The sequence below is a fragment of the Gossypium raimondii genome, chromosome 1 (genome assembly GCF_025698545.1).
Source record: "Gossypium raimondii isolate GPD5lz chromosome 1, ASM2569854v1, whole genome shotgun sequence".
NCBI lineage: Eukaryota > Viridiplantae > Streptophyta > Magnoliopsida > Malvales > Malvaceae > Gossypium > Gossypium raimondii.
In genome coordinates this window covers 5,873,679-5,976,191 of record NC_068565.1, presented here as the reverse complement: position 1 = coordinate 5,976,191, position 102,513 = coordinate 5,873,679, and the positions used below count along the sequence as shown (strand labels likewise).

Sequence of the window (102,513 nt, the reverse complement as noted above, 5' to 3'; positions counted from 1 at the left end):
ATTTTCTACTCTAAGTTATACATAGAAAAATTTTAGTACCCTTGAGATGTCTGGAAATCAATACATTACTAATTATGCGTTGTTGTTACTTTGAATATTATAAATCAATTCAATATCCAATCGATCCGAAATTTTTGAATATTAAACCAAATTTTAAAACTCAAAATATAAATTATAACTTTATAGTCGAAGAAAAGGCAAATTGCATTTACTCAGTTTGAAAGGGCGTTTCAACGGAAAGAATGATAAACGACATTGTATCCATTGATTTTAGCAACAATCACCTTAATTATTAATTTTAATGTTGAAATATTGTCTCCTGCAGCTTGAAATTTAGTGAAATTGAATTTCATGCTACCGCTTCTTTTAAACTATGATCAAATACGAGAATAGTAGTGATTACATATATATATTAAACTCAGATAAACCATAAACCCGAAATGCTAAAACTTTGCATCGTAACCCTTAAATCATTAACGCTAAACCGTATACGATAAAACTTAAATATTAAACCGTAAAACCTAAAATTTTAATTGGCTATTTTTGCGGCGGTTTTGCCAAAAACGCCACTAATACCAATACAGAAAATCAAAAGTGGCGTCGTTTTAACGAACATTCCACCACACAAGAAAAGCATCTTGCCGAAATATTTGCGGCGTTTACTTCCAAGCGCCACTAAAGCAATATAATGAAACAAAACGAAGCCGTTTTGCTTATTTTTGTTCCGGCGTTTATAAAGGAAACGCCGCAAATTAGTTACTTATAGTTAACAACAGCCACGAAATCCATATCTTTTGTGGCGTTTTTTACTGAGCGCCACTAAAGCAATAATAGGAAAAAATAAAACGGTACAGTTTTGCTGAAATTTTTTCCTCAGATTACTTACCTCTACCGGCGTTTCTCTCAAAATGCCGCTATATCCCAATATTTTGTGGTGTTTTTTAATAAGCGCCACTAACTCTAATCTACCTCAAGACCAAACGGTGCGTTTTGGTTAAGATATTTGCGGCGCTTTTTGTAATACGCCGCTAATACTGTTCTTTAGCGGCGTTTTCTCGTAAACGCCACTAATACTAATATACCTCAAAACCAAACGCAGCGTTTTGGTTAAGGTATTTTGCGGCGCTTACATATAAACACCACTAATGATGTTCTTTTACGGTGTTTTTTAAAAAACGCCACTAAATGTTCAGGTTTTTGCGGTGTTTTAGGATTAGCGCCGCTAATGGTCGATTTTTAGCAGCGTTTGTTTATCAAACGCCACAAAAGATGCCGCTAAAAGCCTGTTTTGGAGTAGTGAAAGAAAGTTTAATTAAGAAGCATGCAGTGATAAAATTAATTTAAAGTAGGGACTAAATTGTAGAGAAGTGAAAAGTCTTGTGACTCAAGTGTACATATTTGAAATTTGAGGGGTTGAAATGTAAATATGAGAAGTTAAAGGACCAAAAGTAAAAATAACCCAATTTCTTGTGACACAAAATTGGTAATCATGGATCAAATTGAATAAGTGAATAGTGATTCAAGGATGAAATTGTAGAGAATCATTAATGGCAAAATGGTCATTCCTCAAAATTAGATAATTATCAAGTATAATAATTTTGGATGAAAAGTGTTGAGAAATGATTGGTTGGATTATAAATAATATTATTTTAGTATTATATTATATTATATTATATTATATTAATTAATTAAATAAAGGAATAGATATTTTAAAAGAAGTGTTTAGAGAATTCTCCATTCTCTTTCTCTCCATCTCACTTCCACCATGAATGAATGAATGAAAGTGTTTTTTTTCTTTGCAATTTGGCTTTTTTTCCATTAAAATTCATCATTTTACCTAGAAATAAAAGAATTTTCATAGCCATCAAGAGGGAAAATGATAATAAGACTATGGTGAATATAAATATCAACTTGGATTTAAGAAAAGTAGAAGTTTGAGGAGAGAGAAAATCAAGCTATAGCTTGAAATCAAGAGAACAAGGTATGGATATCAAGGTTTTATTATGTTTTCAAGTTTAATCTTGCTAGATAAATATGGAAGTGATGTTAAAGTAGAGATTTCTCATGAAAAATTTTATGTTTTTGACATGATATTGAAGAGAGAGATAGAGGAAGTGATTCAAGTGGCAAAGAAAAGAGAAAAACAAGTGATTAAGGGTTGAAGAAGGTAAGTACCCTTGAATTTTCTTATTACCTAAGGACTAAAATGTAAACTTTATGAAGTTTGTGGTAAACTAGTAAAATAAAGTGTAAAATAATTTTGATATGTGAAATAAAGCATTATGATAGAAAGCTTAATTCAAGTGTGAAATGGTAATGAATTAAACATAAAGAGATATTAAAGTGATATTATAGTAAATTTTAAATTTTCATGATGATAAGGATTAGATTGTGAACTTTGTGAAATCCATAATTGAGTTAAGAGAAGTAAAGAGTTACATGGAAAGGAATTGATTTAAATTGACTAAGTAGTGATATTGAATTTTGTGGTAAAAAGTCTAAATTGAAAAGTATATGAAAGTTTACATGATATTGTTAGGTAAATGAAAATTATCTAGAAAATATGAAATATATGATAAACTATGGACTAAGGATTTAGTGAATAATATCTTGTGATTGTTGTAATTGAAATTACAGATATATTTAGTGAATAATATCTTGTGATTGTTGTAATTGAAATTATAGATATTCTTTAAATTGTGAAAATGAGGACTAAATTGAATAAGTGAGAAGCATAACTATATTGTGAAAATCGTGAAAATAAACACTGGTATAAATAAATGTCATGGTTATTCTTGAAGTGGAAGTATAAATAAAATGCTCTTGAAAGTTTTAATGTCGAAATTATATGTTCAGGTAATCTTAAATAGTAAACCTGAATGAAAGAAATGTGGAAAAGTAATGAAATTATGAAATTTGCGGAATAAAGTATTTGTGATTAGTTATTGTAAATTCAATGATACTTGAGAGCCCATGTAAACTAGCATTGAACTTCATGGATATAATTGGCATGCCATAGAAATTCTATAACGTGTTTCTGTATTGAACACTTTGGTGCTCCTATGTTTAGCACTCTGGTACTCCCATATTTAGCACTTTGACGTTCCTAAATTTGGCATTTTTGTGCTTTTGTTTCGTGAATTATTTCCTGTATCCATCTGGTTCAAATATGTCTAGCATGGGCTAAGTAACTAAGGTAAGCAAATTCTTATAACAACTTCTGATAAATTGTGAAGTGATAATATAATGATTCATAGTATTGGAGAAATGAGGTATCGTAAGTGACTTTAAAGTATGAATAAGTGTAAACATAAGTGATGACAAGTGAATATCATAAGTACGTAAGAAATGAAAATTTAACGTCTAAGTGTGTTAGAATTGTGTGACCCAAATTCTAAGAAATTGCTTGCAAGTCAAGTTAAACAAAAATATATTTTCTTTCTAGAAGATTTAGTATTTATTAGTATAATATATTTTGCATTTATTAGTATAGTTTATTTGACTTACTAATTTAGCCTATAAATAGGCTCTTTTACAATCTTAGAAATAAGACACACCCATTAGATTAGAACTCATAACACATTCAGAGAATTTTGTGTTTACGTTTTCGGGTTCTTTGTTTTTCGGGTTTTCGGGTTTAGTTTTTATCTCCATCTTTTGTACTCTTCATTCTTTTGCCATTATAGTAAAATTATCTTTGCCCGTGGTTTTTTATCCTCTTTAGAGGGGTTTTTCCACGTTAAATTTGTGTGTTCATCTTCTCAATTTCTTCTGCTATTTTTACTTGTTTGTTGCTTAATCGGGACGATCCTAACAAGTGGTATCAGAGCTAATTTAACTTTCATAGATCAGCCCGTTCAGAGATGGCAGCAACAAGGTTTGAAATTGAGAAGTTCGATGGTGAGACAAATTTCAATCTGTGGCAAGTTCGGATGATGACAATTCTAGTTCAAAATGGCTTGAAAAAGGTTGTTACAGGGAAAAAGCCTGAGAATCTAAATCAAACAGAATGGGAAGAGCTTGATGAAAAGGCCTTGTCTGCAATCCAGTTGTGCCTCGCGAATACAGTATTGCAGGAGGTATTGATGGAGAAGACCTCATTCACCTTGTGGAAAAGGTTAGAAACTCTTTATGCGACTAAGTCTCTGGCTAACCGTTTAGTGCTGAAACAACGTCTATTTACGTTTCGCATGAACGAAGGTGAGCTTCTTAAAGATCACATCACTCAATTCATTACTATTTTAAATGATTTAAAGAACGTTGAGGTTCATATTGACGATGAAGATCAAGCTATGCTATTATTGTGCTCTTTACCCTCTTCATACAAGTCTTTCAGGGAGACCCTGATTTATGGCAGAGACAAACTCTCGTTCGAAGATGTGAAGGGTTATTTGTTGAGTAGAGACAAACTCGACAATGAGTTTGGTTTGAATAGCAAAGCAGATAGGCAAGCTTCCGTTTTGGTAGCATCAAAGAAACGAGACAAAAGGTGTCGCTATTGTAAAAAGTTAGGTCACGTCAAAGCAGATTGTTATAAACTGCGAAATAAAAGAGCTGCTGAGAGTAACGAGGAAGATGTAGCTGGTGCTAATTTGGTCGATGAAGGCGATGATGATTTCTTATTAGTGTCAACGAGCGATAATTCCAAGCTTACGTCTGAGTGGATCCTAGATTCAGGATGTTCTTTCCACATGTGTCCCAATAGAGAATGGTTCTCCACATACAGTTCAGTTGAAGGTGGAGTTGTGCACATGGGAAACGATTCATCTAGTAAAATAATCGATATTGGTACTGTTAAAATTAGGATACACGATGGAACGATTAGGACACTCTCAGATGTCAGGTATGTACCTGGTTTACGAAAGAATCTCATCTCCTTGAGTATTTTAGACTTGAAAGGATGCAGAATCAACATCGAGTCGAGCGACATTAAAGTATCTCGTGGAGCTCTCGTTTTGTTAAAAGGTAAAAGAACCGGCAGTCTTTATATTCTGGAAGGTTCTACAGTGACCGGTGAAATCGGACGTCCCTCGTCCGTTACGGAGTCAAAGTCAACTCATTTGAAGCGGAGGCAACTTGGTCATAGGAGGGAAAAAGGTATGACCGTTTCGTTGAAGAGAGGTTCTCTTTTGGATGCAGGTTTTGAAAAGTTATGGCACTGTATTCGTGAAAATCAGACCCGAGTTAGTTTTGATTTGGCAGTGCACAAGTCGAAGGCTAGAAGTCTTCCAGCTTCTAAGCATAGATTCGACTCAGTTAATTCCCTGCATAGTTCAAGATAGACTCGTGGCGGGTTTTGGAAAAGATGGCATTGAAAGAATTCGTGTCAAGGTGGAGATTGTTAGAATTGTGTGACCCAAATTCTAAGAAATTGCTTGCAAGTCAAGTTAAACAAAAATATATTTTCTTTCTAGAAGATTTAGTATTTATTAGTATAATATATTTTGCATTTATTAGTATAGTTTATTTGACTTACTAATTTAGCCTATAAATAGGCTCTTTTACAATCTTAGAAATAAGACACACCCATTAGATTAGAACTCATAACACATTCAGAGAATTTTGTGTTTACGTTTTCGGGTTCTTTGTTTTTCGGGTTTTCGGGTTTAGTTTTTATCTCCATCTTTTGTACTCTTCATTCTTTTGCCATTATAATAAAATTATCTTTGCCCGTGGTTTTTTATCCTCTTTAGAGGGGTTTTTCCACGTTAAATTTGTGTGTTCATCTTCTCAATTTCTTCTGCTATTTTTACTTGTTTGTTGCTTAATCGGGACGATCCTAACAAAGTGAACTTGAAAATGAATATGAAAATGGTAAATGTTAAGTGAAGCTAAAGGAATGGTTATAAAATAATTAGTTAGTGGACTTAAATGAAAGTGCTATATGGTAGTAAATAATCTCTTGAAAATAATGACACGTTCATGAAATTATATTAATAGTATTGTTACTATTAAATAAATTTAAAAAATTGTAAGATTTAAATTCATGGGTATTTACTAAGCTTTCACGAGCTTAACGCGTTGTTTTAAACGCGTAGGTAAAGATCGGGAGAAGATAACTTTTGAAGTGGCCAACCTCATCCTCATCTCATCATCAAGTAAGGATTTGAAGAGTATGGAACTTAAATTTTGGAAATAAAGTGGCATGTACATAAGATTTGAATCATATGAAATTTGGTTGTAAGTAACTTAGTGGTTCTAAAACTATGGTCTTGCATGTCTCTTAACATTTTTGTATTTTAGGATATACTTATGAGTTATATGAAATTTTTGAATGTTCGTTTGATATATTTTGAGTACTAAATTGTTTACAAATGATATAGAATGACTTTTGATAGTTTAAACTTATTTTTAAATGTTTTTAGACATGTTCCGGGTAGTCTGACCCTAGTGTTGCGACATCAGAAATTAGTGTCGCGACATTGAACATAAAGTAGGGTAATCTATTTTTGGTGTCGTGACATCAACACGGAGTTGCGACACTATGTTACAATTTTAAGCATATTGTTCTTCGTGTCGAAACACTCACTTCCTAGTGTCGCGACATCCGTCAATGTCGTGACACCCACTTTCCAGTGTTGTGACATTGACCTTGTTTATCCCATTTTGACTCGAATAATCCCTAAATAGGTCTCATTTGAAACCAAACTTTAAAGATATCTTAGAAATAACTTAAATAACTTCAAAGGAGTCTATTTATATTGAAACAAAGTCTTGAAATCGATGTCTGTGTTAAGTAACATCAGTGTTCAATTGTGACATCCTTTGCCCGTGATGTACCGGTTCATCCGAGGCAAGGGATGTTACTAGTCCAAATTTTTAAATGTCATTAGTTAGTCTAAATATCTTATTATAATTAAAATGTTGATGTAAATTTTTAGAATTGCCAACACTATTAAAATTCTCTGTTAAATTGAAGTTATTATATTGTCTTTTTTTTTTTGTTACATGGTTATCAAATTAGCTTTTTTATATAATTTTAATATGTTACACCAGCAAAATTAACAAATGAATTTTAATGATTGTACAAGCCCAATTTAGCCCGGGCCCAAGACCAAACCAAATAAATAAAATAATAGTCCAATTTACAAATCAGAATAACCCATTACAAGCCCAACAGGCCCAACTGTCTAAACCTAGCCCCAAAAAAAATCAAATCAGAAACAACAATGTCAAACGCTAGGTGCACCGCACCTAGGGGTTCCTAGCTTCTGGAGCCGCCTTCTGCCACCGCCACCTCTGACGCCGCGCCACCCGTCAATCACCTACTCCATCAACGTCAACACCTACAAACAAGAGAAAAAGCAATAACAAATAATAGCAAAAATATTGTAAAAAATGGCTATAAAGCCATAACCATTGTAAACGGCCCCCCTTCTTTTTCAAAAACATTCAAGAAATAAAAAGCAAAAAAACAGATTCAAAAGGTGTTTTTTTTTTCTACTCTTTTATTTTTTCTGCTCTTTACTTTACTTTTCTTTTATTTTTTTTGCGTCTCAAAAAAAATGGAAAATAAATATGAAATAAAAAAGAGAGAGGCCAGATCTTACCTTTTCGAGCGTTTACGCTATTGTGGGGGGGTCGAGGTTGTCATCTCCGATGAAAGATGGCATTTTTGACTCGGGGAAGTCGAAAAGCCAAAAAAAATCTACTTTTTCGATTTCTCCGGCCACTGTGGCCGCCGGCGCTGCCGCCGGTCGGTGGTGACTCGCCAGAACCTCCGTCGGATTCGGAGCTAAAAGAGAGAGCTTGAGAGCATTTTCAAAAAAAATTTTGGAGAAAAGAGGGGAAAATAATTTTTTTTAGAAAATTTTTAACTTATATAGGGGTGATAAAACGACGTCATTTTGGCTGGCGCTCAGAAGCCCCAAAACGGCGTCGTTTCGAGGCTGACCCGAGAACCGACCCGCGCGGTGACCCGAACCTGGGGGAGGATCCGCGTGTTTTCTTAAAAAGGAATATTTGCGCACGCGGTCCTTCCGCTTTTGCAACGCGTTGCAATTTGCCCCTTTTTTTCTTTTCTTTTATTTCAATTTAGCCGCATAATTTTATTTTTATTTCATTTTAGTCCTGCGTAAAGTGATGCGTTTTGAAGGGCGAGATATTTCCTTTTAGGTCCTCCTCCTTTCGCGCGCATCACAAATTAATCCTTTGCCTTATTTTATTTTTGATCTCTCCCCTGGGATTTTGTTTTATTTTCAATTTAGTCCCGTTGTTGTTATTTTTTTATTAAACTAATTAGTTTTATTATTATTATTATTATTATTATTTACCCATTTATACCGTTTTTAGATTTTGTTATATATATATATACATACTTACATATTTTTAATTTTTATATATGTATGTACTTATATTTTTTATATATACTTTATACATATATTTTAATATATTTTAAATATATATATACATTACCATTATTTACTTGTTTATATATATATATATATATATATATATTTAAACTTTGTTGAATTTATACACATATATTTTTATATTTTTATAATTTTATTTATTTTCATTATTGCTTTTATTGTTTTACTCGACATTATTTATTTATTTATATGTCCATTATTATCATCAATTTTTTTTTGCTTTAGTTTTTATTTGTTTATTACTTGTTATTGTGTATACATGATTGATTTTTTATATATATTTGTATTCTTATTTATTTATCTTTTTGTTTTTGCCCATATTATTTTTACTTACATTATCATAATTGTTGTTCCATTACATCAATTTTTATCCAGATTTATAAAAAAGAAAATTTTGAAAATAAAAGCAATACTCAGTATTTGGGATCTTCGAGAGGATTGGGCCCTAACGCATTGGGTTCCAATTTTCTTCGTTGAATCTAAATAATCGAGAATGCTCTTTAATCAAAAAACATAAATAAAAGCTTATTATCGGGAATTCAATACATTGTGTCCTAACGCATTGGATATGACACATTGTTTTCTCGATACGAGGATTTTTCTAAAAAATAAATAAAGGCAATGTTCAATGTTTAGAATTCTAAAAAATTGTGTCCTAACGTATTGGGCTGCAATTTCTTCATCTGACTTAAACAATTGAATATCTTTTTAAATTTTATTGCACGAGTTTTCAGACAAAGCTCATTTTTTAGGAGGTGAAAAATCATGCCCTAACTCATTGGGTATGATATTTGCTCTCTCTAAAAGGAGAGGGTCTTAAGTGGCTAATTTGATTTATCCAAGTTTTTTAATACAAGGATCGTATTTTAAAATCTTTGCACATTTTTTATATTAAGACACCAATTAATCAACTAAGTATCAATTTTGGGCGTTACGAATGTGCTAATCCTTCCTCGTACGTAACCGACTCCTGAACCTATTTTTCTGATTTCGCAGGCCAAAAGCATTACTTTAATAAATCTAAATCGTTTATTAAAAACAACCGTTTTACAAGGTGACCCGATCACACCTCATCAAAAAAGATTGGTGACGACTCCCACTTTTGTTTTTATTTTTCAAAACCCAAGTCGACCCCAGTTTTGTCAAAAAAATGGTGTCAACAATGATGTTAACAATTAGACCTAAATTTTTAAATTTAAAAAGTAAAGAGACTAAATTCCTAAAAAAAAATTTGAGATTAAATTTAAAATGTATGAAAAGCCTAGACTTGGAACATATTTTTATTTTCAAATTTTTGCTTTATAATTTATTCAAAAAAAATTAATTGACCCAACACAAAGTGTGGTGGAATCCATACTAGTTGATAAAGAAAGTTAACGTTAAAATTAAATTTTAAAAAATACAACTTCCAATAAGTGTTGAATATAGTGGTAAAATAGATTGCATTTTTAAAGGGAGATGCAGGTTTGAACTTTGGAGATAACATTATTGGGAAGGTTAGCCACGAGTCTCGAACATGGACAGTAAAACTTACATGAAAAAAAAAAGAAAAGAGACGACTTCCCTAAATTCAACTTTTCAATTGTCTATGGTTAGGTATCTGATTTTAGCATACGGTGAAAGATCAACTCCCTTGTGCTTTGATAATTAAGGTTATCCACTTTGAATCCTAGATCACTGCCAAGCCACATAGCTTTTGCAAAAGAACAAAAGAGAAATAGAATGTCAATAGCTTCTTCCATCTTTTTGCATAATGAACAGATCGATGGAGTGAATTCGTTTGGTATTCTCCTTTCTACATGGTACATTGTTAGTACAGAACTTCTAGAGAGAAGAGTAATTTTATCAGGCACCTTCGAAGACTAAAGACTTTACCAAGTTGATCGACCACTAGTGATGGTGTTATCTATGGGTATAATGACTTTTTTGGTCCTGCAACTTTATAAAAAAAATCATTTTTGCCTTTCATTTAATTTTTCATCTCTTTTAATCCTTGAACTTGTATTTTTTATCAAATCACCTCAAAGTCACATATCGAATCCCAAGTATTTGCTTAGAGTTTTGTTAACATTTACTACAAGAATTTCTCTAAACATCCTCATAAATTTAGGATAGCAGTTTGGACTTACAGTCAACTCTGATTTGTCAAAATTTATAAGCTGACCTGAATACTTGCAATACTCTCCAAGAATATAGTTCATAGCAGCACATATTTCATGATTTGAACTAAAAAAATATAAATTTGTCATATACAAATAAGAGATGAAAGATAGGAATGCTCTCCTTGCTAACTTTAATACCATGAATGGATTTGCACCCTTCAGCTTTAAGAACTGCTGCGCGAACATTGTGACGTCAGATAAAGATATAAGGCGAGGTGGGAAGTGAGGTGAAAAACTCAAATTGGAGAAAAGGTGGATGGAGTCATCCTTGGCCCCTAACTGATTCTGAGGAACCAAGCATCTAGATGAGAGTCGTAACACATGCCTAAAGACTGACTTGAAAGGCCAATTGCAGGATCTCAAATGGATGTCATTGTCACGATACCAACCATTGGAAAGCTTCATGGCCCTTGTAAGGGCTCTGTTGCACTATCATCTCTCTGGATAGCTGGATGATTTGTTGACTTCATTGAAAACTCTTGATCTTATTACAACCCAGATTATTATTTATCTTTCTATTGCAATAGCTGTTCAAATTAGGAAACTTTCTTTAAAAAAACACTTCTAAAAGGAAAACTTGTTAAATTAGTCCAACAAATCATAATCTTTATTTAAATGACTGGAAATGAATTCTTGCACAAAAGAATTCAACTTAATCTTTAATTGTTATTAACCCATTAAGATTCTTCAGAGTCATTAGCAACAAAGATAAACTCCTAGAGAAGTTTATAATTAGTCCATTAGTCCCTTGTTTTTTATCCCCCTAATTGATCAAGACTACAAACTGATATATTGATGAAGTTTTCATTGAGGTCCTAATTTTGCCCATGAAATGATGGCTATAAATCAAGAAAGCATTAACGTTAGGTCGTGTGGGTCAGACTGACAATCTTCTTACATAATCTTTGTTCACCTCTTCACATGCTTTTGTTTTTTCTTTTTCTTTTTCTCGTCATTTTTGGGTTACAATTCTTATGATGACTTATTACTGCTGTTGTTTTCTATGATTTTTTTTTAAAGTTTCTTGTAGGTTTTTCAATTGAAAAAAAAAAGCTGAACTTTGGGGGAATATTGACATTTACCGACAAGGAATGTATGCTAATGAGTTCAGCCATTGCTCTAAACTGTCTTAAAAACATACACAACTCCAGCTTAGAAATAAAGGAATTGAGCTCCAACAATTCAGGAGAAAGAGATTAAAAACCTAATGAATGTTTGAATTCTTCAATGCCGCTGGATAGAAATTCCTTAGTAAATGAATTCGATCCTACGTTACGGAAAATACCAATCAAAATCCCACATTACGATGCTAAAACGTTAAAGGTAGAACATGAAAACTGAAACTTGGAGATTAATGTAAGCCCCCCATGAATTTTATCATCAAATTCCTCAGTAAATGTAGATATACAAGCAGATCTGGCTGTTCTTTCAAGTACATCTCATAAAATCAGAACAAACCAGAGCCGTCGATATCTATACCATCAAGCAACATTTGCAGAACATAAATGACATCAAAATACAAAGACAAAACATAATCGAAATGTCAAGTTTATTATCAGTACAAGCAAATAATACTACAATAACCAAGACAAGGCAGCATTTTTCATTCAAACAAAAGTTACATACAATTTACTTGAGCAGCAGTGAAGAATATATTGTAAGTAAATCATCATTTTCACTCAGCCTTCGCTTCCTTCTCTTTTTCAGCCTTCACTTCCTTTTTTGTCTCAGCCTTATCATCCTTCATCTTTGGTTTCCCTTTCTTAGGCTTCATGAAGCAGAAACAAGAACAGCAAGGACACTGAAACAAGAACTTCATGCCTGTCTTTCTTTTCTTTTTCTTGGTTCCAAAATATGTCCTAAAAGTCCTTTTAATTATAGAGAAAGAAAAAAGTTGGGAGCTTTTTCTATCTTGGTTTTCTGTCTAATAATGAAGTTTATATTTTTTTTCCAAGATCTTATTGGATTCCAATTCAATCACTTTCAATAATGAAGCTGCCTAATAATGACAACTTTAGGGTTAGGGAAGGATGGTGGCCCCCAGGTGTGTATGGGGGACTATTAGCCATGATCAAAGGATGAAGTTCATAGTTCCCCTGATAAGAGTTAGGGATTTCCTCCATGTGGGTCACCTCGTCCGTCATCTATTAGAGAAAAAGGGAGGGTCTACTTTGAATTTCCTTGCCTTACACTAAAGGTTCCTAAGCTGGCAAGCACTATATGGGACACATGCATTTGCATTATTACCAGGAGCTTGAAGTTTAAATACACAATCATCCATAACAAAATTAAGATCTTAATCTTGATTCATAACCAAGTGTACCATAAAGGTATGAGATTTTGTTAGTTTTTTGGAGACAAAATGTAGTTTAGTCTATTGTAAGAGTGATGTTTCTCAAGAATTCTAATCCAATTTTTGCTTTGTTTTTTTCTATTAATTACTATTGATTCAATTGGCATCTGATAGCTGTATGACATTTATTTTAGGATAAAAGGTAGCCACTATGTCAATCAACTGAACTTGTTGTTGGCTGCAAATTAAGCCCACTTGAAGGAAAGTACTGTACAACATGCAGTAATTTTAATGAGGTAAGCTACCAATTAATGCTTTGCCCAAACAGAGCACCAAGCACTAAAGTGATATAATCTTTTACATGCACTCCTACATGAGTTTTAGATACCGGTATATATTTAAATTTTTTTATGTATTTAGAGAATTTTTTAAAGATCAGACAACATCTAAAATGTAGTTCACAAGGGGATTTTAACAGTTTCATCAGGGAAATTTTATTACAAATTTTTACCTGAAAATTTCCTGCATGTTTCTGTAGCATTCCTTATTTGATAGACGCATGGTATATCCTTTACTGCACCACTATGCCACCCCTGATTCTTAATTTTCTAAAGCATAAGTTTCCCAATTGAAGAGTCCCCATCTTATTCTCCCAATCATACTTTAAGAAGAAAGGGAATCAATGGAAACAGTCAAGAAAAAAGAAAGAAGGTACATATATTTCCATACCCCTTCATTCCAGAAACTTGTACTGACAAGTTCTCAATATGACTTACGAACCTTATTTAGGCACTGCTTTTGGTATTCATTATCCATGAAACAAGATATATTCAGAGTCGGGGAGATGCCTTCATAGGTTCAGACCCCTTACGGTAGTCATATACCCCGACGCCACATTTTCTCCCAACACGACCTGCATCGACATACCGCACAAGAAGAGGGCAAGGGGCATATTTGCTGTCTCCTAGACCAGCATGTAGAACTTTCATTATCGATAAACACACATCGAGTCCAATGAAATCAGCAAGCTCCAAGGGACCGATTGGATGATTTGTTCCTAACTTCATCGCTGTATCAATATCTTCCTTGGTGGCCACCCCAGTATATAGTGTGAAAAATGCTTCATTTATCATTGGCATAAGGATTCGATTCACGATAAAGCCCGAATAGTCCTGGGAGCATATTATCGTCTTATGAAACCTGTGAATTCATGGGCCAGTTAAAATGGCAGTCAAATAATTGGAACAGAGGAGACAATGCTAGCTAGCTAACACATGGATAAGCCAATAGAGCTAGTTAAAAGAAGTTTTAATGGTTTTTTTTGCATGCGTTCTTTAATCAGACATTACCTCTCCGCCAATAGAGCCAATAAAAGAAGTTTTAATGGTTCTTTTTGCATGCGTTCTTTAATCAGACATTACCTCTCCGCCAATGCCTTTGTCGCATGAAATGTTTCATCCGATGTGTCTGCACCTCGAACAATCTCAACCAACTTCATTATTGGAGGAGGATTCATGAAATGCATTCCAATGACCTGCAAAAAAAAAATCACAGGTTTGCTTCAATCTCAACAAAATATGATGTGATTTTGCAGGTGATCGTCAATTATTTCAAAATATCCCAAACATGGCTCCATGTCAAAACAAAGATGCACTGAATATAACCTGGCATGGTCTGCTAGTTGCAGATGCTAATCGAGTAATGGAGATGGAACTTGTATTAGATGCTAAAATGGCTGAACTCTTAGTGATCTTATCGAGTTCGATGAACAACTTTTTCTTCACATCTTCTGATTCTACAATTGCTTCAACAATGAAATCTGCAGATCGGAGCTCGTCTATATTTGAAGTATATTCCAGACGCCTCAAAGCTTCAGTACAAGCAGCCTGCCAAGTGAAATAATGAACTAATGAAAACTAAGGTGTTCTTGATGTTAAGCCTTATCTATGCAATACCTTTTGACATAAAATATGTAACACAAACTTAAATTTTCACTATTTTAGTCAAGAACCTTCAGTGCTATTGTTCATCTAAGATAATACCCCCGATTTGTGTTTCTTCATATATATATATATATAAAACATGTAAACTAAAAGGAAAAAACCATATTGTTTCAACTCATCATTTTTCTTGAAGTACTCATATCCTACACTGGAATTTGAACACATTTTCATACATAGGTATGGGAATATGACCTACTGTTCATCTAAGATAATACCCCCAGTTTGTTTCCCTTCAAATATATAATGGTGATTTTTATGGCAAAGTTCCGACTTTAACACCATGTTGCCAAATAAAGTGCCAATACCAGACCGAAAGCATTTGTTAGCCAGACCTTCTGCAACCATTTCATTTAAACCTCTAACAACTTCAATTAATACCAGTCACAAAGGCAGCCTCTTCCTCTCCAAAATTACACTGAAATGAACCATGTTATACCCCATTGAGCGCCCAGATGGCCAAGTCTCCGAGCGGTACGAACAAATCCTCTAATGGGACTCCTCATGAGAACCCCGGCTCGTAACTTGATTGACAAGTGGACTCACTTAATAACCACCACATCAAGTCTCATCTACCACATCCCATCTGAAATGACACAAGCCACATCAAAGCAACACTCTACTTACTCTACTTAAGCCCATGACACCAGACTACTTGCCCCTGACCTGTCAATAGAAACTTGACACATGGCATCGAGACAGGAGATGGCAAGTATATAAGGCTCCTCCCAACCAACCTCAAACCTGATCCTCTCCTTCCCTACTACTCTCCTACTCCGACCACCCTTGTCCTAAACAGGGTGAATCACTCATCTTCACAGTGGCAAATATTAGGACTAAGTTTTGGAGGGCCTAACTAAAGTTTTCATAAACTTTAGAAGTTTAATAAGATTACTTCATAAAAACTGAGATCTAATTAAAATTTTAAAAATTTTGAGAGATTAATGAGAACTTCAAAAACAAAATTAAAAGGCATAATGAAAATTTCCAGGAATTTTCAAAAAATAGGGGGGCCAAGGCCCCTTGTCCTCCATTAAGGTCCGCCTGTGCATCTTCACCAACTACACATTCTCATATCAACAAACCAAATCAGAAAAATAATAACCATATCATCAAAAAGTTCAACCACTCAAACCTTCCATCAACTACTAGACCTACAAACTTCTCAAAATTCCCAGAAAATCTTCACTCTTTAGCTCCAATCCAAAGTCCAAACATAAGCTCAATCCAAGATCAACCCTTTTTATCTATCTTGCCAACTTTTCAACCTGTTTTAACTCAAACCCAATCTAAGTTTCAATCAGATTAAAAGACTGAAACAAAATTTTAGCACAACAATTTATTCATTTAACTTTTTGATCATCTTTTTTTTCTTTTTCTTTGTGAAGTTATATAACACAAAGCTAAAGGAAACTAGTTCAGCTGCTCATCAACATATGTAAACATATAATATAACTTCAAACCCCATATAAGAAAGATGAAAGATCGAGTTTACCTGTGAGATTTGGCCTTTGGAAACAAAACGTTGAAGGGAAGAAGAGATGGATTTGTTGGCTCTGTAAAGTGCGGTAGGGTCCGTATCGAGGAGCCAAACATGGAGACCATGCATGGCACCCAGCTGAGCTATGCCTGAACCCATTTGCCCACTGCCAACCACCCCCAAATTCTTTGCCTCAGCCATTTTTCGCCGGTGGAGGAACTACCAGAATCTCCTTCAGGGGCCCATTTGGAGACACGTACTAAAAATAACTTGTCCTTATCGTCCTTAGCTCTCTAACAGTCTAACTTCAACAATTAAACTTATCTTTCGACGACCCCAAAAGAAAAAAAAAATTCTCTGAGGGTCTAATTCTGCTCTCAATCTCTGAACTCTTCACATATTTTCAATTTAATATCTATACTTTTAATCTCCTGAAATTAATTCATCTACTACTTTAACTTAATAATTAAAATCCAATTACTAACACTATCATCAAATTTGATTATATAGCATTTTAAAATAGAAAATTGATCACGTGTGACCAAAATACTAAAATTGGAATTGTAAGAATTATGAATCACCAATTGTAAGATTTCTTATTATTGTTATAGAAAAGCAAAGTAAATTTTTATATTTTTTTCTTTACTTGTGACTTTAAATTCTTCGTAAGGAAAAATATTATATAATCTAATTTAACTGAAGTCCTTTAATGTATTCTCAATTAGGCTTCAATTAGTTAATTCAAAGGGTAGGATAAGTAGATTCTTAAAATTAAAAATAAAAAGACTATATTATAAATATGTAACAAGTACAATGACTAAGAGTAGAATTAAACCTTCTCTAACTAATAAAAATCCTTTTAATAGTAAGTACGTCAATCACGGTTATCTGGTCGAAATTTGTAGTATGGTATTTTTTTTAATTATATAATATAATTATTTATGAAAATGACCCAATAAAAAATCTCGTATGAGAATAAAAAGTCTTGTACAAGAATCTCTTGAAATCTACAATGTCCGTCAATGTTGTCAAGCTCACCGGCTGTACCGCCCCATAATGATGGACCAATTTTTTTTTTTAAATCATTTTGTTGGATGTCGCCTCTGTGACAAGCAACAACAGTATGTATTTTTTAAAATATTTGTATTTTTTATAAGTATTCAGGGAGGGAGAAAAGAAAAAAAAATTTAACAGGTGTCGCCGATCTCTCAGGCGACACTAGAGAAATTTTAAAAAAATCAAATTGAAAAAAAAAATTGTCAAATCTTTTTCAATGTTGTCGGGCTGTTTGGCAGCAGCGATGTCAGCAAGTAAAAATGTAATTTTTTTGTGTCGTCATGCTGCCTAGCAGCACCGATATCAGATAGTTAAAAAAGTTAAATTTTTTTTTTGTGTCACTATGTTGTCTGGTGGCACTAAAAGCATATATATACCCCATCGCCGGCGCAAAATTTGTATATATATATATATGGAAGAGAAGAAACATAGGGAGAATTTATTGTGATTAGAAGTAAGGAGAGAAAATGGGAAAATTCAATGTTCCAAACAAGGGCCAAGCAAAAATATTTTTTTTTTAATTTTTCTGTTTTACCAAGAGAATATGTGATAGTTTTAAGGTATATTTGATTTAACAGTGATCCAGCGACATTCAGACACCCACAAATTTTATTTGCATTTTTGGGAGTGTATTATCACCTTAGAAGATGTTGCATTGCAACTCAAACTCCCAGTTAATAGTTATGCGGCCACAGGTTCAAGTATAAATAGGGTTTCCAGTTGACAGTGGTTATTTGGTAACGGGCTTAAGTTGGTTATGTTATCAAAGGAGCCCAGTTTCATGCCACGAGCAAAGGATGTTTTATAAACCCCATATCCAGTTTAATTGTCCAAAACATGTATTAGTGGTTGGGGGGGGGGAAAACTCTTTAGGCGAGGTGCCAATTACGATGGGCAAAAATTGAAACGCGAGTCGATGCCGATTACGAAAGGCTGACGAGTACTCTTGTCTTACTAAAAGCACTTTTATCTCATGGAACTCTTGATGGAGCCAAATCAAGCAAAGTTGAGTATCACAAGATTACTACATTAGCAATTGTGTAATGTGATTAATCAAATTGTAGTGAGTATTATTATCATACAATTTTATCATACAATTTAAAATGATAGTCGAGATTAATAAGATGTCAATACATTATTCATATAACTAAAAGTACGATAAATAAAATGAAATGTTGTTCAATTCACTTCAAAAAGAATGATCGTTGTTAAGCTCCCAAAAATTATCCGTATAAGCACCAATATGGAATAACGATGCTGACAACGTTTTCTTTTAAAAAGTTAACGTAAGTAAATAAATTCTAAATATCTTTGACGTGTACTAAGTGATCAACCTTACTATCATAGTTGAATGTGTCACTTCAACCATGAATGTGGGAAAAAAATTAAAAACTAGAAGGAAAAAAATGAAACGGGGATAAAAAAAATGGAAACAATTAGAAGAAAAAGAATTTTGGGCTTGTAAAAAATACGGAAGAAAAAAGGGGCACTTAGCCGTGACGGTTCGATAAAGAAAAATGAATCCTTGAAAGAGGGGGGGAAAGAAACGAGAAGATTAAAACAAACTGAAAAAAGAAGGAAAGAAAAATAGGATGATTAAAACAAACCGGGGAAAAAGACAGAAAGAAAAAACCAAAAAAAAAAAGGGAAAGGGAAAGGTCGTGACTGATAGGTCATGTTGGTGCAGGATGTCAACCCAATGTCGCCTACCAGCCAATTGCACCCATCTCCACATATTTCTGATATGTCCACAGTTAGTCCTCTATATAAATGCGACTCGAACCCGCCAATTGCACCCTTATCCAGACCTCTAACTATAACAACCTGATAGTCAGGGGTGACGGAAAGTGAGGTTCGAGACTCTATTTCAATGAAACGAACCCGTAAATATTTAATAATATTTACAAGATTAATTTAGCGAATTAAATTTTGGATAGGTAATTTGCTTGAATTAGAAGCTATTATGGTACAATGACTAAATCGTGTTAAAGTTAAAAGTTGAATTATAAATTGAAATAAACTAAAAGGGCTAAAGTAGCAATTATACCATTTAATAAATGGTTGTGTGTAGGTGGCCGGTCATGGGTTAAATGATATGTATGTGTTTATTATATATATGTTATATGTTAAGTTAACTAATAAGAATAATTAAAAATGAAAGCATAATAAAAGAAAAAGAAATGAAAGTGGAAAGGGAGGATTGCATGCAAAATTAGAAAAGAAAGAAAGAAAAGAATAGAGAAACGCATGGCCATAGGGTTTTAAGCATTCAAACTTTAAATTGGTTAGTCAATTTAGTCAATTTTCTTGTAATTTTTACGTTTTTGGAATCCAGATACTTAGAGCTACCCGACCTATGTTGCAATTTTTAATATTGTTCAAGATTGAGTATGTTACTATTGTTAATTAGTTAGAGCTTTAAATATTAAATTGATATATTTTTAAGTTAGAAGTGAAAAATGACTACATAGTAAAGTTAATTATTGATTTTGAGCAATAGGGACTAAATTGAGAAAAATCAAAATTAAGGGTAGAATTGAAAATAGGGAGCTAAATTTAAATTAGAGTGAAATTAGTATAAAAATATAAAGTTAAATGTGGAAAATTAAATTAGTCTCGATTTAGGGACTAAATTGAGGATTAAGCAAAATATGGTGTAACATTTGAAATTTAATGAAAATTAAGTTATGTATTAATTACTCGTAATTATTTTATTCCGTAGTAAACGTCGTTCCAAAATCCTTGAGTAAGAAGGGGAAATACAAGGTCAACGTCGAGTAACTTGAAATATACGGTTTGTGTTTCTATAATCCGAATTAAGTTATAAGCTATTGCATATTACATTGTTATGTATGGTAAGCATTTGAGGTGAGTACTCTTGTACTTTGGGATTAAATTGAATCCATAGTTGATTGGAATGGACTAATTTTGTATATTATGAAATATGTTGCTTATGTGAATATTGAATTGAATATATGTGATAATGTATATATATGAGATTAGGACATTTGATGTATTGAAAAGTGAAATAAAACACTATTAACTGTATCGGGCTAAGTTGGATATAGATGGCATGCCATAGGATAGGAAAAGTTTAAGGATTTCTTCGACCTCGAGTCGATGAGGCATTGGGTGCCAATTTGTTTTGATTTAACTGATGAGACACTAGGTACCAACTTATATAGCGCTGGGCGCAGTTATTACTTCGGATTTATCCGATGAGGCACTGGGTGCCAAACTGGTGTGTTGGTTGGATCCGTGTATCCGTCCGAGTCCAAGTCGTGTTAATAAGGGAATTAAATAATAAATTTATGTGTTTGAAATTGATATGGCAAAGTTGAGAAATGAATATGAAATGAGAAATGAAATATGAAATGATGAAATGAGATGTAAATTTTGAAATGAATTCAAAGATTGATCAAAAAGATGAATCATGTCATTCCATGAGTGGAATTACCAAATGCTATATATATATATATGAAATACCATTGATATGTGCTTGAACATGTGGAATTTAGTGGATGTGAATAAAGAATGAGTAAATTTGTATAATTGATTTGAAACAAATGTGCATAACATTTATTGTTGCATTCTTACATTTTGATTACTCATATCAAGTTAAATTGTTCGGATTATAGAAATATCACTCAGTTATACTCAACGTGCGGTTTTGTTTTCCATGCGCAAGTTAGGTACTTTTCAGCTTACCGTCAACTTAGCATCCAACAATGATCCCTTACTCAAGTGTGGTGGTGTTCTAAATTGTAATGGCATGTACCTAGGAAGTCTTTGGTTGATAATTGGTTTGTTAATGTGATGTTATTTTGATTTAAAGTGAAATGATGGTTACTTGTGTATATATGGTTATAATGGTATGTGTTTAGCTTAAAATTTGGTAACCTAAGGAGTTGAAAGTTAGTTCTATTATGACAAATTTGGTATGAATAGAAGTTTTAAATGGTTGATGATTTGTTGATATATTTGAACATATAAAATGCGGTACCAATGAGGGTACATTGGTTAGGCATATTAGATGATGGTTTTGGTATATTTTGAGCATGTTAAGTTGTGTTTTGGATAGGTTAAATGGTTGATAATTGAGTTGCTTAGTGTCCAAGCAAGTATAATTTGGTAAACTTGAGTTTTAAAGTACATTTAGGTGCACACAACCTGAGACACGATCTGTCACACAGTTGTGTGTCACACACGGGCAACATACACTAGCGTGTGCCCTGAGCGTGTTGAAAAATAATATAGGTGTAGTTTTCACATGAGTTGACACACGGCCGTGTGACCCAAGTTAATAAGTTACACAGGTAGAGACACAGGCTGGGACACGGCCATATGTCCTAACTTCGAAAGTCATACAGTCTGGGGCGTTTCCAACAACCTGGCCACACGGCCATGTGTCCCTTATTTCTAGGTATTTTTGAAATTACCCTAAAACCTTCATAATTGTTCCAAATTAGTCCATGTTTATTTGTAGGCTATTTTTAGAGATATATTGACTCAAATTAAAGCTTGTAAGAGTATTTTTAGTCTGATTTGGAATGAAATAGCAAACCTAAGCTAGATGAAGTAGGTCATTCTACTAATATCATCGAAGGTGGTAGTAGTAGCCAGAGTATGGTTCAATACTCTGATACTAATAATTGGAATAGTCTTGTTATGTAACCAACTTCTAGCTTTCAAGAAAGAATAAATAGTGATAAGAGTATAGACAATGGAAGACCAATTTTAGCATTACATAGCATGATTCATTATTCGATTGTATAAGATATTCATAAGGTAGTATTAGTTTGGCATAACCTTTCCTCTGTATGATATAATGTTAATAGTTAGCCTGCACCGTTGATTATGATGTAATTAAATGTTGTGATTGGTTAGTAATGCCCGTGACCTTAATTTGAGACAGAAAAAGGGGTTAAGGGTGTTATACTAACATTTCCCAACATATAATGTCAGTGTAGGGTGTTATACTAACATTCCCCAACTTATAATGTCAGTGTAGACTTTGCGACTTTGTAGTCTCCTGACATCTTCACGCTATATCATCTTATGCAAATACATAGTCCTCATTGTTCGTAAATTGTTGCGCTACGAACAACTCTTCCAATTCAGAATATGCCATCGATCGGTGAACAGGTATTATGTCTAGGTACTTAGGGAACTCGAATGCAATTACCGCATCGGGGTCTACTTGTGGGCTCCAAGGTCATTTCATATAACCAAGCCACGACTTAGGCGCCTGATAGAAGGGGATATACACCTTCAACCTCCCCCGTGTCTTCATCATCGATATCTTTCAGGATCTCATCCAGATCGAGGTCACTAAATCTTCACAATCATGATGAGAATGATTATTATTGGGCCTTTTTTACCATCTTCATCGATGCCCATCAACTTTCGATGTATCTCTAAATAGGAACTCGAAATAGGGTTGCTATATGCACTTCTACCATAGTGAGGATTTCAGCCTATGTCGATGTCCCTCCCTAACCTAATTTTTCTACCCATCCGATATTAAGATCAAATTCAAACGCGCATTGTTGACTTATTAGAGTGATATTTTCAAAGGGCGCTCTACATCAGCTAACTCCGCAAACTACTCAATTGGTTCAATGTTGACGTTCCCAGTTGAGCGATAAATTGCAATCATAGTGCCCAAGTCATCATCGTCTACAACTTCTATCTCCTCATATTTGCACAGATTTGAGGAAACTAGAAATTTATGGAATAATCTAGACATTCACCTTCTACAATGAAAAGCTCTTTGGGCACTAATATTTTATTTCATTTCTTTGACCTTTACATTCTTATTAAATATCATCCTAACTTTTTGACGAGCTTCAAATGCAGCACCAACTACTGTTTGTAAAATTACTCCCTCGAATTTAACGTATACTAAGAATTGGTTATTCATCTTCGATAAAATCTCTCTTCTCCTACTAAACACAAATCTTTCCTTTTTTTCACTATTTAACATATTAAGAAAACTTAAACAAAAACCAAAATTATTACAGATTTGGCTGGACTGGTGGGGGTATGTATATTGTGTCTAGAACCGGTGCCTCCAGACAGCACAATGACACCAAAAAAAATTTAACTTTTTTAACTACCTGACATCGATGCCACCAGACAGTATGGCGAGACAAAAAAATAACTTTTTTAACTAATCGATACTGGTGCCACCAGACAACACGGTGGCATAAAAAAAATACTTTTTTTACTTGCTGACACCAAAAAAATTCTTGACAATTTTTTTCAATCTAACAAAATAATTTTTTTTAAAATTTATATGGTGCTACCTAATAAGAGATCAACGACATCTATAAAAAAAATCCCTCCCTGAATACTCTTAAAGAAATACGAGTATTTTAAAATATATATTTAATTTAATAGACTTTTCTTAAAATTGGATTAACTACCTATTTATTTTTTTAAAAGGTTATTATTACATTATTGCTAATAGTCTTGCAATTGCACTCCTTGAACCAAAAATGTCTAAGAATAATTGTTTTTTTTTATAATCTATAATTATAATTTTTAAATTTATGATAGACATTTTAATAGTCGAACAAAATGAATTTTTTCGTGGGTGGTATGGAGAATGCCGGTGGTTAGCCTTTAAGTAGCCATCCAAAAAGTATAAGGCAGAAGGTCATCTGTGTGTATTCACAAATGTCTTTTCAATAGCTTCTCAAGTTGTCACGTGCTCAAGTCGAGGTAGAGGTATACAGTTACAAAAACAATAAAACACTTTGGCTTTTCTTAGTTTGGTGGAAAGAAAATTAAAAAGATAGATAATTAAAGGGATAGAAAAATAGAAAGATGAAAATATATTTTTACCGTATATAGGTATGTTTTGTTGGTAGATAAATTTTTTTTAAAAGCAATTTTCTTTCATTCCATTCCTTGATAAAGTTAAAATTGAAATGAAATGAAAAAATTAAAGCATTTGAAAAATGCATAATTTTAAATTAACATACATATTTTTTTTTTATTTTCTCTCCTCTCATAATTTCAATTTGGTATAATTTATTTTTATGCACTAAGATGGATAAATATTGTATTTTAAAAATACTTTTATTAAAAATTATATTACTTTTTAATAATTTTCATTCTTTAAAATAAAAATGACCCCGTATCATGGGTTATAAATTATAATCTCTCTCTTTCGGGCTTTAAGGGTTTGTTGTTCAATTGAAAGTGGTTATTTGGGAATCAAACTCCAAACCCTAAACATTATTTGATAGGCCCTAATAGGCTTGTCCATGGGTCGGGCCACTCAGCCTAGGCTGAATGTCCACTTGAAAAATAAAAGGGTTTAAGTAAAAATATAGGTTCGAAAAGTGGGATTGGGTAAAAAAATAAAGTCCGTTTAGAAAATGAGCCAGGCCTCAAGTAATGTTTTTTTCCCGAGGCCTGATCCGGCCCAAATATACAAAATAAAAAAACTTCAAACAATTTTCTTGCTTTTTTGTTGTTTTTTTTAATTATTTTGTTACTTTTTTTTTTGTTTTTTTCACTGTTTTGCTACAATTTCACAATTATATTGCTACTATTTTGTTATTATTAGTTGGATATTGTATAACTCTTGTTTTTATTGTTAATTTTATTACTATTTTAGAAGCATTTGCTTGTTAAATTGCACATATCTTAGTGTTATTTAAGTATACATATATATTTTATAAATTTATTTTCAATTTGTTGAGAAATATTTATCTTAGTATTTTTAGTATTTTTGATGTATTATATTTTTTGTAAAAAAATTAATACGGGCGGGCTGAGCCCGAATTTTAACATTTTTATCTATGCCAGAGTTGGACAAAATTTTAGGCCTATTTTTCAGGCTGGGTGCAGACCTAGCAAATGAGCCTAAAATTTTGGTTGAACTCGACCCATAAATACCTCTCAAACGATAAATGTATTTATTCATATTTTTAAAAAATAAATAATAATTAATTATAATTAGATCGTGATTATGAATAAACCAATGTTTTTAGTATATGAAATCAGACAACATTGTTTTATGAATAAATATTTATTAAAACAAAATTAGATAAATTATGACCAATTCTTAGGGAACTTTGGTTCGTCGAATATTAGATCATAATTTATAATAGGATTACTGAAATGTAAGATTATCTTATTTGATTCATTTGATTGAAATGTAAGATTCGGTATTTGAATGACGGAATGTAAGGTTATCTAAGAGTAAATTTTACTATATTATTCTTGTTATAAAATATAAACTTATTAATCAAATAATTAAGTCAGTTAGTTACTGGGAGGATGCTAAACAACTCAACAAATATGAAACCTAATTACTTTAATAAAATATTGTAAATGTTTATATTTAAATTATAAAATTAAAAGAAACATATAAAATAATTAAATAGAAAGCACTAATTTTATTTAAAAATTACGATAAGAGTAACTTTTAAATTTTATTTTATAGTTAAATTATTTTTAATTTAGTTTTATAAAATTAAAAGTTTACATCTAAGTCAATGACTAAATCGAATATCATTTAAATTTTGGAGGGTTAAAAAGAATTTCAAACTTTGAATTAAGGGCTAAATTTAATTTTTATTTTAAATTTTGGGGTCAAAATTATATTCTTAAATTTTATAGGGATTAAAATAAATTATTTTATTTTGATTTAAATTAATTTTGATGAAAAAATATTATATTGTTTTGGGTCTAATTGAGATTTCCTTTTTAACTAATGGTCGTTTTTAGCCTGTCATATTTCCAAGTTCAGTTGCGGTTCAGGCCTAAAGCCGAATCCAGTCAGGAAAGAGTCAAAGGTCATGGTCTAGTGGGCCGAAAGTGCACGGCTCGAAGCCCAGTTCCGGCTTAAGCCGAATTTCAAAAATAATTCAGTATAGTCCAAGTTCAATTTTGAGCCCAACACTGGAGGCCCATTTTTGTTTACGATTTTTTAATATCACTAATATAAAGTCCACACATTTCTAGGTGTAATACGAGCATAAACATAGGTTCAACCAATTATAATATCAAATCAATCGATAAAAAGTATAACAGATAAAATTCACGTATGAAATACATATAAGGTGGGACTAAAGATCCACACAAACACAATTGTATATAGTGAAACTCGAACCTAGGTACTTAATACCCAGACCTCAACCTATAATTTATATTTTAAAAAATACCAATTTTATCTTTAAAATGTTAAAGAATTTGGGTTCTAGCTACCAAACAAATTTAAACTAACAAAGGGTTTATACTTTGTTAAAAATATATTTTTAATACATGTTGGATACTGATAAGACACGTTACATTTTTAAGTAAAGAATAATAGTTCGAACTTAAAAAAAATTTTCTTTATTCCAGCTATCATATACGGGTTTCATCGTGAAGATCAAAAAAATTTGGGTTCTTTAGAGTCCTAAAATGTGGATTCAAAATTAGAAAGAGAGAAAAGGGAAAGGATTTTTTTTTTTTGGGGGGAAAAATGGAGGAAAAATAGAATATTTTAGGCTTTTATAAACGGAGAAAATGGTGAATTTGCAAAAGGGTATATCTGTTTTTTAGACTTTCTTTTCTAAGGGATTCCACTTTTTGAAATAATAATATCAGTCCCTCGTAGTTTTAATTTTATTCATATTTCGAAATTTTGATTTTAAATTTGCAACTTAGGACCTCTGTGTTTTACTTTATTTTTAAAGGGTTTTCGCTTTTTTTAATTGTCCACTCAATCCCTCTGTTTCTGTATTCATTAAAATTTTGAAATTTTACTTTTAAATCATTTAATTAACACTTTAATTTTTATTTTGATTCGTTAAAGTGTTATTATTATTTCTTTGACTTTTGTGTAGTGTATGTATAGTGGTAATTGATTAATTTACATGAAATGGGTTAGATAGATACAACATGCTTAAAGGTTTACTTTTGTGCATGAGTTGGTAATTAATGGCTAGGTTAAATGTGTTTTAACTTTTTTCTATGCTAATCCATGTTACTTTTATTAATTGGCATGTAAACTGATTCTTTTTTTCTGATATGAAAGAAGGCAACATACGACTTTTAGATCAAATAACTCTTACATGTGATGCCCAAGTTTATCTTCTAACAACAATTTCCTAACAAGAAAACTAGGAAACTAAAAAATAATAAGTCCAATATCACCAATCGAGCCTGAATTAGCAAACCAATTTGCTACCATATTACTCTCTCTCGGAACAAACTAGAATTTAACTTCTTATAACTGTATACTAACCTCATTAATCCTTCATACAAGGGCCATTGAAGGAGTATCCACAGAACTTTCCAGTATCATCTCAACAGTATCCATGCAGTCACTTTCAACAATAACCTTACTATAATTCCTTAATCGAGTCACTTTTAGTTCACTTAAAATAACCCATAACTCGGATGAAAATGACCTAATTGTAAATGGGCTTACCTTGTTAAAATTTAATGATTAACTTTAATATGTTAAGTTAGTTTTAATGTGCGAATTAATTTAAGTAATCTATTTGAGATTGTAAATTTTGATTTCTCAAGCTTTTAATATAATAATATTTAAAGTATATTTTATTATCAAATCTTTTAGTATTTAAATATTTTTCAAAAACTTACAAATTACTTAAAACATGTTTTAAATGAGTTCCGTACTCAACTAAATGTTTTTGAATCATTTCTATAGTGTTTTTTAGTCTTGTAATAGCTATAAATGGATACTCTTATGAGAGGCATCAATACACCATTGGTGAGTATCGAGACCTGAATACTAGAAACACTTTCTCAGCTTGAAATTAATACATGCAATGGCTCTAACTCATCCAACAACCCCAAACAATTAGATTTCGTTCCCTTGATATAAATACAAGTTAAAGACACATCGAGACACAATAAAAACACATCTGAGCATCAAAAACAAGAGAATCAAAACAAGTTTTTCATAATCTCCATTCTCTTGTAATTAGTCTCGAAGTTCTTATTTGTAAAATTTGTTATCATTATTATTTTCATTCTTTAGTGAGCCAAAATCTTGTAAACACCCATCTTTCTAGAGGGTTCTAGTCGAGTAACAAAATATTTTTCTCCCTTTCTATTTTATTTTAGAAAAGTTTGTAGAGGTTTTCAAAATCCTAGTTCACCCCCTGTTAGTAATTTCGGGCATAATAAATATTAATATTAATTAGCTGATTTATAAACACTGTAAATAAATTGATGAATTTAGTACATTATGAAGTCATTAATTTAATATAATTAAGTGTTAAAAGACCTTAGTAAAATGTCATAAGTTAAGATTGTACTATTTAGAATAGATGTGCTAATCCTTCCCTTCACATAACCATGCTCTTAAACCTAGACTTGGTCAAGATTTAGAGTTTATTCTTTTATGCTTTCCTTAGGTTTTGTCTAGGCTAATTGTAAAATGAGTAGATTCATAGGTGACTAATCACATATGGCCTAAAACTGATAAATTGTAATGATCAAATTTTTAGAAGTTCGATTTTAGACTATATTTATTAAATTAAGTTGTTTCGAGAAATTAAACCGAAAAATTTTTACGAATGAGTAAGATGGTAAATCATAATTAGATTTAGATATTAATCGAACTAACTATTTGAACATCCCTAATATGCTTTTTATAAACTTATTATAATACCCCATTTATTTGTAATTAACTTTTTAAGTTAAGATAAATTAGTAAAGTTGGTCTAAACATTAATATAATTTTGAAAATTGACCTACATAATCCCTGAAAATTACTATAAATGCTAGAATATTTTCCACTTAACAGCCAAGAATCAACACATTGAAATTAAAAATCAAATGTCAACCACATAAAAAGCAAAAAAAAAAAAAAACCATCAAATGGCTATCATTGCTATGCTTGTCGTGGGTAATGCCATCAATGAAGGATAAAAAAGAAAAAGTTCTCTCTTTTTTTTCTTTCATGCTTATGCAAGAAGCTTAATTATGAGTCATTTTTTTCTAAAGGTTTCAAAGAGCTGCCAAAGTAGCATTATGGGGCATCTCTCTTTTCACCATTTTTACCATTCTTTAATTTTTGCTATAAAGTTGACAAAATATTTTGACCTTAGCCCGTAAATCATATACATACCTTCCTTAACCAAAACTCCAAAACCTGATTTTTTTTATAACTTTTATCACCAATCAAATCTCATATTCAAATATGTGTTAAAACGTATTATTCTCTTATTTAATATTCAAATCAATTTCGGATTTGATTTTCAAGCAACCCTTAACCTTATTCTTTATAAAAAAAAATGATGGCCACAAAACTCTTACTTTTCCTTTGATGAAACTAATCCAAATTCAAGATTAGGTAAAATTGATACATGTTTCTTAGTGATATTGTTCCCCTTGGAATTTTGTGCCTTGGAATCTTGTTGTAATTAAACTAGTTTACATAATTTAACCGTGTTTGGCAAATAAATAGTTACTATTATTGGTGGGATTTTTGTTGAAATTTAGTTGGTTCTTTTATTAGCTTTATTGAGCAAAAAAAAAAAAAAAAAATCCAAGCATTTCTTGCTTTAGCTAGCTCTACCTACCATGAGTAAGGTCATATGTTGTCTGAATCGCAACTGTTCACGACAACCTATGAACACATTTCCACCCATCAATCTTTATGTCTGTCGGATCAATTATTAGGTTTTTTTTTTTTGGTAGATTTTCATTATCCATCTTTACAGTGTTCTTTTTTGAATTATCTTTTTGTTTGTTTTTCAAATTCTAGTGTTTTAGGCATCTCGTGGACCAACGTTATATTATATATATGAATTGAAGCAAAATGTTGCATTATAAAAAAGAAATTTGTTGCTTCGTTCTTCATGATCACTGTTTCAATTCCCTAAAGTGAAAAAAAAAATTGATTCAGTTGCACATGCAGGTAACAGTTATGGAAGAAGAAAACAACAAGTGGGGGATATAAAATTGGTGCATGAAATGAATGAATACAGTATGGTTTTGATGATAGAGTTGGTAGCTTGGCGATGATGGTGGGTGAAAATAGTTGAGGCCATCGGTTCTCTGAGTTCCATGATGGAACCACAATGGTAGTACCACCCCTCCTAATTACACCTCTTCTCTCCACCTACACCTACATTTGCAACTACGTTATTTGTCTATACTCAAATGCGTCGTTTTTGTTAGAATAATTAGTATAAATTTAAATTAGAAATTAAAAAAAATTAGTGATAACTCTTATACTTTATTTCTAAAATAAGCGAAAATTTTTATAATAAATCATGCGAATGGCTAAACATTATTGATTGAATTAGCTTATTGTTATTTCATATACTAAAACATGTGTAAAAATAATATTCCTACAAAACGTGGCATAAATGTTTTATTGAGTTAGTATCACAAGTTAACTAGACACCAATTTAATTATAAAATTACTAAAATACCTCCTCGTTACAAATTAAATCATATTATTATGAGTGTTTTTATCTTATATATAATAATAAATTAATTATAACGAGATTTAAACTCAAACTTTATACATGAAAAATAACTAACTTTGGTAATCAAATTATCAAATAATTTTATGTGAATTTTAATAAATATATTTATTAAATATTTTTTAGGTGTGACATAAACCTAACTTGAGTTAAATGTTTGAATATTTGAAATTTGATTTATTCGATAATTTGAATTTTTAGCTTAGTATTACTAGAATCGAATTTGAACTTTTTTCAAATCGATTTAAATATACGTCGCGTTACACTCTAAAATAATTTTATAAAATATTTATCGATTAAAAAAATACTCATCAATAAACTCTAAAATTAGAAATACATCATTCAATTAAACCAAAGTTAATAAGGAAGAAGAAATTGAAGGATGAGTGAGGTTTTCTTTATAAAGGATGCTAAAAGGTGAGTAGGGATTTTTCTCTAATAATTGGGTGAGTGGGCTTTTATTTATTTATTGTATTCTAGTTTTTATATTTTAAATGTGGAAGTATGTATCAAGAAAAAAAATAAAAGTTTAAAAGCCATTTTTTATTTATCGGTACATTCTAATTAAATCTTTAGCATAACAAAAAATAGTCAAAATTTTTATATTTTTAATATTATTGAAGCACTGCTTGGTGCACCATGTTCCGATCGTTGTGATTGGAATTGGCCGAAACAAGCCAAAGGGATCAATACGGATTGAAACTGAACCAACTATCGTGATTAATAGCATACATAATTGTCCAATGTTGACCTAACCCAAAATATGTGCCTTAAAATTTGTCAAACTTGTCCGTGTTTTGTAAATTATTAATTCGAGCTTCTTTAGGACCGCCTACTTTTTAATTTATTTAGAAAATATATATTATTTTATTTGATATTCAATAATTTTTTTATATATACTGGAAATTTTCACATGCGTATGCATGTAGAAATAACGTATTTAGCACACAATAAAAAATGAAACGTATGGTTCAAAACTAATTAATGATAAAATATGAAATATGTACGATATTAAAATAAAAATAAAATTATAAGTAAAATAAAATTTAAACACACACAAAAATATTAATTAAAAATACTAAATGAATACAATTATTTATCATGATGTTGTCATCAGTGCTATGTTGGTTTCATACAATTGATGGGGTAATAAAATGTATAAAAAAATTAACATAAATATTCTATCAAGACATCAATTAAAATGTTGTCATCAAACTTAGACTACACCTAGAGCAGTGAACACCCTTAAATATCAAGATATCACATTGAGTTCGAACTTAGATAAATATTCTAATCCTTAAATAAATCTAACTAATATTTATTATTTTAGATAGAAATATTGAAGTTTTATTTTTTTTAAAAAGTTGCATGTAGGTCAAATCAAATACGTAAAAGTGAAACACAAAATTTTCCCCAATAAATTAAAAAATGTTGAAAGAAAAATAAATGAAATTGTTGAAAAAAATAAAGGAAGAGAAAGAAAAAAAAAAAAAAGAGGTAGGTTTGGTGAGCTTCACATGAGAAAGTTGACCATACAAAAAGGAAAGGAAAGCTTGAGCAATATCTTCTTCAAATTTTCAGGATTTTATTTAATTAAATAATGACTTTTCATTGAATAGATTCACTTAACTTATTTACTTAATCACGGCATCTGCTCTGCCAGCCACCCCGTGACGTCCGCCTTCCGCCGCTCTTTTTTTCCACCGGCTATACCCGGTCAACATTTTTCTCTTTCTTTCCCTCTTTTGCTTCCTTCTCGTCTTTATTATACTACACTCCTCACCCACGTGCTTATCACTCTCCTACTTATTTCATTTTTAGTAGAAAATAAATAAAACTCGATGATTAATTAATTTATTATTTGATAATCACCTTTCGATTTTCAAATAAAGATTAGTAATTTATTTTAAAATTATGCTAACCAATAAACATATTATAGTAATTAGAAAATATAATATGACAACTTATAAAGAAAAAAATATTTTTTAAAGAAAAATCGGTTCAACTATTAAAATTTTAACGTCACAAACGTGACAAGTACTTCATTTTTACATGGATAATTTTTTATAAAATTTTTATGAAGTAAATGTGAACTGCAAGTTTGGCTACTGCATTAATACCATTAAAATTAGAGCTAAAGTGACCCCAAAAATCATTAAATTGTATGGAAGGTTCTATATTATTATTTTTAGATTTAGCCTTTTATTATATTTAATTATTTCTAGCCATTTATTTTTCAAATGTATATTTTCAATCTTGAGATAATTTTTTTCCTGTTTTTAAAGTACAAAAATTTATCTAATAAATTATGTTCAATTATTTAAAAAATAGTCTTAAGATTAAAAATAAAATTTGGATAAAATTTTAAAATACAAAATTATAATAAAAAATCTAGAAAAGAACCCATAATAACCAACTGTATATCGAATTTGACCGAAAGAATAAAGCTTCGGCACCTTATTAATTTTTCATTTTATCTACATCTTCAACGTGAATACAATCATACAAGTTTCTAAAATGAAAAACATGATAAAAAAAGTTTCTGTAAAAGTACAATAAATAATAATAATTTAATATCTATGTGGTCCAGATAAAATGTATTGTAATAGTCGAATGAATTTTAATTTGATTCACATCGATATTATTGTCGATATAAAAATATTGATTCGATATTATTGTAATAAAAGCACATTATACTCTTAATTTGATTAATAAAAATAATTTAAACTAAACTAAATTTTAAAAATTATATATAATGGGACTATAAGCAGTGCGGTTTACGCGCTGGAAACAAAAAGTGGGGGAAGCATCTAGGTTGAAGGTCCAAGTTAGACCGCACCCACAAAAACTGTCCAACCTCATCATCATTATTATTTTTATTATTAATAATATTTTCGAGACAAGCGAAAAGATTAAGAAACAGACAAATGTAGGTATTGACAATCAGGAAAAAAAAACATTTTTAAAAATAAAAATAAAAATTCACATTTATTAATTTTTTTGGGGTTTCAAAAGTCAGCCCTGATGTCTTCACATTTCAAATCACTCTCCCAAGTGTACCTTTGTTGCTTCTTTGTTTTTGTTTGTCCAATAAAATACAGATTCTCTCTCTCTAAGCAAACAAATTAAAGAACTTTCCTTTTTCTTTTTTTTTTCATGTTTTTTTGATTTGAAATGTCTTCTCTCTTAAGATTCTGTCCTATTCTTTTGCTTTGAAAATCAAAGGGGGGGTTTTTGAAATTAGAGTTTGTAAGTATGACCCCTTTTGTAGAAAAAATGAAGTTGGATTGGTCAGTGTTGAATTATTAATTTCTTCTTTTCTGAGTGTTGGGTTCTTGGGAAACTATTGCTTCAACAACAAGTGAAGCTATACAAAAGAGTCATAGCATATATATTAGATTCGTAGCAAGTTTTAGGACCCTTTTTCTTTATTGCTGTTTTTTTTTTTTTTTTGTGTTGGGATCTGATTTTTTCCTCTTCTTTTCAGTTTAAAAGATTCAATCTTGGGTACTATTTAAGTTACTGATTTACTTGGAAGTTGATTCTCAGAAGTGGGTTTTCACATCTCTCTCATTTATCCTCTAAAAAGGTGTTGCCTTTGTTCAACAATTTAAGCTTCTGGTAAGTGTTTATTGCTTTGTTTACAAGTTATTTGTTTTCTGTAGTAAACAGTGTATTTCGAGATGTGAGTAAAGTTGCTTCATTTAGGAGTTTTCCTTTTCCTTTTTTTATTTTCCCCTTTCTGTAAGAAGGTAGTCTTTTAATGGATACTATTTCATGTGTGAACTTAAATTCAGGATTTCTTGATCTATGGTCTTGGGATTTGATTTTTTTTTGCAGGTGGGGATTGTTAATTGTAGATTCCAATATATATTTTTCACTGTTAGCTTCATTTCCCAGTTACCAAGTTGAAACTTTTCTTTTGGAATGTGAGCAAGTAAGTTACTCTATCTGAGTTATATGAAAAAAGCGATGAACATTGTAAATTATGCTTGAATGACTTTGTTAATTTAAGATTTTTTTCCCTTTTTTTTTTTTACAGAAATGTTGGTGATGGGGTTTATTCCAATGGCTTTCCTTAATTGGGTATTCTTGGCTCTTTCTATTTGTTCTTCGCTGAGCCTTGAAACCGTAGGCCAACCCTGTGATCCAAATGATTTGTTGGCATTGGAAGAATTTGCTGGGAACCTCACTGAAGGGTCCATTATCACTTCATGGTCTAATGTATCTAATTGCTGCCAATGGGATGGTGTTGTTTGTGGGAGTAAGAGCAATAATGTCTCAGTTTCTAATAAAGTTACCAGCTTGATTCTACCTAAAAGGGGCCTCAAAGGGAAAATTTCAATTTCTTTGACCAAATTAGATCAGCTGAAAAAGCTTGATCTTTCTTGTAATCACCTGATGGGTGTTTTGCCTTTAGAGCTTTCAAATTTGAAGCAGCTTGTGTTTCTTGATTTGAGCTACAACTTGCTCTCAGGACCTGTTTCTAAACCAGTTTCCGGTTTGACATCGATTCAATGGCTGAATATTTCAAGCAATTTGTTCAAGGGGGAGCTTTCCGAGTTTGGACGGTTTCCGGATGTTGCTGTGTTCAACTTGAGCAACAATTCCTTTACCGGTCAAGTCAGTTCTCAAATTTGCAGCTACTCGAAACAGATTCAGGTTCTTGATTTGTCAATGAATCACTTGGTAGGGAGTCTTGAAGGCCTAAGCAATTGCAGTGTATCTCTACACCAGTTGCATTTGGACTATAATTCGCTATCAGGCGATCTACCTGACTCTTTGTACTCGATGTCGTCGTTGGAGCGGTTCTCGATCTTGGGGAACAATTTCTCTGGACAATTGAGCAACAAATTGAGTAAGCTCTCAAGCCTTAAATACTTGGTTATTTCTGGAAACCACTTTTCTGGTAGAATTCCTGATGTTTTTGGGAATCTTGCACAACTGGAGCTGTTTTGTGCACACTCAAATTTCTTTTCGGGTCCATTGCCATCGTCCTTGTCACTCTGCTCAAAGCTTCGTGTTCTTGATCTCCGGAACAATTCATTAAGTGGTCCTCTTGATCTCAATTTCACTGGAATGCCTAATCTTTCTGCACTCGATCTTGCTACTAACCATTTATCTGGTTCCCTTCCTGCTTCGCTGTCCGATTGTAAAGAGCTGCAAGTTTTGAGTCTGGCGAAGAATGAATTTGGTGGCCGAATCCCCAAGAGCTTTGCCAATCTCAGATCACTTGTGTTTCTCTCACTGTCGAATAATAGTTTTGTTGATTTATCCGGGGCTCTATCTGTGCTTCAGCAATGCAAAAACCTTACAATTCTTATCCTCACGAAGAATTTGTATGGAGATGAAATTCCCAGAAATGTGAGTGGGTTCGAGAGCTTAACAGTCTTAGCACTCGGAAATTGTGCTCTGAAAGGCCAAATACCTGATTGGTTGTCCGGTTGCAAGAAGCTCGAAGTTTTAGACCTGTCATGGAATCACTTAAATGGCAGTATCCCGACTTGGATTGGTCAGATGGAGAGTTTGTTTTACTTGGACTTCTCAAATAACTCTCTCACCGGAGAAATCCCGAAGAGCTTGACACAGCTAAAGAGCCTCATTTCTTCCAATTCCAGCTTAGCCACGTTCTCGTCTTCTGCTGGGATCCCCCTGTACGTAAAGCGAAATCAAAGTTCTAGTGGACTTCAATACAACCAGCTTTCAAGCTTTCCCCCTTCATTATACTTGAGCAATAATCGATTGAATGGGACAATTTTTCCTGAAATTGGGCTATTGAAGCAGCTCCATGTCTTGGATTTAAGCCGGAATAACATCACTGGTGTCATCCCTGCTTCCATTTCCGACATGAAGAACTTGGAAATTTTGGATTTGTCGTACAATGAATTGCATGGGTCAATTCCGCTGTCATTTGCCGAGCTCACATTTTTGTCAAAATTTAGTGTGGCATATAATCACTTGCAGGGTGTGATTCCAACTGGCGGACAATTTTATAGCTTTTCCAGCTCAAGCTTTGAGGGGAACCCTGGACTTTGTGGGAAAATCGTATCTCCTTGTCATGTTATGGACGGTATGCTCAAACCAGCTATTCCGTCTGGCTCAAACAATAAATTCGGTCGAAGCAGCATTCTTGGAATAACGATCAGTATAGGAGTTGGGATAGTTTTGCTTCTTGCTATTGTTCTTCTTCGCATGTCAAAAAGGGATGTGGGCAGTACAGTTGACAATTTGGATGAGGAACTCAGCAGGTCACACCGGTTATCTGAAGCTCTCGGTTCATCGAAATTGGTTCTCTTCCAAAGTTCAAACTGCAAGGAGCTCACGGTTACAGACTTGTTAAAATCTACCAACAATTTCAACCAAGCAAACATAATTGGTTGTGGTGGCTTCGGACTGGTTTACAAAGCCTACCTTCCAGATGGTACAAACGCCGCGGTCAAGAGACTTTCCGGTGATTGTGGTCAGATGGAACGTGAATTCCGTGCTGAAGTTGAAGCTCTTTCGAGAGCTCAGCACAAGAACCTTGTTTCTCTTCAAGGTTATTGTAAGCACGGTAATGACAGATTATTGATTTACTCTTATATGGAGAATGGAAGCTTGGATTATTGGTTGCATGAGAGTGTTGATGGGTCGTCAGTTCTCAAATGGGACGTGAGACTCAAGATAGCTCAAGGAGCAGCTCGTGGGTTGGCGTATTTGCACAAGGTTTGCGAACCACACATAGTTCATAGAGACGTAAAATCTAGCAACATACTTTTGGATGAAAAATTCGAAGCACATTTAGCAGATTTTGGTCTCTCGAGGCTACTTCGCCCGTACGATACCCATGTCACAACAGACTTGGTCGGAACATTGGGTTATATTCCTCCAGAGTACAGCCAGACACTAACCGCAACCTGCAGAGGAGATGTTTACAGTTTCGGGGTCGTTCTTCTCGAGCTTCTTACTGGTAGAAGACCCGTGGAAGTATGCAAAGGAAAAAATTGCCGGGATTTGGTGTCGTGGGTGTTCCAAATGAAATTCGAGAAACGAGAGTCCGAGATTATAGATTCATCACTATGGGACAAGGAACTAGAAAAGCAGCTGTTAGACATGCTTGAAATCGCCTGCAGATGTTTAGACCAGGATCCAAGGCGAAGACCCTTAATCGATGAAGTTGTTTCATGGCTGAATAGTATTGGAAACGAGGTAGTTCGACAATGAACATCCATCAATTTGAAAGATCTTAGCTGGGAGGGTATACCTGTAAAGCAGACACCGTCAAAGTTTCGATAAGTTCCGAAGGATTACTGACCGAATCACTTAGAACAAAGCATTGCACATGGTGTACTAACGTTTGAGAGTTTGTATGCTTAGGCTCTTTAAGCCATTTTCTTCTGTCTGAAATAAGCAAATTATAGAATATCTAATTACCAGTGTTAGAAAAAAATTTTGCTGTCCAGTTTTGATTCTCCTGTCTGAAATTCAGGTTTAATAATAGAAAAATTTATAATTAAGGACAAATAGGGTGAAACATTTTCAAACACATCTTTTAAGATGATGTTGATATTTCAAGACACCCTTAAAAACAGCAATGCAAACCTTTTATCTTTGGGGTTCAAAACAGGTAAGCTATAGAGACATGTTCAGTGGCATTAAGTCAAAAGAGTGGTTGCCAAAATTAACTGTAACTCAACATTTATTACATTCCCACATTTTGATTCAACAATTATTTCAAGTTATTTAATGACATGGTTTGTAAGACTACATGGTTTTCCTATAGCAATATCTAGCTGCTTTTTTTTTTAAATATTAATCTTATTATACGTTATTATCATATCTGTTCTTTATTATATAATACATAAAATTATTCATAACTCCTCCTTAACCTTTAAGTAGAAAGATAATATGTTTTAACGTACTCAGTCGAGCTAAGATTTAAGACGTGTTTTTTAGACTATTGTATGGTCACTTTTGTTGTGTCCTAAACCAATCAATTAATAGCTGTCATTGTACTCATTTCAACACTTGCTTTGGGGGGTTTTATAGTGGGAAATCTTTTTCCAATTTTTTAATTGAAAATTGACATTAGCTTTGGACCCCTCCTGTTTTTTTGTTTTTTTTAGTGTTAATGATTGTTTAAGAGACAATGGAGATGTCTTATTCACAAAAAATGTAAATGTTCCAATGATCCCTATGACATTAAACAATAGGAAATTGAATGTCTATATGGTATAGATGGTGGTAGGTCAATTTGGTCCTATTTTTGGTCATTTCTTTCTTGGCAAAGTCTAGTTTTTGGAAAATATTTCCATTTATCTTGCTTTTAGTCTACAAATTAGGTCATCTTCCATACAAATTTCAAATACCAAGAGTCATGTTTTTAATATGGAAGTTTATTTTATTTTAAATAATTTAAAAGTTTATAGCAAATGTGAATTAACTTTTTTATTCGAATTATTCTGGATTTTTTTTTGAGTCTTTGTATTATGTATAAGTTGTGGCTTTAATACCTACCGGGAGTGTAACTAGGAGGTAAAATTATACTTTGGCACCTACCCTAAAAATGATAAAAAAAAATTGATTTAATCCTTTAAAAATTATAAATATATAGGTTATTAAAATGGTGAAATAGTATTTTACTATTGTAAAAATCATAATTTAATTTCGGCCCCCTTACAAAAATTTCTGCCTTCGCCCCCTGGTACCTGCCGTTAATGATTATTATTATAAGTTATTATCATATCTGCTTTTTGTGATACAATGCTTAGAACTATCCATAGTCCCTCCCAACCATTAAATAGGAAGATAATGCACTTCAACGTACTTAAACCCACGACTTCTTGTATTGACAACAATATTGATACCAATCAAGTTAAAACTCAATCGGATCACCTATTTATAAGTACATAATTAATCAAATTAAAATATTAGTACAAAAGAGATATAGAAATGAAGTTGATGGATTGAATGTAGTTTCAATGCTTATCCATACAGATACATCCCAGTTCTTTGTAGGATTGGTGTAAAGGGAATAAGCTTTATTTTATGGTAAACGAAAGAGACCGGCGATTTTTTTTTTTTTTTTGTGAATTATGTAATTTTAAATGTTTTATAGTCAAATTTCAACGAGGAAACTATGATTATGCTCATGAAAGAAAAGAAAAAAGGGGAAACACTTTGTTTCTTTCACGTTTTTCCTTTCTCTTTGCCTTTTCCTTTTTCCTATACACCATATAGTAACTCTTTTTTAATATTATTACATCCTTCCATATCCCGATTAGGGTTGTTCATGGGCTGAACAAAATTTTAGGCCCAATTGATAGGTTCGAGTCCGGATCGACCTAAAAAATAGACTTGAATTTTTGTCCAAACTTGGTCCAGATAAAATGCTAAAACCTAAGTTCAGTTCGGCCCGCCCGTATTAATTTTTTTAATTTTTATTTTTATATAAAAAAATTTAAAATAATATAATACACCAAATACACTAAAAATATTAAAATAAATGTTTCTCAACAAATTGAAAATAAATTTAAAAAAGTTTTTATACTTAAATAACACTAAGATAAATGCAACTTTACAAGCAAATATCTCTAAAATAGTAATAAAATTAACAATAAAACAAGTGTTATACAATATCCAAACATTAACAACAAAATAGTAGCAGCAAAAAAAACATTATCCGAGGCTCAATCCATTTTCTAAAAGGGCCTTATTTTTGCTGAAGCCCATTTTTCGAACCTATATTTTTATTCAAACCTTCCCATTTTTCAGGCGGGCCTTTGAGCTGGATCGGGTGACCTGGCTCATGGGCAACTCTAATCCCGATAATTATATTAGGTTTGATTAATTTCAAAATCGAATCAGGTGGAACCTTAAAACGAAGGATAAATCTTTCTCAATGCTATTTTCTTTATCTACAAATTTAAACTCAAATTTTTTCTTAAAAAATATTGAACTTCTTACTACTCGATCTACTTTATTAAACAAAAATATTTAATTTAACTAAATTTGAAGTGGACTCAATTTTAAAGCATTGCTTAATAGACGTTAAACTCTTTTACCATTAAATCCAATGAATGTTAAGTGGGATTCAAATTTATTTTCTTCTAAATCAAAAGTGTATATAGAAAGTTTATTACGAATCTTATGAAGAAATGAATGATGCTTCTTACAACTTCAAAATGTGATGACCTATAGAGTTCAGTAAATTTGACACTTTTAACAAACAAAAACCCTAATTAGGAGTTTATTTTTTATTTTATGAAAATTAAATATTAGTTTATCTATGTGCTATTTTACAAAATAAAATAGTTAGACAAATTAGGGAACTGTGGTAAAGTTAAATTGTTAGATGTATTATATGTAAAGCAATTGAACAAATGATACCAATAAATTAGTGAAGACCAAGTGTTGAACAATTGAAGGAGTTCTGATAAATTCTAAAAGTTGGAAGTAGAGGAATTAAAGTTATAATTAAACCTAAAAGAAGGCAAAGGTAAGGGTTGCATTGAGAGTGTAGAAAATGTTATGGCATGGGCCTCAATAAATCCATAACGAAACTATCCAACCCTAAAGCCTCAATCATGGACCTATAGTTGATGCTCTCCAATGCCCCCTTAAATAAATATAAGTCACCACCCTAATGGATCAGCACCACCGCTGCTACTAAAACCTTAAAAAAGACCAGTCCCCCTAAAAAATGAGTCATCCCCAGCTTGTCTTCAAAACGACCAAAACGTGTCCTATTCTTCCCACGTGTCACTCTTTTAACACGACAAATTTCCCATTCTTCTTTTTTGACACCGAGTATAATTAGGAACCCAAAGAGGAGGGTGTAGTGTGTGAAAAATATTAACAATGGAAGCAACGTTTTTGGCCAAGCGAGCTTTGTTCAACATCCCAAAGTTCTTGTCTCAGGGTCCTCCTCCTATCCAATCTGCTAGAAGACTCACCAGGGCTTGCTTATCCTCTGCTTATGAACGTGCTGAAGTATGAATTATGTTTTTTTTTTAAACAATAATTTTTCATTTTTTTGATGAATTTAAGGAAATGGTTTTTTTTTTCCATAGGGAAGTAATGCGGTAGCTGAAGCGGAAGGGTCATCGGCAGATGATGCACCGAGAGACAGTATGTACGAGACAAAACACCCCTCGTTTGTCACCGGAGAAGGGCGGCCTCCAGGTAGCGCGACGAGCTTCGCGGCGGATACGGCGAAAGATGGGATAAAGAAGGCAGTGGGGATGGCGGAGAATGTGGGGGATACGGCTAAAAAGACCCTGGATGGAGCTTGGAGAGCAGCCAGAGATGGTGCACAAGGTATTAAAGAACGTGTAGTGAACCAAAACGATGAGGACGACGAGGATGATGATGAGATTGAAGAAGATGTAGCAGTGGATGAAATAAGGAAAGTGGATCAGCTTCTTGATACACAAGAATATAGGAGTATTGAGGAGTCGAAGAAGATGCAAGCTTGAAATTATATGTGGGATGTTTTCGTAGATCATCTTTCACTTTTTAATTCGCTTTGAATGTTTTCGAACGATCATGCAATGCAAAATGAAGTAAAATAAAAAAAAATGTTCTAATTTTTCTTTGGTATTTGGGTTAGGCCAATTTTGATTTCTGGTTAACTTGAATTAATAATAATTAAATTTGATTTGATAACTATTCAAATTTTCATTTCATCAATTCATTAGAATTTACAAAATAAAATGCAAGAATTAATTATTGGATGTAATTTGATTAAAAGCCTAGAATTAGTAATTATGCACAAAATTAATAAAATTGTTAATTCAATTATTTAAAACAACAAATTAATTAAAACCAAAGGTTGAAGTGCATGTCTTGATGTGAGTAGACTAACTTTTGCAGTTTTTACAAATTCTGATAATTAGCTCTTCAATTATAGGTTTTAATTTCATTATTAGAATATATCTCTAGCCCCTTGATGAAAGCCCGTAAGTTCTTGGAGTTGGATAAGTATGAAACAATACAATGGTTTTAAGGTTTTCTTTTTATCATCAATGAAATTGTTTTCGTTGAGGTTAGTGGCAAAATAAGTAGGCTTAAGATTCCTATTAAGCACAACATTATACTTAAATAGATGTAGTCGAATCGAAAGGGTTTTCATGTAGAATCTGTGTGTTCGTTTTTTTTTCTTATTTGCTTTGCGATTGTTCTACCGTCATTATCGACGTTTATTATAATAATAGTGGTGGTGGCGGCGAGATTTGTCCATTGAACTCACTTTGAATAATATTATTGCCAAATGTAATCATAAAAAACTAATTTTTTAGGAATTTTAGACAAAGCTTCTGATAAACTTTGATTTTCGGCTAACCCAGCACTAACCCTTCGATATATTTCTTGCTGGAAGCATCTTTGATCCCATTAATAACGAGTAGGACCAAATTATTCGATGGGAGTAGTTGCTGAATCATACGACATAGTTCCGGCAACAACAAAAGCTACAGAAAAGACAGCAACTATACTACTAGAAAGGACGGTTTCAATATTTTCCATACATAATCCTTTGTATAAACATTGAGGTTAGTGGACACTGAGATAGAATAAGAAATGATTTTTAAGGACATTAAATTAGAAATGCTATATAATAAAAGTTGTAAATTGTTTTATTTTTTAAAATTATTAAAATATGGACACCGAGATAGAATAAGAAATGATTTTAAGGACATTAAATTAGAAATGCTATATAATAAAAGTTGTAAATTGTTTTATTTTTAAAATTATTAAAATATGTGAAATTATAATTTTATTTAATAAAATAACATGTATCATAATATTTTATAAATATTTTAATTGTTTTATTTTATAAAACTTTTTTAAAAATTGTAATTGATTCGTTTCTTTATAATATTTCACAAATATTTTTTTCAAATTAATTATTTATTATAATAAATAATAACACCTTCAACGCGTTTTGTCTGTTTTTCACTGCACAAACGAAGCAATTCCTTTGCACTGCTGGTGTCCGTTAGAGGGAAAAATGGTGTCAACGTGGTCAACGAAGGCAAACCCTAAATCTAAGCCACAAGACAGATTGGATCTCAAATCAGATCATGCATACTGAAACTGGAAATATATTGGGTGGACGACGAATCAATCACTACATTTATTTACAAATTAAAACTTGTGGTCCGAAACTTAGCCATCCTTTTCAGGACAAAACAAAACAACATGAAGGACATTTATCTATTTACTTTTATTATCACTATATAGAAATGGTACCATAACCCATCCTTCTGACGAATTTGCATGCATGGGTTGACGAAGCAAGCTTGGGAATCTTATACACATATCTACTTTAAAATAATTTAGTCTAGTGCCTTAATATTCATGGGTTTTCAAAGAAAGTTAGAAAATATATTATTAAAAGAAACATTCACAAATCCCGAATAAGCATACAGAAGGTTGAGGAAACAGCCAATGACTTGATTTTTATTTTTATGCATTTTATGAAATGGACTCCTTGGTAGGATCGATATTTTTCTAATTAACCTGAAATTTAAAATTTAGGGTTTATTACTAAGTTGTAAATTTCTTTACGATAAAATTATAAGTATAATCATAATTAATCAGTACAAAGTACGGCCAGACTAATAATCAGAATACCCAGAGTAAAATCTAAATTAAATAGGGTTTCAATATTCCAATTAAACCAAAACCTCATTATCAACAAAATCAAATATTTGTTATTTCAATCTCAATTTTTTATTTTGAAGTTTCAACCACACAAAATGTTGGGGATTTTGTTATCTTACTTTTGTTTATATTTTCAAAAGAAAAAAAGAAGTAGTGGAGAAAGAATTATCTAAATTAAGCAAACTATAAAAAAAAATCTTGAAATTTCAAAGTAATTGCAAAGCATATGGTTGAGAAAGACGTATAGAGAATATATGTAGGTGTCTCATCAAACAGCTGTATATCCTTTCTTTACATAATGCTTCTCACATCATAAGTTCCAAACTTTCCTTAAATCCTTATGCATATCTAACTATATTCCTCCATTTGTAGCTTCACTTAAAATTTTTTTTATATAATCATTATAAATTATGATTATATCTTCTTCTTCTTTTTACATAACGTGCAGGGAAACAGAGAAGGTCGAGGAAAATGTGAAATTAGGTGGTAGGAAATGGGAAATGGGAAATGAACACTGAAATTTGATGAGAATGACGTAAATTTCAGTATTTCTTTTTTCTTTGTGAGTCTAATTAAAGAAACAAAAACAATAAGGGGGGAAAAGGGAAAAGAATCTAAGAAGATGGAAATGGACCAAAACCTAATAACTCAAAACTGAGAATGATGGGGCATTTGATGATGTGCGTGTATATATATACAGTGTTGAAAATTTTGGGGAAAAAATGATGTTGAAATGATAGGGATAGCATTTGAGTTTCATGGAATAAAAGCAATGAAGGAGTGTATGGGGGAGGTGAAAAGTAGACGATATAGCTTGGACAACGACCGAAACCAATGATTTAAAAATCGTTTCAAATGTTAAGTCGATTTATCTTGTGATTAAATAATTTCAACTTCTTGTTTATTAGATTGTATAAATATTCAACATGAATATATTTTTTTTAAATTACGTATAATATAGCACGTGCGCGCATGCATATGTAAATATAAAAGATGTACTTGGTAAGAAAGAAAAATGAGAAGAAAAAAAATAGGATGAGAGATTATTTTTCCGGTACATAAAAGGAAAAAATATTTCTCCATATTTATTAGCAAGCAAACTTATGAAAGAAAAATTACCAAAGAAACCTAAAGTGTGGAGTTGATAATAATATGCACCAATTCTGCAAGTTTTTGGTTGAACAATTTTATCCAGTACAATATACAGTACAAAGCCATGTGAAAACTTGTGTTATGTCAATGTCACCTATTCAATATGCTTTTTTCATTTTTAGGCATCCATTCCTCCCTCAGTTTAAAAAAAACATACATTTAAAGGTGAGTTTTTTTTTTTTTTTTTACATTCATCCATGTAATGAAATTCAATGATATACATATTGAAAATAAAAAAGGAACATTGCTTCTTTTTTAAACATCTGGTAAAAGATGACAGAAGTATATATAAAGTTAAGGGATATGGGATAAAGCTTAGGGTACTACTCTGATACGCACTCCTTGTCCAATTCCAACACCCACAATTGGTTTTTGCTTTACAGTCCATTACAGGATTCATTTCAATGACCCCTTTTGATATGTCTCTCTCAAAGTGTCTGTCATCAACATGGGTTTAAATTTTACTTACATGCTCTACATGTTGTTCTCTTTAACTATATAGATTAAAGCCTTAAAAACAAGTGTAACTTTCATCAGATTTCATTTAAATTTTGACACAATAATGTACCGACACTGAATGACTGAAACCAGTATGGTCTCTAATTGAAAACTACCTTGGGAGAAGCAATAATTGAGTTCTTGTGAGAGATTCATTAATGGCAAAAAATTTAGGCCTGAAAAAAAAATCTAGTATTAATTGCATATCTAAAGAATCCAAATTCCTAGCTGCTTCTTTTTTGAACTTCCAATCATTCACCAGAAAACAACTACACTGACACAAGCATACAAAGGAGAAAATGTTGCTTGTGGTCCTCAACCCCCCCCCCCCTTTCCTTTTCCTTCTTTCCTCAATATTTTGCTCTCAGTATTTCATCGGCACTCCATTATATATATCTCTTTCTTCTGCTGCGGCAACGGAAGCTATAGGTTTCAGATGAACGAGTAGTTTTGAAAGCAAATATGAATAAGGATTTCATGGCTGAAGATGTTGACAATGACATGGAGGAAGAAGGAGGAGGAGAAGAAGAAGAAGAGGGTGCTGTTTATCATGGTGTTCAAGATGATGAAAAGAAGAAGAAAGCATCTGGAAGGAGAGGGTCTAGCGGTGGTGTTGGTGGGGTGTTGCCACCTTCTTGTCAAGTGGAAAAATGTGGGGTCGATTTATCGGTGGCCAAGAGATACCACCGGCGCCATAAGGTGTGTGAGATTCATGCTAAGGCGCCGGTTGTGGTTGTTGCTGGGATCAGGCAACGATTCTGTCAGCAATGCAGCAGGTTTTTGTTCTACCATTTGATTATATTGCTTTAGTTCTAATTACTTGACCTACAAGTCAAACAGTTTGAACAGTTGTTTAACATGTTATCAGCTTTGATGGTATGGTTTCACAGGTTCCATGAGCTATCAGAGTTTGATGAAGCAAAAAGGAGCTGCCGTAGTCGTTTGGCCGGACACAACGAACGGCGTAGGAAGAGCTCAGCTGAATCATCCGCAGAAGGATCAAGTCGCAAGGGAACAAGTCCACAGTTAAAAGAGGGTTATTGCAGGCAGGTTGATGATCAAAGAGCCAGAGTTCCAATAACAATCCCTGGAAATTCCTCTTTTAAACGTTCCCATATCAGATAGGGAGCTTAAGCACCAACGCTCCCTCTCTTCTGTCAACCAATGGCTCAAGCCTTGCACTATGTAGTAGTTACTTACAATACTATACTGGAGGATTTAATAACAATGGCTTGTACTGGACTCTATGCTTTCTGTACTGATAACCCTTTTATCTATGGAGTTCTCTATTGTATCAATGATGAACACAACAATCTTTAGGATACATCTGAATCTTCATTTAGTTCATTTAAACAGCTTCAGTACATTTTTGGTTATGTATGAGAAAGCTTCTGATATGACAAAATATGCATAACAAAGGGTGCTTGCACATTATTTGAAAAGCCAATGCCACACTAAAATGTTACAACAATGCAGGAAATGTCATCCGTGCTGTTCCTCTTAACAGCTTCATCGGTTAGGAGCTTTGCCGCGGACCAAGCATCCTTAACGTTCCTGATAGCATCGATCGCTTCTTGGTTCGTCATGACCTGCAATCAGTTTGAAGGAAATAATGCAAACAGTTCTGCAATATGCAGTTTCAACAAAAGATAAATAACATTTAGACAAGGCAATTGTCAACCTTCCATAAGCCATCACTTGCCAATATTAGTAATTCTGTGTCATCGTCGATTATTTCTACGGTGACATCCGGCTCGGAACTAAGATGTTCCTTTAAGCTCTTGTCACCGAATGCCCTCGCCACCGCCAACTGCCCATCAACGCGTGCAACATCCCCTGCAATGATTAGCAAAATTTGCAGCTTGTTATATTGTGATCGAACTGTTAATGCGGTTTTTTATTAAATGATCGTTGGAACTCATTACCTGGAAAGTTCGACACAAAACCACCTCGATTTTCAATGCTTTCCTTTTCTGTAGTGGGCTCATGATCAACTGAGAGCTGTTTAGCCTCACTATTCTTGCAGATAACAGCCCGAGAATCACCCACATTCGCTATTACTAGCTTCTGGCCGTTGATTAATATTGCTGTGACTGCAGTTGAACCGCCTTGGCCTAAATCAACTGCTTTCTCCAATATGTCCTGATCTGTTATTCGATATCCTTTCCTTATTGCATTCTCCGGTTCGATCCAAAAGTCAGGCTGCTTGTAACACAAGGAACAAAATCTAAGACTATGATACACCAATTTACACATTGATGCTTTAAAAAGATTTGATATTAATTACCTCGTTTAAGATATTATCAAACAAATGTGACTTCAAATAATCAGGAATTACTTGGCTTAGATGACCATCAAATATAGCAAACAAACCAAGCTCGCTATCACCAACATGCTTAAACTCTGCAACAACATAGTCTTCCATGGGATGAAGGGATTTCCCTTCCACTAGATGATAACCATGTTTTATGTTCTTTGACGCTTTACTTTTCCCTTTCCCAGATTCAGCTGTGGAACCTAAGCCAACTTTTTCTTGTACTTTTTCCTGCAGTAAACCGGTATATGAAACTGAGTAAATAGTAAAGATAAAGAACAGAGATGTTAGTGATACTAAGATATACCATGGCATAGCAAAGAAAATAGAGCTGCATACCTTCATCTTATGGAGGATTTCTCTGCCTGAAGCCATAGCTTTCTAAAAGGAAAAGAGCTTGTACGTATATATATAGTGCCAAAGGGAAGGGGGGAAAGTAGAACAAAACCTGGGATAAAGACGGGAAAGAAGATGATGAGGAAGCAAAGGAGATAGTTGTGTAATTAAAAGATGGAGACAGGTGTTGGTTGAAGTAGATCAACTGTTGACACGCTGCGTTCCATGAATGTTCTCCGAGACGTATGTATATATATGTTCATGCAATCTTCTTTTATGTAATTGAAATGGGCTTGTTTTTCTACCTAAATGGAAAAAGAATCCAATAGACTATTTGGCAAAGCCTTAATATGAGTTCAAAACATTAAACTCGGACCAAAATAAGCCCATGGCATGCTTCTGCCTAGTCAAAAAGTTCAGCTCAAGAGTCAGCTAAACCCACTCCTCTAAATCTATGGACCAACAACCATCTACATAGTCTTTAAAGATCTAAGAGTATCAACAAAGGGAACACAAAAGAATTCAGGAAATGGGGTTGCTTGGTTGTGGGGGCAATAAAGTAGAGACCAAACTTAGGCTCAATGCTGGTGGTCCCAAAGGCATGATGACCTCAAATGGACCCCAAAAGTTTCCCTAAAGAAACCCAAATGGGAGACAAAGGAAATTCTTTAAGGAGCTCTTTGTTTTTTCCTCATTTCTAGGAGTGATCCAAAGTGTTTGATGAAATTAAAGAAATTAAAAAAATTAAAAAATACTGGGTTTCTTTTTAAAAAAATCTAAGTAGTCCCTACTTAGCCTTTGCTTTCACAAACACAAAGAAAGTTTTGCTTTGTTAATCCCATCATAACCATGGTCTTGAGAGAGCCTAAACAATCAAATTAGTACTTATTAGATTAACTTAAAACAATTTTTTAGCAATTTGTGTGGGGGGAATTGAGTAGCCAATAACTCAATGTTCCTCCTCTCTATAGTCTAAAAAGCTCTATTTTTTGCTTTATATGGAAGAGTATTTTTGGGAGGCTGTGTCAACTCTTAAAAAACAAAAGCAAGTTGATGAATAAAGGCTAAAGAGAATGCCACCCAATTTGCTCATACTTTGATATCATATAAGCAAAATGGCTATAAATTTTAATATGTTTGACCCAATATCCACCTAAATATTGCCATCTGCTTCTTGCATTTGCTTGTAAGGTATACCGAAGCAATGAATTTGGTTACTATACATATACATATATATATTAAAATACATTGCTTTAACCCAAATACAGTCTCAGCTCAACTGATAAGGATAGGATGAGATTTGGGTTTCAATACTTGATATATTATTTTGGGAGACAAGTTTATAGGATTCATTAGATCAAGGTCGTTGAGATCATTTTACGAGATCTTAAGCTTTGGTCAAAGATGACAGAAAAAAAAAGGGCTTAGTTTGAATCATTTAAGACCCACATTTAGGAAAATCCAACATTGAACAATATTATTACAACACTAAGCTCTCCCCATGTGATAGGGTTAAGCTTGAGTTGGCAAGAATGACTTCATGATTTACACCAACAAAAAAGAAACTCATAAGAATCACCCAACAAGGGGTCCCATAGCTGCCCCCATCTTGACATAACACATGATTCTCTCACCTTGTTCCTAGCTATCATAGTATGATCAATACCATCAACTTAGTTTAAATAGAAGTACACCCTCAAAGTTTCAACACTAAAAGAGAAATTAGTGTAATTGAAGTTCTTCCATGGAAACAGATCGTAGGAAAAGGTCTAGTTCTGGTGAGATATTCTCCTTCCCTAGCACCCCGAACCAAGATCTCGATTCGGAGTTCGAATTCGGGTGTTTTACCCCGGATTCACCTTCTCAAGATCCATGTAGAACCTCACCAGCTGATCATCTTTTCTTCAATGGTCGACTCTTGCCACATGCCTTTCCTTTACAACCTGGAACAACGATTGCAGGAAGTTGTTCTCGTGGGACAAGCAGAACAAGCAGCATCAACAGCAAGGATTCATTGATGTCTTCGAGAAGTAACAGCACCAACAGCAGAAGCAGTTGCAGCAGTGCAAGGACAAGCTCAAGTGACAATTCGGAGAGGAGGTTGTTGTACCATAGCAAAATCCATGCATGTAATAAAGCAAGCAAAATGGTAACAGCTCAGCTGTATGGGGATTCTCAGAGATGGCAGTACATTACACAAGTGCCTGTTCTGAAACGTGAGGTATCGAGGAGGAAAAATAGTGGGGTTGAAGGGAAAGAAGCCTTGAGAGCCAAGAAACAAGGTGAGCATCATCAAAAAAGGAGTAGTAGCGGTAGGGGAAGATCGGGGCCTTGCCTGAAGTTTTTCAGGCTATTTTTGTTTGCCTGCAGAGTGTGTCATGCCATGGAACCTTCCAGGAAACAAGATGTGATGCATGGCAATTTGAAAAATGCTGTATAATTTTTTATGAATGCATATTATCCTCTTTATATATATATATATATATATCCAAACTTTGTCTTGTCGACTTGTGTTGGTTTTCTGCTATGAACACCATCTTGTTTGTAATTTTGACACTATTTTCTTGCAAACTTGAAACAAAAGAAATACTTTCAAGATATTGATCTTTCTGGTTTCTCCAAGATTTTGGTAATCATTAAAATTTTGTTAAAATTCATTACAAGATCCTAGGAACAGGCCTGCAGCAACTGATATTTTGTTTTTTGTTGTTAAAAACAAGATTGGGGAACACCAAAAGTGACCTGTTTCTTGATGAAAGCATACATTACACACAAATATATATTTATGCCACCAATCTGGTCCAGCATAAGTGGACTCTTATAAGCCTAATTAGGAGAAAGAGAATAGAAGGATGTAGATAGGCCTTAATCTTTTAGTTCCAGTCCAACTATTCAGGGCAGATTGAGCCAGTTGGACTTGGATTTCAACTACATGAAAAAACATGTTTGTTTCTTTTTGTTGCTTGTAAAACAAATTTGTGTTTTATGTTTTATTTTCCTTTTGTAAGAAATAAAATACTTAATTGCATAGTGATACATGTAAAAAGTTTATATTAATTTCCTTTCTTTTCTTCCTCTATTATAGTTTATTATTCTGATAAAGAAGGTGAATGGATATGGATTCAAGTTTCATGCAGGGTGCAAGTCAACAATCAGAACTTCCATTGTTTAGACAAAGTCATGAAGATCTTCAATGTTTTGTTGGGAAGAATCTCAAGCTTGGAATTGAAGTAACCATTGACTAGGATAACATTGTTTGAAATTGACTTTGCCTTGGATCCATGAAAAATATCTATCTCCCTACACTGAACTTTAAACTTGAATGTAACTAAATTATTTGATTAATGGCTCTTTCTAAAATTTTATAAAAGCTTGTAAGCTTACATTTATAATGGTTATTCTACAAAATAAACTCTTTTACCAATTTGTAGCCATTCATTACATAACATACGCATATTAAATTAATATTTAGTATTGAGAAATGGATTTGATTTAGGGTTTTAATATTTATTGAGAACTTAAAATTTTAATTTTAATTTTAATATTACAGTTAAACATTAGGGTTAGGGTTTTGTGCTTTCATTTTCTGTTTGTTTAAAATAAGAATAAAAAATTAATTTGATATTCATGAACGTATTGGATTATTTAAAAAATGCTTTCTTTATCATTGAATTAAAAAAATTAGGGTTTAGGGTTTAAGGTATAAATTATAAATTTACCCTCTCATTTATAGTAATTATAAAAGATAAATATAAGTTATATATTTAAATTAAATTTTAAAAATATCTTTTTTGTTAATTATTTAAAAGTATTTAAAATTTACATTTTATATATCACAAGCATTAATCATGGATTATCATAAATTACTTTATTATGTTTGTCGAAACCATTTTTATTTTTGAAAAAAAACAAAAATTAGTTGTCGATGAAAACGGGAGTCGCCACCAATCTTTTATTGAGGTGTGATTGGATCACCTAAAATAACTTTGGTCTACGAGTTTTAGAAGAACAGGTTCGGGAGTCAGTTACGTACGAGGAACGATTAGCACCCTCGTAACGCCCAAAATTTGGTACCAAGTTGATTAATTTGTGTCTTAATGTCGAGAGTTAATAAATACTATCCTTAGTTAAATTAAATTATTTATTAAGGCTTTCTCATTTTGAAAAAAAAATATCACACCCAATGCCTTAGGGCACAACATTTTATTCTTTTCAAGATGAGTTAGTCCAAAAAAACTCGTGTAATAAAATTTAAGAAAATATTTAATTGTTCAAAATTTATGAAGAAATCGTAGCCCAATACGTTAGGGCACGATTTCTTAAAATCTCAAACATTCAATATTTTCTTTGTTTTTTTTTTTAAATCTTTATCTCTAGAAATCAACGTGTCACATTCAATACATTAGGACACAATATATTAAATTCCCGATGACAAGTTTTATTTTGTTTGATTAAAGAGCAATTCTCGATTATTAGATTTAACGAAGAAAATTGGAACCCAATACGTTAGGGCTCAATTTTCTTGAAAATCCTAAATACGAATATTATCTCTATTTTGAAAATTTTCCATTTTAAATTTGAGTAAAAGATGACGTAATGTTATATTGAAAGTATGTATAAATGTCACGATAACAAATACAACAATGGCATAGAAATAATATAAAAAATAAATAAACGAAATTAATATACAAAAAGCAATAATCCTTGACATGCAAAGTATCAAATAAATGAACAAAATATAAATGAAAACATAAATCAAAAAACAAATGAAGGAAATAAAAAATAAAAATATATACATTGAAATTATGAAGAATAAAAACATACATATGATTTACATATAAAATTTTGGATTATAAATTTATACAAACAAAATACATAATAAAATAAAGAAAATATATAAATATATACATATAAATTATAAAATATGCATTAAAAATATAAGTATGTATTTAAGCATTTTAAAAATAAAAACATAGATATATATGTATATATATATATAAATATAAAAATTTTCATTAGAAAAATATATAAATATATACATGTACATATATAAAAAAATTATCTACATATATATAGATTATAAAGAAGATAATTACATATATATAAAACAAATAATAATAATTACATATATTGAAATTAATTAATTTAGAAAATATATATAAAAATTTATGAAGAATAATATAAGAAAACATACGTATATACATATTTATCAAAGTAAAAAATATAAAAGTGTATATATATATGCATATAAAAGTTAGGAAATAAAAATGTATAGTATATAAAATGTAAATATATATATATATATAAAAGTTATGCAAATAGAATAATAATATATATATATAATATGTGCATGTGTTTATGAAAGTTTTTTTAAATAAATGTATGTATATATATTATTGTAAAACAATATGCGTATGTATATATATAGTAATAATAATAATAACTTAATAACAAGAAAATCATATTTAATAATAATAAATAATAAATAAAAAAGACTAAATCGAGCTTTGACGTAAATTCTAGGCCTAAATTCGCAAATAAATCAAATCGAAAGAACCCTATTGAACATGCCAAAGAAAATAAAAACGCAAGAGAAACAGTCCCCTCTACAATGAAGGGAGAGGCATCTATTTATAGTTGAGCCTCCCAAAATCCAACGGTACAGATTAATTACATCAACGGCTAAGATTAAAAGGTATCTACAAATTAAATCTCTAAGATTACAAAATCATATCTTGTAAGATTGCATATCATATCTAAGATTACATATCATATCTAAGATTGCATATCCTTGAAGATTATGTTTCCATATGCATCAAGCTTGTAGATAGTCCTTCAACCTTTTCAAGTAATGGGTCATCCCGATCGGGTCAAATGATATAATTTTGGACTTTGTTTTATTATTTTGGGTTTATTATTTTTTTATGAGCCCGGGCTAAATTGGCCAATTACAATGTTTGTACTATAATAATAATAATAATAACACATGAAAATAAGAATACTTCACATTTGAGTCAACTATAATTTTTATTATAATTTAAGCTTATATATATTTCATATATCATAATACTAATAAATTTGAGTTTATATATTACATGTATTTCATATAACATAATATTAATTATTTGATAAATTATATAAATATCAATTTTTCAAAAACACATTAAAAACTATTAACTTATCCACGATCTTCTCAAAAGAGGTTTAGATAGTCATTTAGTAATTTTTTTATATTGATTTAGTTTCATCGATCCATTAATATTTTATTTTATTTTTTTAATCTTCCGTGTCTATTTTCCTATCCACATTGGATTGCAGTATTTAAAAATAAGAATAAAAGCTTGGGGATAATAAACTACAAAAGATTAGAGAGTTTGTTTTTTAATGGATCAAAGAGACGGATTCAAAAAGAACATAAAAGCAAAACACAGCAATTCAGCAACTAAACAACACAAACCCCTTTTTTGCGTAAATACAAAATGTCACCCCCTACTCTCCCCTCCCCTCTACTACATCCCTAACCCAAACTTCATTTCAAGAAGGTATCCATTGCATCCGCATACATCCCCGCGTCTGCCTGTTGCTGCTGCTGCTGATCTAACAACCCCGAAGATGAAGATGTCGCCATTCTTGCTGGCAATGTAAAGCTCCTCTTGAACTTGTTTTCCATCTTCCTTATATTCTCTGGATGACTATCCAAGCTCAAGAACTCAGTAGGGTTAGCATCGGTATCCGAGTTTCGATTAGAATCTTTTCCTTCGACCATGAGGGGAAGGTGGTTCGGGTCCTGTTTGTTTCCTAAGCTCTCCGGGTTAACTAAAAGCTTGGCGTCTTCATTCCGTCCGGTGAGAGCGTTGAAGAAAGTCAAGCCGTTAGGCCATTTGATGTCGTTTTCGTGTTCGCTCATCATATCTTCCATTCTGGTTTCGGATGAATGAGGCATGAGAAACATGTTGGTCTCGTCTTTGGCCTGTGGGAATCCGAGTCTAGCTGGGTTCTGATAATTAGGTGAAGCAACCATTGGAGTTGCCGGTGGAAGCGGTCTCTGGTTCCAACCAAAGACCGCAGGCGGAGGAGGAGGCCAGGTTGGAATGGCAGACTGCTTCGAAGGAACCGTGGTCGACGAAGAACCATTTCTGTTCGACGAAAACATCTGAGAGAGATAGAAACTGGATTGATAGCCAAGAGATTCAAAGGTATGCCTCATTCTTAGCACAAAATGGAGATCTTCAGGTATCTGAGGATACATATATACAGCATATACATATACATGAGATCAACACATTATGCATTTCAGCCATAACCACTAATGGAAGACCTGATTTTGATCTCAAAAATCACCCGAAAAATAAACAAGTATATTTACTAAAATTTGATGACTCACAATCTTGCAGGAACCCAACTGGAGAAGTCCATGGCCAGCTTGAATCACAGCTATTGTCTGTTGAATAGAAAATTAAGAAAAACCACGAAAGTCTCAATCACTATACAAATTAGACAAGAATATATGTCGCTAGGACTCTTCATTTTTCCATGGAAATCTTGGACCGAGTTCGAGTCAGATAGACAAAAACAAATCAGCAAAAGACTAGCAACAGTGAAGAAAAAGGTGTTACTGTGCTGACCTGAATCCCTGAGTCAAATTGATCAGTCCATTCAGAAGGAAGCTGCAAATTAAATAACAACAAAAGGGGGAAGGTTACCAACTTACCATCAAATCATAAATATACAGAGCATTTAACCATATAGTATAATTGCCATACACCAACTTTCCCATTGACAGATACTTCAAGAAAAAAAAACGATTTAAACCCCAAAAAATCAATGGGGGAAGATATAAAGGTGGGGTATATAACATACTGCGTCAAAAGAACTCTGCCAATAATTGGATACATTGGGTTCACATTCTGTTGGTTCTTTGAATACCCATTTATGGCACTTATCTGATGCAACTTTTCCCATTAACCTGTTCATAAAATCATATTTTCAACCAATCAAAAAGCACACACCAAGAGAAGGGGGATTTTTTTTTTTTCCATTTTGTTTTTCTTTTTATTTTTTTTTCAAGTCTAAATCTGTTTAAAAATTAATAGCACCTACCCAGTACCCACCCTTCTCCATAATTATATAATTGAATGGATAATTTGCTGAAAGCTTTTTTCACTGGATCTTCTCCATCAATCTCTTCCAAATAATCTGTAACTCTACCACGGCAGAATCCATCTTCCCACATCAACATCCTTCACCAGGAAAAAAACAAAACAAGGGGGTAAAAATCAAATTTTACCACAAAACCAGACATGAATTTGTTGAATTTAGAAGTGGAAGTACCTAAAAATCACAAATTAACAAAAACCCATTTCATAAAATCAATTACTGACTTCAACTTTCACCCCATTTCTCATTAATCAAATTTCCCCTGTTTTCTCCCCTGTTTCTACAAGGAAACATGTAATGCCTAACTTTTATACTGATAAAATGCAAAGAAGTTTGAAAGGAAAATGAAGAAATGAACAAAATAAAAATAAAAGCGAAAGTATTCTTAATATTCAAAAGTTTGTAGCACTTTAAACTATTAGTTCATTTTTTCCTCTGTTTTCTAAGGAGTCAAACAAACACACAAAAAAAATCCAAAAAGAAAAGAAAAACCCCAGCCATACTTACAAGCTGCCGCTATCGTCTCCAACTTTACAACCATTACCACCCCTCACTCTCCTGCACCAAAACAAAGAAACCCAGTTTAATAAAACAGCTGAAAAAAGAACTTGAAGAAAAAAAGATGAAATCTTTAGCAAGTGAAATAAGCAGCTGAAAGCACATAAATACAAAGAAAGAATTTGATAGACAAGAAGGAGAAGAAGAAGAAGATACAGGCGAGGACGGATGGTCCAGAAAACAGAGTAAGTCCAGTCTGAGTTGAGACAGACGCTTCTAAGTGCCTCATGAAGGGCCATCATCCCAACAGCTTCTTTGCTCCTATCTGCTGAACCTGAGCCCACCATCTCTCTCCCTCCCCCTCTCTCTCTCTCTTCCCTCTATCTCTCTCTATATATACATACAAGTGTTTATATATTTATATGTAAGAAAAGATGGGTTCTTTTCTTTTTAATTTTGGCTCCCAAAGCAAGCAACTTTCTTTGATACACTGCTGTCTGCTGCTGCCTTTGACACTTCTCTTTGGTTATAAAACTTTGGTAAGCTCAAGCTGGCCTTTACCCTTATTTTATTTTGAGTGTACCTTCTTTTCCATTTTATCTCTCCGTTTTTGTCCTTCTCTCCTCTCTCTCCATCTTTTATCTTTACCCCTAAACTAAATAAGCTTGGGGTGCTTGTTATGGTGAGGTAGCCTACTTTTTTTTATATTTTGTGTGTTGGGTTTTTTAAAGTCATTATCTTTATATTTTTATTATGTTTTTTTTTTCAATCATGAAAACATAAAATTTAGCATATAGAAATATTGAGATTTTAAATTAGATATAATAATAAATGAATTCTTAATTCATATTTATTTTTATTTAAGTTTCATTGTAATAGAGCTTTTAGTTCATTAAATTTTAGATTACGTTTCATAATAATATTATGAGAATATAAGATTACGGATGAAATGTGATATTATCTTACTTGATTCATTTGATTGGAATATATGATTCAATTGTTTGGTTGACGGAATGTAAAATTAGGTAGAATTACATTTTACTCAATAATCTTTATTATAAAATTTACTTTTTAAAGAAGTACAGTTTCTTTAATATTTTTTAGTTTCAATTTCCATAAAATTATAATTTATTATTTTTTATTACAAATTATATATTAATAAGTAAATATGTTGGGTTCAAATAAATTTATAAATCATAATTATAATAATTCATTTAAAATGATTACAACATCAATCATAATTGTAATTATAACCACAATCAATATATTGATAAATAAATAAAATATTATGATTTTAATTGTAACATATAATATCTATTTGTTCACTAAAATTTTTTTAATTAGTCTTAAACTTGATTAAGAAAAAAGCCTAAATTAATTAAAATAATAAAACGAAGGAAAAATTCATCCAAAATTTAAGATTACGCCTACAATTTAAGACTACTTAAAGAATGAGTTGTAATGAGATTACACCTTATATTACGGGACGTCTGTAATTTGAGATTATGGGATGACTGGAATGTTGAAATCCGAACACTATAATCTAATTCCCTAATGTTACATTTGGCGGACCAAGCACCTCCTAAATGGGAGTTGTTTGGATAAGTTGATATTTAGTGTTTGTACTCTAATTTGGTGGTTAATTTAGTCACTATGCTTTCCGAATTTCAAAATCTCAATCTTGATCCAAACAATAGCAATTAAAATTATTAAAAATTCTGTTATTAGTCTCGTATTATACGTAAGTTGTGGACTTAGTCTGTGTTCTCTAATTTAATCATTTTTATCTTTTATACTTTTAAATTTTAAAAGTTCAATCCTAACTAAAATGATGACTATTAAATCTATTAACTAAAATGCCATAAATTTGTGCAAGTATTATGTGAAAATAGGGACTTAACATAGCATTTCACATGTAATAAACACGAAGAAATTTCATAATTCAAAATTTAATTTACTAAACCCGACGAAATTAAAGTATAAGGGCAAATTCCGCAACTTAAAAATCGTAACACTAATTCTAATTATAATTATTGAAAGGCATATTAAATGTAATTTTCTTTTTATACCATTGTGATTTGAGGAAATCAAATATAGATACATAGTTTATATATTCTTTATAATACATTTACAGTCATGATGGGTAAAATTGTAAATCCTAAACTATATTTTATAAAGATCAACATAAAGGAATGTTTGTAAATTTTTGTTAAATACTTTTTGGGGTCAATATTATTGAAAGTTGATGCAAGCTAAGAAAGTTTTGATTAGAAAAAATTTTTGATATGATTTTTGGAGATAATGTTTTATCATTGCATAATTAGGCTAATAAAAGGTGAAGGCAATGATGGAATAAATGGTGAAAAAGTAATTCACATCATGACTTGAATTTTGGATTCTAATATAAGAAAAATAGTTAATTATGTCAAAAAATATTAATTTTTAATTATTGTTTAAAATTTGTTTTATTGCATTTAATAATAATATTTTTCTCTAAAATCTTTTGATATCTTATATTCAGTTTAAATCAAATCAAATAGAACTGGACTATTAAGTGAGAGTAAAGTTTTCTTAATGTTTTTTCATTATTAATCGATCGAATAGGTGTTTAAACTTTAAAGTTGATATTATTGATAGGAGCAATTGCGGATTTAAACTATAACATTCATTTTTGTAATTAATTATATTTAAAATGTTAAAAAATAAATTTAATTTAAGTACACCATGATTTAAAAATAAAACCGAATCTTGACTGAATTTAACTTAAATTATAAAATGAAAGATTACAAATTGAATTATAAAGTTAAAGAAAATATATTTATTTATTATTATTTAAACCCAACTGGATTCCTTTATAAGCTAAGAGATCAAAGTGAAGGATATTATTAAATTAAATAAGATTTTGTTCAGAGCTTTAAGTAAATATATAAATAAAATAAAAGTGTGAATCAGAGAGTGGGTGGGTGATTAAGGGGTCACGTGTGCACGTGCCGTGGGCAGTGAGTCGGTGCCTCGTTTCTCATAAACAAAACCGAAGCGCACGAATTGCGGAGGTGCTGCGTCCTCCCCCTTCCCACCACCACGCGATATCTTCACTCACGCGCCACTATGAATGAAAAATTCAACGTGAAAAATACATTTTCAGTCCCTCTCAAGATTAATATTCAGCAAATTGGTCCCTCTCAAAAGAATCGAAAAAATTTAATCCCTTTCAATTTTAAAAATCAGCAAGTAAGGAGAATTTAATCACAATGTTAATGTTTTCCATCATTGTATATAATTTTAATTTGTATAATAATAAATTTAGCCATCAAAATTTATACATTCTATCAATTTGGTCCTAACTTTATAAATTTAGCCCACAATATTTATAAATATTGAGGCTAAATTTATTGAATTTTAAATTAAAATTAAATTGAAAATATATAAACATTGAAGGCTAAGTAAGTTAATACATTATTTATTGAAAAAAAACTATTGTTTTAATTAATCCATGGAGGTTAATGGAAATTGTAATTTCTCCTTAAATGAAACTTAATAAATTATTAAAAGTTGGCTATGGTTAGAAACAGCATTTATGAACTTATATGAATAAAAGTTGGTTGATTTTAAGAGGCTGATAACTTTTATTAAAAGAGTAATAATTCTTTAAAAAAGTGAATAATCATTTTGTAAAAAAGTGAATAATTATTAAAACATTTTATAAAAATTAAAGTTTTAAATATCTTTCTATTTTTATCAATAAAAATTTTATGTTTATCTTAAATTATATTCAAAATAAAAAGTAGAGTAATTTATCGATTGAGTTTTATTTTGATTGGCATAGTAATTGTTGCCAATGCAAAAAAATGTGGGTTCAAGTACGCTGAAGTGTATTATTCTCCTATTTATAGGTCGTGGAGGAGCTATGAATAGTTTTAAGTATTGTGTAAAAAATAATTATACTAATTAAACCTTAATTTAATTGACACATTTATTATTACATAGAAAAGGACCACATAAAACTATTTTAAATTTACAACGGATCAGTCGACCAGGTCTACGAGTCTATTCTAACTATCAACAAATTCCTAGGATTTTAAGTGAGATGGGGATTGTAATTCTTTCTGGGTATAATGACAAACCAGGAGGCTCGACTAGAAGTAATCGGTGGAGAAATTTTGTGTTATGTATGTCCGGTATATGAATTGTATCCGAAACTCTCCATTTGTGCAAAAGAAAAAAGAAAAAAGCACAAGTTGTCTAATAGAACTTCTCCTGCCCTACTGTAGTTGATACATCAAGGAAGTTTTACCTGGAATGAAAGAACAAAAAAATGGATTCATGAAGGTTTAATTAGTAAATCACTCCCAATCCGGGTTCCTTTGGATAATAAAGATATGATTTTAGGTTACGTTTTGGGAGAGTTTTACCAACGCGGGATAGAGTCAGCAAAAGTGAAGTAAGTGCTTATGATTCAACTAGGGGGCGTATAATTTATAGACTTCACAACAAAAATTCAAATGATTAGGTAGTTTTTTTAACTTCAAGATTTCTTTCGGGGGAATCCAATTCAAATTTCAACAAACTTATTTTTTCTAATTTAACGATTAACTATTTCATGAATCATAAGATATGATTTAATTTCTAAACTCAAATTTGATCTAACCTAATCCGAAAATTCATTTTATTGTTTATATATTAATAAAATATTAAAAATACATTCCTTTATTCATATTTCTAATTTGTTTATAATTAATAATTTTTTTTATTTTAATTGAACTCAATACATGTTGAATTTATATGAAATGAAAAGGTTTTGCTCAAATCTAAATTGGATACAATAAACCATGCAACTTGTGAACAAGTCTATTCAAATTAACAGTTGGTTTAGTTTATCTTTTAGCTGCTCAAAAAGCGATACTAAACCAATAAGTATTGAGTACAATGATGATATACGTTGTACACTCTAAGGAAAGAACATGATGAGTTCGATTTTAAAAACAATATTAATAGGAAGGACAACTATAAATCTTCGAAAAGATTAATCTAGACTATAAATGGTATATGTGTTTTGAAACACATGCAATTTCCTTTGAGCATTTTGGAGAAGTTGATAAAGTTTGGTCGAATTTACAGATACATTTTTATGCCATCCATGCCCAACCTTAAAATCAGGCACTGATATGTGTTGAAAATAGTATTCAAATTGTTGAATATTTTGACCCCAAATTAATTCTTATAGAATCACGAGTTTATATATATATATAGATATCCTCTTTTTCATGCTATTGTAAGTCAACGATAGATAACAAAAGGAAAAAATTATATTCTTGAAACAATAAAATTACATGTGACCATTTCTAAAACTTCCCTAAATTCAAAGTATATAAGAATTCAAAGTTTCCATTAATTTTCTTCTCACACATTGCCGACCCGTTTTACTGAATTAGGCACATTTGAACTCTCAGATGTCTTTACTTATATTTTCTATATATATATTTCTAGGAAATTCAAACTTAATTGCCGACACAGGCTCTTTTTCTTTTTGGATTCTTAGTGTGAGATGCTTACAAATTAGACTCCTTGAACACTAATATTATTCATTTTATTCTTTTCTGATAGCAATAATAAACCTCGTATTTTCAATGAATGGGTTTTATGAAAAAAATGATTCACCAATAAAATCACTATTTATAAAATATATAGTATTTAAAATTAATGTGTAATTTGTTTTAAATGATGAAGTTTCCATGAACCTTAGCTGTATGATGGTAGACCATAATCTTGAGCTTTCGGCCCTTATAATTATTAGGCAAAACAATTGGGAGATAAATTTATGTCAACTTTCATGTGAAATTATTGCACTAATATATACAAAAATTAACAATCATCAATTTCCCAAAGTGAAGAACACAACATTATAATTACAATATTGTCTTTTTATCTAATTAATGGATAATAATGTAAATTTTGAACTAAGCCCTCCAAAAACAGTCATGATTAGAATTATATTATTATTAAATTTTCATTTGCTCTTTCCATGATACATCAATCAACAATGTCTAGACTTAAAAGTTTTGAAAATATTGATGAAAGTAAAGAGATTCCTTTGGGGAAAAAATACTTAATTTATGTTTGTTGGACCACTTTTTTTATTTCCCTTTAATTTAGCCTTTGATTTGTTTATATTTGTTTATTAAGTATAGTAATTTCTCTGAACAAATCACCCTTTTCCAACTTTCACCTGGAAAAATAGATTAAGTAAAATTATTTCTGTTTAGATATTTAATTCGGTTGAATTTCCATATAATTATTTAAAATATTTTTATATTTTATGAGGCTGTATGATATAATAATTATGTAATTTTTATTTATTTATAAGATTATCCCCATTGGCAGAAAATGCTTTATTAGTGAATAAGATTACTTAGAAATCTAAAGAAATGTTAATAATAATTTAAGGATGATTATGTAATTTTCTATAAAAGAATTTATCAAGTAATCAACTTCTTTATTTTATAACCTAATCGTAAATTAAGACAACATCTATAATTAGGAAAAAGGTACTTAGAAAATTTGTTATTGAGAAATGGGACATCCTCTTTCTCTGTGGGTAAAAATAAAAATTTTAAAAATTAATTATGGTTTCTTAAATTGCATGATATTGGAATTTTTATGTTTTAATTAGTTTTTAAAGAATATTTGTTAGTTTTAAGGATAAATATGTAGGTTTTTTTTAAGAAAATTTTTAGGTAAGAAGTGAATGTGATTGTTGAAAATAATTGATAACAAGTCAAGTTTTTTTTTAAATAACACTAAAAAATAAAATACGAAAATGGTATGAGAAATAGATTAAATATGAAAAATGAGGTGTTTTTATAGTAACTTTGGATATCACTTGAGACATTGGCCGATGAACTTTTTTTTTCAAAGAAATAGGACTGACAAGAACAAAAAAATCTAAAAAACTGAAAAAAATATTTTCTTTATGTTTCGCATGACAAATTGGCGGCACAAATAAATTTTGTAAAAAAGTTTAATGGGAAAAAAAGGGGTTGAAAGTGTGGTTTCAACACTAAATAATTAATGCTTCATTTTTTTAATGGTCAATTGCAACTCGACAGCACATTCTTAAAATCTCACTCACCTCACTTTTTGCAAAACTATTTCTACTTTCAAGTTTTTAATGCTTATTTCCAGTTTTTTTGTATTTAATCAAGGGGTGCCACCAAATACATTAGCGGCACTAATTAAAAAAATAAAATTTTCACTTTTTCAACTTTTTTTTCTTGTCAGATTTTTTTTAAAAGTTCGTCGGTGCTACTAATGTGTTAAGCGACATCTAAAGTTATTGTAAAAAACACCTAATTTTCGTATTTAATCTGTTTCCATACTATTTTTGTATTTAATTATTTTCTAAAAATACCCCAAATTTATTTAAATTTGTTTTTAAGAAAAATTTAAAATACTTAAATAATCCTATTAATTTATCACTTTTTGTTTTTTAAGAATAAAAAACTAGCATTTAAAATATTAATTAATACTGATTTCACAATTGATACTGGACAAATCTCTACCCATCCCCATAAAAATGAATTATGGCAGGACCAAGTTAAGTCATTGGGCATTGTTGAGCCACGTCATTGATATAAGTGGGCCGTCCTGTCTCGGCCCAGTTCAGTGTAAAAGACATATTAAGAACAAATAAAAGCAGACAAAAAGATACGGGCTCATTTCATAGTATACAAACAAAACAAAACGCAGCGTTTTAATTCATCCTCGATTTTTACCCGTAATACCAAGGAAGGAAAAATACGAAACAGAGAATTTCCATTAACAAACAAATTTTATTTATATTATTTTTATTTTTCGATTTATGTCATAGCTTTGAAAATTCTTCTGTGTCTCTTGACGATTACAGAGAGTGACAAACATCGAAAGAACGAAAGAGAAAGATCTGCCATAACCCAACAGGTAAAAATCAAAACGAAACAATAATTTTTTTGAAAGATCTTTTTTGTAAGACACGTAGGGGTGTTGTGATTTCACTATCGAGAGTGTTTGTGAAATTTGTAATGGGTAGTTGTTAAATTTGTTTGTAAGAATTCTTCTCGTTTTTGTTCGGCTGTCACTTCAACATATCCATTCTATCACCTAACAGGAAAGGAAATTTTATTGTTATGTGTTTTTCGGGGGGTTTTTATGTTTTGCTTTCATTGTAAGAGCTAATGGGCATTCTCTGATTTCAAAAGTTTTTTTTGGGGGTAAACTAGGGGTTATTTTAATTGGGTTTTTAGATCTTAAAATGTGGGATTTACTTTGGTTCTGCTTTGTTTTTTTGTTTTTTTTTGTTATTTATAGTTGTGTTTTTTATTTGAGGATATTAATAGGATTGCTTCTAAATTTCATGTTCCAGGGATTGGGTTTTTGAGGCTGGTTTTGGGAATTAGGAAGTGGGCATCAAGTTCTCACTGAAGCATGCGTGGAATGTGAATGTTTGAGAGGGTTGGATTTGGGGTGCATTTGCTCTTTGGTGTCCAAAGGGTTTGTATGCAGAAATGGCTGATATAGCAGGTCTACCAGAAGCAGCAGGGTCTAGGTTTAGTCAGTCGGAGTTGATTGGCAGAGGATCCTTTGGCGATGTCTACAAAGCGTATGTCTATTGTTTTTCCATTTCATTCTTCATTACACCGCTTGAGTGCATTGAATTGTTTATTTACATTTTTGTCACAAGGAAAGAACTTAAAGTGAATGTGACAGTGTGACTTGTGATTGTATGTATTATGCTGCACGTTGTAGGATTTTGTTAGTTACTGGTGTTTGATAGGAGTAGATTAGTGGATTAGTCATAATTGATACTGATGCTATTGTCGAATTGAAATATTTTAGAGTCCAAGTTAAAATACTTCATGCCCTTGAGAGCTGAATTTCTTTTTAATATTTAAATATAGAAAAAGAAATTCTTCCTGTGGGTGAAGGAAAAAGGAGCTTCAAAGGTTGCCGGGTATTGTTCGACTAAGTCATATTAACTTTAAATTGTGCACTTTAATTTGGAGTTTATGGAGACATCTGAGAACTGTGTGAGCATTATAATAACTTTTTTTTATCTTTTTTTTTTCATTAATAGCGATTTGATTCTGCAAAGTTTGACCTGTTAGATAATCCTGAGATAGTTACATCTATGGTAGGTCTTACTGAATTTTAGTTATGTTTTGATTTAAATCAGTGCAAAATGTCTACATTTACTTCTCCCTCCAAAACGGGAGGGGGGGGGGGGAGGGACAGAGAATAAAATAAGAGTAAGTTTTTGTCATGTGATGGAATCATTGAAGTTAATAGTTAAGGATTAAATGGTTGTGGTCCCTCTGATCCTGTTTCTTAAAAAGGCAGAAAAGAATAAATTTAACTGATAATCTATAACTGAAATGAAACCCATCCTTTACTAACCTATATATATGATCTCAAGATTGAAAAATACATTTTAACTTATCATAGATGCTATGTTTTGATTTAGAATTCTTGTTTATCATGTAAAGAAGTTGACTGAAATTGTAATAGCAAAAATTGGAATTTTTTTTAGTGTTGTCTATGTTTTACTCGTGAATTGTGATTGCAATGGTTTACCTTCCTTTGGTGTAAAATCTACTTGGCCAATTGGAATGTTCAATGATTTATTTAGCCCTTGTACGCAGCAACATTACTTCTTACTAATGCACAGTAAAGAGAAGTTTGAAGACTCGGAATTTTATAGGAATTTATTATGGAAGTTTTATTTAATTTCTAGGTTTTCTTAGGGTTACATGTGTTTTCTGTTTATCTCACGTTTTATGGTGTAGCTTATAAGTACTTCTATTATTTCTGATTTTTGGTAGCTTTGGATCAAGAAATTATTGAAATTTGGAGTTTTGAACTTGAAATTTCCTAACCCTTGGTTCTCTCTGGTTTCTCCTTTTTCTCTTCAAATTTCATTTGTTCTATTACCCTTTTCTACCAAATTTCTCTTTGACCTTTTTATTCTCTCTCTATTTTGCTTAGCCTGGATGCAGCACTTTTAAGTGGTAAATAAATACTTACATTTTGAGTTATTAAGGTGTGCATGCATAGTTTGACAATCTTTTTGTGAAATTCAGCAAAAATATACATTAGCCTAATTTTTCTTGGTCTATTTTGTATATTATTGTCTTTTTATAGGTAGTGACATCTTTTTATTCCTTTAGTAGTTGTTTGACTTCTTGTATCCTTTTAGAGGCGGAATAGATGTGCATACGAGTGAAAAATGCATACTTGTTCTTTTTGAGTTTACTAGATTAGACTGATATTTTCGAAAATGGGTACTGCTGGACGGGTAATCTCTTTAATTGGACCCCACTTTTTAACTTACCCTCTTATTTATTTATTTTATCTTTTTAATTGTTAACATGTAAAAGGAGTCTAAATTACCTGGGAACACTTTATGAAAATGGCTGTATATTAGTTATTTTAATCATGTAATATTTCAATACTTGTTTATTGATAATTGGTATAGACCAAAATTGATTCTTTTAGAATGAGTTCATCTTATTTGACTGTATGACTGCTAATTGTACTGCACCACATCTATATGCCCATTTCTTACCTGTAATCATGTTGCATATGCTGTGGCTTTTTAAATCGTGAATCATGATTAATGAAAATGAGATGGATAGCTGATGCCTTTCCTGATTTGCAGGTTTGACAAGGAACTGAACAAGGAAGTTGCTATTAAAGTTATTGATTTAGAAGAATCGTAAGTAGATACCTTTGTTATATTTTCCTTGATTTATTCCTCATTAAAGTGTCTCGTAGCAGGTGCTATGAGCAACAAAGTCTTGTATATGATATTCACTTGTTAAGGATTAACTTGCTCATTTGTTCCTCATCTTCCTCTCGTTTTCTATGTATGTGCGTGGGGTTTTATGGTGACAAAACCACCCTTGCTTTATAAATAAATTAATTGCACCATTAGTCTGTGCATTATCAGCAAAGCAAATTTTATTTCCTTTATCAACTTCGTCCCTCAATGTGCTTAGTCAGCAACTTGCATATGCCTTTATGCAGGATCAAGTAGATGGGGCAAGTAACAATTTCTACCATAGTGTTTTTCCTTTTTCTATTTATCTGTTTCTTATGCTTGCCTTTGTTTTGTACTCTGCAGTGAGGATGAAATCGAGGATATTCAAAAGGTATTACCTCACTTTCTTGTATGCTAGTATCCTTAGTCTTCAATGAGTTGATTACCAGGTTTTTAATATGTTTCCTTTTTGTTCCAGGAAATTTCTGTTTTGTCACAATGCCGTTGTCCATACATCACAGAGTACTATGGTTCCTATCTTCACCAAACTAAACTATGGATAATAATGGAATACATGGCTGGTGGTTCAGTTGCTGACCTAGTAGGTTACTTCCGTTACTTTCTTCTAGTTCCAGATTGCTAAATGTCAAATAAAGTATGTTTGCAAAATATTGAAGGCATTTCTGCCATCTTTTTTGTACTAGTGCTTTTAGCTCCAATTTCAAGCTATTTTCATGTAGACCTTTGTGGTCACCCCCCCCCCCCCGGGTTCTAGTGTCAGTACACAATCTCTGGTTTGAAAACCTTGGGGTGCCAACTGCCCATTTTGTTGTATCATGCCGGTTGCATATGAAATAGTCTTTGTCTGCTTATATTTGTCTCAGCAAACTTGTTTATCATCTGATCTGATGCACTATTGCTCCTGGACAACATTTAGTTTTTCTGGAAAGCTAACAGAGATTCTTTATTTACAGCTCCAATCTGGCCCTCCATTAGATGAAATGTCAATTGCATGTATTTCACGAGATTTGCTGCATGCAATTGAATATTTACATAATGAAGGAAAGATTCATAGAGATATCAAAGGTTGTTTTCTTCCCTCTCTTGATCCATTTATAATTTATAAATACAGTTGTCATTTAAATAGAAGAAAAATTCTACATTTGGTTTTGGACTTGAAGAGGTTTCTTCAGATTATGTTTCATTTGTTTTTAGCCTTCATTTAATTTCTTTATATGTTTGGTTTTATTGAGTTATTCTTTGTTCCTCAACATTTTGCTATCACTTTTGCAGCGGCAAACATTTTATTGACTGAGAATGGTGATGTTAAGGTACTTTCCTTCCTCTCAAATTGGCTTATGTCAATGAGTATATGCATAAAATGTGTGGAGGTCTATGTGTTTTGCTGTGGGAAGTTAAATTTATGCCCCTGTAACAGGTTGCAGATTTTGGTGTTTCAGCACAACTAACAAGGACGATATCACGGAGGAAGGTACTTTATTTTTTTGGTTAAGATACGCCATTTTCCCTATAAGCATGAATTTCCTTCCAGGCTTTGACTGTTGCATTCTTTTTACTGTTAATTTTTTGTCCATATTTGTTTCTTTTATAGAAAAGCAAAGTTGACAAGTCTTTGATAAGTTATAATTCTTTTCTATTCTCCTAGTATATACTCTTTATTGGCTAAATTAGTCAGCATTCCATTTAACCCACAGTTCATTATCTTTCTGATGACTGAATGGTGTCATTGTCATATGATCGTCAATGAACTAATATGGTTGACAATGTTAGACTTTCGTAGGAACACCATTCTGGATGGCACCGGAAGTGATTCAGAATTCAGAAGGATACAACGAGAAGGTACTTCTAAAAGCTGTGTTTTGGAGTTTTTTTCCCAAGTTTTCTGGCATGTTTTTCTGCTTTTACCTGCCATCCATCTGCACATTCTCTTGCTTACTTGCACACAGCCTGCAATATCTGTCTGCTAGCCCTTGTTGAGTAATGAGCATTCTGTCACTGGGACTCTTTGCTGATACAGGCTGACATATGGTCTTTGGGCATAACGGTAATTGAAATGGCTAAAGGAGAACCTCCACTGTCAGACCTGCACCCTATGAGAGTTCTTTTTATAATACCTCGAGAAAATCCACCTCAGGTAATGTCAATAGTTTTTTGTTATATTTATGAAGTTTATAATTATTTATTCCATGTTTCTCATTCTTGATGGAATTCTTGTGCTTCTCTGTTTAAATATATTCAAAAATTTCTATCCTGCAGTTGGATGAGCATTTTTCACGCCCTATGAAAGAATTTGTTTCCTTATGTTTAAAGAAAGTGCCTGCTGAGGTATGGAGTTATGCTTTTGAATGTTTATTTGTTTAGCTTTTCTAGTTTACCCTGAACTCTGTAAACTTCCAATTAAAGTGCAATGTTATCGACGATGTATTAGTTTTCAAAACTATTCTGAAGGGTATAAGATGAGCGATCTTGGCTTGATTGTCTTTACTTTTTCTGATGCTGTAAAGTGCCTTGTGCTTTTCTTTACTCTGTTTATTTCAGAGGCCTAGTGCCAGAGAACTTCTCAAGCATCGCTTTATCAGGAATGCTAGGAAGAGTCAGAAGCTTCTTGAGAGAATTAGGTGCCCACCTCGTACTCAGTGTTTAATAATCTACATGTTGGAACTTGTATCTGACAGTTTTGAGGTGTCAATGCACCCTTGAAACTAAATTATGCATATGGTTTTAGTTATGTTTCTGAAATACCATGACAAGGGGATGTTAAGTTCAAGTACATTCTTCCATTGGCTATTGTAGCTAAGATGCTTTTTGTGTTTTTAGAGAGCGCCCAAAGTACCAATTAAAGGAAGATGCAGAAACCCCCAGAACTGGCCCCAAAGCTGTAGGAGAGTCAACTGACACTGTGAAGGTGAAAAGAGATATAAGAGGTGAAGAAACTGTTCGAGCTAGGTGGGTTAATCTTGTTAACCAGAAGTACTTTCTTGATTTTGATGGGATTTTTGCTGACTTGTTCTTATCAGCAGTAATCAGGGAAAAACATTTAAAAATGCTGGATGGGACTTCAGCATTGGTGGACCAAACAGTACGGGTACTGTCCAAAGTGCTGTGCGACCACCACAGGTTAGAGAAAGGAAAGTAGAAGTTGCTAATAATCAAGCTATACCAAGAACTCCAGAGAGTGGTAATGCTCCTGATGAATTCCCAGAAAATTCCTCTGGAAAAGCCACTAGAGATTCATACTACAATAAAAATCAAGATAATAACTATGATGTAAGATTCTCTCTCTCTCTCTCTCTCTCTCTCTCTCTCTCTCTCATACAAATAGGGTGGAAACAGAACTTGAAGCAATGGCAAAATTATTCTGCAGCATGGCTTTTGGCATCGAAACCTAATCCAATGGGATGATATATATGCGCTTCAAAGACTTGTTTTTCTGAAATTAACAGAGTCAAATTAAGCGTATGACTAAATTCACTTGCAATTTAATAACGTGTATACTTTTCTGAGAACTCTTTTTCTGTATGTTGGTGATGGGGTCTAGAAATTAAATTTTCTTGGCTGGATTCACCAATCATTTCTGTTAAGCTAGAGCCAGTTTTATATAATCTGTTGTTTGTATGCCTCTTTACCCTTAACTATATGTTCCTTTTAGTCTCAGATCTTGTCATATTGTTTTTGTTGCTTTATTCTCAGGATGAAATGTCTGTCAGTGGGTCAGGAACAGTTGTCGTAAGGTCTCCTAGAGGATCTCAATCATCTGCATTGTTAAATGACCCAAGCTCTCTTGTAAGCTTCCTTCACTTCTTTCACAGTATCTACGCAAAACTTTTAAGTAAATAAAGTCTCTGTTCCCATGCCAGCCATTGATTTTATTAGATTTCAATGTGCTGTGTAGTCTAGCAGCACATATGCTTCTACTGAAGATGCTTCTACCTTTGGAACCGTTGTTATGCGTGGCCAACACGATGAATCTGATTCTCCTCGAACTCCAAGATCCAGGCTAGGATTTCAAGAGAGAACTTCAAGTGCATCAGTTGAAGATAGTGCATCAAATCTGGCAGAGGTTGTTTTTGTTTTTCTTCTTTCTTGATCGGTTTTTTCATGTTGTAAACCGTTTTAGGTACTTCTTATTTGGTTGTGAATCTCTATCAAAGGGCTGTAGAGTGCATGTTTCATTGATTATATTGATATGTTTTGTGATATTTGTATTACTTGTTCTGACTTTTTACTATCATATACGTCTAACAAACTTTTTTGATAATTTCATGTTTTACTTGTTCTAGATTCTGCCTACAATCAAATATATAATTGTCTAGCTGGAATTTTCCTAAAACCTTTTATTGTATATCATATTTTTAATTGGATACCCAAATTCATCCTGTAGAAATATGAATTCGCCATGGAACTTGAATTATAGATTCAGTGTATGATCGTGGCCTCTGTTGAAAAACTCATCTTCTAAATGTCAATTCAGGCGAAAGCTGCAATTCAGGCAGGGTTGAGGAAAGGAAATGCAAGGGATAGGTCTGGACTGAGCAAGATCAATACCCCTGGGCAGGAAAATAGAAGAAGAGATCAAGTGAGCAACAGTTCTGATTCTTCCAGGTAAGCCTGATAAAGAGCTAACTTTCAATGTTTTCAATGTTGAGAATTTTATATGGCTTCAGTTATGATTTGGTTGTGTTACTATCTCCAAGTATTATTTTTTTTCCAGAAGTTCTCGTGACTATTTTGATGCACAAAGATTCTTTCCACGATCACGTCAACCAAGTGATGATGAAGAAAATGCCAAGATAATATCATCATCTGTGTCACTATCCATGTTGCTTATCCCTTCCCTAAAAGAGGTGCGTGCTACTTGATGTTTATTTTGCATTTCCCTGCCAGTTAGTGCGACAGAAGTAACTTTGAAATATTCTTCATATTTTAGCATCTTTACCTTAGAGGCTGTATCAAGATGCTTTTAATGATACAGATTTGTCTATGTTGAGTAACCAGTACATATGATGGGTGATTCATATATTGATGAGAGGGGAGTGAAACAATACCCCGTACAACTTCAATGAGTAGATAATAAATAAAAATATTTTTCGAAAGGTAGAATATGGAATAGTCCGGATAGGTTATTGAAAATGGTTTTGACTAGTAGATCTACAGTTGTTTTGAAGTAGAGGAGCAACTTAAAACGAGTAAAATCTGGAGGAAGCCGGAAAATTTTGATCAAATTAGTAAATAAGGTCCTAGTTCCTACCTGTGTCCTAGATAGAGTGGACCTGGCAAAACTATGCATATTTCTAAGCTTGATTGTGTGCATTTATGCTTTTACTCGATCCCATCATCCGAACATGGTTGCATTTGAAGTTACTTGCTGTGATGCTTACTTACATTTCTCTTAATGTGTACAAAATAGGTCATTCCTGATGATTCGGAAGTATCAGTTGTACGTGCAGTTACTAATTCCCTCACAAAAATGGAGGGTGCAAAGCCTGGATCTTGTGAAGCTCTTGTTCGCAGGTTGCTCGAGCGACTGGCAAGGTTAAAAATTTCTTATCTCACGGTATCATCCCTTTTGTATAACTGGTCTTGGTCCTTTAACTTGAAGCCTAAAACAGAGGTAAACTTTTGCAGCTCAAGGGAATCATCTATGAAAGATATGCAGGAACTAGCAGTCCGCTTGTTCAATAAGGGCAAGACAACTTCTGAAGATACACAAACTCCAAACATGGAAATCGACAGTAGAAGAAAACAGCAACTTAATTCAAATTCCAACTTGAGCCCTCTCGCGAGATTTCTACTTTCCAGGTTGGTTAAAAAATATTGCTCCCTTAACAAAAGGATCCTTGTTTTAGGAGATTAAATCCAACTCACACCTGCTATTTTAATGGCACAAAACTGTTCATATAATGCAGGTGGCAAAGCCAAACATCACGCGATCTCAACCCATCATGAAGGGAAAAACCAGAGATGGATTATATCTGTTTTTGTAGTGTGTTTACAGTTCTGCACTAATTTTGATTTTGATGTACATAACATTGTGAGAAATTATGTATTTTTGCATCCATTATGATTAAATCATCTATTTTTACATTTTTGTTATGGGGACAACATTGATGTATAATTAGATTTTGCAATTATCACGTTACAAGATGTAGTCTCACAAACATTAATCATTCATTAAAAATAATCTCTTTGTATAATCTTTGCACAATGAGTTTTCTTAGAGTTTACAATTTTCCACTGTTCAATTTTCATGAATGAAAAAGCAGGCAATCATTTGCCCTTTATTCAATTATTTCATTGTTTGATTGGATAGTTTGATGTCAATTACCATAATTTTGAATTGAAAACATGCATCCAGAAAGCAGGCACAATGAAGGATTATTCAGGTGGTCCACGAATTTTACATGGTCCTCCAGCTAAGGTCACCGATAAGATTCGTTTAGATACCCAACCTTTTGGCCAATTCTGATGGTTTGTAATTAAACTATCCTGTTATTATTACCAAAAAAGAAAAAAGAATCTCAAATAATTAAATTATTTATATTGTGTTCATGTTTTACTTGTATGATCATATTGTATATAAAACTATCAAGTCCGTGCAGGAAAAAGAAAAAAAAATAGAAGCAACTATCCCCAGAAAGGTAAATCTAATATTCAAGCAAGTGAGCTAAAATATTACAATGACAACGATGCTACCATAACATACTGCCAACTAGAGATGAATCATAAATCATTTGGTCCATTATCATAATTTAGTCTTCTACAACTATCAATAGCATTGCAATAGCAGCCAAAATTGTAGTTAACTGCTGCAGTTCTCGGGTCATCCAAATCAATCCAATAGGTAACAGCGAAGCTCAGCGCTTGAGTTGTCTCCTAGCCAAAGCAGGGGCACGCTTCGGAATATAGACCTGGTAACTCACCTGCAAAAAGAAAAAAATAAAATAAAATAAATTCAACAATATTATGATCGACACTTAAGAGATTGATAAATTGATACTACCGGGTTAAAACCTAACCTGTACCATTTCCCCACCCCGCATTACAGACATTGTCTTTTGTTGAAATTGTGAACCATCCTTGGTCTCATCTTCCTGTTTATCTGAGCTAATGTTTCCAGAAGAAGTTGGCTTATTGCATGTATCGTTAACTTTACTGCCCGGATTGCCACATTCATGGGGGTTCACACTTTGGGAACTACTATCATTCACGCTACTCTCAGTTACCGACTTACCTTGAGAAGATTCTAGTGCAGCAGAATCTTGTTTTTGGGTGCTATAAGTATTAGGTGGCTCCTGTCCTGCTCGCAATTTAACAGATTTTGGCCTATTAGAAACAGAAGCTGCATTCTCCTCGGAGGGTTTTATGGTTTGGGTGGTTTCTAAACCACGCTCATCCACATTACTATCAGTTACCCACTTGGCTTGACAAGGTTCTTGGGTGGCAGCTTCTTGTTTCAGCGCAGTGTGAGTGTTAGGTGCTTCAAGACCAGTTTGTGAGATAACCAACTTCGGCTTATTAGTAGGAACAGAAGTGGAAACCACCCGAGCCAATGGGGGAGCAAGATCACTCCCGACGGTCTCGGAATATCTTCCATCACTCATATGTGGAGTGTTCCTATCATTCTTAGGAAGGGTGGATGAGTCTCTTCTAACCGGAGACTGTCTAATCTGTTGGCTCACTTGGCTCGTTATCACCATTCTACCATCATCTACCTTAGGGGCTTTAATCTGAAACGAGTCAGTGTTTACAGAAGACAGTGCTTTAACATCAGCAGCACTATTATCATTTGGAGTAATTGGAGGATTAATGTTTTTCTGGAGCCCACCACGAAACTTTTTCAAGTTCTCCAGTGCATGCTGTCTTAAAATCAATTCAATATCATCACCAATTAAACCATCAGTTGCATTCGAAACATTAATTTCCTCGATGCTGCTCATTCTGACATTAGAAACTTCTACTTGCTCATCATCTGGAGGCCTTTTCGTCTCAGATATAGCATGGGGATATTGCTGTAACTCCCTCGGATTACAGCCATCATTGCTATCATTGCTCCTACAGGATGGGTAATCATCGTAATCATATACATCTTCTTTAGGCTCATCAGCAATCAATTCTCTGCTGCTTTCATTTTCTCGCTTAACAACAGTAATAACCGATTTCAGCCGCCTCGTGTTGCTCTCTTCCATTACTCTTTCCCCAATTGAATGATCAGATCCTTCATTATATCTACTACAAGAAGAACAACTCCTTGATCGGCCCTTACTCCTTTTGCTTCCTCCTTTAACCTTCTCCGACCTACCATATTTCTCCCTCCTTTCTGATCTGCCCTTTCTCTTCTCATATCCACTCTCGTCGCTGTCACTCGGACAAGTTGAGCAACTCAAGGACCTACTACTACTACTACGAGAACTCATAATCACATCTCTTGTAGACTTTTTCCTCTTACTGGTTCTCTTCCTTGATCCTCCACGTTTCTTTATGCAAGGAGAATTCCCACTACTTTCCCTACCGGAGGACAGCCTTCTAGCTCTCTTCTTTTTACCTTTCATGTCCTTCCTATTACGAGACTGGGACCTTCGACTTTTATAATCATCCTCGGAACTAGAGGATGAAATAGATGCGGTACTTGTCGAATCAGTATCATCTGAATAAGAAACAGAATCATCTTGCCGATGTCGAAGCTTCTTGGACTTGCTTTTCTTGCCCTTAACCTTATTTCTCTTCCTCATTCGCAACTAAAATGAAGAATGCACATACATACATACATTCATACATACATAGGAAAAGAAATTAAGAACCCGTTTTTACCCTAACTTTTCATTTAAACATTAATAAATGCTAACTTTACTTACTAAAACAAGGATTATCTAATAACTAATTAAAATCACCATATTAAGTACAAACTAAACCAAAGTTCAAACTTTTGATTTTATAGGAAGAAAATACCAGAAGTACCCGTCCAAATTTCTCAACTTTCAATTTCCTGGATTAGAAACAGTTCAAAAATTTCCAATCTTTCTAAGGGAAAAAAAACCAAAATACAAATGAACCTAAAGATTTCTTTCATGTTCCTACACATCCAAACAATGGGTAAATCTTTAAACCACTAAACTACAAATTGCAGGTCATAATTGACCAAAAATTTAACCCCAAAAAAGGAAATTTGATTCACATTTAAAAAGGGGGAAAGGAAAAGAAATTACCTGAGATGACTTTTTGGAACGTTTTTTCTTCAAAGAAGATGATTTTCCCATCTTTGATTCTTGTTTACTTTCCTTTCTTTCTACCGTTTATCTGCAAGAAAAAAAAACACACACACAAAAAAAAAGTAGGAAAGAAATGAAAAGAGCAAAGGTTAATTTATGAAAAAATTAAAGGGAAAAACAAAAGAAGAAGAAGAACAGAAAACGTTTTTTTTTTTCTTAAAAAATATTATTTTTTGGAAGAGTTCGCCTTTGCCTGGCAACCTTAATAGACGGATAAAAAGTTGGCTCTTGACATGATCAAACCGGCTTGTCGTTTTAAAGGTTCTCATAAACCGTTTGACCTAAAGTAATTCATAAGTAAATGACAAACTTCTCTTTTGTTTTTGTTTTTCATGATTTAATTAATTAAATATAAAATTGTTATCTTTTATAGATTCGTCAGTTTAATAAAATAACTTAATTTCAAAAGCTAAGTAAAGGCACACTCATTAAGTTAATGCTTAACATTCTTTTTTTTTTTTTTTTGTTATTTTGGCCTTCTTCTTTTTAATTCTTTTCGGATAACTTTTAAATTTTAATTAAATTATTTTTATATTGAACGAAAAAATTTATTGAATTATTAAGATTCTATATTTACATAACATATCGCATGTATATAGTTATAGATATGAAAAAAATTATGAACATCTTAGAATTTTTATTTTTTATTAATTTATATATATATATTAGAATTTTATGAAGTACAATGCTATTGTCTTTAGAATTTTAAATAATGTAATTTTAATAATTTTCAAACGTATTTTTCATTTATAGTTAATATTGTATAAAATAGGTTATAGCTTATAAAAAGAAGAATGAAAAATGGTTTTGAAAACTTAAAATTCCAAACTTTGATTGCAAACATGTGGTTAATAAAGGAAATGGTCTCAACTAAAAAAAGGAACTTTGATAAAGCCTGAATCTTGAGTTATATGCATGCCCAACAGAACATAAGAATGTTTGTACCAGACACATCATGGAACTAACATACAAGTACTTTGTCAGATGGATCAAGTTGCAAACACCAAATCTTCCACGCCAATTTCTTACATTATTTCCTTGCATATATGTATGTACATACATTACACCTGCTGCTACTATATTATATTTCTAGATCTAGCTCAGAAACAGTGGTTTACATCCTACGCGTCTTCGCCATCGCTCATACTAGGACGGGTATCAATGTATACTTCCGACGAGAAGTCAATTTCATCCACGATCCTTCCCCTGTCCGATGCAAAAGAACGGACTAACCTATATGATGTTTCCATTGTTAAGAAGAAATGAAGGAACCAAAAGGCTAAAGAAAAACGTTTTACCTCTCAAGAACAAACTTTCCTTCTTTGTACTTTTGACTCTTCTCATGTGCAGCCTCCTTCAAAGTAAAGATAAAAGTTAGTTAGATTCGATTATGGATACAGTCTTCAGGTGCTAGATTTTCTGTCAATCTTGAATTATCCGAATAAATGTGTATGTGTTTAAGACAGGGGAATTACGTATTTCCAGCCAACAATTTGTCCACAACAGCAGCAAAATATATCAGCCACAGTATGCATTCCAGATAGCATCACCCTCTCTTCCAAGGCTCCAACTGTTATGTTCACCCTGGAGAATGGAATTCTAAACAATAAGCGATTCAAAGCTTCAAATGTCGCGCAGTTACGAGACTTTGAAGATTCATTGCTTTTGTAAAGATCGTGACGGTGTAATATGAAAATTTCAGTATTGCACAGCCAAGAGTTAAGGTATGAGATCCGGATAACCAAATGAACATTCCCTTAAAGAAAAAGGGAAAAGAAATCAGTCAAGCAATCATCGAAGAAACTATGAGATCTTACGCATTATTGAAGAGGTAGGCTTTCCCCCGGCGACAATGGAAAGACTGAACAAATGGAGAAAATTCGAAAGAAGTTGTTAGCATGGAGTACAACTATGCATTGCATACTGTTAATATCAAAATTTAACGACACATAATTGATACATCAAACTACAGCTAATTAGAAAAGCAAATAAACCTTCAGGTTTAGCAATTTTAAAAACATAAAGGCTCTTAGCTAAGGCATAAAAGATTGCATCAACCCAAGAAATTTCCCAATCTTAAAAGAGGATGAGGCCTTTTGGTGAAACTCTTGTTATGTCCATGAGTTCCAAATTTGTGATTATAAATCAACAGAGACAAATCAAGTTCCTAATTGACAAGTAAATGGAATCCTAATCTTTACTGAAATTTCACATTTCCCCCCAATTCCCCAAAATCCTAAACTGTGAGGTTCTCCTATTTAATCTTCCCCTAAATGCCAACTACATTTGCACAAAACACACATATTCATTTCACAACCTATCATCAACAACCCATCATAAAACCAATAGTACTGTTATTGATCATGTTTCTAGTGTTACCTAGCTAAAGACAACAGGATCCAAACATCAAAAGTTGTCAACTTTAAGCTTTCTTTCATCAATAATAACTAAAGAACCAACTTTTACTACCAAAACATCATTTTTAGATGATAACTGCAAAACAAATGGCTCAGAAATGAAAAACCCAGAAACACAAAGGAGATAAAGAGAAGAAAATGAAAGTTGGTACCCTGGAAACAAGATCATCAGGGAGAGCCAAGTGAGTTCTACAAAACTTGCATCTATAAGACCTTCCATCAAGCTCAACCACAAATATCCTTCCCATTTTTCCTCTTTATATATATATTCTTTTCTTTTCTTTTCTTCTCTTTTTTCCTTTTGTTCTTTACACTGCTATGGCAAAATCTTGGATTCTAGTTTCTACGATGGAGAAAAGGTGTTAAAAGAAAATTTGGAGGTGTGGGGATTAGATGACATAGTAGGGGTGGTGATGATAAAATTATAAAAGGAGATTTTTGGTGGTGATAATGATTGTGGGAGTTTTGGGGTAAAGCCCATGAAAGGGTTCAACTGTGGTTAAGTACTTAAGTTGAATTGGGCTTTTGTCAATCAAGCTTAATTCTAGATCCATGACTAAGAATCAAACAAAAAGGGTAATAAGTCCATCTCTAGTAAGAGATTAAATTTTCATAAACAACTTGCTATAAGTGTAAAATTTTTGGCATTTTTCATTCAAAGTTCTTTTCTTTTGTGATTTAGTTTCCCTTTTTTTGGTGAATTTATTTTAATAGAATCTGGGTTGGAAGTTTTGGTGAAAATTTTGATGGTGGATTTTTGAGGTCAACATACAACTAGTTCGAGTGTTAGAGTGGACTTCTTTCTCAAGTATTTGGATCAAGTTCGAATTTTGATGATAGTATTATTAGGAAGCTTTACTTGAATACCATTCTAAGCACAAAAAAACTAATCTCGGATCGTAAAATAAATGAGAACTCCTAGAATTATATTAGAGAATAAGTTTTTATGATGCCAACATATAACTAGTAGTTTTTTTTCATAAAAATAAAAGTTAGTTGAGTGCTTTTTTGGTACCATGACACAATATGAACACAAATACAAGATTGACGACAACCACACTTGCTAACGATAATTTCTAAACAAAAGTGCTATTTTTAATCAATATTCAATAAATATAATATTATAAAAATAACCGATCCTAATCTTTTTTAAAGATTTGTATTAATCAATCTTTAAAACCAATGTTAATAATATTACTCAAAACATTAAAAACCATCCTAATAATAAAACAAAGCCATAATATTATAAAATTAATCAACAAAATTATTTTTTTAAAAAGAATACAAATTAGTATGTTATCTTTGATTTACTTTAAATTCTAAAGTTAAGGTATAAAATTATAGTATTATGTTCAAGTTTCACAATAATATAATTTATTTTATAAAAAGTATTTTTAATCTTCCATAGTATATGTTAAAAGTATAATTAAATTGGTAATATCTGTAATTTGATTATAAAATTATTAAAAATTTATTATTTAGAAAGGAATAAATATTACTTTAAAAATATTTTTAGTTTTTATATAAATGAGATTTAAATACAAAATATTATAATATTATCTCTCTCAAATTATTTTATTAATAAACCGAAAAACATTATAGGTCAGACAGCTGGACAGTTGAATAAAGCCGCTGTTATGTGAGGTCAACGGCAGTGACTATTTAGCAATACTCTCGAATCCTCAGCCGCCGGAGCCGAAGTGCCGCCCAACGTGTCGCACAACAGCATCCCCAAACATAGTAAGCCCGGGTCCCCACTACATGGATGTGCCGGCTTAACTGTCACTCACCTTCGGACATGCCACCCCCAGGCCTTTGTTTTAATGTTTTTGTTTTTCCTTAGCCGCCTCTACAGACAACCATAGGGAAGTTCACGCGAAGAGAAACAGGTGGCGAATGATGAATGGGTAAAGGTCGAGTTTTTAACGTTAGAGAGTGTGGAGAATTAAATCAAAGAAAACGCAAAGACTGGGTCCCACCCCAAACGCGGCCGCCGCGGCTACCACTTTGAAGACTATTTCACGTGCGGACAATAAACCCAACCATTTGATCAAAAGACTGCCTAGTGGGATCAGATGTAATGGATGGCTCTGATCACGAGAAGGTATTTTTTATTAGACGCGGCCGACTCTTATTATTATTATTATTATTAATTTTTAAGATTTAAATTGGGAAGTGGATTCCATTTTTCTATTATCAACAAAGTGCGGTTTCCGTACGAAATGGGACCCATTAGGTAGCGCATCATCAAAACACTCGTCGAATTTCCCGCTTAACTATGAAAGCTGAGGTGTCGCCTCCCTTGGTAGCTGACCCCCGAAATAATAAAATTACATTCTCATTTAATTTCCTTACCAGCCTTGTGTAAACATAACCTAACCAACAAGGTCCAGAAGAGCCACTAAATTACATTTTCTTTAAAACTATTTAAAACAATTATTTTTTTATATTTATATGAAATATTGATTTAATACAATTTTAAAAACAACTATTATTTAATGAATTGGACATTCTAATTACATTACTAAATTATTAGTGTATATCAATCAAATCCATCCATTATTAGTAAAATGTTGACGATAACTTTTAAATTAAAACTAAAAATAAAGAGAAACTGAAAAAGAAAGAGTAAATAATAATTTTTGTACAAGCTTTAAATGCCTTAAAACTAAGATATTTATGGCATTTATTTTTATAATATTTACTTTTTTAAAAAATTTATTTTAAATTATGTCATGTAAGATTTGACATCTCGTTTAATGATTAAATTAATAATTTTATTAATAAAATAATGTTATTGATATAACATTGACAATTTGAAAATATAATTATAAGGAAATTGAAAATTTTAACTTAATGAAATAAAACTTGATATCCATTCATTTCCGTTGAAAAGATGAAAGAAGAAGAGGAAGAGGGAAAAAGAAAAGGAAATACTTTAATTATAAGTAAGTAGAAACAACATTGAGGAAATTTCGAATTTCCTCAAGTTGCTAAAAATAGGTCCCTAGAAGTTACATTTCTTTTATACACGTTACATGTCAGCTTTTACCATAAAAGAGGAAAGCAAAAAACGCAGAAAACCGAAGCTTAAAACGACATCCGGTACAAACGGGGAAAAGAATTCAGATCATCTCAGCAGGCAACTGATTAAGATCAAAATCAAACACTCTCGGTTGCACCCCTCGTTCAAAATCAACAACCGAGGACGAGGAATCTGAATCGCTCTGGGCTCCGCCGGCATCGGAGAGACGCTTACCGGCGGAAGCAAAGACATCAACGAAAAACACCGGATGATTCGCCGTCATGGGGAGCGAAATAGATCCGCTAGCGAGTGTGAGGTCCAACGGCGGCGGAGAAGAGGACTCCACGGTGCTGCTCTGGCTGGGGCTTAGCGTGAAGTCATTGATGTTAGTGTAGGTGAAATTTGTTTTAGCCTTGGCGCCACGGAATTCTCGTGCCGCCGCGTCGTAAGCACGCGCTGCTTCCTCGGCAGTGTCGAAGGTACCGAGCCAGACTCGGGCCTTTTTTCTCGGGTCCCGGATCTCAGCTGCGTAACGGCCCCATGGACGCTTTCTGACTCCGCGGTAACGGATCTCGTTCATAGTCGTGTTGGGATTTGGGTTGACCGGTTGTGATTTCGGAGCCATGTTCTTTTTCCTCCCTTGAGCTGCAAATGAATGGGTTAAGGAAGATGGAAAGGAGAGGGATGTGGTTATATAGTGGAGGATAAGCTCAAAACGCACCGTTTGGCTCTTCATTGTGTTCAGTCAAAGCCGGATCTGTGGGAGTTGATTTTTTGTTGCATGAACCACTTCAGTTCAATCTTGGCTTCCAATTATTACGCGACGCGTTTCTTTAATTTTATCTGTCTATGATCAATTTAGGCAGTCAAATGGGAAAACGACCATTCACAAATATATATATATATATAATGATTTATTAAGGATCATTAATTATTTTCAGGAGAAAATAATTTTGGCATTAAAAAATAGGCCAAGTAATTTTACGAGTATAAATTAAAAAAATAGGCTTATTTAGGTAAAAAAATACTATAAGAACTAATTTAAATCTTTTTTAATATTTATTTAAAAATTACTACATTATTTAAAAGAATTAAATAAATATATTGTAAAAAAAATTTAAATGGCTCTTCCAAGAAGAACCTTGGATGTAGCCGAATACCGCGTTATCATTTTAAACATTATAATAAAAAATGGGACCCACACGCACCTGAGAAGCACACATTGCACATGTGAAAAGATGGACTACGTTCCACAATTAATTGTTAATGATCGCCTGCACCAGATTATACTGACTTAGCCAGCAAAGTCTTTGACTGCATATTATATTATGTTATGGTGTCGTGTAATAATTTAATACATTATATGTTTAAATAAATATTTTTATATTAAATCATATGGGTATATTGTTATCGTGTAAATAGCCCATCCAAAGCCAAAATATTAAAGAAATAGGAATTATTAATAAAATATATAATTTATCCGAACTCGTAGCCGCCATGCCGCAACAAAGAAACACAATGTGTTCCGCTGTAATAAGTTCCAAAAAATCCACGTGTTGAGAAGCAGCAAAGAGTCAAAAGAGGGTGGCGTTTGCTAACAGCGGTTGAAACGGCGATTTGGCCGTTGCTTTGTTTGGTGGATGTCCGTATTAACGGAAAAGGTACTCAACAGTGACGGCGAATATTTATTTGTTGAATGTTTGGTCGGTATCACTAGGGGAGGTGTTTCGGTCTCAATCACCTCATGCCGCGTGGGATGGATCTCGTACGCTCTTGAAATATATTTATTTCCCTATTTTAATCTTGGCATAATTATCGAAAATACCCTCACTGTTTATGGGTTTTTGGGTTTGAGCCCTTAATTTTTTTTTTAGATTGGCACCATCAACGTTACGATTTTTTTAAAAATCAATTAAATTTTAATAGTAAACTTGAGTTGATTGTTAATCAAACTACAAGTCGTAGATGATGTCATCTATAAAAATAATTTTTTTTCATTTTGTTTCAATCTTCTTTGTTCTTCTCATCTTTCTCCCTTCCCCTCTAGTTGCTATTACTATTTTGTCCAACCCCCACCGTCGCCGCCTTCCCTCTCACTCATCACTGTCCCAACCCCCACCACTGCTCCCTTTCCTCTCACTTCTCACTATCGATCTCACCACAAACGTCCCAAAAAGAGGAATAAAAGTTATTGGATAAGAAATGTTGGTTCTCTAGGGTTCGACATTGTCGTTTTGGTGTCCCTACTTGTTGTCTTTTTGATAATCCAACATAAATTGAGGAATGCAACGGCAAGGAAAGAGGAAGTTACGAGGTTACAATAGATGGTCTCTCATGAAACTGCCTATGTGGAAGCTCAAGCCGCTGTGGAGTACAGTTACTATTCCAAGCTCTAATTTGTTTTTTACTTTGCCCCTGCCACTACCCGTTGTTCTCAATGCAAATTTGTTCATTACTGGTTCGTTTCTATTTTCCCCTATTATAGATAGATTTAATTTTTGACCTAATTCATGCAAATAAAAATGTAATTTGGGGGGTTCTTTATGGTGGTCGTTAGAGAGTAGGAGCAACTGAATTAGTTTTGAGAATTTATGGGTCTGTTTATTTACCAGTAAAATGTTTCCCGTAAAATGATTTCTGGAAAATGATTTACTGAAAATATTTTTTGGTGTTTGAATGAATCTGTGTAAAATATTTTCTGCTGTTTGGCAGATTTTCTGAAAATATTTTCCAGAAAAGTTGTTTTACATATATTAATATATATTAATAAATTTTTATATTTTAAATTATTTTTACATATATTGCAATGATTTATTTATTTATAAATAAATCAAATGAAATATATAAAAAAACTCCATTATTAAGCTACAATATTAACTGTCAGAAATTGAAAACAACCAAAGTCAAATAAATTATTTGTAATTGTGTTAAAAATAAAAACAAGGATTGAATAATTATAAATTAGCTTTCAAACCACAATTAAACAACAAAATTATCCACAAAATTATTTTAAAAATCTATAAAATGAAAGTTTAATAAAACACACATAAAGTTGTGTTTGTGAAGCTTTTAGACAATGTCTATTATTTTTCTTTAATTTGTTTGTTATATAAATTATTTATTAATTGTCTACTTTAAATTTCATGACAATCCTTCAGCAGCTGAAAGCGATTAGTGTTTTAAATAGGTAGATAAATTAGTTAATTAGGCCTTGCTGCAGGTATGAATAAATTCATAGCTAAAATACATAAGTACAATCAAAACTGTCCAAATAAATATCGTAATGAGATCTGAATACAATTGTCGCGGTACATAGGATTTTATATGAAGTAATATATAACCCACCCTTCTCAAGAATAGGTTATATGTAAAGCTTTCAAAGTAAAATCATATCTTGTAAATAGGTGTGATTCCGAGAAGATTGAAGCATTTTCTCATAACCACTGCGGTTGCTTCACATAATAGTAGTCTACTTGTTTCCTTATCTGACCCGATAACCTGCTCATTTCATCAATATATGCCACATATCATCTTAAAGTATTGCAACATCTTTTACCTAGAATTCACTCCGCCATTAGAACTTTCCTAGTTTCAATACTAGGTGAACGGCCTTGTGAGGGCAGGATGACAAGCAATAACAAGGTTTATTTTACCAAGAAACCATATAATTAGATCATTGATCATACCTTGCACTCAGGGTTGCTATAAATTTGGAGAAGATTTCGGATAAATTATAGGGGTAGTCACACACAACATTCGGTAACAAATTGGTACAAGCCTCCTCAACAACTTGAAAGCAAGATAAAAATTTGTCAGACCGAGCCTGAGTCAAGAAACAATAAATAGATTGTTCTTTTTTTTTATTAAGTTCTTACCTCAGCAAATTGCAGCAAATGGAGCCCCAAATCGCGCTCATCCTTATGCTCCAATACTAATGTCCCCTTCTATTAAAAACAAAGAGATCATGGGTAAAAGTTGCAGATATTGAATCTGATACAAAAGAGTAGTTCTACTTAGCCTAATAACATCATACTAATGTCAATACATAAAAAGGCAACTAAACGATACTAATGTCACTAACTTACAAATAGCTAGCAATTGCCAAACAACCATCAAACCAAAGGCATAATGAAAAAAAAAAAAGCTCCAAATCCCATCTCATTTTAAACCGAAGCCATTAGAACTCATAAAGAAAAACTAGATATTTCAGAACCAAATAGGTAAATAAAGATTCCATAGCAATAAGTCTGTATATAATAACATCTACACAATCAGACAGTAAGTCTACTTTCAACTGCTAAAAGCAATAAGCTAGAACTTGCCTTCACACAGTTGACAACATCAAGCGCTTGTGCCACCAGTTTGGTGAAGCATAACATTGATCTCATCACCATCCTCCATTTCCAGCTGAAACAAAAGAGAAAATATGCATTAGAACACATTTCCCCTCTGCAATGTGCACATTAGCACGAGTGGTCACTCATCTAACAGAGAAAATGGAATGATACCTCATTAAGAGTTTGCTCGCCTCGCAGGCGGCGGCCATCAAACAAGAAGGAAATCGAGTTGAAATCCACAGATTGTCGATCACAATATGCATTCATTAGCTTCTTCAGTTGAGTGCTTCTTTTGATTCTAAAGAAAACTTCATTCCCATCCTAGGCTCATCATATAAAATTACAAATTTAGTCCAAAATAAAATAGGAAGCCTTACTCCAAAAGGCCAATTATAAATCTCAAATCCACTACGACAATATGAACAACTCTCCAAATATATATATATCATTTAACGGTAAACTAAAAAAGTGTTGAACCAGAACCGCTTACCAACAAAAAATTAACAGTTTCCATGAATAGATAAGTCAAAACAAAAGTGTGTCACGGTTACAACAAGAATTTATACCAAATTTGCAGTTCTCTATCATCCCAAAAGTACTAAAACTATTTCAACCTTCAAATTTTCTACGCCCTACAACCTGAATTAACTTCCCATTATTCATATATCTCTCACTTATATCTCTCACTCCTAACCTGAACTTAGTGGAATTAACAGTTCAAATTATTCCTAATAACATACGGACAAAGATACACTTAGCTTTTTCTCAGTTTTAAAAAAGCCAAAGATGCCACAAATTTCAAACTTTGAGTAAACAAATTTACCTAGCTCTCTGATCCTCCTTTTGGTTTCTCTAGATGCAGCGACAATAACTGTCATCGATCATGGGTTGTTACTAGGCTAAGAATTTGTTTTCTGGAACCAAACCCGATCCACCAATCAAATCAGTGAAAATTAAACAGAAAAAATGTTTTATGGAATCTTCAACAATGGAAGCTTCAACAAACAATTTGGATTTTTAAAAGAATTAAACAGAAAAATACCTGTTGATGACAAAGAGAGAACCACTGCTACTGGGTCTTCTTTTCTTGACTGTGGCTACTAATTTTTTAGGGTTTCTTTAAAATACAAGTAAGGCCGACGGTCGACGGAGATGACGGACGGAGATGGTGAGGTGAGGTGACGAACGGAAATGAGGAGACAGATGATGTGGAAGAAAATTTGCTTAGAAGAGAAAGGAGATTGCTTAGAAGAGAAAGGAGAAAGGGAAAATATTTTACGGATTAGAAATCGGTAAGACAATTTCCAAAATTTTGCTTTGGATTTTACCCGTGTTTGTAAAATGTTTTACTATGGGAATTCATTTTACACAAAACAAACACTGAAAATTTCGAAAAATGTTTTCAGGAAAATATTTTACACCAAACAAACGGACCCTATACTTAAGAGTAATTGTAGCTGTTGAAGATGAATTGAATGGTGAAAATAAAAGTTACTTCGACTTTGAAGGGAGAATGGTGGGATAAATATTTCAAGGGAGATGTTTAAAGTCTTGAATTTTGATGGAAAAATGATTGGGTTTTCACACTGTAGTTGTCTTCTTCTAAGCATTATTGTCAAGAGTGGTATTGTGGTGAGATCAACAGTGAGGAGTGAGGGAAGGGAGCGATGGTAGGGGTTGGACACAACAGCGACAATAGTTAGAGGGGAAGAGAGAAAAAGGAGAATAACAAACAAAAGGAAAAAAAAAAGAATTTTATTTTTATAGATGGCATTATCAATGACCTCGTGCTTATGTGGTTTGATTTACGATCATCCCAGGTTTATTGTTAAAATTAGACTGATTTTTTTTTTATCCCAACATAACATAAAAAAAAATGAATTATGACACAAGTGATGTTTTTTTTAAGGTATGATAGAAGAGATGATTAACAAAACATTAAAATAAATCCATAAATAATGGGATCAACCACAAAATAAAATTATTGCTTCCAAAATGATTATTCCATTTCAAGATAGATTATACTTGCTAACGAGTAAATAATAAATAAATGTCAGCTCAAAACAATCATATTTCGATATTGCATCTGCCTAAAATTAGGAGTGAAGCTAAAATTGTTGATAGAGGGGTCGGGATATTTTATAACTACTTCTAAAAAAATATTTTTAAATTGGATATTCTTAAATCTAAGAAAAACAAAATAAGTTAAATGCTCAATTTGAATTAGATATTATAATTTATAAGCTTATCTTTTACCTAATTAATATTTAGATACCGGTTATACTTAGATATTGCAATTATTAGACTTTACTTTTACCTAATTAATATTTAGATACTATTTTATATTAGTTTAACAAATTGAACTAAAATGTTACTAAATTTATCATAAAAATTATAAATTCTATAAAAGAAATCAAATTAAAAACCTTTAAAAATTTTAGGGTAAACATAATTTTTTTAACACTAATTATTATATCAAAATAAAAAAAGTTTAAAACCTAAAGGAGCTTAAAGGAAATTTCACAAAAATTAGGGAGGCAGGGCCCCTGTTAGCCCCTAAATTCGCCTTTACCTAAAATGATTAATCAACAACTAATGACAGTAAAAGACAAGTAATCACACAATTACTTAAAAAAATATTAATAATAATATATTTTAACAAAAAATAATATTTTTATGAAAATATAAATGGTTGACTGATTAATAAAATAATTTTAGCTTTATCCGATAATGCATTTAGAATCAATAAGGAGAAAGGAAAGTTTCAGATTTTAGATTTTTTATAATTTTATAATTTTTATATGTTTAATTATTTCATGTATATATATGAAGAGTTTATATATGATTTTTATAATTTTATAATAGTATTATTAATTTCAACTATTTTTTCATTTATTGTATTTATTGTAATTTTATTTTCATACATATATTTATAATTTATACGTTTTTCTAGGTTATATATAACTTTTTTCTTTCTAAAATTTATATATTTATTAATGTTAATATTCATTTGGTAAAGGAAAATACTTATTTTTCTAAAGAAAAAACGACACGTGATGCCATGTGGTTGACCACCAATATTTTTTAAAGTATGTTAAAAAATTAACTGAAAATATGGGCAAATGACCAAAAAAGCCCTTTTTTTTTCAAAAATTACCGAAATGGGCCAATTATTTAATTATTTACCGGAATGGTCCATTTTCTGCAAAATCGCATCCACGTCAGCATGATGTCAGGGTACACGCCAGGAAATTGCGTCCACGTCAGCGCGATTTGCTTACGTGGACACAAATCGCGCCCTCTAGGACGCGATTTGCTGACGTGGATGAACAGTTTCTCATTTTTAGCTTGAAAAACTTTGAAAGGCCATAACTTTTCGCTCGGTTGTCCAATTGAGACGTTTTTTTTATTACGAATAACTTTTCGAGATCTACGCTTGACAAACTACCGAAGGCAGTTTACCGCACTTTTCGTCGAAAAAGATCCCTTTTTGTCCCTAAATTTTGATTTTTTTGGTTTAAAATTAAATTTTGAAACATTCAAATCATTATTTGTAGTGTGTGTATATGCTAATAGTTACGTACAGAAAAGTCAACTGAATATAATTTTATATTAAATTCATTTAAGTTCTTCTCAAACGACCAATGATTCTAACTGTCTTAATTATATGAGTTACCGATGCCTTTGCCTAAGCATCGATGAGCTAACATTTTATATAAGTTATTTCTAATTGTAATTAGCACTTTCTATCATTATGCAGGTTGTTTTTCCTAACTTGGAGAAAATCACAATCTGCCATTTGAGGAACGCAAAGAGGATATGGCACAGCAAATTTCATAAGAATTCATTTTCTATGCTAAAAGAGTTGACTGTTGAGGAATGTGATATGCCATTTGAATCTTTTTTGTACTTGTTGCTATTGATTCAAAAAAGATTCAAAATTGTTACTAACAAGATTCAAACCAAGGTACTAAGGGAAAAGAGCAAGCATCTTAACCAACTAAACTAAACTAATTAATTAATATATTATAAAAATACTATTATTATCTTAATTATATTACTTACGCTCTAACGATTTATCGGACCTATTCCATAGACGTGTCAAATCAGAAGAAATAATACAACAATTCTGTAAAAAAAATCCGGTGTTTACTTCAAATAAATAAGGAAAATAATGATTTGAATGTTTCAAAATTTAAGTTTAAACCGAAAAAATTAAAATTTAGGGGTAAAAAGGGATCTTTTTTGATGAAAAGTGCGGCAAACCACCTTCGGCTGTTTGTCAGCGCGTAGATCTCGAAAAGTTATTCGAAATCAAAAAAAATTCGTTTCAATCGGACAACCGAACGAAAAGTTATGGCCTTTCAAAGTTTTCCAAGCTAAAAATGAGAAACTGTTTATTCACGTCAGCAAATCGCATCCTAGAGGGCGCGATTTGTGTCCACGTAAGCAAATCGCGCTGACGTGGACGCGATTTCCTGGCGCGTACTCTGACATCGCGTTGACGTGGACGCAATTTCGCGGAAAATGGACCATTTCGGTAAATAATTAAATAATTGGCCCATTTCGATAATTTTTGAAAAAAAATGGCTTTTTTTAGTCATTTGCCCGAAAAATATGATGGAGCATATTTTAAATATTAAATTAGAGAAAAAAAAGTTATATACCAAAATAAAAAAATTTGAGTACATTTCAACTCTCAAATCGTAAATTAAGCCTTCTTGAAGCCTTCGCTTGAATGCTGATGTCGGGTTTCGTGAGACCAATGAGATCTAAGGGCTAGAAGTAGTGTGGGTGTATGATTGTGATATAGACACGTTGATGGACTAGGCTGATGGTTGGACCATAGATGCTGGGCTACGACTTGGCAAGGTAGTGGTGTTGACTCACCAATTACGTGGTGAGACAAGGCAGGCAAGCAATCGTCTTTGACGAAATGAGACGACCATTTAATTTGTTGAGACAAGGCAGTTGTTTCTTACATCACACCCTTTTTCAAAAGCAAAGTACAATGACACTGAAGGAAAACTTGGAAAACCATTCTGCCGATACGAGAAGTTGGGGGGAGTACTTCTTTTTGTTTGAATTTCAGCATTTTGAGGAAAGAAGACATATCCATTTCAACAAGAAAATGATATCCAAGAACTCAAATTTGGAAATTCCTCTTTTGACTAAGCTGATAATGACTTAATTTAGCTGATAATACCATTAATGATGTTTAGCCATTAATTCCTCTTTTGTATCCAAAGCTGGCAGGTGAGTATAAAGACGGGATATCTGAGATTAATGGATCATAATAGTAGGTATGCTATGCCAAAACACAAGCCTTCTCCTCTTGGCCACTTAAACAGGCACTGTCTTTTAGCTATTAATACCATTAATCTACCAAATTATTTATTATTTCTTACTAAGTTTTTTTCTTTCTTTTATTTTTTCAAATTATGCATTTTTTAATTAGGATAAAAATTATACATAAGGATAAGGAGTTGATCAGATTGATATTGACTTTAAGTGAGAAATATATTTTCTAAGTAGTTGATCAAGTTTACTTTAAGTAAGACTGACTTGTTGAAGGTTGTTATCCTATCGTATTTCAATTAGGATAAAAATTACACATAATCTATAAAGTAGGTTGCTATATGGCACAACAGAGTGTGCTTTTTATTGGTGTTTTTCCATGAAATTTTGAAAGTTGGTTATTGTGTATTCAAATACCTTTTACTTTGTCATTCATTGAAGAGTTAATCTTGATTGTATTGTGAGGTTTTGTGGAGAGTGATTGTGACAATTTGGGTTCGACTTTGGACCTGCAATTATCCATCGTGAGAAGGTAGATTGGGATTAAGTCAATAGTTGTACCAAATGAATTAGTGAATAAAATCATTCTCTGAGCAATGTTACATATACATAGGATTAGTGAATCCAAACTGCATTAACAAAGTTCGTTTGCATGTTCTTTATTTGTTTCAATTTTTTATTACTCTACTCATCAGATTTGAGTCATATTCTCTAATCTAACAAAAGATAGAACAAAATTGTTTGGAATAGTTGCAAACCAAGTAATCTCAATTGGTATGAAAGCTTGGCTTCAAACATACTTTAAAAGGGATCCTAACTATGGTTTGCAGTAATGCAATCCAAAAAGAAATGTCACTCCATCTCATGTCCATCTTTGGTAATTGAAGTGCAAGATTGAAGTAGGGATAATGATGTTCCTTTCAATAGTTTAGAGAAAGCTTACCCGTCAATGATGGATATTTGAAATCAATTGTGTCAATTAAATCAAGCCTTGGAGGATGAAAATGTTAGAATCAAAAGTGAACATTTAAATCTTGTGGAGACCATCAAGGGAAAAGATAATGTGATTATTGATCTTAATAAAACTAATACAATGCTTAACAGAATTATCAAAGAAAAGGATGAGATGATTGCTAAAATTGATGCAACCTTAAAAAAATGAGCAAGAGTTCAATGATGCAAAAAGACGTTCTCAAAAAATATGAAAACCAAAGTGATGGTATCTCAATCGCTAGAAGATTCAAACCTAGTTGTCGCGAACTTGGTAAGAAACCTATATTGCCGAACATACTATATCTCATTGTTACAAGTTGATGAATGATCAAAGATGGAGAAAGACAATGAACGCTCAATCTAATGTTGTAACAATTGATCAAATAGTACCTAGATAGCAACACATATAATAAGGAGAAAGGAAAATTTGTATGTCATTATTGTGGGATAGCTGGACACATTAGTCCTTATTGTTATAGAATGATGTGTGATTGGAAGAAATTCAAGACTATTGTAAAAATTGTTACAATAGTGAATGGAACAAGGAGATCACGAAAAAGGGTGATTTGAATGAGAAAAGATCAATTATGTTTTAGCTATAAAGACCAACAAGTCACTGATGCTTAAGTGAAACATAAGGCTGCAACTCATGAAAATTATATTGAAGAGATATCGAATATGAAACATACTCCATTTAAATTTCATGAAAAAAATTATTTTTATTCCACGAAGAACCCTAATTGTTGAATATATAGCACATCATCCCCTTGAATAAAACTTGATGCAAACATACAATAGGAGAATGAAGTAATGAGGAGCATAACAATGGAGTAAGTAATTATGCTATTGGTCTTTGGCTTCATTTTAAGATTTTTGCTTATACATTGGTTCAGCTATGGTTGATTTAAATTATCCTTGATTTGAGAAATTAAGGCTATATTTTTGGAGAGATAAATCTTGATAAAACGATATATCTATTATTTTGAGGAGAGTAGCGGTGTTCAATTAGATTTTTGTCATCTATTTGGCTAGAGTTATTTGAGACAAGGATGAGATCGATGACAACAATGACTGTTTGGAAGATCAAACTGAAGCAAACATGACTCTGTTATAATAGAGATTGGAACAAACCATAATTGATATGGGGAGAAGATGGCAACAACCAATGTTTATGTTAATACAGCTGTTGATTGATGTTCTTGCTGGTTGGAAGTTGTGGTGAATTTATTTTGCTTGGTTTTGTTCTTAAACCTTATTACTTTGTTGGATGTTTATGCACTTTGCTGAAATGATTTAAAGAATATCATATGGTGAGGAGGAGCCTATTTGACACAAATGCCATAAAGGGGAAAAGATTGACAGCATTTATACTTTGTGAGCTGTTTGATGTTGCTGATTACTAAATTGATTGGTGGTGGTGCTTAGCCCCTTCTTAAGCAGGCCATGATTTGATGACTCAAGGTATAGGGAGTTCCTAAGCATGATACTTGGTAATGCACTTTCTTAGAGGGACTTATAATTTAGTTCCCTTATCTGTGTATTAATCATTTGCTTCATGGTTTTATCAAATGTTAAAAGAGGGAGATTGTTAGAAATTTTGACTGTTGTTTCTATTGTTTCATGTCCTGTTAGAACAACAATTAAAACAATGAGTTCAGAGTAGCCAAAGTATATATGGTTTTGTTGACAATTTTGACTTATATAAAGATAATATTGGTTATTTATATTAAGCAGTGAATGGAGGATGTGTCGAACATATTTTTATGAACAATGAAACTAGATTTAAAAGAGTTTTAATTCTTTTTTTATGTGGTGGCATGGTTGAAGGAATTAAAAGATTTCAACTTTGACTATAATTCTATATTGCTTTCTTAAAGGATAAGAAGCTTATCGGATTGAGATCATTTTCAAGTGGGAAACTTATCTACTAAGTAGTTGATCGCGTGTACTTTAAGTAGGATTGAACTTGTTAAAGGTTGTTGTCCTATCCTATTTCAAATCGGTTGTTATATCGCATAATAAAGTGTGTTTTTTATTGGTGTTTTTATTAAGATTTTGAGAGCTGGTTATTGTGTATTCAAATACCTTCTACTTAGTCATTGTGATTGTATTGTAACGTTTTACGGAGAGTGATTGTGACAATTTGTGTTCGACTTTGATGGCTACAACTATCCATTGTGAGAGGATATGTTAAACTTAAGCCAATGGTTATAAGATGAATTATTGAATAAAATTATTCTCTGTGTGAAACTCCACTGACTATTTCTGTCTTATTCTCTATTTCAACCAAACCAAATAATTTTATTTGCTATTTAAATCCTTAAAAGAAAACTAATTTACACCTCCAATCTTGTTCAAGATTTTCTTAATTTTCTTTCTTCCTCTAACACATAATACTGATGGGGTGGGTTATTTGGTCTCTAGGGGTTCATCAAATTTGGAGCTTGGCTATGTTAAAAACAATTTAAACATAAGGCTTGGAACAGTATTGATGATATTCTCAGGAAAAGAAGTAATGGTTTTGTGGTACAAAAGCATTGTACTGATATTACAAGACACAATCATTTTCTTGGCAGTAAGCAAACATGATTAACCTGAATAGATGGGTGTCTCCCTCTTACATCCTTGTGCTCCTCAAAGGTCAAACCACAACCCCAATTCTTAGATAAGGCCTGGCTGAAGTATTAAAAAGTTGTCTGAGGGTTATAACCCTCAAACATTTATTTAAACCACCAATATTTATTTACATCTATTTTAGCCCTACATTAGATTATTCTGATAATAATTAACCAAGGCTTGAATGATACTTTGTTAGAGAAGTTTTAAATACAAGTATATTCATAAATCAAGAGTAAACTCAAAATTACCAAAATCTCAATATTCCCATTAAGCTAACCATATTATTTTCTAGGTTGCCTTAGAACTAGCTGGTTTCACCTACAAGAGTAAACTTTATTTGGTCCAAAAGCTTAAATATTAATTGTGGAGAAGAAACACTCACTGCGAAAGGAAATACTGCTGCATATTGAAGAACACTGATACGAAAAGACACTGCCAATCATGCAAAATAAAGTTACAGTTAATTAAATATGTAAAAGCATCAAATTTTAAAATAAAGCCAAGACCTTTGAGACAAACTACAAATGGACACTTAATAATTTAGAATATTTTGTAAAAACAATTCATTCCCTCTTAATATTTTCTAAGTCTAACACAAATAAATTTGTTTTATTTTTTATTTTTAATATTCGAAAGAAGTTATTAATAAATTTGCATGTTGCTTCCCATCTTACATAAACATCCAAATCCCAGCTTTTAATGGCTTTGACATGCGTTTGCTTGTTTTGTTTTCTAACCCTAAACCCCAAAACAAAAACAAGAAAGAAAGGGAGGGTCAGAGCAAGCAGAAGTGGGCGTATAAAAAGCCTACTGAATATCAATCATCCCCAAAGTTTTAGCACAAAATTGGAACGAGGGCGTGCTTTGCTGTTGTGATGCAGATTAAGTCAGTGATGGTGGGGGGCCTCTTTTCAAACAACTGGCTTCCCAAAATTTACCTAAAGCGTTAGTGTTTTGATTGCAATACCAATCATTCCACCATTCACGTGCTCAATTCCAACCTTAATATAACCAAAGATGCTGCTCAGTCTCTCAATCATAACCAAAGATTTTCCCTTCATGCTTTGTTTTTTCCCACCTGTCAAAACACAAGCTTGCTTTAATGTTGTTGTTTCTGCATGAATTTGTACCATTTCTATTATGCATTCATATCTCTGAAAATCATGTTGAAGAGTTTTTTCAGACAATCAAAGCTCACATCTTGCAATTTTTTGTCACTTCTGCTTAGGATTACATGTAGCTTCAGAATATATGTAATGCAATTTTCTTTTTCTCTCTTTATTACTTATTTGACGATAAAAGTTGGAGAGAACTACAAAATCGAAAAGTTGAGAGAAGATTTGCCAATTCAATAACTCTTTCAGAAATATCTTTTAATTATTAATATGCTCTTAAGCAGTCCTTGGTGCAAATACTTTCTAATAGCATAGTTTTATTTGTAATTTATTTTATTTTTTTGTTAATCTACCAGAATACATGCATAGATGTAGGAAATTGCATGCATGTATCACAACTCTTGGAGGATAGGTTGTGTCATGCAATTTAATAATAAATGAGAATTTATAATTTAAATTAATCTGTAACCATGCATCAATTAAAACACTTTTTTATTTATTTATCATATATATTTTTATATGTCCTTTGATATGCTGAAGGATATTAAATTTAATATAAACAAATTGCGATTATTATTGACTGATGGATATATATTATCTGTGATATACAGACGAAAAATGAAGTTGACATCGAAAATGAGCCTTTGCTGATGAGGTGTAGGAAGGCAAATATACAGTGGGAGAGCGTGTGGACCTATAAAATTTTAAACTATTAATGGTAAACTCTATTTTGCTGCTCGTATTTTTAAAAGGGTTAATATTTAATTTGAATTAAAAAATGTAATCTATATTATTAAAAACAATGGTTTGCTTTAAGATGCAATCTCACATCTCATCCCTGCAAATTTTAGTTTATGCCTTGGAGGGTTGCAGATTTCAACAAACTTACTTAATGTTAATCTATTCCAATTTACTAATACACATGGCAATAAATTATTGGAGGAGGGTCACAAATAAGGGTATAGAATGCTTTGTAAATTAAATTAGTTATTTTAAAGGATATTTACTTCTATCCTAACACTTTCTTCTAAATGAGCAATGCCAAATTTAGGGCAAAGCAAAAGTAGATTATTTGACTAATACAAGGGTTTATTAATATGAAAAAGAAAAGACTAAATTAAATATTCTTAATTATCTTGTATTATTAATCAATACTAGAATTTTCACAACAAAGAAACAAACCACAAATTAAATTTATTTTATTAACTACCATAATAAAATATTTTGCCTTTAATAATGGAAAAATAACACACACACACACACAAAAAGAAATATTCATGTAGAATCTTACATTGTGAATGCACTAATATGACTAAGAAGTGAATAAAATAAATAATGGTGCAAAATGAGAAAAAGAAGAAGTTGGGACACCATTATTTTATGTACCTTTACTTTCCCCTTCCAATATCATATGTTGACATGAAAGGGTACAATGTTAACAGAAGTGCAATAAATATGTCCCTTCCACAAATAGGGCAATGGTCCTTTCTGAGTCTCCACTACCCTAAACTCACACCTCACAATCTTAGCTCCCATGTGATCAAACAAGCTCAATTTTGACAATTTGGAGAGAGCAGGAATCAAATTTTACTCTCTTCTTTTTAATCCTATTTTATAAGGAATATGAATCAATATGGACTCTTTTTTAATTAGGAATCATAAAGAAATTATTTTTATATAAAATTTTAAATTTATTTCACCATTTTTTTTACTTCTCATAAAAGGATCCATTTTCAAATTTTTTTCCTTGCTCTACTTTCAAGTACCCCACAAACTTAATTCAACGGCCCATTTATGAGCATTAGTTAGATAAAAGTCCTTTGCTTTTGAAACATTTAATGTGAGAAGTAAAAAAAAAAATGGAAAACCTTTTAAAAGGTTATTTATGGGATTCTTTGTGTTTGATGAAATAGCAAGTCATTTTCTTAGAACCCAAAAAGAAACCAGAGATGAATCTTTTCCGGGAAAAGAAAATTAGATTTGGACGGGGAAAGGGGAAAAAAGAGGAAGGGGTAAATTGACTGTTGTGATCTCATAGTTGAAACATACTTATCAACCATGCATAAGTCACCATCATTTTAACCAGCAAAACTAAGATTAATTAATGGTAATCTTACAGACATGAAAGGGAAATCTTAGCTGACGTTAATCACTAATCACCCGTCCTATTCTACGCCTAATCCTAATGACAACATAGTTGGATAATTTGAAGAAAAAGTTCTTTTCCAAAAGACACACACACACACACATTAATGGCTGAAAAATATTCCTCGAGTTGTAGTTTGATCAGTAAGTCCACATGCAATCGAACTCAGATGGACCAATGGATATCTTAGCACCAGCACCGGAACCGTTGTTACCTTCCTCGGATACAGCGCCGAAGTTCAATGGTGAACCACCGTGAAGTGGCGGTGCTGCTGCCATTGTCGGCTGAGAGAAAAAGAAAGGGAACTGCAAATTCTCCTGTAGAGACCTCAAGCTAGGGAATACTGAAACACCGGGATTTCGCGAATACCTTGAGATTGAATCAAAACCGTTGTTCATCATTTGGGGTGATTGTGGTGGCATTGCTAGGTCGAAACCCGGGTGGAAGAGATGTGGGGTGGTTGTGGAAGTGGCAGCAGCGGAGGCAGCTGCAGCAGCAATGGTGGAGAAACAGGACACGTGCTCAGATTGTGTATGGCTGTCGTAGGAGCAGCTGTCACGGTCGGTGAGGGAAACGGCAGTGGTGGTGGGATCAAGGAGAGGTGGAAGGGAGATGGTGGAAGGAGAGCTAGGTTCTTGATAAAGAGCAATGGAGGCACTCATACGGCCAGTCTTCCTTGCTCCGCCGCCATTGCTGCTGCTTGCACCATTGCCGGAGCCACTCTTCTGAAAAACCCTGGATATAACCCATTCATCCTGCAATGATAAAAACTTGCATATTTTTAGCCAAATAAAGAAAAAACATTGCTTTTCCTGCAAGTAATTTGGGGTTAATGCAACAGTGAAACCATTGGAAACATAACAAAGATAAGTGAGATTCAGTTAATTGCCAGAAGTCCAAATGGTAAAAAACACCTTTTAAGAGATTATATTTACAGTAAGATCTTTGCATTTTCAGTGTTAAACCTGAAAAACAAGGCTGAAAAGCTTAAAGAGTAAATGCATAAAACAACAGTAACAGAACAATGCTTTGAACACAGATTATTGAGTTTCAGTTCACTGAACAAGTAAGAATCATTGCTTTAAACAGGCTATAAATATACTTACTGTAAAAAAAGAAAATAACCCTTAGCTTTTCATCAGCAATAAAACGAGAAATATGAATTTGGTTATTTCATTGGAATGAGTGCAAAGAAAAAAAATTTAATTGCTTTTATAGAACAATGATGCAGAAAAAATGTGGGTATTTAAATCCCAATGAAGACAAAGGTTTTTATATTTGACTGCAATGCAGTGTGCAAATGGTATTTAGATTTCCCAACATACCTTTTCCAGCTCCTTAAATGAAACAACAGCATACGGTAACATAATAAATGTAGTAAAGTACTGTGTTATACGCATACACCATTGCTTGAGAGCAAATTTCAGCTCTCAGGAAGCAAAGATGAAGCAAAAACAGTACGGACACAGTTACCAGAAGAACCAAAGATCGACCATGAAACAAGAAAGTAAAACACAGCATAAAGAAGCAATTAAGTGAGAGAGAGTGGGAGGAGACCTTTGAGCTTCTGGAGAGATAATGGTAAGCAAATTTTCCTTCGAGGCGATATTCATGCATGACCCAGTTGCTTTTTTCTCCTTTAGGAGCTCTACCTCTATAAAAAACAAGGGTTTTCTTCATCCCAACAAGTGCACTCGTCTTTGAGCTGTAAATCTCCCTATCTTTCCCAGTAGCTTTCCAATAACCAGCTTCAGTAGCTCGGTTAGTTCTCAACCCAGTTGGGTATTTCCTATCTCTTAAACTAAAAAAATACCACTCTTTCTCTCCCATCTTTGCTTTCTCTGCCATATTCCATGTCCAATGCATAAAAGAAAGAAAAGAGAGTTATAAACAGTATGATTACATTAACGAATTTTGTGTAAAAAATGAAAAGGTAGTCCAGAAAAGTGTTAATGATTACATACCAGGAAGTTCCCAAGGCTCACACTTGTTAAGGTCAACTTCAGCTATAGCTCTACCAGTAAAGCTACTATCAAGAACTTTCTTCAACAGGTAGTAAGTAATAAGCTCTTCATCGGTAGGATGGAAACGAAAACCAGGAGGCAAATGTGTATCACCATTGTCAAAATGATGGTAACTGTCCATTTTCAAAACCCTTAAAAACCTGGAACCAAAAACAACTAAGAACCCTAAACTTCAACACCAAAGCTAAAACATCATGAAATGAACAAAGGGAACAAAGGGTTTTGAAGCTGATGAGGAATGGGAAGAAAAGGAGGGGAGGAGGGGTTGTTATATGGGGTGTGACAATGGGGGTTGAGGGGGAAAAAAGGGATTTGATGAATCGAGTGACAGAGGAAAGAGAGGAAACAGGAAATATTAATAATATTAGAAGATTAGGGGGTGGGGGATAATTTGAAGCTGAGAAAATCTGTGTTGTTTCTCTGCAGTGTCCTGTTGCGAAATCTTTCTCTTTTCTTTCTAAGGAGAGAGATAGGGAGAGGGGGTATGGATTATGATGAGAGGGATTGAGAGAGGGGGTGATGTATGGGGGGATTAGAGTATGCGTGCGTGCGTGAGAAAGTGTGCAGGTATTCCCTGTCCTGTCAGTGTAAGAAAAAATGAAAGGAGAAAGTAAAATTTCTTTTTCTTTTCTTTTTTCTTTTTAAGAGACAAGAAAAGAAAAGGGTGATAGATTGATTTTGAGAAAGTAATATTATTTATATAATGTAAAAATGTAATGAATCGATAAAGCTGTTTCATATCTCTTCTTGTCAGAACAGTACAAAATTAAAAATTATACACACATTGTCATTACACGCCACCCTTCCCTTCCTCTTTTCTTCTACTAATAAAAACTAAAATCCTTTCTTCATTTTCCTAACTACGAAGTTAGATAATTGATGGGAAAATTACACCCAATGTCCTAAATGTATACCTTATTTATTTAATTTCAAAAGTAACATTAAATTATATTTGAAAATAGCTAACAATTGTTTTATGACTATTAATTAACTCCTCAATTACATTTAAAATTTTTAACTATTAAT

General features: G+C 32.4%; 12 protein-coding genes across 20 annotated transcripts; 5 read left to right on the top strand and 7 right to left on the bottom strand.

The window, feature by feature from the left end:
- Positions 1-13,222: 13,222 nt before the first annotated feature.
- Positions 13,223-16,613, bottom strand: LOC105778930 (uncharacterized). Its single transcript, XM_012602693.2, has 4 exons — positions 16,323-16,613; positions 14,492-14,713; positions 14,249-14,361; positions 13,223-14,027 (listed from the first exon to the last, which is right to left on the bottom strand). The coding sequence occupies exons 1-4, from the start codon at positions 16,506-16,508 to the stop codon at positions 13,658-13,660; spliced, it is 891 nt and encodes a 296-aa protein (XP_012458147.1). The 5' UTR covers positions 16,509-16,613; the 3' UTR covers positions 13,223-13,657.
- A 17,297-nt stretch (positions 16,614-33,910) lies between these two features.
- On the top strand, positions 33,911-38,079 carry LOC105778915 (phytosulfokine receptor 2). Its single transcript, XM_012602680.2, has 3 exons — positions 33,911-34,456; positions 34,676-34,772; positions 34,878-38,079. Exon 3 carries the CDS (start codon positions 34,880-34,882, stop codon positions 38,036-38,038), a length of 3,159 nt encoding a protein of 1,052 aa, XP_012458134.1. The 5' UTR covers positions 33,911-34,456; positions 34,676-34,772; positions 34,878-34,879; the 3' UTR covers positions 38,039-38,079.
- A 3,560-nt stretch (positions 38,080-41,639) lies between these two features.
- Positions 41,640-42,415, top strand: LOC105778910 (uncharacterized). The gene is made up of 2 exons (XM_012602667.2): positions 41,640-41,806; positions 41,887-42,415. The coding sequence occupies exons 1-2, from the start codon at positions 41,675-41,677 to the stop codon at positions 42,289-42,291; spliced, it is 537 nt and encodes a 178-aa protein (XP_012458121.1). The 5' UTR covers positions 41,640-41,674; the 3' UTR covers positions 42,292-42,415.
- Positions 42,416-46,477: 4,062 nt separating this feature from the next.
- On the top strand, positions 46,478-47,427 carry LOC105778902 (squamosa promoter-binding protein 1). Its single transcript, XM_012602654.2, has 2 exons — positions 46,478-46,905; positions 47,020-47,427. Exons 1-2 carry the CDS (start codon positions 46,592-46,594, stop codon positions 47,252-47,254), a joined length of 549 nt encoding a protein of 182 aa, XP_012458108.1. The 5' UTR covers positions 46,478-46,591; the 3' UTR covers positions 47,255-47,427.
- Positions 47,428-47,444: 17 nt separating this feature from the next.
- LOC105778891 (probable protein phosphatase 2C 39) lies at positions 47,445-48,940 on the bottom strand. The gene is made up of 5 exons (XM_012602644.2): positions 48,783-48,940; positions 48,417-48,674; positions 48,055-48,331; positions 47,811-47,965; positions 47,445-47,718 (listed from the first exon to the last, which is right to left on the bottom strand). The coding sequence occupies exons 1-5, from the start codon at positions 48,816-48,818 to the stop codon at positions 47,584-47,586; spliced, it is 861 nt and encodes a 286-aa protein (XP_012458098.1). The 5' UTR covers positions 48,819-48,940; the 3' UTR covers positions 47,445-47,583.
- Positions 48,941-50,311: 1,371 nt separating this feature from the next.
- On the top strand, positions 50,312-51,272 carry LOC105787176 (uncharacterized). The gene has a single exon (XM_012613613.2). It carries the CDS (start codon positions 50,524-50,526, stop codon positions 51,217-51,219), a length of 696 nt encoding a protein of 231 aa, XP_012469067.1. The 5' UTR covers positions 50,312-50,523; the 3' UTR covers positions 51,220-51,272.
- Positions 51,273-55,099: 3,827 nt separating this feature from the next.
- LOC105778881 (protein RICE SALT SENSITIVE 3) lies at positions 55,100-58,070 on the bottom strand. Of its 2 annotated transcripts, XM_012602636.2 has the most exons (7): positions 57,651-58,070; positions 57,444-57,494; positions 56,891-57,019; positions 56,640-56,745; positions 56,405-56,446; positions 56,164-56,220; positions 55,100-56,016 (listed from the first exon to the last, which is right to left on the bottom strand). In XM_012602636.2, the coding sequence occupies exons 1-7, from the start codon at positions 57,779-57,781 to the stop codon at positions 55,309-55,311; spliced, it is 1,224 nt and encodes a 407-aa protein (XP_012458090.1). In that variant the 5' UTR covers positions 57,782-58,070; the 3' UTR covers positions 55,100-55,308. The 2 variants fall into 2 exon arrangements, with proteins under 2 accessions (XP_012458090.1, XP_052486760.1); XM_052630800.1 differs by lacking the exon at positions 57,651-58,070 and having other exon boundaries at positions 56,880-57,019; positions 57,444-57,464.
- A 7,152-nt stretch (positions 58,071-65,222) lies between these two features.
- LOC105778775 (uncharacterized) lies at positions 65,223-74,331 on the top strand. Of its 5 annotated transcripts, none has more exons than XM_012602550.2 (21): positions 65,223-65,390; positions 65,833-66,069; positions 68,125-68,181; positions 68,590-68,617; positions 68,705-68,827; positions 69,201-69,312; positions 69,520-69,557; positions 69,665-69,718; positions 70,018-70,086; positions 70,265-70,381; positions 70,504-70,572; positions 70,786-70,865; positions 71,065-71,193; positions 71,265-71,514; positions 71,938-72,030; positions 72,140-72,307; positions 72,719-72,849; positions 72,962-73,091; positions 73,655-73,779; positions 73,873-74,046; positions 74,154-74,331. In XM_012602550.2, the coding sequence occupies exons 2-21, from the start codon at positions 65,975-65,977 to the stop codon at positions 74,191-74,193; spliced, it is 2,082 nt and encodes a 693-aa protein (XP_012458004.1). In that variant the 5' UTR covers positions 65,223-65,390; positions 65,833-65,974; the 3' UTR covers positions 74,194-74,331. The 5 variants fall into 5 exon arrangements, with proteins under 5 accessions (XP_012458004.1, XP_052486732.1, XP_012457999.1 ...); XM_052630772.1 differs by having other exon boundaries at positions 65,224-65,390; positions 71,268-71,514; XM_012602545.2 differs by having other exon boundaries at positions 65,224-65,390; positions 71,268-71,514; positions 72,959-73,091.
- Positions 74,332-74,872: 541 nt separating this feature from the next.
- On the bottom strand, positions 74,873-77,725 carry LOC105778811 (uncharacterized). Its single transcript, XM_012602573.2, has 3 exons — positions 77,451-77,725; positions 75,264-76,982; positions 74,873-75,167 (listed from the first exon to the last, which is right to left on the bottom strand). The coding sequence occupies exons 1-3, from the start codon at positions 77,499-77,501 to the stop codon at positions 75,102-75,104; spliced, it is 1,836 nt and encodes a 611-aa protein (XP_012458027.1). The 5' UTR covers positions 77,502-77,725; the 3' UTR covers positions 74,873-75,101.
- Positions 77,726-78,384: 659 nt separating this feature from the next.
- Positions 78,385-80,375, bottom strand: LOC105778850 (protein yippee-like At5g53940). 4 transcript variants are annotated; one of them, XM_012602606.2, is made up of 5 exons: positions 80,083-80,375; positions 79,331-79,374; positions 78,989-79,175; positions 78,812-78,867; positions 78,385-78,746 (listed from the first exon to the last, which is right to left on the bottom strand). In XM_012602606.2, the coding sequence occupies exons 1-5, from the start codon at positions 80,176-80,178 to the stop codon at positions 78,635-78,637; spliced, it is 495 nt and encodes a 164-aa protein (XP_012458060.1). In that variant the 5' UTR covers positions 80,179-80,375; the 3' UTR covers positions 78,385-78,634. The 4 variants fall into 4 exon arrangements, with proteins under 4 accessions (XP_012458060.1, XP_012458063.1, XP_012458073.1 ...); XM_012602609.2 differs by having other exon boundaries at positions 78,385-78,719; positions 80,083-80,366; XM_012602619.2 differs by having other exon boundaries at positions 78,989-79,097; positions 80,083-80,354.
- Positions 80,376-82,848: 2,473 nt separating this feature from the next.
- LOC105778838 (ethylene-responsive transcription factor 4) lies at positions 82,849-83,706 on the bottom strand. Its single transcript, XM_012602602.2, has one exon. The coding sequence runs from the start codon at positions 83,689-83,691 to the stop codon at positions 83,056-83,058; it is 636 nt and encodes a 211-aa protein (XP_012458056.1). The 5' UTR covers positions 83,692-83,706; the 3' UTR covers positions 82,849-83,055.
- A 15,588-nt stretch (positions 83,707-99,294) lies between these two features.
- On the bottom strand, positions 99,295-101,958 carry LOC105778828 (protein CUP-SHAPED COTYLEDON 2). Its single transcript, XM_012602591.2, has 3 exons — positions 101,428-101,958; positions 101,021-101,304; positions 99,295-100,218 (listed from the first exon to the last, which is right to left on the bottom strand). Exons 1-3 carry the CDS (start codon positions 101,606-101,608, stop codon positions 99,604-99,606), a joined length of 1,080 nt encoding a protein of 359 aa, XP_012458045.1. The 5' UTR covers positions 101,609-101,958; the 3' UTR covers positions 99,295-99,603.
- Positions 101,959-102,513: the final 555 nt, after the last annotated feature.

Bases quoted from the DNA above. Each gene is read 5' to 3' on its own strand.
- LOC105778930 (XM_012602693.2), bottom strand. From the start codon at position 16,508: ATGGCTGAGGCAAAGAATTTGGGGGTGGTTGGCAGTGGGCAAATGGGT. The intron at 14,362-14,491 runs GTTATATTCAGT...TTTTTTTTGCAG, and splicing joins CAACTAGCAGACCATGCCAG to GTCATTGGAATGCATTTCAT. The intron at 14,028-14,248 runs GTAATGTCTGAT...ATGAATTCACAG, and splicing joins ACAAAGGCATTGGCGGAGAG to GTTTCATAAGACGATAATAT.
- LOC105778915 (XM_012602680.2), top strand. From the start codon at position 34,880: ATGTTGGTGATGGGGTTTATTCCAATGGCTTTCCTTAATTGGGTATTC.
- LOC105778910 (XM_012602667.2), top strand. From the start codon at position 41,675: ATGGAAGCAACGTTTTTGGCCAAGCGAGCTTTGTTCAACATCCCAAAG. The intron at 41,807-41,886 runs GTATGAATTATG...TTTTTTCCATAG, and splicing joins CTGCTTATGAACGTGCTGAA to GGAAGTAATGCGGTAGCTGA.
- LOC105778902 (XM_012602654.2), top strand. From the start codon at position 46,592: ATGAATAAGGATTTCATGGCTGAAGATGTTGACAATGACATGGAGGAA. The intron at 46,906-47,019 runs GTTTTTGTTCTA...ATGGTTTCACAG, and splicing joins TTCTGTCAGCAATGCAGCAG to GTTCCATGAGCTATCAGAGT.
- LOC105778891 (XM_012602644.2), bottom strand. From the start codon at position 48,818: ATGGCTTCAGGCAGAGAAATCCTCCATAAGATGAAG. The intron at 48,675-48,782 runs GTATGCAGCTCT...GGTTTACTGCAG, and splicing joins AAATCCTCCATAAGATGAAG to GAAAAAGTACAAGAAAAAGT. The intron at 47,719-47,810 runs GTTGACAATTGC...AACTGATTGCAG, and splicing joins CAAGTGATGGCTTATGGAAG to GTCATGACGAACCAAGAAGC.
- LOC105787176 (XM_012613613.2), top strand. From the start codon at position 50,524: ATGGAAACAGATCGTAGGAAAAGGTCTAGTTCTGGTGAGATATTCTCC.
- LOC105778881 (XM_012602636.2), bottom strand. From the start codon at position 57,781: ATGGTGGGCTCAGGTTCAGCAGATAGGAGCAAAGAAGCTGTTGGGATG. The intron at 56,746-56,890 runs GTGGGTACTGGG...TTTTATGAACAG, and splicing joins TTATATAATTATGGAGAAGG to GTTAATGGGAAAAGTTGCAT. The intron at 56,447-56,639 runs GTATGTTATATA...TTTAATTTGCAG, and splicing joins GGCAGAGTTCTTTTGACGCA to CTTCCTTCTGAATGGACTGA.
- LOC105778775 (XM_012602538.2), top strand. From the start codon at position 65,975: ATGGCTGATATAGCAGGTCTACCAGAAGCAGCAGGGTCTAGGTTTAGT. The intron at 68,182-68,589 runs GTAAGTAGATAC...TGTACTCTGCAG, and splicing joins GTTATTGATTTAGAAGAATC to TGAGGATGAAATCGAGGATA. The intron at 73,092-73,654 runs GTGCGTGCTACT...TGTACAAAATAG, and splicing joins TTATCCCTTCCCTAAAAGAG to GTCATTCCTGATGATTCGGA.
- LOC105778811 (XM_012602573.2), bottom strand. From the start codon at position 77,501: ATGGGAAAATCATCTTCTTTGAAGAAAAAACGTTCCAAAAAGTCATCT. The intron at 76,983-77,450 runs GTAATTTCTTTT...TCTTCATTTTAG, and splicing joins GTTCCAAAAAGTCATCTCAG to TTGCGAATGAGGAAGAGAAA. The intron at 75,168-75,263 runs GTTAGGTTTTAA...TTCTTTTTGCAG, and splicing joins GGGGTGGGGAAATGGTACAG to GTGAGTTACCAGGTCTATAT.
- LOC105778850 (XM_012602606.2), bottom strand. From the start codon at position 80,178: ATGGGAAGGATATTTGTGGTTGAGCTTGATGGAAGGTCTTATAGATGC. The intron at 79,176-79,330 runs GTAAGATCTCAT...TCTTTACAAAAG, and splicing joins GCCTACCTCTTCAATAATGC to CAATGAATCTTCAAAGTCTC. The intron at 78,868-78,988 runs GTAATTCCCCTG...TTTACTTTGAAG, and splicing joins AAATTGTTGGCTGGAAATAC to GAGGCTGCACATGAGAAGAG.
- LOC105778838 (XM_012602602.2), bottom strand. From the start codon at position 83,691: ATGAAGAGCCAAACGGTGCGTTTTGAGCTTATCCTCCACTATATAACC.
- LOC105778828 (XM_012602591.2), bottom strand. From the start codon at position 101,608: ATGGACAGTTACCATCATTTTGACAATGGTGATACACATTTGCCTCCT. The intron at 101,305-101,427 runs GTATGTAATCAT...GGAATATGGCAG, and splicing joins TGAGCCTTGGGAACTTCCTG to AGAAAGCAAAGATGGGAGAG. The intron at 100,219-101,020 runs GTCTCCTCCCAC...TTATCATTGCAG, and splicing joins ATCTCTCCAGAAGCTCAAAG to GATGAATGGGTTATATCCAG.